This window comes from Prinia subflava, chromosome 3 (assembly GCF_021018805.1).
Source record: "Prinia subflava isolate CZ2003 ecotype Zambia chromosome 3, Cam_Psub_1.2, whole genome shotgun sequence".
Taxonomy (NCBI): domain Eukaryota; kingdom Metazoa; phylum Chordata; class Aves; order Passeriformes; family Cisticolidae; genus Prinia; species Prinia subflava.
In genome coordinates, this window is record NC_086249.1 from 44,141,759 (window position 1) to 44,285,937 (window position 144,179).

At 42.5% G+C, this 144,179-nt stretch overlaps 1 long non-coding RNA gene across 2 annotated transcripts; it reads right to left on the bottom strand.

Annotated features, from left to right (window-relative positions):
* Positions 1–42,419: 42,419 nt before the first annotated feature.
* Positions 42,420–105,274, bottom strand: LOC134547909 (uncharacterized). Of its 2 annotated transcripts, XR_010079647.1 has the most exons (5): positions 104,429–105,274; positions 101,236–101,323; positions 98,211–98,714; positions 55,059–55,229; positions 42,420–43,049 (listed from the first exon to the last, which is right to left on the bottom strand). It is a non-coding gene; the product is annotated as an uncharacterized LOC134547909 (long non-coding RNA). The 2 variants fall into 2 exon arrangements; XR_010079646.1 differs by lacking the exon at positions 104,429–105,274 and having other exon boundaries at positions 101,236–103,621.
* Positions 105,275–144,179: the final 38,905 nt, after the last annotated feature.

The window sequence follows — 144,179 nt, forward strand, 5'->3', positions numbered from 1 at the left end:
TAGGAAACATCAGTAAACCGTGCACGCAGACCACTGTAATTCCCTGTCAGGGTGACACATGCCACTCAGAGCCAGCACAACATGTACCCTTTGAGGCTGACTGTAAATGTCAATGTAGAAATACCCGGAGAGTGTTTGGGAGGAAAGCCAGGAGGTGAGTCTCCGGGACTTCATATCTGCAGCCTTGTCGATGTGTGTGTTGAAATCTCCCAGGATGACAAGTCAGGGTATTTCATCACCATTGTCAACAAGGTATCAGTGAACTCCTTTATGAACCCTTTAGTCTGTAGAGGTCTGTAAATGAGCATAAAACTCTGTGTTAGCTTTGGCTCAGGTTTCTATTGTCAGATGAATGAATTCAAGCCTTACTCTCAGCCTCCCTTAGAGCTGCCAAATCCCACCCAGAGGAACTATCTGGGGCAGAAACTGCTTTATCAAACCTCTGTGCCCCTGCACTTAGCTGAACTTTTTGCCAACTGCTGTGCATGATCTCCTTGCTTTGCAGAAAAAATCATGCACATCCAGGAAGGTTCATAAACAGCACCGATCCTTTCTAATCCTGTTCATCGAGTGACAGGAGACTTCCCACCCTCAGGGACTCTATATTCACTCATCAAGGGCTGTCAAACTCTCCCATGACAGTAATCAAAGTGCATGGGCTGGGGTTACAGCAACTCACCTGCAGGAACCTGGAAGTGTTGGAGTTTTTCCCCCAGTGTGCATCTGGCTATGTGTTTCTGACTGGTTAATTTATTCCTTACTTTGCTCTGAAGTCTTGTCACAACTGAAGACAGTGCTCAGGTGGGTAGCAGAGAAAATTGACTCTTTTTTTTTTCTTCTTCTTCTTTTTTTCCTTTATTTTTCTTTTGGGGTGTGTCTTTTTCACATTTCAGGATTTCACAGGGATTCCGAGATAGCAGAAATACTCTAAAACTTTTAAAGCCTTTTAACTTTTACAATTCCATTGTCATCTATGAGAAGCCACAGCTCCCTGTAGTTCTGGCAGACATCCTCTCAGAAGGACTCAGAGTATTTGAGGGAACTTTTCTGAGACCCATTCCACCCTTATTTGCATCTTCCCTAGGTCTGCTCAAGGACTGTTTGTGTCCTACCCAGGCGAGTGTGTGGAGCCCCAGATAATGAAACCAACAGTAAGAATGTGAGTGCCAGCAGTATCCACAGCTCCTGATAAACAGAAAACCAGGGCCACCCCTGGCTAAGCGAGCAGACAGTGACCTTGCTGCTAAGTGAAGAAAAGCACCCCTTTTCTTGCTCATAACACATGGGCTATATGTAAAAATAGCCACTAGTCAGCAGCAGCGTGTTGCTCACATGTGTGGGCAACATGAGAACAAGTTTATTTCCAAGCCCCCTTTCTCCTATTAGTTCCTCATATTTGATTTTATGTGGGTTATCCAAGGATGAAGGTTATCTGAGGACTTATTTTCAGCAACAGATATTTTTAAAGGGCTGGAGGTTATCTGAGGTTTAGCTTGAAAATAACAGTACTTTGGAGAGTTTGCAGCCCCACCTAGTATCATTTAGTTGAAGATATGCCCGCATGTACAACTAGTGAATGCACTCTGGTAATTTTACAGCGTTGTTGAATTCTTCACTGATGCAATGGTCTATTTGCCAGCCTTTATAAATAACACTTTCTAAAAATCTCTGTTTACCCAGGACATCCTGGCTAACAGTGTTTTGGCACAGGGTACTTGTTCCTTCATGATTTTGTAGCAAGACCTCAGCAAAGCAGCACACACACAGACATGAAGCTGTCAGCCCCTACAAAACTCCAGTTCAAAACACAGAGTAAAAATCTTCCTCAATAGCACTCATTATCAAATCTTACTAAGCCCATTCTTCAACTTCAACTTTACCCTCCCAAAAGATTCAAATGAACAGTCTCAGGTTTTCTCTTCAAAACACCCAGTGGTCACAGACTGTGTCATTTAAAGTTCACATTAAGATGTAGAAAGAAGGGTGGTTAACACATGCACTCTTGGCATATTAAAACTACCCATAACAGGGCAAAAGCCTGTCTGGGCATCTGGGCACAGAGGTTTCCTATAGGCAGATCCTAGAAGTGCAACAGAAATCCAAAAAACTAAGGGGCTGGATAAATTTCGTTACAAGCTAGTATTCTATAAGAAAGTACACATTTGTTCACCTTTTTCTTACTAAAAATCCAAAGAAATGTTGATGAAAGAAAACAGAGATTGAAAGGCTGTGGTGCCATCTGACATACTGTCCTATTCTCCATGTCCCTGAGGAGAGGAGGAGGGAGCTGCAAAGATCAGACTTAGTCACCTTGCCCATTGCCAGCTGGATGGGGTTCGGAAGTCCTGACGACGAGACTAAGCTTGCCCCAGGCAGGTTTCACACCACTGTGTGGTAGTACATCTCAGGCCATGGAATGAGCTGGAAGAAACTTCTGCAATGCTTCAGGCAATTTCTAAAACTATAAAAACAGCCATGAACCGGGACCTTGTGTCCCATCACCTGCACGTAAGCAAACATCAGCAGCTTGCCCTTTCCATAGAAACCCGTGTCTGCCTTTGTTTTAATTGAGCTGCTGAAGAGAGGACACCGATGTGGTTAGAAATAGCATATTGAGAGGTCAAGAATTCAATCTGTTCTAGAGAGGCCTACCGCTGGTTTTCTTGGCAGGGCTCGCAGGGGCTGCCGTCAGCCAGTCCCCAGGAAGCATTCTCGCTCACGGAGCAAGGGCGGTGCGAGTGGCCAACATTCAGGCTTGGCTGCCGAACCAGAGGAAGGCTTTCAAAATGTCAGCTTGGATCAACATAAATCATTTTTCCGAGGCACAAAGGGATGGAGGGGGAACTGAAAAGTGTCCTTTACTTCTGTTTCACCTCTCACAGTTTCATTTTCAGTTACTGGAATGAAATATAGAGGGAACAAAAGGCCAGGCAAGTCCTGTACCTTCCCTATACCGTAGCCCAGCTTTTAAGGAGTCCAGGATATGACTAATCCAAATTCACTTATTTTTCCCCATTCTCACTTCCCCCATTCACTTCACCAGAGTGTCTCAGAAACCTTCCTCATGGTTTTCTGGCCATGACCCACCAGTCAAAACCAGCTGGTCCTCAGGATAGACCAAAGAGGCTCTTTCCAGGGTACACCATGTGGAATGTACTCATTGGGGCTGGCAACATGGGTTCAGAGCCACTCAGACACCACAGCAAGTGGTACTTGGCTGCCTCGTGCATTCCGTGCATGCTCTATTTACCTTGTGATTGCAAGAGGGTGTTAAGACATCACCATGAATTTCAGGAGTGCCCCCTTGCACACACAGCTTCAAGCACATGGATTAATGATTCACTCAAAATTACTGCAATCACATGAATGGAGTGTCTTGTTTCGTCTTACTATTTTTAAACTTTCAACTGGAAGGAGACAGTCCATCCCAAAGCCCCAGGCTTTGGCCCACTGCTCCACATGTCTGAAATCTGATGACTGTGTTTGGTTTAAGGCTGGCTGCAACCTGCAAAGCCTTTGAGAATTTAAGCCTTGCTGTAGTCCAGTTCCACAGGATACTAAACAGCAATATCTAATCAGAAATAACCTTTTGGGGCTGTTGTGTATGATGCTGGGATTGTGCAAACCCTTGCATTATTCTTCAAAGGAGAAATATGAATGGACTCAAAACAAAAATACCTTTCTAAGAACTAAGCATCCTGCTGAAGGCACCAGTATAGGGAAGGACAACAGTAAGTGCAAAAGTCTTCAACGTGTGCTGTGAGGAAGTTGTTCAGCATCAAGAAAGGGCAAAGAAACAGACAGATTTCCCTTCAGAAAAGATGCCATGGTGGTGTGTTCAGTGTTCGACATCCCCATGCCCTGGGCAGCAACCAGAAATCCTTAGTATTAATGCCAATAAAGGCACAGAAGTTGGTTTCCTAAGTTACAAAAACAGCCTAGGCTCCAGGGGATTCCCTGTCCCTCTGAGCACTTTGTGCCCATCTGTGTTGCAGATAGTAATCATTATCTCATCCAAGAGAAAATGAGCAGCGTTTGCAAAGAAAAGGCAGAAGAACAGCAGCCTTTGCCAAACCAAAGAGGGGCCACCAATAAGAAGACAGTTATTTTTCAATAAGGGCCTGTTTTTGCTAAAATGTGATAAAATGTGTGTCATTGTGAACAGCCATACAAATACAAATATTGGCATCCATGTGACACATGACCTTTGTTCCTATGGCGATTTTGTTCAAAAGTAAAATATGTGTCACTGACTCAGTATGTTTTCTTAGCGTGTAATGCTTATATTAACCCAACAGTATCTTACAGCATCACTACAGTAAGCTTGTGTCAGCACTTCCATTGCAACTAACCCTTTTCAGGACTGTTTGGATGAAGCAGGAAATGTAAAGGACTGTTTAGGGGCAGAGTTTCAGTCTTGATTTTGAAAGCTTTTGGTTTTCTTAAATTAGATGTACAGGCTTCTTGGCCTCACATTTGATCAATCATGACTTAAATCCTGTTCTGGGCAGTAGTGGTTTTTGTGGATAGGATTATGGCTATCTTTTCATAACTGAAAGGAAAGGAATCTGGCCAAATAACATGATTGTAACATTAGTTTTGCAGCATGCACTGCTATTCCTGGAGACCCAACTCTTGGCTTTTGTGAAACTTCTGAGAAAATCCTGCTTAGCTTTTGCTTATTTGTTTGCTGCTCTGTAGAAAAATTTTAAAACCCAGTTTCTGAGAGAAGACAGGGCAAGTCAAATGTAAGAACAGAAAGAGCATTCATTTTAACTAATATTTTCAGCCTGTAAGTTTCATTGTTATATGTTGAATATATATATTGTATAGAAGATATACATCTATAAATATCATTTTTCTATATGTCTTCAGGCTTATATGGAAATAAATATATTTAACAAATATTTTCAACCTTCAAAGCTTAGAGACCTGTGACAAGATTCGTGACATTCAACAAAGCTAAACTGACTGTGTTAAGTGTACTTAAGCAGAAGAGTCAGAAAACCCTGCAGTCCAGCCTACATAACCACTGTAATTGAATCAGGGTTTCTGGCTTGAGGTTTGACTACAGGTTACAGAAAGAATAGAAGCTACATCCATGGCAGCCCAGGGTTTTTGCTGGGTTTGAGTACAATGCACATGTTCAACAGAGTCAATCCAGTATTAGGAGTGTTTGTGGACGGACAGGCCAGACAACTGGAAGTCACTGGAGGATAAGAGGGTGGTCGTGGTTATAGAGAGGAGTATCTTTACATCTATTCTGATGTGTATCAGAAAAGAAATTTCCCCATAAATTAAACAGTTCTGTCTCAGCCTATAACAACAAGAGAGCTTTTAGAATATGAGGTTTTACATAATTTGGGGTATAGTTTTCCACATAAATCTCTAAAGCCAAAAGAATGGAGACAGTAGTAAAAGTCATATATAGTCACTTTTGATAGTCTGACAAGCCTAAATATTTTTCTAATACTCTGTATTGTGCTAGTGAGTAGTAGATGTAGCATGTGTGCAGAGCTGCTTCACTGTGAGAAAGCCTTTATCTGACATCAGAGAGGAATTCTTGCATCTTTAATGGTATTTCTAATTACAGCCTCAAATATTTTTTAAAACATAGGAGAGACACATTGGGAAGTACCCACAGGTGTTATAATTTCCTTCTTTGTGGATACTCTTTGGGGATAGGAGAATAAATTAATTGTTTTTCCTTTAGAAAGGGAGGTGGAGAGAGAGGGAGTGTTTCAAAGGGAACAAAAGAAAAACCCCAGCGTTAAGTGCAATTAGCAGATCTAGAGGAGTAGTCATAAAATCTACATTATGTTTATAACACATGTCAGTATAAAGACACACGACTCTCCTGATAGACTGCAAGAGGTTTGTTGTGCTGCAAATTAAAGAAATATCACAGACCAAGGAGGAGATGGGCACAAGCAGCCATGAGCAAAAGCACCTGTCCCTTACCAAGGACATGCAAAGAGGGCAGCAAGCAAGCTCTCCTTTCTCCTTCTCAGACTGGGGTGCTAACACAAAGGGAGGGGCAAGCTCTAATCCCTCAGATATGGAGAAAAAGGTGCTTGCTATCTCCATAACAGAAAATAATTCAGAGGCGTGGAGCTAGATCCCGAGGTGTCAAACACGCTGCTCACAGCCAAGTGCCAGATCCAGAAGGTGGCTGGAAGTCCTCACAAACACCCATTTGTCCCCAGTTTCCTCCTCCCCTTTTTTCAGCCTCAGCACATTGGTCTTTCTGGGCTGGTTTTCAGAGGTGCCTGTGGATTGAAGGGGCAGACTAAGCACCTGACTTCAGAAGTCTGGATTGCCCATCTGGGGTTGTGCAGCTCCTGAGCTATCTGTCAAAAAAACAAGTCTACCTCTCATCCTGCTCCATTGCAGGGAAAGGGAACACTTGGCTTCAAAATAAAGGGCTGGGGAAACACAGACTTATTCTCAGAACCCAGTCATGTCTGTAGCACCTCCACAACTGACTCCTTCCCCTTTAACACATTTCTTGAAAAATCCCTGTTCTTTTCCCTCCTTGGTTATTTCATGGCTGTGAATCTCCCTCTAAAATGAAAATAATGCAGTCTGCTTGGTTGTAGTGGCTTTGACTTGCCAAGTATTTTCATGCACATTAACAGAGCAAAAACTGAGAACTGGCACAGCTTTCTCTTATTTCAGTTTGTCCTTTTAATACTTGTTCTGTGGATGCAAGCCTTACTGTCAGGTCTATTCTTTATGAGATGGAAAGAAGCTCTTCTATTCTTATAATGGGTTTCATTGAAAAGCAAAGCCACTTCTCTGCATTTATTTAAGTGCAGAGCTAGAATAGAGACCAGCATGATGAATTTTAAACAGAGTTCACATCTGGTCCAGAAACCACAATCAATTTATTGCTGTATCTGAAACATTTTCAGCATCTGTCATATAATATATTTTCACACGTTTCTAACAAGACATTTTCTTGGACATAACATAGACAGGTATATCTGTCAGTTCAATTTCATGCAAACGAAATAGAAGAATTTTTGGCATGGTTTATTATACTGTCTTTGGAGCAGTGTAACTATCATGTGAAAAGGGTATTATTTAAGGATGCCAGAAGCACAGCAATTTCTTCCAAAATGTGGAACTACTGACTACACAGCAGATTTTTTTTTTTCTAAATCTATGCCTTCTTTTTTTCCATTTTGATAGAATCCATTATCCAATGAATTTAAGAGAGAGGTGCATATCTAATATTATAAAACTTAGCTCATTCTGGGAACGTTCACGTTTTATGTTAAAGTGGAATCTTCCACTCATAATGGCCATTTAATCACAACTTTATTCAAAGTTTTATTAAAAATTAAATGGCAATACAAATCATATTAAAATTCTTAAGAGCTTCACATTTTCACCCAAACCTGTCATGGGCTTTCCCACACAGAACCACAGATGTATCAAATAGCCTGACAGCACTGCAGCCTTATAAATAGGTATGCCAACTTGCCCCCATATTGGCCCCAGAACAACCATTTACCACCTCATTTTTGGCTACATAAACTGCTTCTAAGCACTTTTTCATTTCAAAACCCTGGGATTCCTGTAAGAGCACCGCATCAGCAAAGTCCTGCACTCCTCACCCTTTCCCCTGTGCTCACATAAGATCAACCATTACTTCTCTGATTAGACAAAAAGAAGGAAGTCAGGGGTCTCATGTCCTAGTGATAGTTTACTTGGTTTATTTGCCCTTTATTATCCCAATTAAGCTGAGATAAGATGAAGTTTGTCAGGGCATACTGTGGTGCGTGCACAAGCAAGCAAACCTGTGCTTTTGCTGTAAGCACACTCGAGAAGTAGATAATCATATGGGTCTGCTGAATAACAGTCCCCCACCATGGGAGGAAGATTCTGAGATGATTAAACATCTGTTCCTATTAATTTAATGTCTGCCATAATTAAGGGTGACATTTAGCTCCTTAACCCAAGAAGGAGGACCAAACTTGACTATCAGGACCAGGTAAAACAACATGATCCCTTCCAGGCAGGGGGGTTTTGGTCTTTTGAAACTGACTTAAGCATTGGTTGTAAAACTGAGCAAAGTAATCTGTGGCTGCAGAAAACACTCAGGCACAATTGATGGAGGAGGGGGAGGTTTGTAATCAGTGACTGTCCCAGGCTGTTCACACCACACAGGGGATGTCATTGGAGACCCTGGTGCCACAGGGTTTGGTGTCCTTATGCAACAGGACCCCTTGGGCTGAAGGGTCACAGCTGAACAACAGACATAGGTTCTGGTGATCCCATACCAGCATTTGCTTATTTTCTTAGCTTTGCAGAGGTCTTTCCATCACTGGACAAAGAGGAAAGTCTTGTGAGGACAGAAGTAGAAAGCAGCACCCTCCCCTGCACCCCCATCAGTCTTGTGCCTCAGGGATGCTCAGCAACTGGTTTTCCCATGCCAAAACCTGTGTGGGAAGTGACAGTGCAGCAGGGGCTAAGGCAGGACAAGGTGGGTACCTTTTTGCTGGGCTGTGGTGCCCTCAGGCTTATTGTCACCTCTGAATTTCTCCCCCAGGAGATCTAGATAAGGCTTGACTCAAACATGGAGCTTGAAAAAGGTGTCAATTTGATTTCTATTGCATTTTAATTTGTAATAAATGTTTTATTGACTTTCTTAGTAAGACCGTGACAGTTTGAAAGTTTGTTTTTATGAAGTGGAGATATTTATATTATTTAAAGACCTTGTGCTCAAAACAAAACTTAGGAGCCTGATTCATACTATCACTCTTGTTTTATTTTTCTCCACTATGAATTCAGGTTTTCACAAGCAGATTATCTCCAGATATTTCGTGTGGGCTGGGTTCCACCATAAATATAAATGTATTTCTAGTGAATATGCCACATGAAACTTGCCAGCTCCTTTGAGTAAGTTTAACCATTTGACTACTAAACGGCACAGCAAGTATATGGTGCTAAGAAACTCCATGTCTCATGTATGTCTAATAAAGATATGTTTCAAAAAGTGCTGGTATCTCAGTGAGACACTGTTCTTAAAGGAAGCCCGTAAAAGTTACAATGGCACAGGCCAGCAAAGGATTAAAGTATACCTCCTACTGTGGTATGTCCTGAATTAATAAGAAATAGAATTTCTTCAAGAGAGAAATTAGGTGATATCTAAATTTGACTTAGAATAGAGCTTTTCAATATTTATTTCTAATTATTTTAGCCTGATAAAGAGGACACAGTACTTCACCTGTGACTCTGAAGAACTCTACTGTCCCCATTTAATTACAATGTTTTAAAATAACTGTACGTTGACTTTAACTACCAAGTTACTCAATAAAGTGAAGGACTGCTGGGTTACAGAAAATCACCTGTGGAAAGAGTAGATTTTTATCTTTTTCAAAACACTGTGATATGTCTTGCCAAGAATTATAATTTCCCTAGAAGCTGGAAATCCAACTTTCTCTAAAGGCGTGGAGAAGTCAATGACTGCTCTGCAACAAGAAAGCCAAATCTATGGAAGAAAAGAGACTCTTGAGGAAGTGAAACACGTCTATTTACATATCTGCAGTCATTTGGGACAACTGACATTCAAAAAAGAAAATTCTCAGGTTTTTCTCCCACCTAAGTCATAAATGGTTGAGACAAGGTCCTCACCTGCCTTAAATTTTGCTAGTGTGCTGTAAAGGGGTCACAGGCAGGCAGGGGCTGACTTGAGAAGCAGATGGAGACAGGGGCTGCAGATGGATGGTACGGAGTGGCAGGAGACAGCTGAGGGGGTTAGCACATCCCCCGGCACGTCCCATGGGCAGGCGTCAGGTGAGCGGGGCAGCCAGCGTGAAATCCTGGCACTGCAGTGGCAGCCGTCCCTAATGGCCAGGCTGGGGTTTGACAGACAAGTCTGAGCCTGCGTCGTAAAGCATGTGAGCAGTGCCAGGCTGGACCAGATTAGAAGCTGCACAGTCATGTTTAGGGTTGCGAGCATTTCAAATCAAAATGCAATGATCAATTTTCCCCTCTCTCCAACTGTGCAGTTCTGCAACATGTTTTTACTGTCTCGGCTATAAATATTGATGCTGAACATATGTATAGTATGACAATCCGCAGGCATCTTATGCTTTAATTCCACAGTGATAGCTCAGCTGTCTCCAATACCACACAATAGTTGTAGTTTAGTGTTAGCAAACCTGGTACCCTGTATTTCTTCAGCCTTTATTCCTTGCTGTTCGTACACTTTATGCTTGTTTCCTGTCACTGCACATCTTGAAGTCATAGGAAATGCACGTGAGTACCCAATGTGTCTGTGATGAGCCAAGTTTGTGAGTTAAAGAAAGACCCCTTAGACATCTTTCCAAAAAATAATATGGCCCATACATCTCCAATCCCAAAATGTGACATCATTTACCATATCCAGAATTATGCGTGAATAGGAGCAAAAGAGGCAAAAACCGATTGTATGGCCTTTGCCAGTAAGCTCCATAAAATTGTTTCTGTTGCAGCTTCTAAACAAAAGGCAAATTAACCACTGCATGCAACTCACCCCTCCTGAGCCTTGAGTAGGCCAGCTCACTTTCTTCACTGCCACGCCGTGTTTGGTTGGGTGTCAGGGCTGGGTATGGTCTCAGTGAGTATTGCCTGTCCCTCTAACTCCCAACAGAGGATCCCTTGAAGCTGCCTCAGGCTGTAAACCTCAAAAGGCTCAAAGGGAAGGATGGACTTCATATTACTGCCTACAGGTCTGTCTGATTTACCACAACTGTTCAACAAATGTTCCTCCTTCGCAGGAGAGAGAGGTTTGGCTAAGTCACCACTGAAGACATCCATGTCCAGCTGAAACACAACACACAACATTTTTTTTTTGCATGCTCACAGCATCAGGACTTAAATTCATGACAAGAACTAAGCAAATAACTAGACTTTTTCATCTCACTAGCCAAAACTTGTTTGGGGTTGACCAAAACCAAATAATTTTCAGCGTCCCCACCCAAAGCAAAGCATTTAAAACCTTCAATCTAACAAAAAGTTTATTTCAAACAAAAGTAAATACAAAGCCTTTTGTTTTCCTGGGAAGTGGAGAGGGGAAGGGGAAGTTCTTTATTATTTTTCAATTAAGGCTAGATTAGTCTCTAAAATTAGAAATCTCAAAACAAGCTCAAGAGTTAGTCTTTTAGAAAAAAATATTAAGTCAAATGTTTTGATTGTTTTTCTCCTTTCCCTCTCAGAAAATTTTAATGACTTAAAAGTGCATTTTCAGCAAGAAAAAAATAGCAACAAAATTTCATCCAGATCAACTTTTGAACCATTGCTTTCAGGAAAAGAAAGAAAAGCCTTTTGCTCTGCTGTCACTCATTCTGCAGCCCACAGATGACTGGGATCAACACCACAGTTGGGAGTAGTCTGCAAAATCCTTGCAAAATAGTGAACTTACAAAGCAACATGGTCGTGATTTTCCATGCAACCAATGGATGTACCAGTGTTTTCCAAGAGAAAGAGGTCAGAGCTGACTCCCTACTGCTGACTGTTTCCATGAGGATCATCCTTAGGGTCTCCAATTCCTCTGATGAGCCTGTTTTTTAAAATTATTAAAGTTTTGGTGAAGTATCATCATTTTGTGTACCTAAATATTGAATATTAAATACTGAATACTTTATATGTCTTCCTCTTTCCCTTCCAACTGGTAAACACCAATGGGACACAAGATGGCAGTAGGTTTTCTGGTTTTCCTTTTTTAACTGTCGGGTGAGCTGGTTGTTAGCCTGAAGAAGCTTTCCCTCCTGCATCAGCTCGGAATTAATTGTGTGAACATACCTGGCAATTATCCAGTAATGAGCCGAGAACAGAAACACAGAGAAGGCCTGTTTCTCCTCACTTGCTCTGATCTGTGTATGGGCATAATGGTGCATGTCACCCAATGCATCTGGCAAATCTCATCACAGTGTTAGGCAATATCTACATCCACCTCTGCTCTGCTCTGCTCTGCTCTGCTCTGCTCTGCTCTGCTCTGCTCTGCTCAGACACACACAGCTAGAGGAGATGACTCCCACCCATAGACACTTCAGTGGCTAATGTAAAAAACAAATACAGAAGTATTCAGTGTGTGCTCCCCATTCCCAAATAGTTCATATATTTTATTCAATAATCATGTAATGCCAAAGGAATAAAGCCTCCCAGAATCCTGAACTTCCAGCTGAGATATATAGTCCCCAGGCTGGCAGGGGAAGCACCCTCCTTCTGTGGCACAACAACTCTTTGTATTGTGTGGCCAGGTTTGGGCAGCAGAAGGGCTGCAGGGATGGCTTCAGTGAGAAGCTGCCAGAAGCTTCCCCTGTGTCCGGCAGAGCCAATGCCAGCCAGCTCCAGGACTGACCCTCTGCTGGCCAAGGCTGAGCCCAGCAGGAATGATAGTAATGCCTGTGTGGTAACACATTTAAGAAGAGAAGGAACAAAAAAAAAAGGGGGGCAGGGGGGGCAGGTTATCCTCTCTTCCAGAGAAAAGAGTGGGAATATGAGAGGAGAAATCTATTCAGACACCAACATCAGTGGAGAAAGACACAGGAGGTGCTCCAGACACTGGAGCTGGGATTCCTGCCCAGCAGGCAGGAATGGTGCAGACCAGGTGAAGCAGCTCTGCCACTGGACCCCATGGAGAACCACAGGGATGCAGGGATCCAGCTCCAGCCTGTGGAGGAAACCCACACTGGAGCAGGTGGATACCTGAGAGGAGGCTGTGACCCCATGGAGCAGGGTCCTGGCAGGGACCTGCAGACCCATGGAGAGAGGAGCTCATGCTGGAGCAGGTTTCCTGGTAGGACTTGTGACCTTGCAGGAGATCCATGTTGGAGCAGGCTGTGCCTGAAGGACTGCACCCTGTGGGAAAGAGACCTATGTTGCAGCAGTTTCTGAAGAATTCTTGTCCATGGGATAGACTCATACTGGAGAAATTTGTGGAGGATTCTCTTATGTGGGAGGTACCCCATCACTGTAAGGAGAGAAGGTAGAGCCTGGGAAGGCATGGGGAGTGGGAGGAAGGTGTTTTTATTTTACTTCTCATTATCCTCCTCTGGTTTTGTTAGTAATAAATTCAATTACTATCCCTGAGTCAAGTCTGTTTTGCCTGTGACAGTATTCAGCATGTGATCTCTCCCAGTCCTCATTTCAATTCTTGAAGCTTTCATTAAAGTTTCTCTTCCTTGTCCAGCTGTGGACAGGAGTGATAGAGCAGCTTTGGTGGGTGTCTGACATCCAGCAAGGGTCAAACAAGTATAGTGTTCCTTCCTACAGCCTGATCAGGAGAGATGGAGGACACTTGTTGGTGGCCTTCTGCACCAACAGAGATCGAGCCCTGGGGCTGAGGGATGGAAGTTGTATGCACAGGCTCCTTCACAGTGAGTGGAAGTGAACTGTATGTCCTACCACACCATGGTCCTCTTAACATCCAGAGGGACATCTCCTGTGCTGAGTAGTGACACCACAACACCCAGCCCAGTGGACAGGGAAGGAGTTCTGGGCAAATACAGCAGTATCACTCTGGGATGTGCTGGTCAAAATCCAGTGAAGTCATAGTAATAGCAGTATATGTTTTCAATAATGAAAAACAGGGTGCAAGTTTGGAAGACCTGTCTGGGATTTGGACACCTAAATTCTGCTATGTTTTCTTTTTAAGCAACTAAACCCTCAGCGGCTCATTTGAACCTCTGGGCCTAGAATTCCACCACTCATCAGCTAATACAGGTTCTGTTGACTGATCCCAGAGGGGTAAGAATGAACAACAAAACTTCCAGGCTTTGACAACTGTCATCTCAGAGTGGATTTATACTTCAGGAAGTACAGAGACTGGAGCTGTACTTTAGCCACGATGAACTACACAGCAGAGGCAACTATAAACAGTAAAGAGATGGATTTACCTAAAATCGTTGTTAGGGGGTTATCTGGTCTGATGGGTTCCTGTAAAAGTTGAGTAACAGGGAATGGGGGAAAAAAAAATATTTCCAAAGGATCTCTGCTAGCAGTCATATGGATCCCTCTATCTCTGCATCTCTGCTGAGTTCTCCAATGCACTCTCAGACATTTCATTCCCCAGTTCAGCACTATTTCACTACATTTCCTTCATGCAACATGAAGAAAAGAGATATAAAAGACACATAAATGTGAGCTGGGAAGCTTCTGAAAGCTCTTTGCTAGCCAACTACTTGAGCTGATTTTGTCTTGGGCAAATCATATCTTCCAAAATTTCTGCCACTGGGAAAAAGCTATCAGTGAAGTGCTGCTGGAATTGAAACATAAGTCAGCAGACCCAATAAGAGGCAAAAAATTGATGAACAATTTATCTTTTTTTTTCCATAAACTGTCATTTCCACATCAAACCTCAGACATGACATCAATATAAAGAAAACTTCCAGATCTATAGCAGTGCATTACAACAGAGAAAGCTGCTTTTCAGGGTTGGAAGTCTGGCTCTTTAAACAAGCACTAGCATTAAAAACCTATTTCAAAGGTTATAGAAAGCACACTCTAGCTAATTTGCTCCAAAATGTGAAATCAAATAGACTGTGTAAGTTCAGTATCACTTAGGCTGGTGAATAATCAGTGGAATGAAACCTCTGCCCAGAAAAATACCCTGTCTATGGAGTAATGCTGCAGACGCCCCTGAACAGATGGGACCCAGAAAGGTCCATGACATCTAGAGATGAAAATAGCTTTTACAAAAAAAAACCAAGATCACAGGCCTGATTCTGATCTCACCTTGCTGTAAATCATAAGTCACTCCATTCAGACTGGAAGTTAAGTGAAATCAATTTAAGACACTTAATTTTTAAGGAAGGATAATTATCTTATTCCCTCCTTTCCAATTTGAAGCAGCTCATCCGGAATCCAGCTGGCTGCAGGCTGTAAAAGAGCAATTCTCTGGATGAAACCAACCCTTCTCCCTCCTTTAAATCCCCTGCCCTCTAGTAAAACACTTCAATAATGTGTAAGAGCTATTTTTGTTGGGGTATGCCCAGTTGTCCCAGACATAATATAGACTGTCTCCCATTCCAAAATCAACTCAGGTGGCCACTGTGAAGCTGTGAAGTCAGAGACATGAAGCATGGTAGCACCAGAAGTACCTTCCAGAACAAAAGGTATCTCTTTCCCCTTTTTGTGTCAGATCACCTGCAGCCAGTGAAGACTCAACTAGGAAATAGCTGCCTGGCCTGTTGTTGGCCTCTGATGACATCTGTCTCTGAAGGGCTCTGTATTTAGGTAACAATCCATTTTTGAAACAACTCAATTTCTTCATGGAAAATTAAAAAAATTACTCCAAGATATATTTCTTCCTACATCTGTCAGGGTAATGTTACACATCCTGATGTGCATGAGAGATGAGCAAGGTCACAGATGTATCTTGGTTTTGAGCCAGACACTACAAATGTTAAAATGTGCAGCTTCTGTGTCCAATCCAGCATCCAAACTAAAACTGTAAAAAAGCATGCAAACCTCTCATTTACCTGACTGCAATAGCATTAAACCTTCTCCAACCAGGGTTAATTCTATCTTTTTAAATTAAATGAAAATGTTCTCCTTTTCCCATGCGGGCTCGTAAAGTCATGGGAACATATTCTGCTGCCTTCCTGACATAAATCAATGGATATATTGGAGGATCAGGCCAAAAAATATATACACTCCTTGCCCTTCAGCTCTATTTCACCAATAAGCATTTGCCTACATTCTGGAACAGAAGAAATGTTTTCTTTCCATTGAATTTCCAACTTTCATATTTCTGGAGAAGTTGGCCATCACCACACAGTTGATATTAACAATTTGACCCAGAATCTGTTAGGAAGAGAAACTCTTTTAACAGAACAAAAATTATAATTCATTGAAAAATACTTACAAACGGAATAAAGTGGAATACAAAGGAACGTTTTTCTTGAGTATATTGTCTAATACAAACTCCTTTCCAGTCTGACTCTCCTTCAAGCATGACACTTTTTAATAGGTAATTGCCAGTTGATTCATCATAATCCTGTTCAGAACATGAACAAAATCCTTGCTTTGAATATAACAAAAGAATAAAGATCTATGGAAAACCAGACATTTCTTGGCGAAGAATGTGTAAACTCTGACAGTTTATAAATTCAGGCTGCTGGAAAGTGCAAGTTTATGGTCCTCACTAAACTACCACGTACAATAGTTACAGGAAAATGTTTAAAAAGTGTGTGCTAGAAGGAGAGAAAATCAAAATTTGAATTAATTGCATGTAAGATGCCGTAAGGTATGTCTATCATTCCTGTGGACCACTGTTCATCTGGGGCCTGTGCATGCTCAGCAAACCTCAGGGCATGATTCTTTTTCCATACCTTTCATAACAAGTATATTCTGCCAAAAGTAGCATTCTGCACTGTCTTATTTTCAAACCTATCTTGTGCAAAACTTTAAAAGTTTCTAAAGTGCACCCCAAAGTGTTCTGTGACTGTGATGTATCATCTTTCTGCTGTCAAAGGAACACGTATGACTCCAGCCATGTTAATATACGAGGAAAGTCTTTACTGAATTCATCTTTAAAGCAACCCTCACAAACAGCAACTCTCAGCACCCCCTTGCCTCAAGGCAGAGAATGGTGTCCCAGGAAAATCATCACCAGGATTCATCACAGTGCTTAGACAGGTTTTGATGCTCAAATTCCTCCTGCTGGACTACTCTTCCTTACAGTCTCACCTGAAGATCTAAAGGATCCTGCAGATTAAATGTCACTCTTGGAAGTAAAATTCAATCATCTACTCTGATCAGCTCTAATCTCTGTTATTTCTTAATTGATCTCGCACTTTGCAGTTTTGACAGCCCTTTTAGCAAGGTGAATGCAAATACAGCTGCACTGTTTCTAGACAGTGTGTCACTTCAGCAATTACAGCCACTTAGGGACATTTCTCTTTAAATAGAAAGTTTCCAGGCAGTAAACAGGTTGTCTGAATAATTTTATTTTATGTGTATTATTATGCATTACTGCTTTGATTTTTTTTTCCAATTTTCTTTGGTTTTTACTCTTGTCAGAGGTACACAACGAAAGGATAGCACAAGCAGTAACATATTGCAAAATCTATTTGGATATCAGGGAAGATTTTACGATGAAGGTGGTCTGACATTAGCACAGAGTATGCGGAGCCTCTGTCCTCAGAGATATCGAGAATTTGGCAGGACATGACCCTGAGAAGTGTGCTCTAATAGAGCTGGAGTTCAAAGTCAGCCCTGCTTTCCCTGGTTGGACCCCATGACCTTCAGACATCCTGTTCACCCAAGATTATTCTATCAACTCTTCTGTGTGAATGTCTCCTTAAACCTTAATGGTCATGGTCCCCCCATTTAGTTTTTCAGCTTTTGATAGGTTTTCTCAAAGGTCTTCTTCATGTTTCAGTGTTTTTGGTGCCTTGAGGAAAGACAAGAAGCCGTCTGGGTTTGCATATGAGCCCATCAGGGCAGACACTTGTGTTTCACTGCTGTAGCGTGTCCATCCCTGGGCTGACACCAGACCCAGACCTCGCTTATGTGCAACTACCCAGCAGCTGTGGCCGGGAGGCTGCGCAAGGAGCCCTGGCTCCCCACAAGCCTCCGAGAGCTCAGAAGAAGGTGAGCATCCAACATCAGCCCACATCCTAGACACCCATCAAGAGATGGTGAAAGCCAGTGGGTTTGGGCTGCCCTGCTCCGGCAAGGCATCAAGCTGAAGCGGTTGCTCAGCAAGAGTCTAAAGGCTGAGTGGTTTTATTAAAGTAAAAAAATTCCCCATGACACATTTCAGTGTACAGATCTGGTGAGAGCTAAGGGAGAGCTCAGATAGAAGGTAAACTGAGAGCACAGCCATACCCCAGCACACCTGGGGACCTGGGTAGCACTAGAGAAATTATTTTCTTTTTCCATAATAAAGCACAATCATTTATTTCCTGGCCTTTGCACTTCTATTACAAGCTGTGTAAGTGGTTTTGTTTGTTTGTTCTGTAGTTTTATAGCTGGACACTTTTGTAATTAAGGGTGTTTTTAAGTGATATGTGTATAAAATCAAAGTGGGCAAATGGAAAAAATAAACAGAAGGAAAATTTTTAAGAAGTTATTTGAATTGGCCGTGATAGTCTTCCCCACTACCTAGTGAGGTTTTAATTAGCATTGAAAATCATAAGTAACTGGAGATGAAAGAGCCCCATTAGGTCATCCAGTCCAGTTCCCTGCCAGTTCAGAATTGTGCCCAACAGTGTATATCCCAGTGTTTTGTCAAGTCCAGCACTAAGCCTGTTCATTACATGAATAATATGCTCTTTTGAAGTAGCAGGAGGGAAACTGCTCACAAACCATATCCAGGCACTTTCTTACAGTTTGTAACAGAAAGAAAAAAAAAAAAATGTGAAGATTCAAGCCAGAATAGAAATTTATATGCAGGACTCCACATGGGGTATTTACTCTCATTATTCTTATAGAGGAGCTCACACGTGGCTGCATAAATATGAACGATGGACTAAATGTCATAGCAATACTGCGGGAAAAGTGTTTAACTGCTTCACTGAAATGGTTCTGAAGGGGCCCAAAAGAGGGAGAGAGGAGGAGCTGCAAAGTCTTCACTCAACTCCTCCTGGCCTAGGTCAGACTTCATCCCACAGGAATATCTTACATAGCTCACTTGCGTTTTTTAAAAAAATCTGAGCAAGAGTTAAAAAACAAACCAACAAGCAAAGGAAAACCCTCTAGAGCATATGTCTCAGGTGACAAATCCCATAAAACAAGCAGCCAGCAGTGAGTTTTCAGAGGTGAAGGCTTCTTTTAGGCCAGTGAGTCAAACCAGAAATCAGGGCAGCTTGTACAAAATCTAGTTTGGCAGATGGGGGCAAGGGATCCTTCCTTATCCATTTACTCCAGCATCACTAGGATTTCTTTAAAATATCTGCGACATTTTTCTAATAAAATTCTCTTGCATAGAATACAACTTTTTATACGTCATTATAGTAAAAATTACACACAGTAAACTGTGACAGCATTCGTGATTAAAAAGACATCAGCATGAACCAAAAGAAAGCCAATTTTGACGTTTAAATACAGCCTACTTAAATACAGTTTTATAGAGTCATAGGACTGCAAACAAAACTTAACAAATGCTAGAGAAGAACCTTCGAGGCAGGTAGGCGGAAGGAAGGAAGGAAGGAAGGAAGGAAGGAAGGAAGGAAGGAAGGAAGGAAGGAAGGAAGGAAGGAAGGAAGGAAGGAAGGAAGGAAGGAAGGAAGGAAGGAAGGAAGGAAGGAAGGAAGGAAGGAAGGAAGGAAGGAAGGAAGGAAGGAAGGAAGGAAGGAAGGAAGGAAGGAAGGAAGGAAGGAAGGAAGGAAGGAAGGAAGGAAGGAAGGAAGGAAGGAAGGAAGGAAGGAAGGAAGGAAGGAAGGAAGGAAGGAAGGAAGGAAGGAAGGAAGGAAGGAAGGAAGGAAGGAAGGAAGGAAGGAAGGAAGGAAGGAAGGAAGGAAGGAAGGAAGGAAGGAAGGAAGGAAGGAAGGAAGGAAGGAAGGAAGGAAGGAAGGAAGGAAGGAAGGAAGGAAGGAAGGAAGGAAGGAAGGAAGGAAGGAAGGAAGGAAGGAAGGAAGGAAGGAAGGAAGGAAGGAAGGAAGGAAGGAAGGAAGGAAGGAAGGAAGATTAGAAAGTAATTTGACTGGGTATTCAAAACTAAGAAACAAAAATATAAATGACATATGGAACTTCTTTGTCAGCCAAAAGCACACTGTCATAATCACGAAAGATTATGATGCTTTCTAAAAGGCCATCCTGATGAATTTAGACATAAAGGAGCATTAAATGACAGAAAGGTGAGGAAAGAAGAGAGCAAATAATGTAAACTAAAAGTCAAAGTACATAAAGTTAATATGGAAGGCTGAAGATATCAGGATAAACTACACCTAATAATAACAATGAAGGATAAAAACATGTTATATTTTTAAAGTCATTCTAGACAATATCTGATTTTTAGAAAAATGTGTAAGAAGGCAGAAGTGTTGGGCATCTGGTTCTTGCCTATGCATGGAAGGCATGGCAAAATGTAAATAACACCTTTCATAATACCAGAATATGATAAGGAACACTTGATTCCATCACAATAAGAAGGATGTTGAAGGTAAATTACTAAAGGTAATAATTTTTATATGGAAAGGCCCATAGAATATACATCTATAAGTCCTTAGACTTCTGCTTAAGGTAGCAGTTAGGCAACTTACATTCAATTTTGATGCCTCTTTGAAGACTGGCTACCTTTCAGAAATTTAAAGCATACAGTGTGCCAAAGCACAGAAAGGACAGATCCTGAGGTGCAAGTAGCCAAAATCTGGGTAAGTTAATCCTGGACATCATTTAAAAGTTGGTAAGGAGTAAAGAATGGGATGACAGGCATATAATTATTAGTACTCAGTACTATTTCACAAGGAAGAGGTCTTGTCATCCTAAAAAATAAGTTGGACTGGTGTTTATTAGGTTTTTTTAAGTGTAGCTGAAGTATGGCTCAGTTTCTAGGGTGTGTTCATCTCCCTAAAATTAGCATTATATGCAATCAGTAAAGGCTGCAGTAACTGAACCAAGTGCTGGCTTCATACCCAAAAGTAGTTATCAGCAGGCAAATTTTCCATATGGGTGCACCTGATTGAGAGGTCTTCTGTGATCAGGGCTGGGCTGTACACTATTCAGCTCTCTTTTCATCAGCAGCTTGGGAGTAATAAAGTAAGAACGTTTTAAAGCAATCAAGTGCAGAGCTGCATGCTTAACAAGAAATACAGAGCAATGTGAGGGTATGAGAGCCCTAAGCTCTTTGTATTTTTCACCAATTTTTTTCCTCATCAAACAGCTTTAACCCATAACTATGTGATGATTAGGTCAAGCAGAAGATTTCCCAAAGGAGACAAGAGCTCCAGCTCTGTAGCATGATGAGAGTACTCAGCTGCTGTATGGTCAGATGGCATAGCTGATGATTTAGCAATATGGCTCCTGCAGAAGAGGTGTAACAACAGCAAAATCCACTCAAGAGTGTCTTACTCAGGCAACAGGGATGGAGATTCAAGCCTTTGGCTGAGGTCCACCTTCTCATTTTTCAGGAGAGGGCCACAATTAACTTGCTTTCTGCAAGCTCTCTGCAGAATGAAAAAGTCCTTTAAACCTCTCAGATGTAAGAATGTACCAAGCAGGAAAAAGTTTTCCACAAATTCAATCACTGCCTCCCCTTACAAATGATAAAATAGCAAGCTAGGGCCAGAGAACAGTGTGGGCCTGGGCATGGCCCACGAGCGGGTGCTGAGACAATGCTCACAGTAGATATACATCCAGATCTAGGATTTTAAAAAATTTCCCTATATTTTGTAAAACAGAAAGATTTTCTGCAGTTCTGCTGTTCGTTTTTTTAAAAGGATAGTCAAGCACCTGAAAAGACAATTGTATAATTTTAAAGTGTTTTTAAAATGAAATATAGATTTCCTTTTTGGGAGAAAATCATAAAGCACAACCTGTTTGCATTACTTTTCTAACAGCTAGAGAAAGGATTGGGATGTGTCTCAATAACAGCACATATAGATACCTTCATTTAGACAAATTCCAAATGGCTGCGTCACCTGGCAGGGGAGGCATAACATGAACTGAAGCCTGGATTTCAGTTTCAAATAGGAAACAAGGCACAATTTTAAATCATTGTTACAAACTACCAAGAGAGCGTCAAAGACTGTGGCCCTGGATGTCTTCAAAGCCAGGTTGGATATGATTCTGGGTTTTGTGATTTAGCCAACTGTGACATTATTTGGCTCAGTAGGAGGCTGACTGGGTGAAATTTAATGGCTTGTGATGTACAGGAGGTCAGACCAACTGTTTTAATGGTTCTCTCTAGCCTTAAATTTTGTGGAAAACTTCAGCTAACCAGCAAAGCAAGTGCTAACAACCCAGTGGTTGCAAAATATTACTCCAAGTGCAGCTGACCAACTTTAAATAATTAATTATTATCAAATCCTGTCTTCATCACAAACAGAAAAACAGAGGGGGAGAGGGAGTTAGCCCCTGAGAACAGTTCACTCAGCCTTAATACAGAGAAAAATGGCATCAAACTCCCCAGAAAAAAAAGGTGTGCAATTCTTTTTACAGAATCAAACCTAGATTTTACAAGTAGAAAAATGGCTTACACACTTAAAAGTCCACTTAGTGCTTGGCATAGAGCTATTCCTTTCTACACTGAGTGCTAGAACTCTTCAAGGGCACTGAGGATCCAATTACTATCCTACAAAGTGTAGGGATTGGCTGAACAACCCCAGAGTAACTCAAATACCAGGGAACCTGGCCTATTCCCTGTCCATAAAATACACAGAAAACGATCCCACTCCCTGACATTTTTTCAGCTGGGACAGCTGCTATAACAACTCAGAGCTTTTCAATCTCTGTACAGAGCTCATGTATAACCTCTTCAAGTTCTCAGCCTGGAACCACTTTTCTTCCTAGCCTATTTCACTGCAACAACCAAAAGTGTTCAGGGAAAAGCTGTTTGATAGCCTCTGAAGGGGGAGCATTAAATCAATGAAGAATTTAAAAGGTGGGAAGGGGAACAGGGGGAGGAGAGTGGGATAGAAAGATTTATAGCAAAAAACAACATACAGCTTGAATCCTGTCCAAGGAGAGCCACAGGGGGCTGGTGCCAGTCATCACTGAAGAAAGCATTTGGATTTGTCAAGGAGAAAGATGCTATGTAAAAATTGCATTCAAAGCCCATTGAAATTGCATTAAGGGGTTGGTCTCTTGGAGTTTTGCCTGAGCAATGACTCCAGGTTTGTGCATTCTGGGTGCATTCCAATCCCCTTCTTCATGCCCCTCTCTTCCCCAGCAGCCCTGCAGCTCCTGCTAGGGCAACATGCACCTCAAATGCAGCTTGGGCTGCAGGGAAGTGCTGTGTTTAGAGAATCAGCTGCTTCAACACTCACTGCTAGATTTAACTGTTTAGCAATGTTTTCCAGCCACTTGACTCCCTCCTTCACCCAGCCCAGCCAGAGGGCTTAGCCTCTTTGGACTGTTTTATATATTTTTTTGCTCAGTGGAAATTTGCTATAGTTATGATGTGACTCAAAATTCTGCCCATGTGTTATTTCTGTTGGGACAGAAAGCCCCACAGCCCATGTCTCCCTGGGACAGGGCTGAGCAAGGGGCTGCAAGAGCTGCTTCCCATCCTTCTAAACCCTGCCAGCCCCTCAGGGCCCCTGGCACCCACTTCCACAGCATGAGGGAATGGGAAGACTACCAATTTGTAGTACATTAGTAGTAAATGTAGTTTGCTTGATTGAAGGGGCTGATGGCGTCCCTCTAGTATTTGGCATGGGGATGTTACCCTTGGCTGTGCTCATACTCAAGGGCAGAAGTTTCCATCAGCAATTTAAAAGCCTTATAATGGAAACAAAAAAGGCAGAGTCAGTATGAAATCTCCACCAGTGAAATCCAAAGTATTCAGCAAGGGCATGCAAAACAAAAAACAGCAAACACTCTTCCAGCAAGCTATACACTGTTACCTATTGACCAAAGCAGTCAGTCAATATTCAGAGAGTTAATCTTCCCAGTGGGCTGGAGAAATCAATTCTAGTGTCAGTTATTTCTTTGATGCAATCCTACTGAGTCTGAAAGACTCTAAATAGAGTCTTATTTCATGGGACAAACTGGGAATCAAGCCTCTCTTCAGTCGCATTAAAACCAAAAATGCTTCACATCTTCTTCTTAGGCCAATGAGGTGAGGCCTTCCTCATTGTCTTCTTTTAGGTGCTGTTGCTTCCCAGCTGCTGAGCAGTGACACTCTGAATCAGCCCAAATACCACCAGAAAGGGCTGGAAGCCCACCCCAGCACAATGCCTCGGCAGCTCCAAACTCTGCCTGCACACTGGGCAGAGGCTCCTGCTGTTTCAGCCCCCTCAGCCCAAAATACACCTCCCCAAATTCACCCCAAATAAGGGAAGGGCAGACCTGGCACCAGAACTGTCAGTGACAACCAGGACAGCAACCTCAGCCCCACAGGTTCCTGCTCTGCCCCTCCACACCCCAGGCATTGGGCTGCTCCACTGGCCTCCAGCCATCTGGCCTGTCACAGGGATAAATAAACACCATTCTGCATGCAGTCCTACATTCCAGGGTAGAGCAGGGACTTTTTCAGAGGCATCTATGAGATACAAAATCTTTTTCACCCACTGCTGTAACCCTGCAGCACCACTACAGCTGCAAAGACATGTGCACCACACCTATGTCTTTTGGGAATTTTGCTTCACTGAACTTTCTAAAATGTCACTGATAATCTTTCAGGTTTCAGTCCTGAGGGTGGAAAGTTTGAGGTCTTGCTTGGCTCATGTGGACAAGTTCTTAGGGACCTTCAAGGGAAATGGCTTCAAACTCAAGGAAACGGCCTTAAGTTGGATGTTGGGAAGAAATTCTTTACTATGAGGGTGGTGAGGCTCTGGCACAGGTTGTCCAGAGAAGCTGTGGATGCCCCATCCCTGGCAGTGTCCAAGGCCAGGCTGGATTGGGCATTGAGCAACCTCCTCTAGTGGAAGGTGCCCATGACAGGAGGGTTCCTTCCAACCCAAACCATTCTATGATTCTGTGATTCACATCAGGCCGAATTCTGCATGACCAGTCCAGGTTTTACACAACAGGCAAATGCAACTCCTGGTTTCCATAGGATTTTTTAGCTTATTAAGTTGCAGCCATGATGACAATCATGCTCCTTCTGGAAAAGAAGCAGTGCTATTTGTGCCACAAGACCCATAGTTGGTGCCCAAAGAATCTGCAACACAGCTCCAGCAATGTGAGAGATAAACCCAGGCTTTAGGCATGACTTCATTTCTTGCTGCTTTTTTTCTATCTGACTTGCAGCGTCACCATTGGCATAAACAGCCCAGACTTCTCCATCAGCTATTTCCTATTTCGCTTCCTCCTGTACCAAGTGTGTGTTTTTCACATTTGTATAGTACTTGCAAGCTCAGAAAAGCTCGTCTGACTGTGACTGAAACTCTGGCACATAGCTTGATTTTTTTCCCCCCCTTTTACTGAACTAATTTTTGCATGATATGCTGCCAAATTTACTTTTCCACCCTTCTTTCTATATAAACAATATTCCTCTTCCAAATATTTCTTACACATTTGATAAAATGTGTTGCGTACGTTAGATGACTTTGACTCAATTTTATAAAGAATTGGCATAATGCAATATACTAGCTCAACTTTGATTCACTAAAAAAATATGTCATTAAGAGCTGTATGTACTTCTGATTTTAGTGTACAGCCATGATTGACTGTTTCAGTGGTAAGTGATGAAGGCATGGCCAAATATAAATAAAAGCTGTACACTACCTTTCAAATGTATGCCTTTTGTTTATTTCATAGGAATGGATTAGGCTCTAAAGTTTTCAGGAGGTGTTGCTTTACCAGTGGCACTTCTGCAACTACAGTGGTGTTAACCTTGGTTCCTTGGCCAGATTCCAGTGTGGTTAATTATACTCTGCACACTGTGAAATTCCCACATAATTTTCAATTAGGGAAGTTATTTGCCACTTCTCCCACTCCTTGAAAATTATTGGTAAGATCTGCTGCATACAAAATGGCTGCTGTGTTCCATCCCAAGAGTGCCTGTGTGTTAGCCAACACTCATGAACAAAGATGATGTGGATATAAACAAATTTAGTCTTTTATTCTAATTATTGTCAATAGAGATTCTTTGGCTTTATGCTTCATAAGCAAAAAAAAAAGCAAGGTCAGAGGCTGGGAATGTGAAGATGTCTAAATGCATGCACACACCTCACCTTGTTAGAACTGTTTGGAGCTGATCTGCACCCAAAATTTAACTTGAATAAGTGAATTGCTTGCATTGAAAGTCACCTTTTTGCTGTCTAGAGAGGGTGACAGAAGTTGCTATGGTTGGCTATAATCTGGCTGTTAAGGTCTCCCCAAGAAGAGGAAACATTCAAACTAATATTATTTCAAGGACATCTCCAGCTTGGGTGGCCTCTGGCAATGATGAACATACTACTTGCTGGCCAACATATCCTCAAGCACAGCCAGAGCTGCTTTGCCCTTGTTGTCCCAAAAGACTCTGGTCTTGTTTTCCAGCCCATCCACTATCCCAGGAGTTTGCTGTTGTTCATGAGTATTGGGGAAAGGCAGTGGGAAGGAGTCTGTTTCTGGGGCTGTGACCCAAGGTCACTAGCTTGAATCCTATATCAGATAATCAACACCATGCCTTGTTTAGCCAATGAGGAGCCTTTTCCAACATGGCCAGATCTAGCATCCCACATCCCTCATGCCTTGCACCATCAGCATTCACTGACAAGGTTGGCTCGTGCTCAGAGAGGATGCTGCCAGGATCAGCTTTCACAGAACATATCACAAAGGGAAAACTCCTTCCACTTCAGTACTGGGGAAGGATGCATGCTGGAGTGTGCTTGGTCAAACCAAGGCTGACCTTGGCCACGGGCTCAGTGAACATGTGTGCTGCAAGGACAGGGTTGTACCTGAAGTCATATTCCTAAACCATCACATTCTTCCCAGTCCTTGGCTAGAGTCAGTTGTTCCTTTCCATCTCTGCCAAGCCTTAAGACACTGGAGTCTTCATTCTTCCCTTCCAGTCCTTCCAAGTTTCACTAACTCCCTTACTGTTAAATTAACACTTTCACAAGCTCTTCTTTCATAGAAAGTATGTTCTTCATACTTTCTATAGCCCCTCATCCCTACAAACTGCCATCTTCAACATGCCCACTAATTTTTGGATGTCCCTGTCCTTTCTAGTCAGAAACACATCTTATTGTGAATTAAAACAAGAAAAATCTTTGCCCTCTCCTGCATTTTTCTCCAACTCTGGCTGAAGATTCCCCTATCCTGGAGGAGTAGCTATTCCCTCACTTTCCAATGCCCTTATGTGACACAGTCATGGTACTCTGTACAGTGGATAGTCTGCCAAAGTGTCTCCATCAAATGTGTGACCCTTCTGTCTATCCCAATGTACATACAAATATATGGGTACACGGCAGGTCTTCTGTACTGAAACACCATCCCAAAATTGCCATGCTGCCAAAGTCTCTTCATGCAAGGCATGATGAGACTTTGTGAGCAGATGCCCCACCCGTTCACTTTTGCCCAGAGGTCACACCTGAACACTTCCCCCTGCCACAGCTGCACTGTCACCTCTTGGCTCTGTTGAGACATGGCCCATTATTTCTAGGATTTTACATGTGTGAGTGAAATGATCTTCAGCAGGAACTGGCAGAAGCCATCACCTCAGTGAGTGCAGTGTGGTGAAGAGTCCAGCTTGGCCTTTTTTTCTACTGATAATGTCTTCGCTATCTCATTTCTTAAAATATTTTCAGAAGTAGCCTGTTCCGTGCCTTTGTCAGCATAAGGAAGGTCTCCCACATTTCATTATGGATTGCTAAAATTGAGGTTAGCTATGCCTAAAGTACTTTTCCAAATACAGTCACTGTTTTGAAGGCCAAATTGTTCAATAATGGCCTACATCTGTCAAACAGGGGCACTGCCACTGACCAAGTGATAAATTTAATCCATGAGAAAGCTCAGAGCACATAAACTATATTGTTCCCCATCCGACTAAGCTAGAGAGTAGTTAACTCACTGTGAAGCTGTTATTTTATAACATCTGAAAAAATGTTCATAATAACGATTCTGTGGAGGCCGTTTTAGAAGTGGGTATAATATTGGAATGCCTGTGGTAGTGACCCCCTGGGAAGAGCCCCTTGTAAACCATTCATAAACAACATGGAGAGGGGGAGCTCTGTGTGTGGTCTTGACTTGATCTTGCAACTTTGGGAGCTGAACAGCTCAAGGTGGATCCCTTTCATAATCACTTTATTTGTTTTGAAATCTCTCAGCATCCTTCAGATGACCTTCATAGGAGTGTGAGGCAAGAACTTTAATTATTATTGTACATAAATCTAATGCTTTTCACAGAGAGGCCCTCAATCTCTGTTGGAACCTCTATGTATTACTGCAATAAAAACAAAGCAATATTCCCACTAATTACAAAATGAGTATTTAATCTCTTTGTCAGTAATTCTGATGCTACCAGCATGGCTTACAGAACTTCCCTGGTAACTGGCAGACAGTAAATTCTACAAATGCTACGTGACAGACATCTATTTTGAATATCTGTCTCGGCTCCTTGACTTCCCATGAGTTTCTCAAAATAACTTGGTAAACAACCTGCTAACACGGAGAGTGGGAGCACCGCTAAAATTGGTTCCTACTTGTCCACACAAGCCCTGGTATTCCAGGACTTCCCTAGTCCGAGTTTTTGTGGTCATGCCGGGTATATGAAGTAACATATATTGCAGTTTCTTGGCTAATCTGAATTAATGGTGGCATTCAGACCACCCTGCCTTGTAATTTCAAAAAGGTCACCTCAAAGGCCACTGGTGCAGACACAAGGAAGAGACAGTGTTCTTATTTTATACAGCTGTGTTGCAGAAAGTCCCAGCAGTGGAAGGAAATAACAGCTAACTATTGATCCAGTATTTTTTAAGAGTTTGGTTGTAGAAGCAGGAACCTAACCTTGCAAAGTTTGATATTCTTGTTTTATCAGAAAGGGGAGTGTTTTGAATAGGCTTTTTTATATCTCTGGAAAAGTCTGGCTACCATTTCATGGAACAAATAAGAAGGTGTTGTCCTTGCAAGAAAGAGGTAAAATCTCATTCAAAACTTGTTTAACAAAATGTTATCAACTGAAAATGTAGAGGGGAAGAAAGTACAGAGTTTACTTGAAGGGGTAGTATGTGGGCCTTGCCACAGCAGGATAGGCTATCATCATTTCTGCTAAAAATACAAATAAAATCCCTTCACTGAGATATAAAACTTCTTAAAGATCTGAATGAAAATAGAAAGAAGAATTATTTACTCAATGGACAGTAAATGCAATCTAATCCTTCTCTGCTTATCTTTTTAGTGCAGGATCAATACAGTCAACACTAAAATAAAAACTGTTACAATTATGGCAATTGTTTCTTGTGCAGCAAGGTCTGACATCATCTAATGGGAGGTTAATTAATAGTTAACTTGGATAGCACAATTACCTAGTGAAACCACATTATTAAACCTCTGGCTGTAACCAGCTTGTAACTTGAGAAGAATTTGCTCATATCTGGCTCTGGCCCATGTTGGAGACTGGGGACTTTAGTGGCTGCTGACTCCTGGCAGTGCAGCCACATGGTGTACATCCAGCATGGAATTCTCCTGGTTGAGATCTAAACACGAGTAACATATACACAGGATTGACTCAAAGGAACAGCAAACTAGTCTGCAGCTCTGCAGGAGAGTATGATCAGGTGAAACGTGAACTCTGTTTTCACAGTTGGGACTTTTCTAATTACTGGTGCCTCAGATGTATATGATTTGGAAGACACACCCTCAGCCCAAGCCCACTGTGCCTGGGCTTCTCAGTGATGCTACAACTGTGACTCTTGTCCTGAAGTGCAAAGACTGAGGCACAGAGTGCTTGCTGGGTGAGCTGATGCAGTCATATGTTCATCCCATGGGGTTTGTGATCCACATGTCTCACTATTTCAAGTCCCAGCTGATATTTGCACAACCTCTGACAGAAAAGGGGATGCCTTGCTTCTTAAAACTAGCTGAAAAGTTATTTCTCATAATTTCAACACCTAGAGTCCCCTTCTAAGACCCAGAGAGTTAGTGGACCTACAAAAAAGCAAGAATACTCTCTGTTTGCATCTATATTGCTAAGATAACCATTGCCTGGAAGAAGTCCTGTGTCCTGGGAAGAGGGATCATCCCTACTGTTAAGCTGTTGAGTGACCTGATTACAGCACAGTTTGGGCCAGTGCCAGCTGGAGTGTCCCCCTGTAGTTTCCAGGCCCAGTTTGGGAGCCAGAGGCTGTCCAGGAGTGGGTGGTCCATAGGCAGCCACCCTGCTCTGAGTGCTGAGCTCCTCTGCCTGCCCAGGCACTGTGTGTTTGGCCTCATGGGAGTCAAACCCAAGCACGTTTCATGGACTAACACAGACACAGCTTCAACACCCAGAAGAAAAAGCTGGCTTAAAGCTGTCAGAAGATGTGAAAAAAGAGCAGATATGCTTAGTACTTGATGATTAAAAAAATTAAAAGTTAAATCAAACATTTTCCAAAGCTAAAGAGTAGATTTTACTGAGGACAGAAAATTGTTTTCAATGAAATGCTACTAAATTAGTTTTTATGCACAGATATGGAAAAGTAATTTTATCTTGATTTCAAAAGGATTTTTTGTTGTTGGTGGTTGGTTTGTTAGTTGGTTGGGTTTTGTTTTCAGAAGCAAGTGTGGTTTTGCTTTCACATTCTCCATTTCTCTCTGCTCTGCCTTTCTCCATTGAAATAAAAACAGCAAACTGGACTGAAGGGAAGGGGAGACCTTTGGGATTCTGCTGTCATTTGTTTTTCTCCAGAAGATGGTAGGGAGGAATAAAACATTTCTCCTGCCAAAGAATAAAAAGCCACGGAATCTAGTTGCTCAAAAGAAGATGGAAAATGAGGATGAGAATTTCTGGAAAAGAATTCTAATAGGCATAGGGCATGGGCAGAGAGAGGTAAGGCATTGCAAGCAAGGTTGCACGTAACGGTTGGCTGGAGATGAAATCCATCTGGAGCTGACCAGCTGCTTTGAGTGTTTGCTCAAGCTGTACCAACATGACTTGAACAATGAGTCTTCTGCTGGTGCAGGTCCAACCTCAATTCTATAGCTCAGTCTGCACTCTCTGGATGTCTGCATCTCTAACAAAAAAATAATCATCAAGGTGAAAAGAAAGGTTTAATTGGGCATTAAACCCTCAAATGGGAAGGATTGAGACAGAGCCTTCTTTCTATAGCAAGGAATTTTGTTTAATTTCCTTGGGTAAAAGACATATGCACTGTAGAGCAAAAAACAAATAGGAAATAGTGTGATGTTGGTCAATAAAGCAAAGAGGAAAAACCAGAAATCCAAGGGTGGATAATAGTATATGATATTAATCAGATCAATTAAGATCCATTGAATTAATGAAGTCACATGCTTGAGATTATTTCACCTGCTAACTAAATCCTGGCACAGGATTAGGACTCCTGGATCAGGAGTCACAAAGTTTATATACAGACACTTTTGTAGGGAAATCAGAAGTACTAAACACAGTCTGAACCAGTTCCTGTCTGTTTGCATTTCATATGGGAGAAGACACAACATAATACGTCACTTGCAGAATTTGGTTCACTGATAGAACTCTAGATGCCATTTGTTCTGATCATTAATTCATTTCATTTGATATTGCACTAATTTGACAAATTGAAGGGTAATTCACTTCAGAAAAAGAAAGAAATGTTTAAGTGTAAAGATAACTGTCAAGCTCCCCAGTGCTTTGTAAAGCATAAAATTGAGTCCATTTCTCTCATTTCTAATTAATTAGCAAGTCCACCTCTGTATTTAGTCCAGCAGCATTGCAATGCAAACACTTGCAAGGGGCACTAAGAGACATAGGCCTGAACAAAAAGCCCTAGAGACAGTGCCCTGGAGCTGAGGCATTGTTAAGCATTTTGCCGTTTGTGGCTGGTTGTGCTCACAGGCTGTTGGCTGGCTGTTCCAGTTATTCACCAGGAATCACCAACTGAGACTGAAACCCTGGTTGCTATGTGGCCTGCATGCTGAGAGAATAGAGGATTTCATACTACACTGCATTTTGTAAACATTCATTTGTTGCATACAAAAGAAAAATTCTTCATGTAGGTTTCAGAATGTCAAAGAGCCAGAGCTAATCAAGGTTCAATGACAGATTTGATAATTTCAAGTTTGGTTGTTTTTGTTTCTTTTTCTGTTGTATTTTAAAGAAGAAAAGTGATGGCCATTATGTCCTAATTTGTAAACACTTTATTTGATGGTTGAGACTGGAAAGTATGTTAGTGTTGTTTGTCCTGTCAAAGGCTTTGGAATTGTTTGAAGTCTATTGAGTTACATCTGCTGCTATTTATCGGGGTGGAGGAGTTACCCTGTTTCTAACACAGTTTATAAAAGGAAGAAAAATTTTAAACTCTGCAATTAGAATTTAATTAGGGGGCTTTTTCCTCCAAACAAAAATTATTTAAGCCTTTCTTTGAACTTCCAGAAAGAATATGTATCTTGTAACCCAGAAACCCAAAATGTTCTCCAGTTTTATGTCTTGCTTGTGGTTGCAAATTCTTGCAGATGTTCAAGTTCAGAAGTGGACTAAAAACAGGAGAGCTAAGCTCAGAGACCAAGTTTCTGTCCTTTGCACCTACACCATTTAGGTGCCCAAATGTCTTCTCAGGAGCACCCATTGGGGCAGTGAGCTGCTTCCTACATCTGCTGCTCACAGGACAGCACCCAAACCCAGCACACAGATTTGTTCTGTGGAGGTTTTAAGCACAGAGCTGGAAAACCGCGGTCTGCCCGTCACCCCACAGATGCCAGCAATCCACAATGATTAACTTGGTTTTACTCTCACAACAGCTTCAAGAGGAAGGAAAATTTCATACCTGTTGTACTGGAAGCTGAGCCAAGGATTGAAACCAGGTTTTCTGAATACCATCTTAATACCCTGCCCTGTCTGCTGTTTGTCAGCTTTGATGGCATACCTGCTACTGTGCCAAAGCCAGGACTAAAGCAAAACCTTCTCCTTCCATCTTCCTTCCCTGAAGAACAGACACAAAAAGGGGCAACCCACCATCTGTGCTTTTGAGCACTTCACAGGTCTGCCAGCACTGGGATTTCAGTGTGTGGTTAAATAAGGAGGAGTCTTCTCAGGAAAAAAAAAAAAAAAAAAAAGAAGTGTTGGAAATTACTCCGTTTTTAAGGGATAACCAAGAAAGAGAGAAAGACAGAGCACAAAGCAGGTACTGAAGACACCATTGAGACTGGTATGAGCAACAGAGCTGAAGGATACAAGGAGAAAAGCTTTTCTCACAGTATTTAAAGAAAGCACACCCTCAGAATAAAAATGACAATTTAACAGTTGGATCCTTAGGCAGGGGATGTATACTAAGGAATCATGTGGGAACATCACACAAAGGGACTCAGAGATAAAAGAAACAGAAGAAGAGGGGCATCACAAGCCTTAGTCTCTTTCCAAGTGGGAAAACTTGGCTGTAAAGGAAGGAGAGTGTCAGCTTAGGGAGGTGAGACACAAATTATGAAGTCATGTCTCTTCAGTGTCGCTGCCTCAGCTTCCTAAGATTATAGGGGAAAATTCCTCTGTGATATTCAGACTTTACTGAGAAACATAGAGCTGTGTTTTCATCACATCGTTGTAAAACACCTCTTCTAAAATGTACAACAGCACAGATAAATTTTTAAATAATCTGCAGCAAAATTCATGCAGATCACTTATTTGTTATCTTTGAAACCAGTAGAGATCCAGCCTCCTGATCAAACCCAGAAGTCAATATTAATAACAATAACAGCACAAGTCAAATTCATTTTCTTCTTGCAAAAAGCAAATGCTAGGGGGAAAAGTAATTAGCGAAATCATGGGAAAAAAATATGCTGTAGTAGTATTTTGTGGGAGCCATAACACAGGTCTCCTGTGACTCTTTCCTCTTCTGCTTTGAATTCCCTTATTATTCTGCATTTCACATACACCGGAGACTTTGCTCTTGCAGATAGGAAAAGGAAATCCCCTGTGGTCCAGTACATAGGAGGAAATTCTTCTTACTATTTTCATCTTTGATAGACTAATTCAGAATACAATGAAAAATTATTTTTAAAACTTTAGTTTAGCTAACCTGAATTGCAGCAGGTTTTTTTTTTTTATGAAATTACTTCAGTCCTCGTAAATGCACTTTGGTCTACAACCAAAATAATAAATAGGAAGCTTACAAAGAAATTGGTGTTTTCAAGGGAATGGTTTCACTGAAACACCAACATTCTGGGAACAGTCCTTGTGGAGTGACAACAAGCACTGGTAAATGTTTTGCTTTTAGCATTACTATCAGATGAAGACATGTGAGAGGAATCCAGCCCACCACAAACAACCTGAGCTGTCCGCAAAAACATAATGGGCAATTTAGTTGTTACAGTATGAGGAGTGAGTACAATTCATTTCCTTTTAATTTTGTTTTTGCCTCTTTTAGTTCATTTTTGTAATCATTGCAGCAGTAATGTTGCTCAGCACTAAAACTGATAATAGTTTAAAAAGATATTCCCTTGTTTTCCAGATTCTCAGGCTTTCCTTGGCCTTTAGGCCATTGGTGGCATAAAAACCTCTATTGCAAGAGATACTACAAGCCATCCATCGTCCATGCCACATTAGAAATATCTATAGGACACAGGAGGTAGGTGGGATGTGTCACAAAATCTAAGTTCAACTTCCAACAAGCTTTAGGAAGCTTTTAGGAAATTACAGAGTCCAGGAAAAGCAATGGGTGGCATGAAGCCTTACTTACCTTATTTGCTCACCTAGCCCTTGCATTACTTTGGGTAAAACCGTAGTATTCACCAGCCACACTTGAAAACTCCTACATTACACCCTTAACAGACTCAGAATTGTAAAGAGATTCCTCTTGAAGAGCTGCTGGGCACAGCCAAAACAGCCCAGGAAACTGAGTCAAAAATACATTTATTTCTTGCTGAAATTGGCATCCCGGAAACATTTTTAGGAACCATCGGAAAATACTGCCTTCTGAACTGCATTCCTTGAAAACAGTGCTTTATTTTTAGAGTTTTCAAATCTTAAATGTGCTCAAATATACCCAAACAGCTTGCAAAAATCAAGACAGAATATCACAGCAGTTTATTAGAGAAGGTGATGAGTGTTAGATAACAAGTGAACCATTAAATATTTTGGTCTTCAGTGTAATGAATACTTCAAAACAGTCACATGAAAGTTAACAGTCACCATAGAAAGTGGCATATGCTTACACATATGTAAGGAGAAACAACAGGAAATACGTTTAACACACTTTATTAGTAAAATCAAAAAGGCATTGAAATTCCAGCATGTTAGCATACTCACAAACTCAGTGACTTTGCAAGAATCAAATGACTTATTAAAAACTCAGCTCTTGCAGAAACAGCTCCTTCTTTAACTGTTTGTGTTCTTTTTAGTTTTAAAAACCTTCTCATCCACGTAGTCTATGTAACAGCCTTGAAATTCCTTTTTCTCATGAGTCATCCCAGATCTGTTTCATTTCTGCATCACAATGTGATCTTAGCCATGGACCTGCCAAGTCTTCCCTTTGTAAGGATCTCATAACTAATGGACTAACCAGGACACTTGCAACTCCAAAATCTCATCCTCTTTGAAAGTGTACAAATTAATAAATTAGTATGCTAAAGAATTAATGCACTTAACTTCACAAAGAACCATGGATCTCCCTCTCCAAATTTATCATTCAACCTTTGGCTCCAGAATCAATCCTGTTATTCTAGATACACCTATGTCTGTTAAAGAAATGAAGAAATATTTTTCAACAGGCAGCTCAGAATCATGTTACTGGGTTAATAATTCAGCATTAACTGTTGTGATGTAACAGACACTGTCACATAGTCCTCAAAGGTCATGGTCTCACTGTGATTTAGAGCCCTTAAGTGAGACAGGATATCAGTTTTAGGAAACCTGCTGATATGCTTTGTTTCAGTTTTATGGAAAAACTCTCCAATTTGTGATGGCTGTGACATCCTATTCTGGATGTGTGGATGCCCTTTATCTGTCACCCATCCCTTTTGGAGCCTGAGGATGCTCATGATGCACATAAGGATAGCAATCATTAGCTCCACGTTAGGATAACAACCACAACTAAGACCGATGCTTCAAAGTTCACTTGTATTTATCAAGTGCCTTCATAAGCTTTGGCTCAACAGCTTTGAGGACTGGACAGGATTTCCATGCTAGGAAAAGTTTGCTGTCCCTGCTTCCCCTGGTGCAGTGCACCAACATCTATCAACCTTCAGCTGTACAATCACAGCAGTCAAGAACCTTCCCATTCTCTGCCAGCAACACTGAGTTTTGACAAGAGGAATATTCCTTCCAGTCCTGGAAAGTGATTAAAATGTGACAGTGATGAACAGGAGATTGGGCATAATCTCTGTGAAATCTGTGAAATGTGTCTTGGCTCTGGAATCCGAGTGCATTTACTCACTCTTTGGTGAGTTTGGTTACTGCCTTCTCAGCCACTGATCATTAATTAACAGGGTAAATGTGACAATTTGCTCCTACTGCGCTTGCTTCAAGACAACACCTCTTGCAAAGGATCAGTTACATTTATTACCAAGGGACAGTTGGATCAGGTATACTGGGTGTGCCTGAGATGGAGTGCATTTTCCCGTAGTACCCTCTCAGGGCTGTGCTTTCTATTTGTAACTAAAAAGCTGTTGATAACACACCAGTGTTTTGGCTTCTGCAGAGCAGTACTGGCACAGCATCAACGCTGTCTCTCCAACATTCTGCCTTCCATCAGTAGGCCAGGGGTGGCAAGATCTTGGGAGCAGACACAGCCAGGACAGCTGACCCCAAATCACCAGAGATGTTCTATACCATGTGACATTGGCTCAGCAAAAAATACTAAGAGGGAGGAGGAGAAGGAGGCAGGGCATTCACTATTACAGTGCTTTGTCTTCCGGGGCAATCAGGGAACATAATGAAGACCTACTTCCCAGGAAGTGGCTGGACATCACCTGCTTATTGGAAGCAGAGAATAAATCTTCTGTATTCCTTTGCTTCTGCATACAACCTTTGCTTTTGCTTTTATGAAACTGCCTTTGTCTTCACCAGATAAAATTCTGCCATCTTACTTTCTCCCTCCTCCATCCTGCTGAGGGCAGAGAGTATGATGGTGGTGTCCAGCCAGTGTCAACACACCACATCAGGAAATCTGGTTTGCTTTGTAAGAGGTATGAGACAGTAGGCTGAGGAAGTTAGAGGCTGTTACACATCTCTCTTGGTTTAAACTAAAAACTGAGTTTTTAGCCATGTTTCTACAGTCTCATGTCACTGCATTGTTCTTTTGAATCCATCACAGAAAATAAGGAAATACTGCTTCATACCGCATCTGTGTTGCAGGTGATAACATGGGGTGATGTGACATCCCCAGAGAGAGAATGGCACAGGCAATGGCACCTCTGCAAAGAAGCACTTCAGTTGTGGGATTATGTAACAATAATTCAGGCCCTACTTGACTTTCTCTTTTCCCTATTTTCATTGTGTCCTAATCCAGCCCTATAATTTGTAGTTCTAGTTCTCCTTCTGGATTAATAAAACTGCACTTTCAGACTCGTGATTTGTCAATTTTTCTAGATTCTAATGGACAAACATGACCAACCCAATGCTTCCCTAAATATCTATGGCACTGTTTTCACATTTTGAGGATTCATATTCTCCAGAGAAATCAATGAGCTCTGCAAATACCTCCTTTTAGGTAGTTGCAGGGAGCAATAAGGTCCTCCTGAGCCTCCTTTTCTCCAGGATAAAGAGCCCCAGTTCCTTCAGTAGCTTCTCATCAGACTTGTGCTCCAGACCCTTCCCCAACACTATAGCCCTTCTCAAGACATGCTCCAGCACGTCTATGTCCTTCTTTAGTGAGGGACCCAAAACTGAAGACGGTGCTCAAGGTGTGGCCTCACCAGTGCTGTGTACAGCAGCCCATTGCTGCCCTGGTCACTCATGCATATAAGTACACAGAGTAATTTTTCAGAGACATACAAGGTCAGGTTCATAAGAGGCTACCTTAATGCTCTTTCCATCTCTTCAGTTGTTTTACAGCAAAAAATGTATAAGGATTAAGTATGGAAAAGATATTACAGAGCCCAATAAAATTTTGGAGAAGACATCCAATACATCTGAAATATATGTACTTCTGTTCTTTGTCATTTCACTGCTATCCATAGTGATGTGCTGAGCACAAGTTCAATGTTCATGGACATTCAACAGTGAAAAACCATTAATCAAACCTTATAAAGAAATGAGGAAAATCTAGAAGACATTAATAAGACAAGCTTGACTTCTCCAAATTTATTTTCTTCCTTTATATAAATCAGAGTTCCCTTTACATTAAATGTTGTGGGTTGAATGTAAAAGGTATGGCTAAGCAGCCACTGAATGTTTGAGCTTATTTAAAATATTTGGACATATTTGGTAAGATTTTCAGACCCTGCTCCTTCTCTGTCTCTTCTGCTCTGTGGGAAGGCTGTTTCTTAACAGCTTGACAGCCCTCTTCAGATTTCCCCTGCATTGAGTTGAAGTGGGTACAGGACACAGCTGGGGCTCTGAGGCAGCCTTACACTTTCAGGGTTTTAGTTAATCATTTTCCTTCCCTTCCCTCTTATCCAGATGGCTCATAAATGACAGAGAAATGACATTTGATATCTTATCTGCATTCTTTATAAGTAGTAGATTGGGAGTTCCTTGTGTCATTCCCGACAGAAGAAAAGAATCCACATAGTAAGTCCTTTTCCATCAATAGGGCTGTATTTTTAAGTTGAAGAACATTGTGTTATCTATATCATCTCTAAGATGATCTTTCTTCAATATTTCTTCAGTTTTTGCCCTCAGCTCAAGCTGACTTAATGCAGAAATCAAGAAAGTTTCTTCTAGCCAGTGATGTGTCTACTAGGGGGAGACATGAAGGATTTTAATTTCCAGGGCTATTAGAGCAACTTCTGAGGGGTGCTAGACGAGGTTACTCAGAAAGCAACAGCAGGAATATCTTCACCCAGACAAAAACTATTGCCTAATCACAGGAAGGTATAAATCCAGCCCTGATGGACAGGCAGAAGGGAACAGCATCTGATCCTCACATCACAGAGAGTAGCCAACTCAGTGGCTTCTTGCACAGAAACAAAAAAGTTTCACTGTGGCAATGCGTATCTTGCAACAAATGAATATACTGAAACAGGCAGCTTGGGTAGGGAAGATTCCTGTGCCATATGAGACCATTTATTCATCCCTTCAGCTGGCGCCTTTCTTTTGTTGCTGCCTTTCTTCCTGCGTCATCTCAGCCAGGGAATGGGTGTGGGTGAGAAGAAAGGAAAGCCCCATGGCTGCACCATTGTCCAAAGGGAGAAGAGAGAAGAAAGGAAAAAGGAAAACAGCTGAGCCTGATGGGACCTCTCCATCATCATTACCTTTTGACTCAGAGGTAGTCTACCCAGATGAACAAAGCCCAAAAAATATTTCTGAGGACCCCATTCCTGCAACTGCAGATTCACTCCATGAACTTGTGCAATTTGTTAAAATCCTCTGTATCCAACATACTTGGCTTGTAAAACGAAGCTAGGAGGTGCTGTCCTTTTGAAGGAATTTTCAAAACCTCATATGGAAAGTACTTAGCTGTATGTCTTATTTTTACCAGTGTAGCTGTCCTGCTCAATTTATTTCTTCCTGGAGAAAGTGGGCTCTACAAAATAAGATAATACCATTTTTTGGCTGTGTTCCTCTAACACATGAATACAGTCCCCGTCTCCACCGAACATTGTAGCAGACAAGCAGAATGTCTAAGACATTTTGTCTTAGACAAGCAAAGGAAATGAATTGTTTCTCGTACAGTCCTTTAGTCGACAGTGAGCTCATGCATAGTATTGAAACCACACCCCTTCATAATATACATACATCATACTTTATCTGTATTTTATCTATCTGCACTCCAGAAGCCCACTCTAAAACCCTTCAAGAGTCACAGATTTTGACTGGCTTTGATTAGAACATAGATATCTTAGCTATCATATAGTCACTCAGCTGCATGAATTTCCATTATTATCTGAAAACAAGAGCCTCACTTAGAAATGGGGAAAAAATTCATGCCTTATTTTCTAGTTCTGTTCTCCAGACCCATGCACATCTGCCCACAAAGAGCACGTCCCACATCTCACCCCGAATATACCCTGCCCACCTGAAGCTTTAAGCTTCTAGAAAAATATTGTAAGGGACAACATAAAAAGTAGTCAAGAAGAATTCTCTGCAGCTCACAGTCAACTCCACTGCCCTTACAAAATCCAGAGACCACCTTACTTGTACTTGAGCATCAACATCTGGTACCTGATTGGCAAATCAGGTCTAGATCAAGCAGCTGGGAAATGGTGGATAGTGATGGGCTGTTCCTTATTGCCACAGAAGCATCCCAAGAAGGAAAATGCAGAGAACAGAATGGGTCAGGGGTCACAAAACCCATCCCTGAGTCTCATAATGTAATGTGCTCTGAGTATCACAATCTTGATACAGAACTCTGCTATACCACAATGTGCACAGCACTGAATTCTCCAAAGACTTCAGTCCCATCAACACATGCTGAAAGCAACAAATTTCCCTTGAAATCAATACACATAAATAGCTGCTTGTGGTTAACCATGCTGCCACAGCTCCTTGCACCTCAATGAGGAATAGCTTTTTTTGTAAGCATAGGAAAATGCCAGGTGAAATACTAAAATCTCGTGCCACAGTGAGGTATAAGAGGTCTTTTCCAAAGAAACCAAACTTTTGCAGAGCTCATCAGCATTTCTGGAACCTGATACTGTCCAAGGGCACCAACTTGAAATGCAGGCTCCCCTTGCTGAAGTGGAATGGGTAGGAAGTGTACAAAAAAGTAAGACTGCAATCCAAGAATTAGGCACTAATTAAGATCTACAATATTAATTCAATCCTTTTGTGACACAGGCAGTCACAGACACCAGAATTTGTCTAACAAACCTCTCTTAAGGATGGTGGTAAAGTTTCTAGACTACTATGTTTTTGTGGAGGCTCCAGGTCCACGTAGTACTTCATGAGGATAGATCCAATCCTTCATTTAATGTGGTTGCTGTGGCAAAACAGGTATTGCAAAGATGAATTATCTTTTTGTTCTTTTAGAGAGTGTTTCTGTTTCTTTTGAGTGTACCTTTGAATACTTGAGGTTCCTATGTCAATGCCAAACATTAGCATACTCAGTAGCAAAAGATTTACATAGACCTGGTATACAGTGGGAAAGGAAGGTGGATCCTGAAAGGCAATGGATTTTGCCTTACTAGTAAAGGCAGAACAAACCACAGCCTCCTGAATTGAGCTGGTCTTTTGCATGCCAGCTTTGGGTTTTTTCAGTGAATACAATGGAATTTATTTCCATAAGACAAAAGCAGAGGGCGTGATCTGGTAGCCATATGGTAAACACAAAAGCAAATCCCAGAGCATACCCTCTTCAAAACTGGTGGGCACATTACAAGGGCTGTGCCCTTTGCTGCCTTACATCTCATCAGTCTCTGAAGCTGCAGGCAGAGAAGGAAAACTGAGTGTGATATGCACTTTCAGCCAGAAGAGAAGGACTAGCAGGATATGGAAGCTGAAAGTGGCTGACCTACCATCCCAGCCCTCTAGCAGCTCCAACAGCTGATTACACTCTGTGATGAAGCAGCCACTGCATACACAGGGAGAACACCGTGGCCCAGAAATGCCTGGCATACAGAGCTGTGCATCAGCTTGCAGAACCACTCTGGCCCCATTCCCAAACCTCTCCTCAGCTCCCAGCACCAAAAAGATTGCATTATCACAGTTTGGTGCAAACCACGCCTTCAGTATTTTGGCCTGCTACTGAGGGATGTCTTACTGTCAGTTTACAGATACCAGGCATTATGGGAGTAGTTACCAAGAAATTGGCACGGGGGAAAGCTGCCATTTTCCCTGAAGTTTAACATAAGAAAGGATTTTCTGCTTTCACCTTTAGCTTTTCTGCTTTTCTTTGCTTCACTGCAAAACCACGTGAAGGACAGACACAATAACAACAGTTTAGGCAGCACTTGCTGATCCAATTTCTCCTGCCTATTTTTCACTTGCCTCAAATTCTAGAGAATTTATCTAACCCTGATACAGGTTTGAACCACAGATAGCAGTTTGGAGAGACACTTTGTTGTTTGTTTTTCTTACTTCTTCTCCCTCTAAAAGGAGAGGAAAGGGCAAAGGAAAAGGATGAAGCACAGGACAATTTTAATGACAGCTAAGGCAGATGCAGTCCATCTCTTATAGCTTATACACATGTAATTGGTAACAGTGCTTGGACCTTGGACTAAAACTACTAATTTCCTCTTATTTAGCCAGTCCTTTGCCCCCCCACACACACACACCCGCCCAAAAGGCCCTAATCTAAATCAGATCTGGGTATTCAGGAAACATACAGGCCACTACAATGAGCAAAGTATTTGCGAGTCATCCAGAAACTCAATTTCCTTCCTAAAGGAGTAGCACAACAACGTTTATTTTGTAAGGAGAAAAAAATTCCTTTTTGGTTGCCTACACTAAGTGTGCTGTCTCTTTGACTGAGCCCCGCTGAAGCATCCAGGAGCTGAGGACAACTGGTTCACTTTTTAATGATTTTTTTATCACTACCTTGTTCACTTCCAAATGTGGAAAAAATCTAGCATCACACTGCTAACACCAAATAAAAACTTTAGTCATTTCCACCCTCTCAACAATAAAGAGAGAAAAGTGATGATAGTAGAATTTTATTGGCTTTATTTAAACAGGCTTCTTCTCCCCCAACAATACTGGGCTGCTACTATAAAACTTTTCTGACACATTACTTTAAACATTGGCGCATGGACATGCCAGCTCTGCACTTCAGGAGCAACAGCTCAATGCCAAGAGCTATTAGTCACATTAAGAAGTCTCTGCACAATGCAGCAAATAGAGACAACAGTGTCTGAGTCCTCCTGCCTTCGGTGCTGCCCTGTGCCCTGTGGCCAGCTTGTACAGGGCAGCTCGGAGAGGTTTTCTGCCAGCACTTGGGAGCAGGAGAGGGTTTGGGGAGCAGGAACTTTCTTTCCCCTGGTTTCAAGGTGGATGCCACTGCAGAGCTCCACAGGGATTGCTGCAGCCAGCTGAGGACAAGTGCTGAGAGAAGGGAAGAACAATGAAGTTAAGCAAACAAATGTCTCGTTTAGGTCTGGGGAACTTCTAGTCTAAATACATCACTATCCTCCTTCGGTATACATGTGTGTGCTGCTCCTCAGGACAAATGGGGCCTTTCTTTCCCGACCCTTTGACTTCAGCAAGGATTGCACAGCTGGGATGATGACTTGTCTCCTCTTATTAAAACCACTTCTTACAAGTGTCGGCTGTGTCTCCATGTTCCTCTGAGTCACTTCTTCAGAGGAAAGAGAAAAACAGAAAATATTTTAAGACCCGATCTATCATCTTTATGCACTTTTATCTATATTTAACCTGGTATGGGGTGAGAAAAATACATCCAATGTTATTAAAAATCGTGATTTATTAAGTAACCATCCTGGGTGTTTATCTGTCTACATTTTTCCCCATGTACGGATAAAAGCAAGAGAATCTGAAATGGCCAGAGCACTCCTAAGCAAAGACACAGCCTAAACAAAGCAGACTATTCCAGAAGAGACAGAGAGGGAGGCAGCATCCAGAGGAAATCAAACAAACCACATATATGACTGAAATCTTAATCATACCTTTAAAAATAGTAATATCAGTGGGTTGATTTTTGTTTGTTTCTTTTACTTTTGCATTTAAAATGAGCACATTCTCCTGCTGATCTCAGGCAGTGCCAGTTTGTAACATAACACACATGCTGAAATACAAGATGGAAAATGTGTACACACACTGCATAAGAGAAGCTACAATCTGCAAAAGTGAATGTTGCATCCATATATCAATTGAAATGACCGACAATTCGGGGAGTAATTGTTTTGAAACAATCTCACATGAATTCACCTTCACAAGATTAGAGGCTGATGTCACCAGGAGGGTGAAGTCATCAGCAATGACTTAAGCTAATGGGATAATGCCAGAAAAACTCGATCAGTCTGTTGAGAAGAGCTTAACTCCTTCCAAGCAACAAGGAATGCTGAGAACTATTTACCTCTTTTGTTTGCAGCATTTCCTGAGTGGGTTTTAGCACAGGAAAGCTCACAGTTGACTAATGGGGACAGGGAATGATATCTCCTTCCTACAGAATAGCTGGTGATTGCTGTTTGGAAATTTTAAAGCCATATGTCTGAATTCAAGTCAAACTTCAAGACAGTGAAACTGGCAGTAAGCTGTGGGGATCATTTTGTGATGTACAGTCGATTCCAGCAACACTAACTCATGGGAGTAGTCCCTGCTCATTTTAGGTCACCGACACAGCGGGATTCGGCAAGGGGACTTGGGCTCAGCTTTACACTCATTAGAGAAAAAGATTTAGAACAGAGACTTGGCCTGTGGTGACTATGGCAAGCTTTTCCCAGGCATCACAAGCAAACCAAGCTGCCCATAGCTGCACATGGTGTGGCTGACACCAGGCCATACCAGGCTGCTGTGCCAGCTCAACACGCGCTGGGTGTCTTCCTGAGGTAATAGCAGAGCACATGATTTAGAGTCAGTGGCATTAAAAGCAATTGGAGTCATCGCGGAAAGTACAGATATTTTTGTTAGACTGTGTAATGCGTGCCTGTGTGGGAGTGGTGTGAGCTTGTTCTATTTCCAGCCTGTGAATACCGAGGTGTGACAAGCCCGCTTCACTGCTCCTTCGGAAATGGTGCCGGCAGTGCCACTCCCTGGCGACCTCAAGGAGCTCGGGCACGGCGCAAACCGTCGGAAAGAGTGCCGGAACCAAGAGGTGGGCCAGACCCTGGGTCAGCAAAGCTCACTGGCTCCGTGCACTTGGATTCAGTGCCCCAAGCAGAGCACACAGGAAGGATTTGCTGGTGTGGTCAGGTGGCCTTTGCTAAGGTGGTGTGCAGGCTGCTCTCGCTCCTGATGCGGATATTCTCGATGCACGCAGTCGATGTGGCACCACAGGCAGCTCAGTAACAGCGCTTAAGAGAGCCCCCAAGTCCCACCTTGGCAAGCTACAGCTCCACACACAGCTGCAGAGCCCAGGTGGGCTCCAACTCTAATGAAGCCAACTCTGCTCTGCTCTGCTCTGATTCCCTGGAAATAAGATTAGAGCTTGGCCCTTTGTCTATCTGAAATGTTTCTCATGTTTTAAAGCCAAGTGTTTTCTTTAACCCTCTGTTACTCTGCAGCACTCTTATAATTCCCTTACATCATAAAGCTTGAAAGGGAAAAGCATTCTCTTATAAAATCGGCCTCCACTTTGAGTTGAAATGCTGAAGGTTAAATGTTGAAAAGTCCTCTAACAGTACACACTGGTTGAATTATAAATATGGAGATGCACAAGTCCAGCCAACATGACATATCAGTCCTAAAAGAACTTAAGTTATGATCTTTCCAGAATGGCTCTGCTGGTAGCCTGTTGGCCAGATGTTGCTAAGTAGGTTAGCCCAACATCTTTTTCCACAAAGGAATGAAGGGATGGCAATTTGGACAACACGCAGACATAAATGTCCCCTGTGCCTGCTCAACTCTCAGATCTGCCACCACCACAGATATATGGGACTCCAGCCTGCTCCTGAAAGACAGGCAAAGAAGACAGGACTGCCAGTCCCTCTGGCCAGGTAGCTTAAGCTCGCAAGGAAAAGGGAATCCCAGAAATAATTTGCAGCCCTTTTGGCCATCAAAATGAAGTCACCTGCACTTAAAAGATCTATGTTTCAGATTCAAATGGCCTCATGTTTAACAGCATGTTTTCCCAAGCAGGAAGTATTTGTTCAAGAAAAAATCTACAGCTGCAGACAAAAGGACTCTACAGGATTTTAGGGCCAGGTTGTCCTTGTTTCACAGGACCCACACTGCACCAGACAGGGAAATATTGAGTGGTTCAGCAGTGTACTGCAGGCAAACATAATATCCTTCCTCTTTTCCTTTTCCACTTCACTCTTCAACCTGGCAGATCAGTTTCAAAGCAATCTCTCCACCCTGAAAATGGGTTGACTAAGTATGAACTGACCATAGTCATTTGCACAGTAGTAGAAGACATCTTCCACCCATGTAACTCATGCGTGTTTTAAAGAAATTAGGAATCCATGGATTGGGATGTAGCTCAGTTTTTGCACTTTCTAATTTGGCCGTACATTACTTATATTTGTTTCTTACCCAGGCAAAGAATTGTTTTCCTGATGGCACTGATGGGAAGACAAATGCCTCGGTGTCTGAGAGGCAAACTTTGAGCTGCATAACATCATTACAATAAAACAACAGATCACAGCAGAGCTAAGAGTACTGCTAAGGTTTCCAGTGGGTGGGAACTACTATGCCTTCATCCCAAACCCATCCTGACTCCCTATCCAAAGGAGAGTGCTCCTGAACTAGCACAGTTGGATGCTTCATCTACAAATCTCTACTTAGGACCCCACTTGATTAGGGTTCTACTAGAGTGCTATACAACTAAATTAAAAAAGAGCCTCTGAATTCTGCAGTGCCATAGTTGGACAGAAGTGCTGTGGCTGGGACTCCCTTTACAACAAGTGAAGGCGAGGGAGCTCCTCCCCAGCTCAGTGCCTCAGAAGGCTTCCTCAGCCCCTGAAGGTGCCTGTTTCTTTCCTGCAATTGCAGTGGGGCCTGGCAGGGACTGAGCTCCTGATGGAGGTGACACAGGTAAGCACTTGAAGTTCAGTGGGGAGTGACCAACACTTCCTGCCCTGGCAGAGCAGCCAGCACACACAGTGCTCTCACAGACTGGGTCAAGGGGTTGTGGGCTTTTCCTTCTAATAGAGAACTCTGTAGGGACAATCTACCTCCTGGTGTGTAGGGAAGGGAGGAGGTAATTCCACCTCTCTCGTTACCCTGCTGTGCCTTATGTAGCAACCCATACTGGAAGCTTATAAAAAATATCAAGACCTTATATTCTATAAACCAAGCCCCAAAAAGGGAAATTTCTACAATCTTAATTACAATTTGCTGTAGGAGGTCCAATTCCAGCCAGTTTTCCAAAGCTTGTGGCAGCTGACTTATTATTCTAGCACGCTTGATGGAAACACAAAATTGCATATCCTTCTTTGTAAGATGAGTTCTTGGGCTCTGGCGCTCGCTGGCTGTCAGTGGATTATATATTGGATTTTTCTGTCAACATGTAATAAAAAGGAAGTTTAAAAAAAAAATTCAAGCAATACATGAAAATAATTCCATTCATATTAGGTATTTTAAAACCCACCAGCCAGTTTTGGGCTGCCCATGTATGGATAACTGAATGAAAAGTACGAAGTCTTCAGCCCCTCACAGAGCTATGCAAGGGCTGGCCATTAATTTCATTTTTATGCTACCAGGGAGAACTGGGGATTTCCTGCTACCAGCAGTGCTCACACACTGTAAAGGATCGGCTCTAGATTTTGGCCACCTTAAATACACAGAGCTAGGGTAACTGGCAGGAGAAGCTTACACTGTGTTTTCTTCCAATGCATTCATCATAAGGCTTTCCCCATGCTGACTGGATGAGATTAGCCAGAGAAACACCAGGAAATTACTGTGGGGATGTCTTCTTCTTTCTCCTTCTCCACTACCTCAAGCTTCATGTAGCAGAGCAGAACCATAAATATCTGTCCTGAATGCCTTAGCAGTGTCCTTCTCAGAGCTTGCACAGGCTATTTAACCACATCAGGCTATTTAACCTACCAATGGGTGACACTACCCAATCTTCACCAAACAAAACCTGCACAAGCAAATTCAGCTGTTCTGGTCTCTGATGAATCTGACAGGATGCAGTGCACACCACTGCATATCACATGGCATGAGGAACATCTTTTTTGACTGCTGCAACCATCTCATTCCCAGTCCCCACATCATACAGGAAACAGCTTTCACACAACCAGTGAAACTGATAACATATCTGCTTGAGAAGGCAGCACCAAAGTGGTTAAGCAAGTCTCTAGAGCTACTTTGCTGGTAAGATTTTAGAGAACTAGAAAGGGTAGAAGAGTTAGCACAGCCAGATGTATCTACACTCTGACTCAGGAGAAGAATTTCAATTATATTATTAGAACAGGGCTTAATTAACAGAGCTATTTAAAAATTATCCACAGCTCATACTGTATCTAGATCTGTACAAATAATCTGTTCTTCAGTCCCTTGACAAACAAACAACAATAAACAGGGACAAAACCATTTTGAATCAAAATTTATTAATTTTAAAGAGCAATTTAATTCCTGAACTTAAAGTTAGGTACTTTTATATACAAAATACCATTTTGGAAACAAAAAAGCATTTTATTTAGAAAACAAACTTGAAATTTTTTTTTAAAGGAATCAGCTGTTTTTCAGCCAAAATAATTGTGAGGTCAGCACAAATTTTGCCAGCAGCTTCAATAACCCAAATCTGCTTCTTTTTTCTTTTTTTTTTTTTTTTTTTTTTTTTTTTTTTTTTTTTTTTTTTTTTGCATATATGTTGAAAGAGCAAAACATTTCCCTCAGCCTTGGTTGCAGCTTTAGCCCTAAAAGATGTCCATTTTTCACTTCCCTGTGTTAGACGTGGCATATTTTTCTTTACTTGCACTGTATATCTTTCATGATATTAGGGAATTTGAATAGTAAACACTGAAAAGAAAAGCTTGCTATTTGTTATCTGATCTTTAATCCCAGCTTTCCCCTTTGTACATTTTGTCCAGGGAGCTGTGTTTTTCAAAAACATAAGGGAAGTTCATCTGCTAATCTGTCAACAAGGCATTCATCTGTAATGTCTGCTCTACATTTGTTTTGCTATGTCACCATGCACCGAATGTTTAATGCAGATGTTTTGACACAAGTGGTAAGGCAAAATGAAATTTGTTGTTTCCTGATGCCACCACCCTCAAAAAATTTATTTAGACAACAAAATCTGCCCTAATTTTTAAAAATAACAGAGTACTCCCTGACGATGTGTAACTTCCCAATACATCTAATCAAGGTGCTGCCTTGCTGTTTTAGGGAAATTACAGCAGCAAATCTTTTGTACATTCTAAAAAGATACAGAAGAATGATTTCGCTCTTATTTCCACATTTATGGTGGAATCCAATGCACAGCTTCTTTTAAAGAAAAGTAGAAAAGATAGTTTGCAACAGGCACCTCCCAGATGAGAACTAGTCCAAATACTCAAAGCCAGAACTGAAACACTCCTGTCTGTTCCCACATGTTGCAGCAGTAATTTTGCCAGACATCTCACCACCTGAGAACTGATGGAAAGACATCTGCTTCCTTTCAGACAGCACCTTACACCAAGCCCTGGGCTCCTGCTCACTCAGTCCACTTTCTTTAACTGCTTCCACTTCAGGAGAGGGGAAGGAAAAAAAAACAACTCCATGTTTCCAGCAAATATTACGTGGGCAGTGTGACTCATGTAGAAATGGTTGGTAGGACACTCAAAACCAAAGTTTCAGGTTCAGATTACATTGTCAACAGGTCAGGATATATTTTAAGGGATATGTAAAGGCATATGAAGCCAAGTCACCTGGGTTAGGCTGAGTGGCTGGATAACCTGATACAGTTTTTATTTGAGACACTTTAATGTATGTAGGAACGGGCCATGGCCACATCACCTGCTAGTGTATGGGATCCTGGCATTCACATGCACTGTGGAAGGGTGGATGGGTGCAAGTGCCTGACCCAAGACGCCAAGCCAGCCTGTTTTCTTCCCTTCCATGTGGTTCCCAGGGCAAAAGCCACGTCTGAGGACTTTGCTTGGGAGTCCCCACTCACAGCAGGGCTGGCAGGTGAGTTTGGACACAAGAACAAACTCAGCCCCCCTGTTTATGTGTTTGCACAGGCACACCATAAGGTTAGTTCATCCCTCTGAATTCTAATTACAGGCCCCTTAAAGTCACTGGGTTGAGACAGGCTCCCCCTGGGAGCAATGCCTTGCCTTAGGAGCCTAAATTTAAAGTAGATCACATCCTAAAGCTCCTCTTTCTCTGCAGACTCTTGAAAACCCCTACCAACTGTCTCAGACCAGGTGTGTAAATGTAAATGGAAACAGCTCAGCCATAGCGGCAGCACTAATGACATATGTATGTGCGTGTGTGTGTATGTGCATTTCTAACCATCTTCACACAAAAATATCCTCAAAAATGTTTTGCTTTAAATTTACAGTGGAGAGAACTATGTCACAGTCACACTCTGAAGCCTGATGAGGTGCCCTCAGAAGCTGTAGAGGAAAGGGTCTCGAGGCATGAGAAAACCCTCAACCTGTAGAGGCATAAAATGAATTCACAACTGTTAAGATGATGCCACCTGGACTACTTCCAGAGGCATGAGGACCATTATAAATTACCATGTGGCTGCCAGCCAAGAGCTTGCAGCTGAGGCAGGTTTTCTGCTATCCAGCTGGGAGGATGAACCACATCAGGAGAGGCAGAGTGGGAGCCAGGGAAACGAGAAAAAAACAGGAGGGCAAAAGACTGCCGACTTCTAGCACTGAGTCTCATTGTATGACTAGATTCAGTAGCTAGAAAATGTGGCATTTTTACTACTTTACACCACTTCATCCTGTGATTTGGATCAGCTTTTCAAGTGATTGCATCTCTGCATTTCTGTAAGCATGATCAGGCTTGACTCTGTTTCATATCCTATTTTTACATCCACATTTTCTCAGTGTGCTCATCACATGAAGAAATTAATATTAAGCCAAAAAAGCCATTTTCTGGAACCACCATGTGAGAGTTGCATAGAATGAGACTACCTTTGTTTCCTTTTTCTAGAGCTAGGTGACTACAAGGATAGAGAGCAATATGTCTCTTGAGAGGTTTTTACTGTAAAAATATAATATGGGACCTTGGAGAAAGAATTACCAACTTTCTAGCTGCCTTACCTGCTCTTGTGCCAGCTGCTCTCGTGATTTATATGTATGATGCACAAGTGCTGATAATATCAAATATGTCCATCCTCTTCATACAACTGTTATTATTGCAGCTTATCCAAGAGGTGTACATTAACAGGGGAAGGAGCCATGATTATCTGAAATGTGATAGCAAGCACAGCTTTCTGTTCAGGGATTTTTAGCTATTTCCCCATCCCTAAATCTGCTCATGTAATTTTGGAGAGCTCTGTGGGTTTTCAGTTCCCTGTCACACTGCACAGCCAGTTCAAGGTAGCAAAATAAAAGAAGTGCTCTGGCTGCTTCAGCCATTTCAGTCTGAGAGATTTGGTTTCAAATCAGAAAAATCAACACAGAGCCATTAAAGAGAACCATCCATGTGACTGCTAATTAACTTAAAGAGGAAATTAAGAACTAGCAGATGGCACAAGAAGTTGTATATGGCTTCATAAGCACCAATTTAATCTACCTAACTTTTCCCAAAATTTGTAAAGACACCAATCATGTAAATCAAGATGAAGTTGTTCTGTGCAAATCAGCCCTTTCCTGGACATGTTTTAAGTTTGAACTGTTTGAATTGCTTTGCATCTCTGGGGCTTGTCTGGGAAGGAAGTGTTAAGCCCCAGGAAAAAAAAAACAACTGTGTCCAGGTGCATTTTCAGCAGTCTAGAGAATGGCTGTCCGTAGCACTATGCTTTTCCATGGGTCAAATAATGCTGAACTTTTTTCCTATTGCCATGCTGCATTGTAGACTCCTATCTACTGTGTCATCCTCTGACATGTCTTTCAGCACTTCACCTCACCATGGAAACCTGCATTTGCGGTCCTTTTTCAGTGGCTGCTGCCCAGAATTCATTCCATTTCAATATTCCCTCTCTATGCATCAATGGGTCCCGAGGGTAATCCTTCTACATCCATGGATCCAGGCAGTTTTTAATTCTTCTGGCTGAATAGATACATCTACTTTAGGGTTTCAGTTTGTATTGGGAGCATGCTTTGAAGCAAATCTCCAGGCTGTCCCCACATAATGTACCTTGGTTCACATCATAGAACGGGCTCAGGGCATATGAGCTGGATTCCTTTCAAACAAAGCTTGCAGAAATTGTGCCTAAGGAGCCAGCCTGCTCCATCAGCCAAGGGATGTGCTGTGAATGGCCCAGACTAGAGCCAGCATGGACTAAACTTCCCTGGACATTGGCTGATGTGGATGTCAGGACCTCAGCCACAGCTCCTTTGCTTTACAAACCTCCTGTTGATCTGCACTGCTTGCTAATACAGATGCAGTCAGCAAATGCTATAGGAAGTCTGGGCTCAGAATTTTTAATCTTTAAAATGGGTGTAAAAAAAACTTACTTAAAGCAATAGAAAAGACATCTGGCTGTTGATATATAAATCTTATCTTGCGAATACAGTTAACCTGCAATACAAACGTTCCCAGAAGCACAGCTTATTTCTGGTGTAACCTGAGTTTACATTTGGTCTTTTACTAATATAAATATTTTAGTAAAACAGGCCAGATCACAACTGGCTCAGTTCTTATGGTAAACTTTTAAGTCTAAACTGTTTTCAGAGTGAGTGAGATTAAATCCTTCATCCACAGTCTTAGTGACTGGCATGAGACCACTGCAAAACCGAAGCTGGAGATCAAGGCTGGGCAGAACATCAGAAGGATGCTCCTCACTGGAGGAGGGACAAATCTGTAACCTTTCCTGAGGACCTCTAAGACCATGGCAATTATGGAACAGCTGATTTGTATGCTAAAAGTTTAAGTGTAAATGTTGCTCTCCTAAGAGGTAGTAGAAAACTCAGCATGGAGAAAATTCTCCCTTTGTCTTTGGGAAAACCAGTAAGTGTGATAATTCCGCAAAATTAGCATGAAATGAAATATTCACTTGTAAGACACAAGAAACGTGGTCATGTACAACATTTTGGGGTTGGGCCTGCTTACCTTTTCACTGGTTTTATGCTGATGTGATGCTAGCTCACTATAATACAGCTACATCTGATTTGCAGCACTGCAAGTGTTAAGTCTGGCTTCTTAGGTGTATGGATATTTCAAAAGGCATGAGGCCAGTGAGTAAACAGATTTACTCAAAGATAACACTGATCTCTTTGAAACATAGTGTGCTTCATCCCATTTCTGTTATAAAATGAAAGTTACAAAGAAAATAAAAAAACAGCTCCATCTCCATTTACAGGAAAATATTTTACATGATGTGACACCATTGAGAACTGGCAACTCTCTCTGTTCAAATCCATCAATCTAATACTTTTTCAAAATCATTCCCTGTATTACTGCTAGTACACCTTCTATTCCAAGCAACTAAGGCTTTGATCTAAGAATAAATTCCTATTGAAAAAGACAGCTGTTAATGTGTAAGCTCAAATGTTGATGATGTGCTTAAATGCTTTCGTAAACTGGTCCCTGGAACTGGTGGAACATGACACAGAAAGTCCAGTGCATTCATTTCCAGAGCAGATGTCCTCATTGCACACATTAGCACACACAGTTCCCCATCAGCACCATTCACACAAATTAATTCCTTCACTTCAGTGTCATTATTTATGCCAGTGCTCCTACAAGCCCCTGGCCAGTAACCTTCCTTTGCTCTTCACCTCAGACCAGTTTCTTTGCTTAAAATTTTGATTTGCCAAATCAGAGGACTGAAGAGTTACTGATGGTCATCTGCACTGTACAAATAAAGAAGATCAAAATGCCACATAGAATAAAATTAACAGTGTGTTCCTTGAAAGCAATAGCAAAAACACTTAGAAGATGCTTACTCTACTGAAAATTACTGTGAATTCCCAACATATTTTCAAGCGGACAGAGGGTGTATGTAAATGTAATTTACTGGTGAAAAAACATTTAGCTGTTCTGCTAAGGTTGAATTGCTGTGAATACTGCAGAAGACTTCTGAATTTTGAAATAACTTTCATTTAACTTTGAGGCTGCTGAGAGGGCTTTGTCTGCTGTAACAAGTTTATACAGTGAGTTTGCACCTCCTTAAATGACTTTTGTTTTGTATTATTATTATTAATTATTTGTGTTTTGGTGTTTTCAAAAAGCCCCAGGAGTAGTCTAGGACCCCATTATGTAAGGATTATACAGGCACAGAATAGCACGCACAGCAGTGTTCAAAGTAATCCACAAGTTGCACTTTGTCTGAATATGCTGTATTTGGAGATTACTTTGTAAGCATTTTTTCCAAGCATCTACCACTCAGATAATGCATTGAAATACCTTCAGGGAGTCTCTGCATGACAATATGCATTCATATTAGACACAGTAAATTTAAAGCTCTCTCCCATATTACACAATAGTATTAGTCCCTTTGAGTTCTGTTAAAATAAAAATGTCTCAGGACTGCTGTACTTCTGCTAAGCATGTTTTAAAGCCTAAATGAAATAAATTTATGTCATGAACTAACATACTCTTATAATTTAATGATGTAGTTGTGTCATATTAAATTATGAGCAGGATTTCTAAAAAATCAGACAGAAATAATTCTCCATTTATGATTCACACTAACATGTTTTATCATTAGCAGTGCAGATCAAAGAAAGAACATGTAGGAAAGCTGGAGAGTGTTTCTTTGCACACTAGAACGAGAGTTTTGTGAACATAAAGCACAAGAGAAGCCTCTTTATTTAGATGCCTATTTAGTAGCTGAGTCACGTACATATTGTTGGACATGAAGGAAAGTTTTTGAACAGCCTCACAAAATCTTACCTCCCTGGGGTATTTTTTTTAATTTAAAATATCAGTAGTGTTTTCATTATCACAGCAAAGGACAGGCATTGAGTTCTGTATCATGGTTGGCTTATGACCATGGTAATTTTGCAGAAATGCTTTAGGATAACATATCAAACAGAAAACGAGCAATTGGCTAGCTCTTCCAATTTTTACCCAAGTCTGTGCCTGCGGTGCTCTCTGCCAGCATGCCTGAGCCCCTCTGCCTGATACGTGCATTTCCCCCGCACGAGAGGCAGCAGTGCCACTGCACACACCACCAGCACAGAGAGGCAGACAAAGCTCAACAGCACGGCATGCCAAGAGCCATACCTGCACCCAGAACAAGGACAGGAGTCTGCACTCCTTCCACTCTCTCCACACTCTTCCCAGGTGTCATCCTCCCAGAAAAGGGTGAACATCCTCAGTGCTAGGGCAGTGCCAGCCTCCCCTCCAATGTCTCCAGTCAGCGAGAGGATGGAGCTGCAGCAGCAGGGAGGGAAACCAGCTCCAGCTCAAAATGTTGAGCCCTCCAGGAGCTCATGTCAGTGAGGCATGAGGAGTGAGGGGACACCATGAGGTGAGGGCAGCTCTGAACAAGGACATCTGCTAGGATGCTGAACTTCCCAGGATCCTATCCCCATAGTGGGTCTCATCCAAAAAGACCCTGACTCAACTGGGATGGACGCTGCCAGACTAATAAAAAGGAATTGTATTTGTAACAAGTTCTTCTTACCTCTGTAGCACAAGAAGAGCGTCAAGGACTCAGGCCAACCAGAGCAGTGACTCGAGCAGGGACAGGGTGAAACCTCCTTTGCCATGAGACGTCTGAGTCTGCAGCTTTCCCCGTCCCATCTTGCTCAGTCAGGGGACTAGGTCTGCATGGACACCTCAAGATGTGGAAGCCCTGAGGATTTATACAGGTGGATGATGACAGATTGACCTTTATTATGCTTTTTTGTATTTATTGTACTCCTTTTGTAATAACACTTAATACACCCTTTGTCTTCCTGACCTCTAATAAGCAGGGAGCTAATGCTAACTCTCTCTAGAGAGGCAGAAATTAGGTACAGACATTTTGTTATACACGTGTACATAGCCAACCTTATCTTTCCTCTTGTGCCTCACCTTGCAGTGAATTCCTGGTCCCTGTGTGTCTGCTCTTCTGCAAGCAGTCTTTTTCCATGTGTCAGTCATCCATATTTTAAAATCTTCATGCAAGTCTTCTCAGCTACCTTTAGTTTTACTATCCTATATAATCTTTAATCACTCATAAATGTTGATACCTTGTACCATACCTTTTATTATGAAGTTGATGATCTACACAGGTGCCTATGGATACCTTCAGGTGGTCATTCTCCACTGTGTAAAGAAATCACTTTCTCCTTGCCCCCTTTCTCAACTTTTAATCAAACTTCAACCTGAGTCCCCACTTGATTCTGTTACAGCTTTGAGAGTTGTGAATTAAAGTTTTTGAAAAATTCAACCCACTATTTTAATCATACAGGATTTACCTGTTGCCTGCAGGGCAAGAAATCCTAAATTTTAGGTTTTGCTCTAGCCAGAGTCTTGCAAGAAACTGCATATTTAAAGCAAATTTTTTTTAAACTTTCTGTCTTCATATGGTCCCTGGGGGAATCATAACAATAAACGAGCAAAGCAAAATTTTCACTTTGGCCTGAAGAATGACTTTCAACTTTACATTTGCCAAGTTTTGTGAACAAGCTTATTCTCCCAGTTATGTCAGCATGCAGCATAGATGTCTAGTTACCTGATTTGTGGGGGTAATTGGGTACTCAAATGACCTAAACAGTGCAATTACTGGTGCTGGCAGATTACATATGGAAAACTAAGACCAGGCCATAAAAATTTGATCTATTGTGTCCATAGCCATAATAAAACCGTTATGGTTGGTGATTGATTATAGGAATATTAAAATGCAGAAAAAGAAAAAAAAAAAAAAGGCTGCTTTAAATTGCATTGTATTCTTGTGTTCAGGGAAAAAATGATTTCTGTTATCTTGACATGTTTATCACTTTGAGGCTGAGCCAGTCGCTATTGTGTGAGTTCATTCTGTCCCAAAGCTGACAAATTCTATCATGCACTATAAAAATCATTATGGCTCACTTTTGCAGCTGCAATAAAACAGGAAAGCAAATACAGTAATTATTTATATTTAGGACTTTCGTTCCAATGCACATCCAGGAAAACTGACTTAAAAGTTTAGACAGAAAACCAGATAGATCCTCAACCTGGATACACAGATATTATTCCAGAACTGATCTCAATGACAATCATTGATATTTGTGTAAGAAAAAGCGCAAACAGAAACAGAGGCAATATATTGACATCATGCATTGCTGATCTCATTTGTTTGCCAGGAACCCCTCTGTATTTTTTAGCATTTTTACTTCTTTCTTTTGGAGAGAGCTTGGAGCCTGAAAATGTCCCCTGGCTGCACCTCCTATGTGAATTTCCTCACCATAGCACATTTTGCAGCTATGCTTTCTGCGGGAGTGTTCTCCCTCAGGGCCTTCTTCCCCGAGCGCTGCTCCGTGGGTATGTGCAGGTTGCAATCCCAATCCCCCAGCTGTCCCCATAACCTGGGCTGTGCTCTACCACGCACCAGCTGCTCCCTCACCAGAGGATGCCAGGGTACATTTGGACACTTCAGCCAGGGGTAGGACAAATTTGCTTTAGAGATGTCCAGTCCTTGCACATTTTCCCTGCAGGCATGAATCAATTCAGTGGTATGGTCAATCATACTGACAACTCCTACTTTTGTGGAAGTGATGTGGGGTTTGTTGTATGCCTCAGTTGTGCTCCTCAATCAGGACCAGATGTACATCATCTTGGTGTCAATCTGCACCTTCCCTTTAGAGCCTGCTGCCAGACTCCCACCCTTTAGACTGAGGGACTGAAACAGTTGAGAAATCTCACTTTTAGCTTTTTTCCTCATTCATCGTGCTTGAAAATGCTCGAAATATCTCTTGGGTTTGATCACAGAAACCAAATCAGGAATATTTCACACTCCTCATTTAGCTTTCTCAGAAAAAAAAATAAAAAGATCAAAACTGTAACATGCCCATGGACACCTGCAGCATTAGAAGATGCAGATGGCCTTTGCTTGCATTTATAAATACACAGGTGTGCTTCAAGAAGTGAGAACTGTGGGTTTTATCTGTTTTTCTCAGTTCAGGATGCTGTAATTTCCAACCTCTAAAAGCATGCCAAGCAAACAGTGAAGATAAATACATAACATTGAACTACAACAAGGGACTTCAGGGCCCATGTCAACACTTCACACCAGTGTCTTCATGGACTCACATCCCATCAAGGGTGTATGTGAGGACTAATTTGGTCAGATGACCAAATTCACTGCCATGCAGGCTCAGTCACGAGACACCATCCTTGGACGACTCAACCTCATTTTTTATGGGGTGGAAAAATATAAGACAATTATTGTACCCAGGACACTTCTTCCATGCTTAAACACACCCTCCAGATGATTCACCAAAGCCTGTATCAGTCAAATTCTCTTAAATCCACCGTTCATGGCTGATGTTAACTGTCCATAAACATTACCAGCTCAGGAGCGTGAGCACCGAGATATGTGTAGGTAGGCTGAGTTAATACATTGCCACAAAGTACTGAAGGTTCATCTGAAAAATAGAAACAAACCCCACCTCAGGAGAAATAAAGACATTTACAGCCTAATTTATCAAGTGATGTCAGAAAATCTATCAAGGATCAGCTCCCTGCATCTCATCCAGCAATTGTTTGTTCAGAACAACTTTTAACCAGAACAAAACAAAAAGTACTTCTGTTCTCTTTTCCCTTTTTTTTTTTTTCTGGGAGCCTCAGGAATATAACCGCATGAAATGCTTCAGCACTGATGGGCAAGTCTCTGTATTGATTGGCTTCAGAGGCTGATTAGATAAGACAGAGTCAACTAATGAGAGCCACTACAAAAGTCTACTGAAGTGTTATCTGTGGAGATAAATTCCCCAAACTCCCAAGCCGGTCTATTTAGTAGATCTTTTATCTAAACATATCCTGACATTTTTGACAGTATTGTGCACAAACAAAACATGGGACATTAACAAAAGGGCTTTGTTTAAAAAAAAAAAAAAAAAAAAAAAAGGTAACTACTGTCCTAGAGAAAAAAGAAAGCAAATAGCCTGGACTTTAAACCCAGAAGTAAGAAGTGGGAGACTGGCATGAACACCTGCCATCCCTTATCTGTAATTCAAACTCTCCTTCACCCCCAAAACATAAAAAGTAAACCCTAGGATAGTTTTGTTAAATGCCTCACATCCCATCAAACTGACCATGTTAGCCATAGCCTCCTTCAGAGGAGCAGCTGGATATTGGATGCCCTGTCTAGAAAAAAATGCTTTTCTTAAGCTGTGTGCTCTGCTTATCTTATTTCTTTTTACTTTTTCATGTTATTTTTTAGCTATTGTACTGGATCTGCCTGAAGCCCTCCCTCAGTTTTCACACAGCTCTTTTGAAAATGAAAAATCTTGCTGACTCGGTAGGGGTTTTGGCTCATTAAAACCCAAGTAAGGGAGGCAGGGCAAAGCCCAGACTTTGTGTATCAGCCTTTCCCTGCTCAGTCCTGCTCAGCTTTGGGACCCATCATTCCAAATCTCCATATTTTCCACAGTGTGGAAATACCAGTTGTTGGGAGTGATTTGCGGGCATACAGGACATGAGGGGAACGTCCTGTGATACACGACCTGTTGGGATCTGTCAGATGAGCACCACTCATTTAAGACAGATGTCCAGGAAAGAATCCAGCCCAGCCTTGGGCTTGTGCATCAACCTGAAATAAATAATAAGTCTAAAGAGGGAAAAAGGAGTTTGAACACACTGTGTGCTCTGAATTTCCTCAGAGGGGTTCGCCTGGGAAAAGCAAGAAGCATTCCTCACCCTGCTCTGGCTCACACTGACAGGAGGTTAAGCTGCAGGGATGTTCCAGTATACTGAACTAGGCAAGGGGTTTTCAGAGCTGTTATCTATTTTAAAATAAACATTCCAGTATGCAGTGTTATCATATTTTGTGGTGCTCTCATAATTTAGGAAAAATAAATAAATAAAGGCTTCTGAATATCAGTTTCAGAGGGTATTTGTATAGAATCTGGCTTACATACCAGAAAATGTTTTTCTGTTCACTCTTCTATTCAGCTTTTTTTATCTAAAAACAACTTTAGATCCTAAGTATACAACTTCTCCTTGAGATTCATGCAGAAGGTTTATTACTAAGCATAGATGGGAAGGCAAATGGAAGCCACATCTAGTATTCTTCCTTTTAGGGGTTGTCATTTCAAAAAAATAAAGGTCTCTCACCTAATATCTGAAGTCTAAAAAGTCCAAACTACCCAAGAAAAATTTCAAATTGTTTCAGGCAGTCTTTCTCTTCATTTATGATACTGCTTGCCAAAAAACACAGTTTTCTGTGCATCCCAGAATCTGCTCACAGGCCTTATGGCACCAGATCTGGAATGCTGATGCTCCCTGCAGAGCTCACACGGTACAGTCATGGTTTGGGTTTTTATGGAGATTAAGTAGTATATGAATTCCTTAGATAACAAAGCAGCAGCAAAGCCGAGTGAACTTCAACTGTCTCAAAACAAGAATGCCAGGAAACAACAAACTGGCTGAGTAAGAGCTTCCTACCCTTGGCCACTGTGAAAATCCAGGTAGCTGAGCAGATAAGCAGAGCTTTGTTAGTATTTAGTTCCTAGCAAAGCAGCAGTACACATTCAAAGCTGTTGTTATCTTAACAATCCTGTAATAAAAGTTCTGCCTTCCAAGGCAGTGCAAAGGTTATCAGCTTGTTTCTGAAACACAAATTCGCTATAAATCATCAAGAGAGCTGGAACGACTGAGGTGTCACTTCTGCAGGTGCCAAGGGGAGAGGAGGGCTGGTCTCCAGAGTGCCAAGCAGCTAGTGAAGGGGCCAAACTCCAGCTTCACATTCCCTTCAGAGGGAGAAATGTTGACTTATGTGCCATTTCACATAAGTTTTCATGCCAAAAGGAGAAAGACTGTTGGAAACCTCAGGGATTTGTATCTCTGCTTGGATATCTCTCAGACTTGAAAAAGGAAGCTCCTTTAGGAGGTCATGTATAGATAAGTCACTAATATTAAGTTTTTCCCGGATTTTGGTCTTCATTTTGTCTTCTCCTGCCTAGAGGATGGGCAGGTTTTCAAAGGCTGAGTGCCTAGGTAGGGGTAATGAAAGGGGTATCCAAGTGCTAAGAGGACTTTGCAAATCCATATGTGGATTTGCCTACTCACTTTGGTGCTTTGGCAGGAGTTGGACAACTCTGAATACCTGCAAACAGTTGTGTACTCTGAGTCTTTTAGGAAAATCTATCCCTTAACATTTTGTAATTGTTGAATGTTTCATAATTATCCATGGCTTTAAATTGTGATTGATGAAAAAACCTAAGGATTTCCTGGGCCACTGGACTTTGAAATCTGCAATTTTTTTTCTAATTACCTACTTACATCTAAGTTACAAGGTTCAGTTATCTATGCATATGATTTATTAATGAGACAAAAAAATTCAAATACAAATTTAAGTGAAACCCAAGAACATATAATGTAGTGTTTCTAAAATTTAAAGCGATTGGTTAAGCACTCAAGGACTTTGCGCCTTCGATATGGATGAGTCAGTTCTAACACAATGCATTAGCAAAGATTAGTTTCATATGCTAAAACTGAGTCACACACTACAAAAATGAAAAACACCCTATATTTTGTGTCCAGGAGTGCTTCGCATCCTGAATTGGACAGAACAAATGAAGACCAGAGTCTGTCTGCAATCTTTACTCAAAAGAAACAGAGCTGAAGTTGAAATTGGCTCAGCAGATAGCAGTTAGTAGTAGGAGAATGGGAATTACATCAGGTCATATTTAAACCATGTATCCCATGATGAATTTATTCACAGCCAACAAAAACAAGATTCTAACATTTTGTTCCCATATAGACTGTGTGCTTTAAGGGAGACTAAAAACCCGTCTCTTGAAGAAGCAAGGCACCACTGGACTTTGTTTTCCTTCCAGACCTGCATTCTTGCCTTAAAGCAATTGTATTCATTAACCCATATTCGTGAGTTGTTTTATTTGGGCATACTGGAGAAAAAAAAATGAACACTTCTGCTACCAAGTGTGCCCTTTCTGTGTGGAAAATCATTAAAACCTCTGAGATATTTCAGGTCTGATGGGAGGTGTCTTTCACTAAGTTTAATCAAACCATACATATGAGGAAATGTTGAGAGAATGTTTCTCAGCTGTAAATTACCTACAAATGTGAGATTGTTCTGTGTTAATGGTGGTGCTGCTTTAAAAAATATTTACTGATGATTTATCTCCTGAAGCCACATAGGTAATGATACTGTTTCCCTCATTTCTGCATCCTCTTTGTACAATAAGAGAAATTTTGCTGTATTGAATCCTATCTTTTCTTACAACTATATTGTTTATATCTCTGTTCATTGACACGCTTTGATTTTTATTGGAAACAACTAAATTAACATTTGATTATGTGTTCTCTTGGCATTTAGTATAGACCTCTGATATGCATAAAAGAAGCAATGGAGAGTGCATATTCATATCCTGCTTGATGTATTCAAATACAATAATTAAGGTGGACTACCACTGTGACATGCAGCTGTGTGGATATCTATGGTAGGATATGATAGAACAAGGGGAGATGGCTTCAAATGAAAGAGAGCAGGTTTAGATTAGATACTAGGAAGAAATTCTTAACTGTGCAGGTGCTGAGGCACTGGCAGAGGTTGTCCAGAGAAGCTGTGGATGCCCCATCCCTGGCAGTGTTCAAGGCCAGGTTGGATGGGAGTTTGAGGAACCTGGTCAAGTGGAAGGTGTCCTTGCTCATGACAGAGGGGTTGGAATTAGATAATCTTTAAGGTTTCTTCCAACCTAAACCATTATATGATTCCACCTCTGCTCTTACACTGATTCTGGAGCTAAACTGCTCAGATGAGAAGTAAAAGTTGGGCTTTGTATATTATAATGCTGTAAAGTGAAAAAAAGGAAAAATCTGTGTGGACTTTAGTTATGATGTGGAGGTTTTGATTGAGAACAACTTGCTTTGATAAGCAAGAAGGAATTTCTTTAGCATGTCCCATTCCAGAATGGGCTTGCAAGACAGAACTTAATCTGAATAAATTTTCTCAACATGAGCAGCAATTTTTCTGGAACAACATGAGCACTTATTGCATTAGAGGCTGTATAAAAGCCCCCAACAATCAAAGGAAAATGCAAGAATCACATCAGTCAGTCTCTTGCATTTAGACTGCTTAGGATATGGAATATTTCCAGAACTCTGTCCGAATCTCTGAGTGCTTGCCTAATTTTTGCTGAGCTCTTACTGAAGCAAATCCTGTTTGCACTAGAAGAGAGTTCATTATGTCAGCTGTGCACATCACACACAGCTGCATATCCCACCTCTGCAGGGACAGGCTGTCAGCAGGCACCTGAAGATGTAGCTCTGTCTTTCTACACCTATTTCTGTATTTTATTAATCATGTTGTGCTGTGTCCAACAAAATGGGAAACAGGCTGGAGCACAGCTTTGATGGCTAGTCATGTGATGGAATTTGGGTTAAGCCCTTTGCAGCTTCTGGAGGCAAGAGGAAAAAAGATGGTCTCACAACTCAGGCTGTTAAACTCAGCTTTAAAAATCTGTACCTATCCCTGCTGCTGCTGCTGCAGGTTTTCTGTGCAATGTCAAATTAATGAGACCAAACCTGTCACTCGAGTTCACTAATGACTTGCACCTTTTTTTCCTGCATGCATGGTTTAGTAATCAGAAGTCCAAAACATTAAGCACTCACACATGCAAATGAAGCCAATGGAAAGATGCCTGAATGTACCTGTACTATGTAATGCTGGCCACAGCAAAGGTAGGCTAGAGCACACACTGCAGAAGAGACAGAGTCACACCTCGATTGGGGGGGGTGCAGCAGCTCACACAAAAGCATCTGTTTCTTGAGGGAGACTGCCAAAGAAAAGTCATCACCTGATCCATTGGGGGTCACCACCAGTGACCAGCATTAGAGGCAGTGATTGATTTTGCAAGAGCAGCAAAGACCTTTTCATCTGCTTTTAATACAGCATGGCCTCTGTGCATTTGAGTCCACCAGCTGAGTATTTCTCTCCTCAGCACGAAGGCTGCCATAGAGACTGCAAAAGGTGACAGATGGAGAAGTTGTACTTTGCTATGTAAGGAAAATTCAGCCTCCTATATGACCCTTGCAACTATTAACTATGTTAAACTGAAAATGCCCTTACCAAAGATCAAACTGAGCTCCTCTCATGCACTACCTCTGTTCTTCTTCGAAGAAGCAAGCCATAGGAAAATCAGGTCAGAACTGAGAAGTGGAACTCAAATTGTACTGATGTAGGAGGGACCATTATTCATAAAGACACAGCATTTAATCAATACAGCAACAGTTGTCTCCCAGCTGTAATAGCTTATGTAGCATGGAAAAACGTAGTCAGATTCCCAAGGGATTCAGGCTTTGAGAGTGGTTTACACTGAACCTCCAGGGCTTCCACAGCTCTCAGATCTTTGCCAGTGCCTGATCAAGGCCTTTATCTTAATCAACAAAGCCACCAATGGATTAAAACCAAACATCTCCATGAGAGGCTGAGGCAAGTCTCATTTATTGGGCATGCAATAACAATGCCAAAACTTTTCTGCCATAACCAGAAGCAGGAAGCAGTGCATAAAAGCTCAGTTTTTAAAAGGATATTAACATAAATATGAAAAATAAAATATAAACACCCAGGAAGAGCAGCTCCATAAGTCCCAGAGCAGTGAAAGCCAGAGCTCCCTAGTCTGTGTGCACTGCCTCTGAAAGCAACATTACCTCATTATCACTGAAAAATGTCAAAGAAGGTCAGAACAGAAGAAAAAGAAGATGCAAAGTTTATGTTTTTCTAGTGAGTCAGTTGATCAGTAAAATCAAAATATCACTGAATGCTTCCCCAGCACAATTTCTATATTAGAAACAAAACCCCTATTTGACCTCTAATGCCTCTCATCTTGGCATTTAGGAAGACACTAAAAATGATAGCCCTGGCATCTACTCATACATCAAGGAAAAGATCTAAAGGGTGTTTCAGCAGCACCTTGGTGAAACAGCCAGTACTTGACATCCCACTGAGAACTCTCAGCTGCACCATTTAGCCCTGGGACTTTTAAAAACCGCATAAATTAGCAGGGTGTAATTGCAAATATGATCCAAGAACAGTCTGAAATTAGTTCTTGCTGAGTCTGAAGTGGGGTTAGGATGACATGTTTCCCTGACTTCTGGAAACAAGGAGAAAATTTAATCATTTTTTTTTCCCTGGCCAGATTGTCCTAACCTAGGATTTAATAATTTTCCTACACTTCCCTGAGACCTGAAAATCTTTATGCAGAAAAACACTTCAAGACACTTCTTTTGTGTTCTTTCAGAAGAATGTCTGTTCAGCCTGCAGCAGTCCATTACAGAACCAGGCCCTACTCAGGGAAGGAAAGATTAGGCCTTTTAATGAGTGCTTTGTCCCAGGGATTGATTTTTGGTAATGGAATCTCTTTTGGTTATTTTTTATTTCCTTCCCCTTGTTATTTCTGTATTTTTATCCTTTTAAATTTTTTTCCTCTTCTGGTATGTATTCCAGACCCTGGATCCCATATTTAGTTTCCCGAACTTCTCCAATATTTGTTCTAGCCATCCTGCTTGTCTGCCGTGAGTATCAGTTTCCTTCCCTCTAGTTAAGAGGGCAAAGAGGGAGGAAAACTGTTCCCAGGCCAAGCAGCAGTGCCACCCTGGAGACCTTTGGTGGGTTGTGCAGCCTGAGAATGAATCATTGCTTGCAACGCTTAAATCTTCCTTCATTTCTCACTTTCCCTGTTCTAGGGAGCGAGGAAGAAGTGGTGCCAGAGGCTGCTACATTTAGTAATGCATGAAGTAGAAGTAAACAGTTAAGATTAAAATTACCTTGATTGTTATTCAATACTGAGGAAGATGATATGACATAATGCTTGTCAATTACTAAAAATCAGCAAGTACTGCTCATTTTTAGCAGTACTTGCTGACTTTTAGTAAATTTTAAGTGAATCAAACCACCTAACTTGTGCAGCAGCTGTGACCTGCTTCCCATAAGATGCCTTCACTTCTCTACTATACCTCTAAATGACTAGTGGTGATTACTGAAATTTCTTCTGTTAGTCCATGCTTGCTCTAACTTCTTCATTCTCCAACTGTTTGGTATTTTTTCCCAAGAAGATGTCTTTTCTGAGCATGGCATAATAACCCCCTCTTTCAGCTTGAAGCTGTGCTCACAAGCACATCAGTTCTCTTTCACATTATGCTCCCAATCTCATTGTAGACCCTTACACGACCACCTTAAATACATGGAAATCACATGCAGTGCCTTGACTTTTCACTTGCAGTTAGTCCTTCATAGGAACCCTTTCTTCACTCCTAAAGGTGTAAACTTAGGAGCAGGGTGATGTAACATTCTCAGCCACTGCTCCAGAGGCACCACCAGAACAGGGGCTTTCAGGCCAAGCACGGACAATGCCCACAATGCCAGTTTGTCTGTGGTACCTCTGCTCACAGGGCCTTTGCACTTCCCAGCACAGGCTCAGTCCTGCCCCCACCGACTCCTGTAGGAGGAGGGTACAGTCTCAAAGGAAGCAAGTATGTTCCATGTCTCATCTTTCAAGGGTCAGTGCTTAAACTCACAAATCCGTCCTCTTTGACATTCTAATCTCTGGTTGTAAAATGGATTTAGTGGTTTAACATTAAAATTTCAGGCACAGTTAAGGAAGAGATTGCAAAAGAGTTAATAAGCAAAATAGTTTAACAAACTTTGGCAGAGAAAATTGAAAAGCTCAAATGATCTCCTGACCAAAAGAGTTTAGCCCCGGATTTGCCAGTTCTTCCAGCCCAGCACCTGGACACATTAAGCTGTCACAAAGAAAGTGACACAAGGTTCCTATTTTGTCTCTTGTCACTCTGTATTTTTGTTAAATGTAGTGAACAGTCCCATTACACCAAAAAAGTAAAGTCATTCATTGCTGTCTGTAGGGTGGGCACCTGGCCACAACATCTCCCTGTTGCTCTGCAGTGACTGCTTGAAAGATCGTGTTATTGTTCCACACCACCTAAACCTGCACACATCCACACACCATCTGCACATACTGCACATACTGCACTGCAGGAAACAACAATGAAAGAGATAATGCCCCACCAAACCCCCTCCGAAGTGACTGGACTCTTCACATACAGCCAGGTGTGCTGAGGTACATGAAAAATGCCTGTGCATGACCTTAAGCAACAGTTACAGCAGGTCAACAAAACAAACAAAAGAATCTGATCTCCTTCAGGAGATTCAAAACTTTAGATAATCTAAACTTATGAAAGTAAAGCTAAATCTCATTTTTGAATGCAGAGGTATTGCAGATCAAAAACTGCTGGCAAGGAAATTTTTGATCTGGACAAAAAGAGCAAGAAGTGGATGTGTTCCTGCTCTATTAAGCAAGACAGGATGCACTGCTGCATCTGCCATTCACTTTTTGGTTCAGAGGCACAGGAGATCATTTTGTTCTTGCAAGCATACACTCCCACCACTTGTTCACCCTAACAGTCATGTTCAGGGTTGCAAGTGAGAGCACCAATTGATTCAGGCTGATTAACTCCCTGGTGGCTCAATGCTAAGTGTGGATACCAGGTGACAAGTCACACACTCAGTGCCGCAATGAGAGGGCAGTGTTACTCTGTACTCAGCTCATGCATGTTTTCACTAGGGTGACTCCTCTTGCTCTGCTTCATTTGGTGTCAATTAATAAAATAAAATAGGGGGGAAAAAGAAAAAAAAGGCAATATTATGAAAGAGAAAGAAGATGCAATGAACAAAAACAACATTATAGTGCTAAGCCCAGGGCACTGCAGCACAGGTTGAGGTCTACTTCAGACACCAAGACATACCATGGAAGGAAGGAAAGCAGAAGTAGGGAAGCTAACACAGTTTGTGGCAAATACTGTTTCTGAATGACTCATCTTTCATGTCCAAATGTGAAGCCTCTTAAAAGGCCTGGCTTTCAGAATGCATGAAATTTTTCTTTTATTCAAAGAGTATGTCGTGATGTGCTCTTGGGTGTGGTAAGTCCCTAAATCACCAAACCATCCTATCTGAGAATCTTTTTTCTGTATACTTTTCAACACCAGAAAGAGGCCACTCATTCCTGCTATGTCCCACAGTAAATGATTTCTTTTTTCTTTTTTAAGGTTTTTTTTTTCTAATTCTATGGAGTTAGAAGACAGACATAAATTAATGTCCTGTTAAATAGCCTGCTCTCTGCCACATATAATATCACTCATGCACTGGGAAAATAAAAGTCCTGTATCTACACCATATCCTGCCTTTCTTGGCAAAAGAAAAAAATCTGACTGGCACATATCTGCAGCCAAAGATGACAGACACCACAGCCACCCCATACAAAGTCAAGGACCTGATAAAGCCTTAGGGAGGTGGAAATCCAATAAATCACATGGGCCTTTTCCAACAGTTAGAGACAATTAAAGATGGAGGTGTTTTGGAGGAGGTGTGCACAGTGAAGTGGGAAAGAGACAGGAAGGAGTGAGAGCCAGGGTAATATTTTGGGAAAGAAAAGAAGGAGGGAATAATGTGTATTTTACTGTTTCATGAGGTGAGTTGGTGGGTGTGAGTGCACATGTGCACATGTGCCTCCACCCTCTCCTGGAAAGCAAAGGAACTGCTGACCTTAGCCTGCTACAGCAAAAGCCAAAAACAGCTCCTTGCAAGCAGCCCATTGCACCAGGCAAACCAACAGACTGCTCAGCTGGTAGTGTGCGAGCTGGAACACCCACCTTCCTGCACTGCCTGGGTCCCAGCCTGTGGTGTGCTTTTATGCCTCTGGGAAGCCCCCTTTCCCACTTTTTCAGTCCCTTTTTTCCCAAGGTTCCCGTGGTCCTGTCCTAGTGCACCAGGCAGGCACGTAGAAACTAGCAACACCATCTCCCACAGGTCAAAAAGGAGGAATTTGAGGGGGATAAAAAGGATGCTCCTTGTAGTAGGTTGTGCCTGTGCACTTGTGCATCTCTGAGCCTGTAAACCAGAGGAAAAGTAAAAAGGACCGTGAGTCCAACAAAACACCATGCTCGGAGGGACAAGGGGTAGAAGGGGCTCTTGCTATCCTAAAGCAGTTCCCCATCTCTAAGGAGATGAACAGCCAAGACCTTCTCTCCTAGAGGACAAGAGCCACTGACAGCCCTTGTCTAGAGTGCTGAATATCCAAATATCACCATGCAGGGGAAAATAAAGCTACACGTTAGCTCAGTTTACACATGGGATGCCTGTTTCTGGAAGAAGCATGGCATCAGCCTTGGCTCATTGGGGGAACAAGCACAGTGAGAAGAAGGGTGACAAAAGCTACATGTGCAGGAAGAAGACAAGAAAGAGTGAGCACACTGAGTTTTAAATAGAATATTTGTGTCTGAGTTTCAGTTCTGAGGCGTATCCCTGGTAAGTGGCTGCCACACCAGTGTTTATACCAGTGGTTCATTTCTCCTCTGCTCTAAATGCAGTGTGCTCTGTTTTCTTGGTAAATACATCTTGCATTATGGCATATCTGCTTACATTTCAAAACTACCTAAGGAGTAAATAATTTGCTCTTTCAACAGGCATACTGGGAGTTTCAGTCTGTTACCCATTTGCTTTAAATACCAGGCTGTAAAACTGTGCTTGTGTTTTTGGCTGACATCGTTGTTAATGATGCGCTGTGCCTATTCTCTGATTATGGAGGAATTCTCACATTATTTCTGGGATAAGCTAATAATGAACGTTACTCAGAACAAATCTTATGTTTGTGGTTGAATTGCTGCCAGTGTAGAAAATCATGTTACGACCATTATCTCACTCTACCTCCTCCCTCTCAAGTGCAAAGTTTTAATATTCATTCCAATGCAATCTGTGTCTAAAGAAGCAGTGCCTATTTGGTGTGCACCAACTCCATTTAATAGTGTCAATGTGTCATTCATACTGGGGGAGGAACCATCCTGGAAACTCATCTTCCCAGGTATTTTGGGGGCAGCACTTCATTTCTTATGTCCAGCTCTATGCCCTTGTCTACTTTACAGAATTTCCTTCAGCAATTCTCATCGAATGAACCTACCTTAAAAGTGCTCATTTAAACAGGTTTAGTTGCACTTATTTACCATTAGAACAAAGAGAGAAGCAACATAGACATCACGTAGGTCATACTTGTCACACTGCAAACACCTCAGTAGAGCGAAACAAAGCAGTTCACTTCCAAGTCTTTAAAAACAGAGCCTTCAGGAACAACAAAATATGTCTGGAATAGGAGTGTTGCAATTAAGGTCTTGTTCACACTAACGATTGGAATAGCATTGAAAAACAGTCTAACAGACTGCATTCAAGCTCTGTTAAGTGGTTGCCTTCACATTTGGGATCCAACCCGCCAGGGCCTTCAGAGCTTGACTTTTCTCTGATGTGGTTACCGAACAGTGGAACATTTCTAGCATGACCAAAACTTAGTCATGCCTCAGTAACTTAACTCAGATTCCACATCTTCAAGCCTGAAAGTAGTTTGAGGGGCACAGTTTCATCCATACCATCCATAAAACGTAATTTAACCCTACTTCCAGATCGCCTTGGATGTTGTGGTATGCATACATCACCTACTCTGCTTATGTGCACTGTGCTGTCAAAGAGACCATAAATCCTTTGAATGCAGCCATCCAGTTATGGCATGTGAGAATTTCCCTTTAAAAAAACCCTCTCCAGTGTTAGCAGAGTTGAACTTGCATTCTCCCCGTTGTTAGAATCAAGACTTTTGAACAGCTACAAAATAAAAGTAACAGGGGCAAAACCACTATCTCCTTTTACGATGGAACGTGATCGGTGTGTGAAAGGTCTGTATGATGTGGTGACAACAGCAGAAGGAGACAGGACTGAGTGACTCAAGCTTTCCTTCCAGGTCCCTGTTAGTGTGAGGGTTCCCAGGGGTTCCTCTCCTGCTATAAGATAGCACAGTTCTTTCCACTGACTTGTAGTTAGATCCAGCTCGGTGAAAACTGAGCTCGTTCCTTGATTTGCTCCTCTCTGAACATCAGGTGAGTTATGGCAGGGGGAAAAAAAGACATTTCCTTTCCTCCTCATCTCATTGCCTACATGCCAGTGGCAATATTCAAGTCCAGAAAATTGCTTCTTGATGACTTAGGGTGGCAAGACCTCAAAAGAAAAAGATGGACAGTAAAAGCAGAATATCTCTCTAAATATTATCCAAGGATTTTTTTTTTCCATCTGCACTTTTCCCTTTTTCTAACTTAGGTCTAGATTTCCCTTACACCTAAAATGGGTGTGCTACTTGAGAGGGGTTGAAACAACCTTTTTCTCTAGTTAGAAAACAGAGCAGGGCAAGAAGTAATAGACTTAAGTGAGAATCTTGTTGGCATCACAACACCTTCTCAACTAGCAGACCTCCTCCATGACTGTCCTTGGAGTCTCTTCATGTTACTACTTGGGTTTTAAAACCCTGGTCCCATACAGCCAAACAAAACAAGAGGCCGAACCAGGTTCAAACATGTTGATGAAACACTGCATCAGCACATACAGAATCATGCTTTAAACAACTGTCACTGAGGTCACCGCCTACAAGTGGCACCATTCTGCCAGTAAAAAGCCAATTCATTGTGATACAGTAGATGGCATAAAAGAAGGCAAAAAATTAAATTAAAAAAAAAAAACCTTGAAGTCTTATTTTACAATTTCAAGCTGTTTCATGGACCAATGGTTTTAAAAAGTGTGTGATTGTGGGAAGTGAGGTGTGGAGAGGGATGAGTGTTTTTATAGCCAAGTGCAACGGAGAATGGTCTTGAGAAATAGAAGATATGATTCCACAATGGATTAAGCAGAGAAAATTTTACACACAGAAAGTGTTGGAAGGGTGAACCATAAAAAGAGAGAATTTAGTAAGTTACAACATTTTCTTGAACATTAACTATTTACAGGCCAAGAGCACACAAGCTTTCCCCTTGCTATATTAAAGGTGTACCACTTCCACATACAAGATGAATAAACTTCAAAGATGTCCATGGCCAGTCAGGCTAATTTCGGGGGTTTTTTTTAAAAATATGTGCACAAGAAAGGCCTCATTGAAGTTGTAGACAGTCCCTTGCAGAAAGCATTTTTCTGGAGAGTAATACATGTTTGTGTGTGGCATGGCAGCACCTAACTCACTTACTTTTTCGCAAAGTGAGTGTTCTCTGGGAGTTTTCTCTTGGGATGTCTAGCAGCACAGAGCCAGAAATCCCCTCTGTCTCAGCACCCTGATCCAGCTCCATGCCGCCCATCCTCCCTTACTGTGTTGCTCCAGCTCCTCATGCTCTTGCACCTTTATCTCATTAGCCAACTTGCTCTATCTGCCCACGGAATTCTCTGCCTGATGAAAACCTCCTGCGCGCAGCTTTTCCTGGTCTCAGCGCTTGTCTCCTCTCAGACATGTAGACATAATATGGTCTGAGGAGATCAATTTCTTCTTTGAGGTCCAGTCTTATCTCCCAGACAGCGGTTTATGCAGTGGGTTCCCTGGGGAACTTTCCTCTTTGCACATGGAGCCATTCCCTTGGCCAAAAACTATAATGCATGTGGCATGTCTCCAGGCTGCGCCATGAAGACAGGCAGGAAGGGTGCACAGCCGGACAGGCTTCTTGTGCACTTAGGCATCTACTCTGAAGCATGGAGAGGCACTTCACTTCCCAAATTGGTGGAATATCCCAATTCCTCAGCAAGGACCTCTCGCACAGACAGTTTGACTTTTCCCCATGTCTTCAAGGTGCTCTAGGTTATTTCATGGCTGAAGCCCAAAGCCTGTATTTCTCCCTCATCAGCACCATGCTGCTATCACCAAACCCTCAGCACTGTTCCCTGTTGTGGGGGGTGTTAATGACCCACTGACTGCAGTACAAGAACACCAACAATTTGTTCCTGGGTGTACAGGGAAGGGAACCAGGCAGGAGGTGCTGTGCTTTGGCCTAGCTCAGAGTGGCTTGCTCCAGTCTTCAGAGACATTGGCCCTTTCGTGCAAGTTGCCCATGGCTTTTGAGGGACTCTGGGGGCAATTTGGACTCCAGTTGCTCACAGCTCTTTTCCCCCACACTAAATTCAGTCTTTACAGTGCTCTAGGGAAGACAGTGCCCTATTTTTGCAGGAAGCAGCATGAGCTGCAAAGCTCAGGCCAGCCACAGACCTTTTCCATGTGGAAATGTCCACATCTGGGATTTGATTAAAGGCCATTTGCTGCTATTATCTGCCCTTGGGTGTACTCATACAGGCTTGGCAACAAGCAGTCCCTGCCAGGGAAGCAGAGCAGCTCAGTGGTGGTTTCTGTGTGGACACAGGGACTAGTGGTGTAAGGTTGTCCTACTGAGGACTGGATGGAATAGCTAGAAACATCAGGTGCTGCATGAAGGACCTTCAGGGTGTGGGATCCAAAGCCAGCTGTATCAGTTTCTCTTGCCTATTTATACATATCCCAAGCCAAATAAATACTTTCTCTGCTGCACCCTCTTCTCACACTGCCCGGTACAAGATCCTCCCTTCTTGACACAGAGCTCCGTGGTGGCAGCAAGAGCCCTAAACCACTCCCTGGGTCATCTGGCCCTCTCTGGGCAGAGACATGGCACCCATGTCTCAGGACTCCAATTGCTGGGGCAATGACCTATCTTCAGGGTACTTCCTCCTCCTACCTGTCCCAGCAAGAGACATAAATGACATCCAAACTTCTAATTATTATCATCACCCTCCCCCTTTCCAGATAACATGCCTGTTTCCCCAAGAATTCAGCTGCAGAGTTATTATCTTTTCCCAGTTTTCCTCTAGAGGGACCCTTACCTTGATTTTAATTTTATTAGCTCTGATTAAAACACACTTAATTATAAAGAAGCCTCACTAAAACCAAGTGCTAACCCTACAGAGGTGGCACAGTAACCATTCCTACCACAGGCTGTATTAAAACCAAGGGGAGTCCTGGATGTGTGAGGAATCAAGACAGGACTGCTGCAGTGCAACTACTAAGTTTTAATGAACTATACAAAGCAAATATATTTGTGTGTTTAGTCTTAAATGTAATTAAAAGTTTCAGTAGCAAATTAAGTGAAGAAAACAAATCAACCACATGTTTCCAGATAGTGGGTACATAAATATTAAATCATTATAAAAGGCATATGAAGAGGAAAATGCAAACATTATGCTGATTTTAATTTCCTCAATTATTTCTAATTCCCCCAGAGCGCTACATTCATTCCCAGTGATTGCAGACAGACTAATCACTCAAAGCAGGACACCATTTAATAAGATGCAGCAGCTAAAACCCAGAGGTTGTCACCAGCCCTGTCTTGGCACTGTCAACACGGTGGCACTGTCGCCTTGATCAAGCTCCTCAGCCACAGGGGCCTGTGGTTTGTGATTCCCATGGCTGTAGGTATGTAGGTGATGTGCATTTCACATTGCTCTGCCGTCTATCTGGGCAGATCTATCCATCAGCATCTGCCTTCAAAAGCCTACAGAGATCTATTTATGTAACTCCCTCTCTGGAGGAAAGGTGCTGGGAAAGCAGCCAACAATAAATGGAGTGGGTGTGGGAAAACGAAAAAGAAGCAAGCAGAAATACTACATAAAAGAATGACCATATGGCTTAAGCCACAAGCTATGTAAGTCACAACTGCAAAGTTGTGTCTGATAACAGATTCAGCAGAAATGTGCGTACGGCCAGAAGCTCTGAGAAGAGGGTCCCTTTGGGGGGTCAGGTGTGGGAAACAGATGCAGGCTCAGAGACCTCTGACAGGCACAAAAGAAGCCAGAGTGAGCCCAGAGGCAGCTCTGCCTTTTCCCAGGCAGCCACAGGCCTGCTCTATCCATCCACAGACACACCTGCCATGGCATTCAGTATGGGTGAAGAGAACAAACACCGCTCAAGCCTGTGCACTGCTCAGCTTCAAGGAGGGGTGTAGCGTGGACCAGGTCTTGATTCTGGGTCAAGAAAACCTTGCACACTCTCCTGACTTATTCCCAGTCTTGATAAGGTCATTCCAGTGATGTCCAAAGTGGCTGTCCAGGCAGATGAAGATAAAGACTTTCGTGTAACTCTTCTCTCTTTCAGTATAATGTAATACATAGCCTGGGACAGAATTTAAGGGGTACTGCAACTTTATTGCAGAAAGCAAAATAAAATCTTTGCTCTTCCAATTAATCTTTAAAACAACAGCTCCAAAGCAACTCACTGTTCTGCTGCACAGCACTGGGACACAAATGTGGGAAGGATTCCAGCTCAGTACACATACAGCTCCACCAGCAACCTGGTGTTCCGCACCCAGTGCCTATCAGGGCATTGGAAATGCTCCCATAAACTAAAGCAGGAACATTTGAAATGGTAGTCAGTTTCAGTGGAAAAGGGGAATTGGTTATCACTTCTTAACCTGCACCAAGATGAAAACGTGGATTAGCTCTCTTTTATATCTGGCACCTTAGTTAATTAGTTCCAGCATGCCACTCCTCTGGCCTGGTAGCGATAGGGACTCCAGAGATGGATGACAGCAGTCTTTTGCCCACGGGAAGGTCAGCTGCTTCAAAGGAAAAAGAACTTTTTTTTCAAGACAAGGGACTGAAATACTATTGAAATACCAGCTCAGAAAGCTACTGCAGGGTGAGATATGCTGATCCAGAAAAGCCAGTTTCCCTCCACTGACTGCAAAAGTACCTCAGATTTGGACCTTACACTGGATCAGTGTATGCCCACATTTTCACAGGAGAGCACTGCCCAAAGCACTCATACTGTGCATGGAGTCCCACTGGCACAAGCCTGTCTCTCATGTAAAGACACTCCTGCATGATCTCAAGCCATGTTTCAAAATAGACTCCTAATATTGCCTTATCCCCCAGCCCACAGAGCTGAATTGGAATTCAAAAGACCACTTCAAAAATCTTCATTTGCCTCCCACTCAGCTTGGACAGACACCTCTACAGACGGTCTTCTCCAACTCAGCAGCGGTGTTGGAGGTGAGAGCAAGGTGGGCAGACTTCATCTCACATCCCAGCACACCTGGCAAGGAAGTGTGAAAAGGATGAAAAGGGGAAACATTTTGCCTGTGCCTGTTTGTGTCCATGGGAACAGTGCATATAAGCAAGTCATTTATCCTCCTCAAGCTTCCTGTGGTAACTAGCAACCAGAGAGTTTGGCAGATGACAACAAAATGAGCACGGGGCAGATCAGACTCCAGGGCACTGTTATGTGCACAGCACAGTTCAGCGCAGTCTGCAGAGCAATACTACATTCAGAAGGAATAAAAAAGCTGAAGAAATAGCTCATCAAGCTGAGAAAAGGGGTGACTGACAAAATGAATGTCACTTTGCAAAGGCCATTTCTTCTCCTGCCACCCCCACAAATGAGCTCCAAAACTGATGCGAGCAGTAGTAAAAATTTCTAAAGCAGGCAGCAGCCCTGGCACTTGCAAAGATGGGTCAGAGAAAGGAAATCTGAGATTGATGTAACCATTAAATACTCAATACTCCCCTGGGTATTTGTGCAAGCATTTTTTTTTCATATGTCCTCTTTTTTTGTCAGCAAAGACTTCTGATTTTCAGGATTAAGTGCAATTCTTGTTGGATAGTTTTTCAGCAGGAAATGGAATTTTTAGTTGTGGTTGTTCAGTTCTATTTTTCCTCAAAAAGTGATTGTTTCCCAGACTAAATTTCAACTTTTCATCTAAAAAAAAAATACTTAAACCCATAGCATTTTAGTGGGTTTGGTCCAAATCCAGCTCAAATTCAGTATACTTTGAATATTATCCTCTCTGAGTTGGGCTAACCTATTTCAAGCCACCTCTTACCCAGTGTAAGGTGACTTTTAATGTAGGGAGACACCAAGGCACCCTGGGTTCTGTGGCGTGGCAGGGTTTTTCTGACCTTAATGGAAAAGTGAGACATCATAGCTTCAGCAGTATGTCTTTAACCACACCATAATTCCCAGGAGGCACCAACATGCTGTGCCACAAACCAGAACTATCATTTGCAGCTGAAAATAGTCACATTTTGATTTTTCACACCTAGTGAGGTTCTCTAGAGGGAAGATGATGCAGTCCCATGTGAGGACATGTGCCCCCTGTGTAATACAGTGAAAAGTCTGAGTTGGTCCCACTGGAGTGACTTTGCTTAAGGTCATTGGTGGTGGGGCAGGGGGGAGGAGGGAAACATTTGCTCACAGTGGAGATCATCCCAGGTCAGCTGCAGGGGCTTAGAGAGGAAAATGGGCAGGAAGTGGATGCTGACTGAGGAGGCTGCAGTGAAGTGCCTCACACAATGAGACGATGAGAAGTGGCCACCAGTGAACAAATAGCATGACGAGCCATCAGACTTCTCCCTGTTGCAGGGCTGCTCTTCCCATCCTCTCTGTACTCCTGCAAGCATCCTGCTCTCCCAATGAAGATCTTTGTCATCCATTTGCAATTTCCATAAAGATCATCACTGAAATCCCCGTGTGCCGCTCAGCTCCAGGGTTGCACCCCACTCACTGCTCCTCAGAGACCGCACACACACCCTGCCAAGTCAAAATGCAGAACACCAGCATTACTTCTGGCTCAAGGTCCTACACATGGCAGCAGAAAGTTTCACCTTTCCACTGCAAGATTTCATTTCCTGTGCCAAGCCCTTGACAGATGCCATGTCAAACCTCTAAATTCTCCTTTAGGAGTTTTCCTTCAAAAAAAAAAAAAAAAAAAAAAAAGGTGCCAACCTTGGAGGTAGGAAGCTACAGAATGTTGTCTGGTTTGCTGTGTGTATATTTTTGAAACAGAATGAAAAATGTTCTGGGTGGATACAGAGTAACAATATGTAAGCCTGAGGCGTCAGATGGTTAGAAAGCTGTATTCTGTGTGTGTGCACAGATGTAATTCACTGCAAGGAATATGTGACACCACACAGCAGTTCAAAGTAGCAGGCTGGTACTAATTACTATGCTCTTAATGACTTCATCCATCAAACTGTAACATATTCTATAATTGTACAACTCAGCCATATGACAACCAAATGCCCAGCCACTCTTTCATAGGAGATGGTTACACAGCAAAATTCTCTGTTGATTACAAGCAGAAAACTTCAAAAATAAGTGCACTTTAAGTTTTCTGCATCCTCAGAATTGTTTTATTATACCCTTTTGTGAGGGGAAAAAACATAAAACATTGAGGGTTTGTGAGGAGAGAGGTTGCACACAGATAAGACAGAGAGGCTCTGATGGGGTTTGCCATTTTTCGTGCAGGTCTGGAATGTCCACAGCCTCTGACTTGGACCACTTAAGGACACAAAGTGGACATTCCTTGGCCTAAGAGAGTTGTGTTTCTCTACAAGACAGGTCAGTGGTGTGAGTAGCACCACACTGCAGCCAGGACAGCTGTCCCACAGGCCAGCTGTGGCCTCGGCATCTTCAGAGGGCACAGTAGTGGAGAAGATGAAGTCTGTCTATGACAGATCCTGAAATTCCCCGCAGCTGTGTCAGGGCTTTCCCAGGGTCTGGGCACCATCACTGTTCACATCACCTCCATCTGCATGAATACACCCCATGTCTTGACTCTTTCCCTCTCTAATATGATCACACTTAGCACAACTACCATCAACAGCCACCCTCATCCTCAGCAAAACAACACACTCCAGTGCACACACTTCTCCCCTGGGCAGAGGGCGTGAGATTGAACTCTGCAACAGATCCTGTTCTCACTGCTGCCTGAACCAAGAAAAGGTCCTCTGGTGCTAGAGCAGAGGAAAGCAGGGCTTGGCCTCCAGTGTTCTTCAGTCTTTACTTCATTCCCTCACGAGATCCAGTCCCTTCATCACTTCTGCCCACACAGTAACACCCTGCTCGGTAGTGCAGCAAAGATGGAGATAAGTATAGTTCATCCACTCATTATTTGTACAATGCTGACTTCACTCATTTCCTGTACACATCAAAAAAATGAGTTTCCCACATTTTCATTTGCTAATTCACCACTGCTTTTCTTCCAGAATTGCTGTGGAGGGTGTTATACACCAACGTAAACAATAAAACTACAGATAATACGGAATTTATCAGGATGAACAACTTATTTCCAAGCTAACAAATGCTGAAGTTAACAGTGCACAGATACTTTGCCACAGACACCTGCAAGCCCTAGAGCTGAGTGCTGGCTGGCTGGTGGAGGCTGTGGTGGGTCTGGATGCATGAAGCTCTCCTCTCCTCTGTCTGTCACAACAAACCGGAAGGTTTGTTCCCACTTTTCAAGCATGACTTGCATGTCAGATCCAGTAGGTTATCTCCCTGGAGCTCCTCTGTAGAGCTGGATGAGGGAGCATTGAATAGGTGACCCAGCTACCTGTCCTATGCAGCACTAAGCCGTGGACTACATGTGCTCATTTGCAAGATGTACTGGCACAGTAAAGCATCATATCTATTAAATAGTATGAGAAAACAACAGATTTAGAAAAACCAGGAGAAGACCAGAATGCATCAGATTGATTCTTATATCCTAGCTCAGCAGAAAATTACTGAACTTCAGTGACCAGGTTTTGTCCCTAATTTGGGAGATTCAGCTGCTGGGAAGGGCATGACACAGGCCAGTCAGACAAGCTGAACAGGTAGTCTCCAAGAAGCACTAAAAATGCGGCTGTCTTGCAGGATACATTAGTCTTCAGCATAATTTATGCCACATATCATCAAGGTCATAGGCACAACACTAGTTCAACAATTTTTATCAATTAATTTCTTACTTCTCCAATACATGGCTTTTGACACAGGTACCGATGGCTTTTCAGAAACTTTACCCAGACATCTGCACTCCTGATTCAGAGATGCAAGTTCTTCATCACACAGAAACAATCAAATGCCTCTATCAGTATAAAACAGAGCTTTATTCCAGGAAAAAGAGGCAAAAATATTTTGTCCACAAAATGGACAAAATATACACTGTTTGCTCCTGTTAGAGTTTTCTGAATCTTCAGAGTATTTCACAATTTAATTATTGGCATAAAACTTGCACTTCATAAGTCTGGAAACAAAAATTTTAAGTGTCTTTAATCTATCAGTGGATAGTGGGAGTGCTTACCTCTATAGGGCTTTCTTGCAAGATTAATATAACTGCTGAGGAAGACCCACATAAAAGAATTCTACTAAACTAGTTTTTACATATTTGCTAAGTGTGATGAGGCCCAATACTCATCTTCTTGGGGTCTTTCTGCACTGATGTATGACACAAGGCCTTCAGAGTGCTGTCACTGTGCTTTCCTCTCCTATCTCCAAGTGCCCTCTGGCAGCATTAACTGCAGAGCCTCTTGGAGCTCCTTGAACACAGCGACCATACCCTCCTCACTGCCACCTCTCCTCTTGTCTCCAGCTGTCTGGAGCTTCATCAGGATGGTTGCATATCCCAGACATCCTCTCCTCCTTCTGACTGCCAGGCATTTTCTGTGGTTGTGGGGCACAGAGGCTGTTGGACTTCTGTTACCAGAAGGGTCTTGTAGCACCTTGGGTTTGTCTGCAGAGTCCAAGGCCACTGCACAGTTTGTTTATGGCCCTTCTGGTTAAAACACGTGGGGCAGCACAGGCATCTCATGGAGCTGTTGAAAAGGCCTGTTAATGAAACAACATCTCAAAAATATTTCCTTCTTTTTTCCCCATTTATTTTGCACCCACCCCAAGCCATGCCCCACACAGAACAGGGCACTTCTTGAGCCCCATCATTTGCGGTCTGTCAAGTGGCCATTTACTGCCATGTGTCAATGCCTACCTGTAGCAACTTCGCACTCATGTACCGACAGATCTTCCTTATGCAGGATTTTGTCAGAAGTTCAAATGACTGAAGTCAGCATATGTCTCCTCCTACGTACTGTCCTGTTGGTGTCACAGAGGAGATCAATACATAGAAGCTCAGGAAGAGCTGTTTGCACCTAAAGGAGTCAGCATGGTTAACCACAGCGACGTGTTTCTGCACAGGAACAAAGAGCTGCTGTCTCACACCAGGCCACCAGCCAGCCTGGCCAGGTGACACACTTCCATCCCAGACACTGCAGTCCAGGCAGTGCTGGCTCTGAAAGGAATGAGAAAAGTTGCACTGGCAGTATGTGGAGGCAAGCAGAACAGGGGAGGATTGCCTTAACACTGGGCTCTCTTCTGCCCGTGCCAGCTCACTAGAGCTATGAGCTCTCTCTGATGGTTTGCACCAGGCCAGCACAGCCAGGGGTTCACTGCTGTGTGGTTTTTGACATGAAAGGAGACAGTTAAGGTCAAGATCTCCATCAGTCAGTGGTTTATATTTCATATTGTGCCATGGGGTTGATTTTTACTCCCTAAGGCCTTGTACACTGTTGAAAATTATATTCCACTGTCACTTCTTTAACTGACCCTGGCAATAGGCTGGGCACAAATTACATTCTGCACCTCCCCAAACATAGTCTGTGTCACTCAAAGCCTTGCAGGTTGTTCAGCTCCCCCAGCATTTTCCTCTTGTCTCTGCCAGTTGCTCATCTATGTCCTGCCTTTACCTTAATCCATTCTCACTAGGCTCATTTACATCTACTCTCATTTTCTAATGAATAGATAAACAGAAAGAGGAAAGTGTTCATAGAAGGTCCCTCCAGCTAAATATTCTTTGCTCCCATTCAGAAAAACCCAATTTACTCTGAGAGTTTTTCACAGCTTGCTTTGGTGGGGTTTGGTTTCATTTGTTACATAAATCATTAATCCAAGGTAGTAAGTCCCTCTGTCTACAAGAAGAGCAGCAGATGGTCCTCCTGAGACTGCTGCCCTTCACTGCAGTTTTTTATCTGAAAAAAAGGAGGAAAAGAGTTTCAAAGAAGAGATTGCTACTGGGAAAGCACCAAGATAAAAAGGAGGACCAAGGACAACTGGAAAGGATTACCTCATCCTGCATCCTGCATGTGTCATCCCTCTCCACACCTCACCTCTTGTTACGGGCTCCACACCAATCTTTTCATCTTGCTCCCAGCACCAGTGACTGCTTCCATTCCTCTGGCATGGAACCCACTTGCACTCAACCTTTTTATGTTTTTCCTAAATCAACCAATAAGGCTTCCTCCTAAGAGCCCTCGAGGACACACAGTGTTTAGGACATTTCTCAGTTCCCAATGTCTTCCTTCCCAAGGCACCCGCAAACACTTTCTGCCCAGGCTCGTAGAGAGTAAGCAGTCAGAAGAGTATAGAAATTGAAGTAAGCTGAAAACCCATGAACTGGACCAGGAGGGTGAAAGATGACTCATTAGTCAAACTGGATATAGCTCTCTCTGCTTTTCAAAAAAGAGATTAGTGGGAGTGCTCTCAACACTTTCAGTCAGTCTTAGAGAAGGGCATCATGATATTACATCAGGTACATGTTTACTTTCTTTTCATTAGCACTACCCAAAGAATAGTTAATCACACACAAGATGACTGTGTCAGAGAGAAATCATTTTCTATAAAAAGCCTGTTTCATAATAAGTGACTGTATTACCTTTCCTGCCTTTGGGAGATGATGAAAAGGAGGCTCATCACCAGCCACACTGTCTCCAGCATGACAGGTCAATGTACAGGTGATATTTCACTCCACTTAGTAAAAGATTCATATTCCTCTCTAACATGGAAGGACATGAAAGAACTTTGGAGGAAGTTCATGGAATGCCAGGCAATGATATCAATGCCCCACAGGAGGGGCATTTTTAAGACTAAAAACAATAGAACCCAAGAATCAGAAAATACTTAGCAATCTACCTTGCTTCCATACCTTGGAAGCTCCTGTTCTTGGCCCACAGGCCATTCCTTCTTTCCTTGCCTTCATACTACAGTGGCGTCTCCTCTCTGTCCTGTCCCATGAAGACACAAAGCCCCATCGGATTGTGCAGGACTAGAAGTAAGTATGCGATCTGTAACTAGTGCTCCCTGTTTTCAGAAGTTCAAAGGGCATTTTAACGACCTCACTGGGTGTTCTGCACTTTAGAAAATGGTTCCCTTCAGAGTAATTCAAACAGGAAATTGTATCATCCAATGGACCTGGACCGGAGGCTAAGAATCAGCAGACCTGAACTTCACGATTAGTTTACTAATTACCAAGCAACAACTCTGGAGCTCAGTTTCTTTGTCTAAAAACCGTGACTCATGACTTTATGTGTTCAAAAGGTTTTGAGTGCTGTTAATAAAAGGTGATATTAGGGAAGTATTTGCTGTTTTTACATCCAAATCCATTCCACCCCTCAGCCACACCCCACACCCCCTCCCCCCAGCCAAACATTTCTTTCAAATTAACACATTTTCCAGATTTCACTGAGTAACACTTTGGAGTGGGTTAGTAGGGAACTTGACAAGAAGAAAGCAGAGAACCTACTGCCATAAAACATAGCAGGAGAAAAGAGGGTATGTGCTCTTTTTGGTTCTTTTTCTGCCTTACTGTGTTACTTATAGAAAAATGTGATGTGGTGTGCAGGGGATCTGAGGAGAGAAAAAAGTCGTCATGAAATGACAATACTCTTCCTGAACAGGAATAGCACTCTGGTATTTTATTTGATCAAAGCTGTAGGTAAATCCAGATTCAGAAGAAAGAGGAACAACAGAGACGTGATCTGGTCTTGAAAATTTTAAAACTCTTGCTGGCAAATAAGTTTGGGGCTGGGTTGGGTTGTGTTTTTTTTCATTTGGAGTTTTTTGTTTTGGCATTAACTTGGTCTCACAATCAGTGGCATGGTAAAAATTATTGCTGAAGGATCTCAGTTCTGGCTTATGGATTTTACATGCATAGTGCCTAAATGAGGAGCTGTGTGCTGTGACGAATGCCTCGTGCATGCCAGCTGACTTAGAAAAGGTGACTGGGAATTTTTCAAGTTCAGTATTTTTATTCTTTTTACAGTTCTCTGTTCTTATCTCCTCCCCCTCAGCGTATTTCCTGTTTCCTCATCCTGTAATAGTTATGCACATTAAACGGTGGATCAAACACCTTTTGAGCTGTTGTTGTCAAGTTTCATTAACATTTCTCACATAGTTTCCTGTTTTGATACTGATACCCCAGCAAAGTCTGCACAAGTGGGCAATGTGGCTGATCAATACTTCCTCTGAACTGCTGGCAGATCATTCTCTTCATAGAACATCATCCATTCCCAAACCTATTAAAATGCTGGTGCTGCAGCCATAAACTTAGTAGATATTGTAGGAAGCATGTCCTCCATCAACAGAATTCAGCCAGCTTTAAGAGAGATGCAATAAACATTAAATATATAAATATAGCAAGACTGAACATGGACTTAGACCAGGCAGTAGCAAAGAAAGTTGCATGTGCCTGAAAACACAGGGGAGGTGTATATTGGTAGAAAGACATTTCTCATCTTGGTGTAGGCATGATGCCTCCCACAAAAAACAAAGACAAAAAAATGGCATTTTGTTTGTGTAGGCTGCAGCACCTCAATACCAAGTCCCATTTCTGAGGTTACACTTCCAGCAGTGCTGTGTCCCAAAGAGCACTAGAGACAAGGGGGAAAAAATTAAGAGAAGAAATAAAGTTTCCACTGACTTCAAAGCCACAGCTGCAAGAACAAGCCTTTTGCTTGCAAGCATTAAGGTCTGCTAGCACAATACTTGGCACTTTGCTCCAGTCTATGAGTATGCAATGCCATAGTAAAACTCATTGACTAAGTCAGCACCAAGCAGTGACTTTGTGGAGGTTTTACATTGCTCTTCCATAAAATCCCCCTGAAAAATACATCAATATTTTGCTACAGAAACAAAAAATATGTGTGTCAGTAGGAGGAAACAAATCTAGTGCTCTTTGCTAGCCAGAAATATTAAAAGCAGCAGACACATCAAGGCACATTCAGAATATGTCAGACAGTGACTGAAAGCAGTAAGGAAAAAAGCTTGTGTTCTCCCACATCAAGCTTCAACAGGGTTTGAGGGAGGGGAGTGGAACTTTAAATGGTTTGAGGATTAAAAAGAAGCCAAATCACAAGAGAAAGCCATTTCAGATGCAGTATATTTGTGTTTCTAACCAAAAGTCTGTGTTAAAAAAAAGGAACAGAGAAGTGTGTTTTTCACTATTTTCTCTTTGGTGTTTTGCTAAGCCTGTTACTTCACAGGATGTTCTATTGTCTTCACTGCCACGATGCACAGAAATGCTCTGCAAGCCACTGTGGGCTCTGATACAGTGTCTGGGGACATGAAAGAAGTGTTTTGCTTTTAATACCAGCAGACTGAAAATGAATATTTCAGCAGCTTTGCCACTCACACCAGGCAGGCAACCTTCCCAGTTCAATTAGATTTAATGTTAAGGAGAAAAGCCAGTAAGTCTTCTGCATCCATCTGCAGGTTGGTATTTGTCAGACTCCTGAAATCTGCTTCCTAAAGAAATCCCAAGATTCAACTGTAACTGTGCTCTTTTGTGGTGCTTTCTACGAACCTAGGGAGGGCGGAAAGAGGATCACTAACTTTTCAAGCTTTTATTTACCCTGCTGGAGCCAATCTATTTTTCAAAAAATATTCACAGCCAGGGTTACAGTGTAGTCAGCTTCTAGGACTACAAGAAAAAACAGTCAAGCTTTTTTGGAAGAGTTCTCAGCACAGACCTGGGACTCCACCAAGATCCACAGCAATCATTTCTTGGCTCTGGTAACCTGAAATGAAGGCACGGCATCAGAGAGAGGGAAGCCCAGACCCTGTACCATAGAAACCAAGATCCCTTTTTTCTCTAGAACTCTATAGGACCTGGATTTCCCCATTCCTCAAGAAGCAAGGTCCCAAAGCCCTGGTAGGTAGGAATGGGGAAAAGTTGATGTCAAAGATGTGGGTCTACACTGCAAGGGAAGGAGCAGAGAGGGTGCCTTACCTCCACCGAGACCTTTAGCCACCACCTGCCTGCACATCTATATCAGAGGGCAGCTTAGGTCAAAGTGGGCATTTCCACCTGGGTGGCTTTGGGAAGGTAAGAGCAGAAAACCCTCCTCATGTCAGGCTCCCTGTGGAACTAAAAACAAAAGGCCCTTGTGAAGAATAACTTCAATAGCCCCTTGAAGATCCAAATCTACCTCCATGGACATGTCCTTCCCTCTACCACCTCCCCATGGGTTGGCTGGGATGAATCCTGCCCAGAGCTTCCCCAGGGTGCAGGACCCTGAGAGGGCCCAGCTGGGCAGCCCAAGAAGAAGTTCAGGAACCTCTTGGCTTCTTGGAGACACCAGGATGCAGTTGGGATGGGACAGGGCCTTCTGGAAATATGAGAGCTATCTCAGACCTCTGCACTAACAGCAGAGTCACCACACCTCAGTTTCACTGTGGACAGGATCCAGGCTGTCTGGAAGAGCAAATTCTGGAGAAGACCATCTGTCACCACCTAGACCCATCCATTACCATAATGCAAATGTGCTTCTCCTCATGCAAATCTGTCCCAGGGCACACTCTCTCATGAACATCCCCACCAGTCCACTGACCATAATTTCCACCAGCAAGAGACTCCATTGCAGAGAGGGGTGTGCAAATCTCTCCTTCCCCAGCGTTTGAACCCCGAGTAGGCTTTGCCTCAGCTTTCAAAGGCCTGTGATGTTTAGTGTTTTGCAGATGACTGGTGGTGTGTATCCCAGAAGAGCTGTTGGACTTGTCTGCTTGACCTTTTCTCTGGCCACAACCATGTACAGTACAGCACACTCTGGTTTGGAACACTGAAGGTACAACAAATCTCTCAATGAGAGGTGAAATGAGCCAAAGTGCCAAAATAAGAACTCTGTGTGAGCATGGTTGCACCCAGCTTTGAGGCAGTTAGGTTTAGCAAGGGGGGGTTAAAGGTATGGGAGGAGGTTAGTCGATGTCATAAAATGTCAGTAAGCTTTTTATACAACCACCAGAAAAAGTTTTTTTGTTTTTTTTTTTTTACACCTACGGAGTCTTATGCGTTGTCTTTTAGACGCCCCAAAAATTCCCCTTAGCACTTTTATCATTCAGCATCACTCCAGAGTTTAGTCAGCCAAACCACTCTTTCCCAGTGTTAGATAAATTGCATCTTGAAAACAGCACAGATACTAATATCACATCATCCTAAAGCTGAGCCACGTGTGAAATCTCTATCCTGTTTTTCTACAGAGATGAGTAAGATTTTCCTGTGTAATTAATATGTAATATCTTTCTGTGCATTTGTGTACATATATAGAGCAAAGATACCACTGCAAAGATAACCATTTGCCAAAGTGCTTTTTGCATTCTTTCAAATGTGGTTGTTTTACTTGCAGTTTACTGCATTTTAGTCATGTTTTGACATTTGAAGAATTTTCACCGAAAACAGACTTTGTACCAATAACAGAACCAGACATAAAACTCGTAGTAAAAAGGAGCAGCAGTAAACAACAGATGCACTATTTATTGCATTCATTTATTATGTATTAATGGAATAAAGTATTTAAGTAAAATTGTAATGTTTCTAGTGTTGAATTAATGAGTCTAAAATACATTATTTAAGTAACTTGCACATATTTAACAGTGAGACTTTTTTTTTGGTCAGTTTTGCCTTTTTTGACATATCACCTTCTTAAAGACAAGACATCTACTTCTGGAAGTCCCTCATATTGTGAGGAAGACTGCAAATTGTCTAATAACACCAAGATAAAAAATAATTTACACAAACAAAAGAAAACAAAGTCCTGATTGAAAGAGGCCCATTATTGTCAGAACTGCAAAGAATTGGGAATCTTGTCTGTTTGGGATCCAATCCTTATTTAATAATTTTGCAATTTTATTAAAATTATCAAGCAGATCAAAATATTCAATTTATCAAGGGTTTTTACAGAATAAGAGTTTCTTCATGATAAGCAGAGATATGGGGACTTATGGAACACCATGTTCTTGAGAAAAAACAGCAGGAAAAAATTCATGAGTCACTGATTTATGAGCAACAAACTGGGGGCATAGAAAGACCAGGCTACACCTAAAATATGAACCACTAGCCCTACCTACACTTGTTAAATTTGGACAGAAGGCAATTTTTCAAATGCATTCATTTTTAGTGGGAGGGTTTTCATGTTACTTTTCCTTGGACTCTCCCAGAAATGTGATGCTTCTGATCTTTTGCAGGGGTAGGACTGGTCTTTACACACCATCTGAAGCACTGGAGCAGGGAAGGTGACAGGGTGACAGGGAGGCTGTTGGCTGCTTGACATGACAAAGCCATGCTCACAGAGAAAAACATTAACTCGGCTCCGCTTCTTTGAGCATGCCTAGCACAGGCCTTCCTACCCTTCCTTCACCCTTTTAGCTGCCCCTGTCCCTCCCAGCTTGAAGTTTTCATATTCAAAACAAGGCTGCTTGCAATCGCAGCTGCATCTGCAGCAACCGTGACACCTGCTCACAGCAGTGCCAGCCCTTTGCCTTCTGTCCTTTGGGTGGCCTTCTGCAAAGCTGTACAGCTCCAGCTCATATTTATCACCATTTACTTACTAACTGTGGGGCACATTAAAGTGGCACGGTTTACTAAGCACAGCTCTCTGCTTTGCTCTAAAATCTGAGCAATTACAGCAAGGAAAATAGTTCAGCAACCTATCACTGCCTTGGTTCTTGCCCTCTGTTTCCACCTTTTTATTTCTGAACAGGCTCAGGCACAAAACTGCCTGTGTGCCCTTATGGCTGCAACCCACATGTGCCAGCAGGTCACCATGTCCCATGGCACGCTGCAGCTGGGAACACCCCACCAAGGGCATGTCCAGGCATGAAGTCTGACCAGATAGGTGGGAGGAGGAGGAGGATGTGGAAGGGAAAAGGGAAAGGGCATTTCCCAGGAAAGGCTTGGCAGTTTGACTTTTTGCCAGCTTTGCTTTGAAGAATTAGCAATGCTCGGGAGTGCAGGCCATGCCGTCAGTCAGTAGGGCGTTGTCTGGTTACCCACTCTGAGGCTGTTTCCACCTCTGCCAGCAGCACCCAAGATCCCAGTGCAAAGTGCTGCTCTCTCACAGACAGCGTGGGGCTGCAGCCCCTCTGTGAGGCCAGGCCCTGCCCAGGGCTGGGCAGAAGGGCACAGCTCACCAGGCAGGGCAGTGGGCAGGGAGTAGGCAGGCACGTGGAGCACCACTGCCCTCATGGCACTGGCACCTGTTGTCTCACCTGACACACTTTGCCTGTGCAGAGAGGTCAAATTCAAGGGCTAAAGCAAAAAATCCCCCATCGCTTATTTCAGAAACACAATTCTAAAAGTTTCCTATTCTCCTCCCCCACTGCAGCAGAGCCCCATCCTCAGAACAGTGTGTGAGGGGAGGTTCAGTGGGACACACTGCAGACACAGGCACAACACAAATGTCTTCTCAATGAACAGCATCTGCCCTACTTTGCACCACACTGTCACACAGTCAGAAGTGTCTGTGTCATACAGAAACTAGGTTAAATGGAAAGGGTGTAGCTCTGTGAACCTTAATTTCTGCATTGTTTTGTACCTTCTGGGTCAGGATCTGAAGGTTTTTATCCATTCTTGTACAGATAGGAGAAGGTCCATAGGAGGTTTGCCCGAGTAAGAGCTAAGGCAGGAAACAGGGATTTGAGCTGGCTGCTGAGAGGGGAAAAACACACCATCCTGAAAAATAAGCCTCATCAGCCTCCAAGTGCTACTGTGTGTGCATGTTTCATTGTGTTTTTAGCTGTCCCACTGAACCCAGCCTTCCCAAAGGATGAATCAGAATGTCAAGCTGTGAAGCTGCTGGTACCCCACCTTTCCAACTACTACAAGTCTCTGTCAAAACAACAAATACTTGAAATGATAAACAAGGTAGTATATTGTGCTAGAGGCAGGTGATTCTGCTGCTGGTATGGACACACTGCCCACCCCTTGCCCTCCAACTCTCACATATCCTCTCTGCCCTGGGAACAGGGATCACCTTCCCAAAAGCTGCTATTCGCAACCTCCAGGGAAAGGTGCACACTGTCATTAAAAAATACTGCTGTATAAAAAAATGTGGGAGAGCCATGGCAACCTGAAGCATAACTCTGGGCAGGTTACTCATGACTAACTCCTACGTGGGCCGCATCTTACTCTGCAAATATGGGGCAGGAGCCCTGGCTGTGCTTTCACAAGCAGTTCAGCTCAGTGAGAGTGAGAAAGTCTGCTTTACCCCTCATGGCAACAAATCAATGCACAGCTTTCTCAGGTAATGCCATACCTCCCATGCTTTCAGCAATTGCCATTTACACTGGGAGAGAAGGAAGAGGGAGCTCATACAGTCCTGGGCTTGTCTTTAAAGGGGATATTGACCTTAAAAGGTGATCTAAAGTTTAGCTAAAAAAAAAAATTGTCTATAAAACATCAGGACACACTCTCCCAACAATCTCTCAGGTGGTGGACGTGAGTCGGGTCTGTAAGGTGGTTTACATTGTCGGTAAACTCAGGTTTTATTACAGGTAAGATATTTAAATGCTGCTTGTTCATTTTGAATGCCAATAACATTGTGCTGCAGTACTTGTTTTTCCATATGTGTCTATAATGTGGCCATCAGCACCAATTGTGGTTTTCATGGCCTGGGTTACAGCTTGTCTTTACTTTCCTCCTCCGAACTGTGCTCACTAGTACTGGCTACTGAAAAACAAGCCCATTAGCAGATTCAGAACATCCTCTCATCTCATCTCTGTACTTTCTTTTCCTTCCTGGAAACCTCCTGCTAAAACGCTGCTTAATACATCTAGAGAACAAGAGAAAATCAACATCATGCAATTGTGTTTTAAGCCCAAATACCAACCAAAAAATATTCTGCAGTATTAAAAACTATGTTTACAATGTCATAACAGCATTTTCTCAGTGTGAATGGTACAGGCAATCATTAAAGCAAACATCTTAGACCATGTCTACTGAGCACAGCTTAAGGTATTGGTCCTGGGGGAGCACAAGTACTCCCGTGCTCAGCGGAGGAGCTCCGGTATAACATATCCACTGACCTGCACTTGAACCTACCACTTGCTGTTTTCCTCCTATAATCTAAATCTGGAAACGCGCTGTCTGGTCAGCAGCGCACTACCAAATCATTCAGCAAAATGCTCTGGATGCCATAAAAGCGTGCCTGTGCTTGCAGCGCCATAGCAAACAAACTTGTAAAATATAGCCCCGGCACGGCTCGCAGCCACTGGCATCGCAGCCGGCGCATGTGCTGCTGCGAGGCACCTTTGTAATGCAGCCAGGCAGCAGCTGTGTGCATTGCAGACATTGTGGGTGGGAGGCTGTCTGAGAGCTCCACAGCTGTCCCCGCCGCCACACCGGACCAGCACCCGGCCTCCCCGGAGAGCGCCCTGCACAGCTCAGCCAGGGACCCATTTCGGAGCACCCCGCGAGGGCGGTGCTGCTGCTCACACCCGTTCTCCTCGTGGAGTTTTGAGGGATGTGGCTCCCCTGTCACAGGGAGAGTCTGGTCAGCCTGGGCACAGGGCTCAGCTCTGAGTAACTCAATCGCCTGCTGTGTCCATCTTCACAAAAAATGACTGCAGACACTGACTATTTGATGGATATATTTGTGTTAAAAAATTCCAGGCAGTAAACTGCAGCTTTGTAATTTTGCTTGTTTATAATTCCCAGCCCTGAAGTTCAGTCAGATCCATGCATTTTGGTGAGCCTGCATGTTTGCTGCCTTTCGGCAAATCCCGTGTGTGGACCATGGTCCACATATATGTGTTCATGACTGCAGCTTTTGTAAAGGTTACAATTAATCCTTCTTACCTTATGCCATTGAGTAAGAAAAGCAGCCCTTAGTTTTTGTTACCCAGAGAAGTTCAAAAGCCTTCATTTCCAAGTTTACTTGATCTGCCATGACAGGAGGGATGATCTCGGCCACATTTGTAGAAGACCCTGGCTTGTGGTGTAGGGGGCTGGGGCAGGCCAGCATCTCAAAAACATGAACCTCCAGAACTGCACTTTCTCACTGAAATTCAGAAACAGCTGCAGCAGCTGTAAAGGCTGCCACAGGCTTGGATGGCAGTGAACCCCAAGGACAATGGCAGTCAGACAGAGCAAAGTGCATGACCTCACCTAAAACCTCTTAAAATCACTGCCTCTTTCTATTGACTTCAGTGATCTCTGCCTCCCTCCCTGAATGAGTAACAAGGATCCCCACATATTAGGCAAGTGACAGGCATGAACAGACAGTAATAACAGCTTTGAAAGTGCTTACTTATATTTAGGTACTTTTAACTTTCTACAAAATCTGACAGTCTCCACGAGTCGTCACAGGTTGGCTTCCAGTTTTGTAGGAGAATCCCTACCAGCCATTTTAATTGATCCTGTGAGCACAGAGCATTTTTCACTGTGAGCTGGGGGGTTTTCAGGCTGTATTTTGCACTGACACTTGAATAATATCAAGCAAACTGCTGACTCTTTTTAAGCTGTAATGTGTCACTTAGAAAGCCTTGAAGCAGGACCATACACTTTGTTCATTCTGATTAAAACACTGGAGTTTTTAAAACTGCACAATACGCAGGAAAACACCCACTCTGTAAGCAAACCCTTCTTTTTCCTTCCCAGGGTAACTGGTGAGCTCTACTGGATTTTCCATTCTGGTGATTTGCTCTGGCCACAGAGGCAGGGCTGTGGCCCTTGGCAGAAGAGGGGCTGGCAGGGCTGGGCACACAGACATCTGAATTTTCAGATTCAGACTATTGGGGAATGTGCAAAATATGAATGTGGGGGCTGATTTTAAAAACAGCATCTTCCTTGCAACTGTCAATACTGAAGCTCCTGCTCAGGACACAGGGATCACAATGATGCAAGTGAAGGCTAAGCAGCTTCAGTGCAAGACTGGGAAACCATAGCTCTAAGTCCTTCCACAACATCTGACTAAAAAAGAGAACAGGACTTCTTACAGGCATGATGTCATACTGAAGGGGATTTTTCTGAGCTTGGAAGAGCAAGAGAAGATGGAAAAATGAACAGGATTTTTTTCAATCCTTCTCTGACTTCTTTTTGTTTTTCACATCAGAATATTGATTTCTTCTTTCCTCTCTCTGCATAAGGCAAAGCAGCTGTGCTGCCCCCAGAGAAAGGCAGGCACAGGTTAGGTATTGGGGCCAGCTGGGCAAGCCTTTCTCATTGCCTGACTGATGTCCTTTCTCAGCCATGAGTCTGCTCTACCTTACCTAGAAACGCCTTCTAAAAGCAAATTGAAAAGGGAAAGCAAAATGGAGTTACTTGAAGGATTTCTATCCTGCTTGCACCCTCTGACCTAACAGAAAGGACAGGGAGGCAGAAGAGGAAACAAGCTCAGAGGAGTCTGAGCAGATGCTTTTGTGCTGCCTCAAAGCCCTCTAAAGGCACAGGAGATACCTCAGAGCCCAAAGCCAATGGTAGCACAGACACCACAGGTCTCAGCGAGCCTGACACCCTGTACAGCTTTGTGATGCTGGAGTTGCTCCACTTAGATAACAGTGAACAATAAGCACTAGTGTCCACGCTTCTCAGCAGGACTCCAGGGCTTGGCAAAGGGGGCACAGGTCTATTTTGGGGACCTCTTTGTCCCTTGAAGAAACCAACTTACAAGCCAAAGGGGAGAGGTAGATCTGTGGTTTCCAATCAGGCCTATGGGACAATGCCAGAAGAAAACCAAATTATACGTATTGTATGAAATTATCAAATCTTAAACTGTGTCCAGAAACAGTTATTTTCATTACTGACTGAGGGCCATCTCTCTAGCAACTGATAGAGTTTGGAAGTTGTTTCATCAGTGCTTGCCAGACACCCATTTCTCTTATCAGACCTTTGCTCCCAGGGAGCACTGGGCTGGGAGAGCCCTCCTATGCTCACAACTTCTTCTTGGATCACCATGACTTCTTTATATTTACAAAATCTTTATTAGCCCCCGGAGGCACCAGATAAAGACAAAAGACCATAAAAATGTCCTTAGGAGGTCAGACTAAAGGTCCCTCTAGCTCAATAGCCCATCTCTAAAGCTGACAATGGGGAAGAGTACAGGACTAGGGCAAGCTTATAGTAAAACTACCATGATATACTCTGTCAACCTCCAGTGATTTGGAGGTCAGGGGCTTCCTGACCCAGAAATGGTATGTTTGTGTTTGAAGGCAGAGAAGGATTTGAACCTCTATTTCAAGCATTTGAATGCTACAGGAAAAAAAACACTTAGCTGGTGAGAGAAATAAATACAAAGTTGGTGGAAGCAGACCAAAAGTTCATTTCAAAGTCCATGACATTATCTCCAAGAGCAGACTCAGCTTTCTGAAGCCAAGAAGCATATTTTAGCCTGAGAGGCTCTGACTGCTCAGTATTCCTGAAGCAGCGCTCACCCAGACCTCTTCTTGCTTTCAGCTGATCCTCCAAGAGAAAACAGGGAGGGTGAGGAGTTCTTAGCTTGTAGGACTGGGACATTTGAAGCCTTCCTCTTCAATAGTTCCGTCAAATGCTAAAGGTTCCTCTCAGAATAAATAACAGGTTAGGTAGGTGTTTTCTTCAGGCATCAAACCAAAGCATTATCTCATACTGGACTGTGCTGGGCAAGTGAATTATTTACTGGCCAGAGCACAGCTATCCCAGCTGCAGTTGGTGCAAGGAAACAGTTCAGAAGTTGAAGTCAAGGGGTTATCAGGGTGGCCCAGACTCAGGCCAGACCACTGAGCAATGCCTACACACTTGACAAGTGTGTGCCAATAGCACCTCGGGACCACACAGCTCCAGCAAAATGCTGCCACACCATGACCAGCAGTGTTCAGGTCACAAGGACAGCCACCACAATGGGTCTCAGCAGCAGCAACAACAAAAACAAGCACAGGTCCCTCTGCCACATGAAAGGCTGCACAAACATTTGTTCCCTTGCAACCTTTCTGCAGGGCCCTGGTGCTCACATGAAAGAACAACGGCACTTCAGACCTACCCCACTTCTCTCTGTCAGCCACCACATCCCCTATTGAAATCATTTCCTGTTTTATTTTTAAGATTGCTGCTGTCATAAGCTGTTGCTGGCATGGGGGTGGGGATGGGAAGGTGGTGTCTGCCCAGTGAGCACAATAGCCAGCTGTCACCTCCTTCCCAAGGCACCTTTTACTGTTGCTGCTCTGCAAGATGGCATGGTGGCATGGGGCACACTGCCAGGAGCAAAGAGAGTGATACTTCTCACTTTGTAGCATCTCTTCTGGAAAATCAAGGAAAACAGGGTTGATAGGACGAGCAGAAAGAGCACATTTGATGTTTCAGATCTTTGTGGTGCAAGAACATAAAAGTTGTAAGGGACAAGAGTATCTCTTTGGGGTAAGTCTTTGTAATTGGAACAGAGATGCAACACAAAAATCCAAATTCTAGTCAGCAAGAGTGGCAGCTGACATAACTGTCCCCTCTCCTTATATCATGCATAGCAGGAAAAAAAAAAAGGAAAACTCAAACTGAAAATGGCTCTAAATTATAGTTAGACTGCATTATTCCTAGTATTACCTTTGCCTCTGGGTCCCAGATTCATGCTCAGTTTACACTGGGACAAGTCTGTTGGTCCATCATGCCCTCCCATGAGGTTTTTTTATTTGTCATAAAAATATACATAGCAAGGGGCATAGTTTGAGTGAGATGAGGGTCAGATCGGAAGGCAGAACTGAAATTAGTAACAAACCAGCTGCTGGAAATTATTTCACAGACTCTGGAACAAACTACTCAGTTTCACTAGGGGCCACTGTGCAGCACAGGATCGGCCATTTCCACAGGGCTGGCGAGAAGGACCGGTCACATCGTGGGCACCACTCGGGAGAGGCGGGTATGTGCTGGTGCAACAAATTGATTCAAGGATAGCCAAGATTTTTTTTCTCAAAGCAACTTCTTAAAAATTCACCAGCAATCCCTTTCTGAAGCCAGAGTAACTGCAAAATTTAGCTGCTGCTTTTTCTTTTTTTTTTCTTTTTTTTTTTTTTTAATGCAAGAACTCATGTAATTTTCATGGCTGTAAATCAGAACATCTTCATTCCTGTGGCATGTTTTTCACTTTTACGAACACTAATTTCACTACATTTTTAGAGTGGTGACTTTAGCCACAGCATGGCTGCTGCTAAGTTCCCACGGCTACCAGTAGGACTTTTATGTGGGAAATCTGTGGGCAGCAGGGAGCCTCCCTGTTTGTATCAATATGAACTTCCCAAGAACATCAGACTGACATTTTCTCAGCCCCAGTAAGAGCACACATGCTCTCACTTAGAGCTCTCTTTTCCTAAGCTGAAGGACATGTGTGATCATTTTAATTTCATCCGTTTTCTAGCAGGCCTTTTGCATACACAAAAATGCTGCACAAATGAGGTTTTTTTCCTCTCCAGCCAGCAGAAGCCAAATCCTACAAACTGCTGAGTGCCAGTTGCAAGGCCCTAAGGGACTCAAACAAACACCAGGAGATCCTGGTATGGGACAGCCTTCCAGCTTTCACGCTCCCAGCATTCTGGAAACCCTCAGTGCTGCAGAGACACCCATGATCCATCTCCACCATCAGAGACCAGGCTGTCAGTGTTGGCAGGTCATCACTGCCACAGCCGTCCATAAGATTTTCCCAGCCTTTCTCTCAGCAGTTACGCATTCCAGAGATGACCAGACACAAACACATCTCCTGTACTTGCACGCTGGAGCACTTTCTGTAGCTGGGTAATGAGTCGAAGAGCACATGAGAAGCATATACATACTGTCTCTCCCAGCTGAAAAAAAAAAAAGCTGATTTGGGGGGGAGGGGGGGAGATGGGGTTTTTTTGGTTTGTTTTGGGGGGAGGTGTCTTTTCTTTTCTTTTCTTTTCTTTTCTTTTCTTTTCTTTTCTTTTCTTTTCTTTTCTTTTCTTTTCTTTTCTTTTCTTTTCTTTTCTTTTCTTTTCTTTTCTTTTCTTTTCTTTTCTTTTCTTTTCTTTTCTTTTCTTTTCTTTTCTTTTCTTTTCTTTTCTTTTCTTTTCTTTTCTTTTCTTTTCTTTTCTGTCTTGTCTTGTCTTGTCTTTTCTTGTCTTTTCTTTTCTGTCTTGTCTTGTCTTGTCTTTTCTTGTCTTTTCTTGTCTTTTCTTGTCTTTTTTCTTTTCTCTTTTTTTTTTTCTCTTGGAACATAAAAATGTTTTGGAAGAGCAAAGGGTGAATTGTATGGCTTCAGCTTTCTTAGAGATAATATATTGCAGGGGAAAATTAGCCATGGTGGAACACTGTTCAGTCAACATTTAAAGAAGTGCACAGACACAACAGGACCACACCTAGTGATCATATCTGACTATCGCTTCCTATTTGCAGAACTGCAGACCTATGGAAAGGTTTCAGGTGTGAAACTAATAAGAGACATCCATACTCAGGAGTGTGAGGCACTGGGAAGCAGGGAAACAGAAACACTCAATCAATTGTTTATCATTTTGGTCAAAAAAGGCTGTTTTCTTTGTCAGTGAGAGATGCTCCAGCTTTACGTGAAGCTGAAGCCAAGAGAAATCCTTAAACCCTGATCCTTCAAAACACTCACAGCTCTCCCTTTTCAATTTAGTGTTCAGCTCTGTTACGAACCTGTCCTTTGGAAGCTGCTGCAACCTCCACTCTTTGTACCTGGCTGCAGGTGAAGTCCACAACACATTGCTCTGGGCATAATCCTCAACATCATGCCACGTGTCCCACATGAAGACAGCAACATTGTGAGATATGCTGCTATTCAGCTAACAGTGAGAACGTCAACATATAATCGAGAGGGGTTGAAATGGAAAAGAAAATATAAAGCTGAAGGTAGTTTTTATTGTTGTTGCAGCCTAGATAGTCTAGGACTGTAAGTGTGGCGAGGTTTGGAAAGAGACCATATCTTTCCCAAGACCAACAGACATATTTGGGGGAAAAACAAGATAACTTTCCTCTAGCTCAAAACTGTCACTTCTGGGGTTTAAAGTTCTGCATATTTCACTGCAAAAACCTGGAAACTCTTTTCCCAAACACAACTGTCTTGCTGCTGTGCTCATCGTAGGCTTACAGCAGAAAAAGGAGCATGTGCTCCTCTGCTGAGCACTGCATGGGGTTCTGCTGTTGCTTCATGATCAGAGAGAGCCCTGGGCATGTCAAACACCCACGACCCAGAGTGGCAGTGGGGAGAGAAAAGCTGTCTCCATCCCATTGCTAAATGGTGTCATGTTTTGGCTGTGCTTTATTTAAAAGGCTCAGGACAGTGAGGGGGTGTTTAGGAGTGGAAGCATTGGAGAGTATACAGCAAAATTCAGAAGCTGTGAGGTGCACGAGGAAGTTTTATCACAGAGGGTTTGTGTACTTCTCTGACATCAGGACCATGTTTTAATATACCTGTTACAAGATGAATTGAGCCATTTGCAATCTCCCTCATTCTCTCTATGTCTGATAATGAGACTGGTAGCACATTCCTGGCTTGTTTCAAATACCTTTCAGTGAAAGTCAGAAAGTGAAACATTTAGAGACACTACACCTAGATCAAACTTCCCAGTGAAAATCCTCAACAAAGGCTAGTGCAACCACTAGTGCAAGAATGTTAAGAAGATTTCTCTGCTGTCTTTAACTTAGGCCCATTTTGAAGGCAGTGTCAGGGTCTGCATATGCACATCTGTGTCTTTTCTCTTTGAAAAGCTGCTGAACTTGGCCAGAGAGGCCAAATGAGATAAAGATCTCAAAGTTACCAGCTTTTCTAAAAGCCACGTGAGAATAACTGGCCAAATAGAAAAGAGGAAACCTGTACACAAGACCCTCTACAAGAACTCAGGCTGAAAGTGGGGCTGTGGTACAAACCTCCATGTTATTATGACCCCTGACACCCACCCTAGGGGGAAGAAGCTGGAACACTTCAATAGGGAGAATGACTTCAACACCTCATTGCGCTCACCTGTTACACAAATCCACCTGCTCTCGGCAGCTCTGATGTTCGCGTGATTCCTTATGGACATTAGGAGCTCATTTTCAGGGCATAGACCTACAGATGGGGTTTTGCTGGGGACCTCAGGGCTTCATCCCTTTGAGTCAGCAGCCAGCTAACCACTCTCTGCTGGTGTTCTTGACTCCCTGACCTCAAATGCCCCCTGGGCAATTCCACCAAGCATCTGCAGGGAGAAGGCATATGTGGAGGTGAGCTGAGTGTTGGGCTGGTGAGAGGGGCTGGAAAATGAGAAATGTACAGAAGAATAAAGGGGAGCAACAAAAACAGGGCAGAAAAGAAGAAGGTCAAAATTTTGGTCTCACTCTGCAAAACTTGTAAGAATTTTCTGGTATCGAGTCATATGAAGGGAAAGTGGGTGGCTCTTGAGACACAGTAAAAATGAGATTAACTCACCTACTAAATTCTCAGTCATCCTCCTCTTATAACCACTGCCAGGAAGTATGAATAACCAATCTGAATTTAAATAGAACAAAAAAGAAAATACTATACAGTATGACTAGTCCACAAAGAAACCATGAATTTGCTCTTTTAATAATTAAAAGCAATCCAACAAGTTTTCCAAAGCATTCGTCTCTTGTTCATGAAATAAAAGACTATCTTCACTGACCATGTATGCCAAGTGTGCTGCATTATCTGCCCAGATAATTGCATTATTTTTCCCATTTGGATGAAATTGCATTTTGTGAGAGGGACAAAGTAATTCCCCAAGTGTCAGTTATTTCTCTGCTTAGAAAATACCATGTACAATTATTCCATTCATGGAAGAATTGAAATGCTTTAACTACCTACTTACTCATATTTTGTAAATTATGGAAGAAAAAAAAATGTTCATTGCCACTACCAGCATGAGACAAATGTTTTACTGCATATGACATGGGCTGACAAAATTTCCCACCCAAGCCCATTTGAGTTCAGCTTGGGACAAGCCTTACAGATGTTTTTTGGGTTTTTTTACTTCTTGCTGTGCAGAACCAGTATACTCCTACAGCTCAGCTAACAGGCTACATGCTTTGACCTTCAAATCCAGATTTATAGATATCTTCACTCTTGGATATTTTTAATGTGTTTACTTCGCTGAACATTAGAAATATTATTAATATTTCTAAGTCTCAGGAGCTCTCCTCCAGATGCTGCCTGCAATGTAGCTCTCCGGGAGCCATTTGGAGAGAGACCATTTTTAATCCCTCTCAGCACTACTTTTTCACAACTCAAGTCAGTGAGTGTCGATATTATGCAAAATAAGTAAAGGTGGTAGGAAATTAATTCACCAGCAAAACTCTCCATGAGTCAAACTGTCCCCCAGCTACCACATTAAATTGTGCTGATAAGAGGTGAGATTGCCAAATGCCATGAAGAGGGCTTTGGCACATTAGTGTCTGAGAGCGTTTTTCCCAGACATGAGTGTGGTCCCAGCTCTGAAGTCCATTAAAGCCTTTTAATCACTCTGGATTTGGCTTTAGGAAGGAAGGGCAGTTTCTGGCGTTGCTGAGTTAGGGTGAGAGTATTGAAACAACCCAAGTCGTTGAACGGTCGGTGCTGCTGCGATGGAAACAGAGGAGGAAGCAGAGCTGAAGGGATTTCTGAGAAACGTCGCAAACCAGTTAAGCAGGCAGGAATTGGACAACCTATCAAGCCATGTGGAAAGAGGCTGCTTTCTAGAGATATGCCACCTACAGCCATTTTGTCTTTCAGTGCTCCAGTAATCAGATCCATACATACAGATTATGTTACTGGGCAAGAAAAAATATATCATTCAACAATGTCCATAAATGTACAGACATAATCAAAGTTTAGAAAATGCATCTGTTTCTCCACCACTAAGAACAGCAGCTCCTGACTGAAAATTAAGAGTGTATTGCTTACTGTGCCTACATATTGAACTACATAGTATGTACATACTAGTCTAACTACATGTTAAAATCACAAACCTTTGGCTTTTATCAGAGAGAGAGAGAAGAGAAATTATCATTCTCTTTTTCAGGTTTCAAAAGAGAAGCATGAGCTTTGAAGTCCTGTATTTGTGAAATAAACCATCATAGCCTGTTAAAATGAGCTTTTGGTAGTGAGAAGGTTAACTAATCTGGTTTCCCCGATAAGTTTTATCTATGATCAGAACTGAGTCATACAGAAAATACTCCTACAAGATTTGACCTTTTACTTGTATCCCACACTGAGATAATATACTTAAAATGGATATCAATAAGAACTTTGTTTTAAAAACCATATTTAAAATAAATTACTTTTAAATAACAGAAACTGTTTTCAATTAGCCCTGTTAAAGGAAATCAACTAGAAAGTTATGTATGCTTTTTTATTTTCTTTATATAAATTATACCCAGGAGTCCTATGATAGCAGCACTGTACAAACTATGCACTACCTTTATATTTATTTCTTATCAAAATAAACTTAACAAATTAGATTTGTTTTTACAGCACTTTATATCCAATAATGACAATGTTGTATTGGTCCCAGGATAAAAACAATGAAAGTAGCAGCTGAATGGTATTTTTATTAAGAGTTAACAAAAATGTCTTGTGCAAACAGAGTATATAAAGAAAATTAATTCCATAATTCCTCATGATGAAGGCTTTCTTCTCTTTTTTTCTTTTTTTCTCACAATATCAATCTCATTTGGAAAGACCATTTTGAGGGGAAAACTTTAAGTTTTAGCATTACTTACTCAGCAAAATGATATTGCTGAACTTAAACATTGCTGACTGCTAGGATTTAATATTAGGACCTGGCAAAAGTTTTGATAACTTAATACTTTTTAAAAGAAAACTTGTTTGTTACTGAACATTTTGGGAGCCCAGAAGAAATATAATCTGAAAAATAACAGAACTAAAGATCCAAAGAGATGTTTCTTATTTTTCCCATTTTTTCCATTTCCTCTACCTTAAACTAGTTCCTCCATGCTAGCATTTTTAGAAGCCTTTTTACTGGTGGTAGATTCAGATATATCAAGATATTTACCATACAGATCAGCAGGAGTCCATATTTTCCTCCAGCAGTGGAAAAATGGCAGGGCTAATAGTCTGGGGTTTGTTACTAAAAATGAGTCCTTATAAAAAAAAAAAAAAAGAAAATTAGAACATTGTTTAGAACATGTGGTTTGCTGCTATTAAGTTAACAGTGGAAAATCTCATTACTTTTAAAGTTAATTTTATTTTGTGGTGGGATTGTTCTCTAGACTGAAGCAGATTTTTTCTTAAACAGAGCCTCTAATCCTACCTTACAGTCTTCTGTTCAGCAAGTCACTCTCTGCATAGCTTGGCTAGATGCATGTTTAAAGTCAAGTGATGAGTTAAAAGGTAAAAAGGAAGAAAAAAACTTTTCCCCACATGTGCCCCTGGGGCTACTAGCAGGCAATTGTGTGCCATCTTCTCCATCTCTTGCTTTAACTACAGGAGCTGTCCAATAAAGATCTTGGGTTAAAGATGTTCTTTTAGCAGTGCTAACAATTTTTTCTGCTTCTAATGCAAGATTAGAGTGCTCTGCTGGGACAAATTAGAGGTTGGGCAAATTCTAACACCAGCTTCATGCAGGAAGCACTGTGGAGAAGCAGGGGTGTAAGAAAAGTGTAACGTGGTCTGATGGCCCAAGGGCTCTGAAAATCAAAGGGGTGAAACAGAGAAGAAAGTAGTAGCCTGTAAAGATTTCTAGTCCAGGTTTGTTTTCAAACTTTGGAAGGAACTAAGCTGACTTCTGACTTTTGATTAAGGCTATAATGATTAACAGAGAATGAAATCTGCAATTTGAGGGGAAAATGACCCCAAGACAGAAGCCTTGTTTATAGCCTGCATGCTATATATGCAGACACATATATATATATCTCCTACTTACAAGTTACGATGACTCAGATCTAAACTCTCATGGTTTAAAATACCAAGTGAGATTCAGAGTCACACAATATTTGCGTTCCACCATCAGTCCAATGTTTTGGGGCTTTTTTTGTTGACATATGATCATACTATATAAAATTAACTCTTGTGCAAAGGTGAGCCATTATATTGTAAATTTCACTCACAATAACTTGTGTAGCTCAAGTCTGTGAGCTGTAGTTCAAGACACCCATAAAACTTTGTACTCAGCCATGCCCCTTGCACTTTTCTATGCTAGTTCACCAGGAAAATTTGGCACATGAATAACCAAAATACATGCACACAAGATCACTGATTATTTGATATTAATTTTTTTTTCTGAGCATCACTCTAGCTCTTCTCAACTAAGTTGCCAAAGTGTGAGAGCTACATCTAGAAGCTGACTACCTTAGCCCAACTGCTGCTGAGGTCCTGCTTCTCCATCAGTGATAATTTAGAAAGCTCAGGAGTTCAGTCCCTGAGTATCTTTGGGGAAAGAAAATAGGAAAGAAAAGCTGCCCAGCAAACAAAGCAGTTCTGACCTGTCTGAACTCATAAGTACTCAGCAGTGCTCTGTTGAAAGTGTCTCTGTCTCTCACAGTTTAACCCCAGGTGGCAATCAAGTACCACACAGCCACTTGCTCACTTCCCCACCTGCACGGATGGTGAGGTGAATTAGAAGAAAAAGTAAACCTCTTCTGTTGAGATGAGCAATGATTGAAACAAAAGAAAATATTAAGATAATAACAATTGTAAGGAAAAACACTGGGGAGCTAAGGGGTGTGTAAATAAAACCCAGCAGAAACATGTGATGCTCAATACATTTGTTCACCACACACTGCTCAGCCTACCCCCAAGCACTGATATCAGCTCCCAGCCAAACTCCAGCAGTTTATACACTGGGCAGTTCTGTGGTATGGAATATCCCTTTGGCTACTTCAGGTCAACTGTCCTGGCCATGCTCCCTCCAGATTCTTGTGCACTTGCCCACTGGCAGAGCATGAGACAGTGAAAAGTCCTTGATTCAGAGTAAGCACTACTTAGCAACAACTAAAACATCAGTGTGTTATCAACATAATTCTCATACTAAATCCAAAACAGAGCACTGCACCAGCCAGCTGAAACCAGTTCAATATCAGTGCACTATCAGTTTGTTGAGTTACATTAAAATGTTACAAAAACTGAAAACGGAGCAAAGGACTACTCACTTCCCCACTGTGAATAAGAGCACCTCGAGATGAGGGGTCTGATCTTCACAAGCATATGAGTTCCTACAGCTCCCATACCAGCTAGGAAGAGCAGCAGGTGTTCAGAACCCCTGAAGTACCAAAATTTGAACTTAAAGCACATGAATGCTTGCATGACCTCCAAGTGGTTAAGTGTCTACTCTCATTTTGTGACTAGGAGCCATTTAGAGCATTGATAAAGATTTGGGAAATGAGTTCTCAGTGCGTGATACAGCTATAAAAAAAACATACAGACTGAATTTGGGTCTTACCACAAATTCCTGGTTTTACAGATGAACAAAAGCTCAGTGTAACTAACCTAGAACTGAGAAAATTTCATCTCTTAGCAGATGTGAAAAGTATAAGCCAAGATAGAGAATGAGAGCGAGACCTTGCTCAAACAGAAGGTGAAGCTTCAGAGCTGTGGCATTTATCTGTGCCACGGCGTTGTGAAGCCAACGCATTTTTGACATCTCACACATGTGCAATTGAAAAGTGAACTTGCAGAAAAGGGTTATTTCAAGAGCTGAGTGAAACTAGCTTGCTCAGTTTGCAGAGCTTTTGTGTTAACTTTCTTATGTTTTGCTTCATACAGTTCTATACTCCAGGAGTTTTGTTTTGAGTTTTAGCTTCAAACAAAGCAAAACTGATTGTAAACCACTGCATTTTGACTTTTCATGTTGAAACTATATCTCACACGGAAAGTTTCAAAGGCCAAAGTGCACAGGACTGGTAGCCTGGGATAGTTCAGCCTGTGTTCAGGATGACTGACTGAGGGTCAGAGACAAGATCTCCCTACATGCAGTCATGCTGATACCTGGCTTTTCTGTGCAGTCTTATGTCTGTATGAAACACCTCAAATCCACCCAATTTTATGTAGTTTTCTTGCAGGAATAGTAGAAGTTTATAGACAGAGTTGTCAGTTTAAACTAATATTAAGTAGTGGCAAATTACTCATTTTTTTATTATTAGATTTGTTTCTAGCTAGGTGCAATAGGATTATTATAAAGGCTTTTTCAAACAGAAATCTAGACATACAGATAAGCACTATTTTCTGCGAAATGAATGCTGGTTGTTTACCTGTATCTTATCAGATATGATTTGCCAGAAATCATGGCAGTGTCCAGAAATATCTTCTTGACAAAAGCTTTCCTTTATTTCCTACATTTATGTTCTTAGCAGTTCTTCAGCCCAACTGTTAACACATTGGAATATTTTAAATGGACACAGAAAATATTTTCTGTCTGATTTCTAACAGCACATATATTTCCATAATCATCATTTAACTTTCCACTATATTAATAACTAAGACAAATTTTACGTAGCAAGCAGCAATCTAAAGCCTCTAACTTGACAAAAATATCCTGTGCTTATTTCTCTTTCTAACCATCAAAGAAAGTCACTACAACAACCCTGAGTACCAGCATTTTTCTTGTGTGATTCACTTACACCAAGCAAACCCTCTAGACCTACAGTTTTCCTTTTCTGAATTTCTGCTTAACCAATATGATCAACAGGTCCCTTTCTCTGTGGGTGGTGATAATGTCAGTATACCACTGCCCAAATAACCTTTCTCTATAGGGAAATGCTAACATTTAACTCTTTAAATTTAAACCACATGTATTTTGGCCTCATAAATGCACTCTGTATTAACTGACTTTTGTTATTAATTTGTATCACTAAAAATCTTAATGAAACCAGTTATTGGAAATGTTAAGTGCAGTAGACATCTAAAATTTGTGTATGAGCTAACATATTTAAATGGTGACTAAATATTTTCCTCAACCATTGTAAACAGGCTTTTCAGAATCCCTGATGACACCGCTCTGCATATGTTTGTTCAGTGTAAATATGTTTTTCTGTGTCTCAGAAGAGCTGTTCTTTCCAGCCCATTCCAGGGAACAGAAGCAATGGCTTACAAATGGTTTCTTCCTCTTACCTTCACTGTATCCAGAAACATTAAGTGTCATTCCAGTGCTGCCTACATGAGACTTCCACCAAGAAGAGCAAATTCTGTGTGCAAATTCTGGAAACTGATCACTTCCTTGCCTGCATTGTCATCAGGTGACCACAAGTTAAGAGCTGCCAGTGCAGGAAAAATATTGGTATTTGGGACAAATACTTGGGGACTTCTTGTTCAAACAACACAAAACACAGATTCAACTGTTTCCCCAAACTAAATTGTTCCTCAGAAAAGTTTAACACAACAGCAAATGTTAAAAAGCTAATACATGGATTAGCTCTAAAACTGCAAATATATTTAAAACTAGTGGAGGGTGAGGTGGAAAGACAGTATAAAATCTTAAACTGTTTTCTGTAACCTCTAGAAATGAAACAGTTTATTTAGTGTTTACATGTACGATTTAGGTAGTATTTACACAGTTCTATGCTTATAGCCATTGTTTTAATTATACATTTCAGATTTCATAATATAGATGTGTTATTTAATACATATAAAAATGTAAAAAATGTCATCTTTAGAACAGCATTTTTTTAAAACAAATACCAACTCCCAGGTACAAATTAGCACTGCCTTTTTTTTTTAATCTAAATTCTGTAGCAAATCTCATAAACTGTATGTTTCACTGCCCAGAATACCCTTCAGTACCCTGGAGTAATATTAATAAATGGAAAATATTTTCCCAGTCTGTCTGGGGAAGGGTATAGGGGCTTGCAAATTATATTACAAAAAAATAGTCATCTGAGATAATTCCATCATCTCAAGATATTCTGTGGGCTTGGTCACAAATTTCAGAGTGCTTGGGTTGAAGCTCTCCAGCTCTTCCAATAATGTGAATTCTTTCCCATTTCACCATCTTTCAATTAATTCCCAATCCATAATTCTTATCACATGTCCTGATATTTGGTAAAAGCTTTAAAAATGCCATTATACCCCTCTTAAGAGACAAACCATTCCCAGTTCTCTGTAGGAGTTTTCTTTCACCTTCATTCAAGCTCCGATTCCCTGTGATCAGGGACAAATGACACCAAGAGGGTATCTGTTTCTTATTTCAAAGAACCATTGCAGCCATGCCTCGGGAGTCCATCCATCCTGGAAAAGATTGATAAATACTTTAGGAAAAAAAAAAAAACAACAACAGAATACATAGAAATAACTCTCTCTTTCACTCCCAAACTATAAAATTAATATTGTACATCACTAAATCAGATGTTATGATTGCTTTGTAAGTCACTGTCCATCATGACTTTTTCTGTTGCAACTTCATTTCTTTAACTTCTACAAGTATAGTCCAAATTCCTATCAATCATAATGCTAGTGAGTGATTTTAAAAAGTTCACAGGAAAGTGTTCTCTGTCTACACAGTCCTAATTAATGCCTGTGGTGGATTTTATCCAGAATTCACTACTTTCCATTAGCTTTAATTTTATTTTAGGGTGAGTTATGTATTCTATACATATATGATATATAATTTTAATGCATTATGTACAACAAATTGCTGTTATTATAAAATGACAATTCAGAAATTCTCCACTCCACATTGTGCAATTTATACATAACTATACTGACTAGTATAGTCGAGATTTCCCTCTTATTCAACAGACCATAAAAACTGGACCTGATTAGCATAAGTTTCTAATTGTGTATGTAATTAATGCCATTCTTTAATATAATTTCTTTAATTTAAAAGTATTTTTTTAATTAAAGAAGTATTTCTTGTGTCTATCTGAGTGTCCTGCTACCTGAAATTACCACTTTCTTCAGGAAAATTAGTTTACTGCATCATGCCCCAAACTGGGGATTAAACTTCCTTGAGCCAGACTCAAAGCACTACAGTCCTGATGAGAAGCCCCAGGCTCCTGGCAAGGACCTTCCGTGGTGCACTTGCTCAACAAGAGCCACTCCCAACTCACACACAGGTTCAGTGCAGCCACTGGAACTCAAAACAGGCCCTTGACAGCATCCCAGGGAATACAGCAACTCTGTCCTTGTTAGATATGAAAGTACTCTCCTGCCTCTGTGCCTTGTTAACCTGAAATAAAACACCTTAGAGAGTATTACCTTCCCAGATGTGATAGCTCTGATTTTCTTAAGCGTTTGCATATTATCTTTTACAGCAGTTTTCTAAAGGGGAAATTCAGGTTCCTGAAAGACGGTACCTAATGCCTGCTAGGATACCCTGGAGTACCCAGGATATATGTGCAGGGCTGGCATGTTGTGGGACCTACAGGAGACTTCTGACCTTTGACAAAATCCCACACCTTTGAACCGGCAGTGAGAGGCCAGATTGCATTCCTACATGCTCTAAGATCCATATTCTGATGTTTAGCCACATGAGTTTTTCTAAAACTAGTAAAATAAACCATTAAAATTAAAAACCAAAAGAGACTAAACATAATTTTATATGATTTCACTTAATTAAAAACTTGGAAAAAATAGTAAAAACTTTAAAGAAATAACTTTGTCTCAATCTCATCCCTTACTGTACAAAAACCTGCTGGAGATTAGCATTGCTTGTTATATTGATCCTATAAAGGCCATAATGAATTAGTCATATTCACAATACTTTTATACTTTTTGACTTCAGATTTTAGAATACCACTACATTTTCAAAGTTAAATACTGAAAAAGTCAGAAAACATTAATGCAGGCTTCATGCAAACCCAAGAGTATAACCTTCAGCTATTTTGGAGAGAAGTTTTTAATTCTGTCTTTATATACTACTTTTTCTCACTGAGCAACTGAGTGCTTGATACTGTTCATAAGAAAAGTGTTGTTGCATTTGTAATTAAATAACATCTTGGAAAAGACATGGCTGTCAACAGGACAACTATTTTACATCCCTTTGTTGCAAATAAAAATTCTAAAAATGTAAAATCAGTTCCCACCTTAATGTGCTCCTTGCAGCCAAGCCTTGGAACTTGTTTTTGTGTTTTTCCTCAAGCAAACTTCCCTTTGATTCCAGGAAGAGCTTTGGCGGGCTATCATATCACAGCAGCACACAGTCCTTTGTAGTCCTAGAAATGGCTGAGGAGAAGGTAAACGTGGCTGGATTAGTCAAAGGGAAGATGATTATGATGAAGTTACAAGAAAGAAATTAGATACAGAACTAAGATGTAGCAGGAGAAATATTTCTAGAGGAGTGTGGAAGTTCTTGCATTAATGTTGCATGCACAGCAGCAAGGAGGGGTGCACATTTCTGTGTGCTTTTGATTAAAGCAGATCAATTTAACTTCAAGTAATGCAAGGGATTGGAAACCTAAGCTTCTGGAATAAAGCAGTGCAAATTGTGGTTATTTTAGATCAGGATGCTCAGGCCCAAATCTCTCAGCTACATGCAAATGCAAATGGTAGGGGGAAAATTATTTGGTGTAAAAGGACAATGGATATACAAGGGATCTGGGTAAATGCAAAAGAAAAAAAAATGTTTATAATCATCAGAGCTGTGATGGGTTGGAACTTCCAGTAGCATATAGGTGGTCAAGGCAGCTCCTGCATGGATTTCACAGTAAGTTTGGATTTAAGAGCCAAAGACTAGACTTGATAGACCAGGAGCCCTCAGCAATGAACCAGCAGGGTCTTGGTTCTTTGCAACTCTGCCAGAGCTTTCTCACTGTGATCATGAAACATCAAAAACAGTCTCTGCATATTAAAGGAGGTTGCAGCTAACACCCAGATGAACACTTAAAGGAAAACATAAACACTATAAGAGACATTAAAATTATTATGAGATTATTTTCTGCCTGAGGCTTATTTATGGAGTAGAAAGTTACATACTATGTTTGGTTATTTCAGACTAAATTCCAAATATTTCTGCTTTCTATTGCTTCAATGAGATTACTGATTTACCTTGAAGTAAATGAGATCTGAATTCAACAGCTTAATTCTTTGTTTCTTGAGGGAAGATTGATGAATATTGCTGATTTCATAGTCATAGAGGGGGACAGTGAGTAAGCAGTGGTAAACACATCACAGAAAACAGTAAAAAGCAGAAGACAGCTTTAAGTAGACATTGGTTTGCCTTATCAATCGTCTGCCCTTTGCTAATTGTAGGTCAAGATTACACACTGCACAAAGATTATTAAAAATGCATACCAACCGGCTTTCTCTTGGTTTTAGTTTGGAGTAAAGTGTCCTTCAAAAGCTATATTTTAGGCAAACTTTTTTTTCTTCTTCTTTGTCACAGCCAAATTCTCCAGTTCAGGAATTTACAATATTTTCCTTTTTCCAGAATGACACCTGCTGGTGGGAGAAGCATGGATGAATTGCAGATATTTTAAAGGTTTGATTGTTGCTAACCAGACATATTCTCTGAGCATGCTCATCACCTGTGTGCAGGCCAACTGTGGAAAATAAAGATTTGGAAACTCTTAAGGTGCTATAACGAGTTTGTTTTAAAAGTAATATAATTTTCCAATATGATTTAATATTTGGCCATAATAAACCACAAAGCTACCTACTACTAAGACAGTGCTTCCATGGTGTTTCATTGCTGGACACTAGCACTGTTTCAGGAAGCCCAAAGCACCATTCTGTCACACTGAGGTAACAGCCAGAAGAAAATCCTCCCTGTCCAATGCAAAAAGCTACTGGGCTGCTTCAAACTCTCAACTGCAAGTAAAACCAGCTGCTAATGCAACTATTTTTGCTTACCATCCGAGAAGATCAGATCTCAAAGAAAAGTATTGTGCACATGTTCCAGACTTAGTATGGGAGGACACAACCATGAGAGACAGAAAGCAAGATGTACTTTTGCCAAAATTGTGACAGATACTCCTCAATGCACCAGGCAGCATTAGGCTCTGTAATGGGCTTTTATATTCACAGGTCCTCTGCTGCTGGGTCTGTTGCCACAGCCTCCCCTACAGTTAAACCAGAGTCAGACCTGAGCTTTTGAGACTTCCAACATATTTACAACAATATTTCTAAAAGTGATTTTAATGCTAAGAATAATATATAACTCTATTAACTTTTTCTGAGCTGCAAACCATCTACTGTCCTCTGTAAAGGCAAGCTGAAGTGTAAGGTTCTCAGGACCCTGAAGAAGACTCTGAAGTCAGACTGTAAACTGTATGTTTTAAACAAAACTTATGAAGAAACTGTTGTGGGAAAAAAAATAGAGCTATAAAGAAAACTACTATACATTAAATTCAAGATTGGAATTCAAATAAATCTTTCAAAGTATTTACAAGAACATAGGCAAATATGCTCATTTAAATGTGTTCCCCTTGGAGAAATACCTAGGTGTTGTTATGGAATACCTCATTGTTACATCAGAAAGCAAAGTTTCTTTTGATTACACTGGGCTTGTTAACGGCATTAGATGGCAATTTAGGAGACTTTGCTTCTACACCTGGGTTTATCATTGGCCTCCTCTACAGCTTTGAACAGGTAACTTCAGATCTCTGTTCCTTCATTTCTTCCATCTGTGAAAAGAAGGTAGCACCACACTCTTCTGATGGTTAAACAGTTGATTTCCAAAAAATTGATTTTATTTTGGTAAATGCAAACACATGAAAAGGGGAACCTTTCTACCAACTCACTCATAAATAGAAGACACAAGAGACTTCAGAAGATAGTTTAGATCTGGAGAGTTTTTCTGAACATATTTTTTGCAAAGTTGATCAGAGTTTCTGTCCTACACATGGTTGTACATACTTCTGTTCTAATGTCCTTGCTTGTCACACATATAACTATGACTATCAAAATCTGGAAACATGGTTACTGCTGTTTATCATTCTTAACCTCCTTAACAGAGCAATGGCTTCACAAAGAGCCCAGCCGCATCTCAATGCTTTCAGAATAGCCCAGGGTAAGCACTTTGCTGCAAACAGGAGCAGGATGGAAGCAGAGAAACTGATCTGACACCAAATCTGTGGTAGCCTGGACATCCCCACAAGGTTCGAGCTAGCTGAAAAGCAAAGAGGAAATAGCAGAAAAAATGCTTGTGCAAATATGTTCCTTCTTTTAAGAGCTGGAGCCTGAGGAAGTTTAGTGAAACAGGTTTTCTAGCTGCTTCCACTTAGCTCAAGGAGACAGTCCTTGAGCACGTCATTATCAATGATTGACCATGACCATCTCCGCTCTGTGCTAGAATCCAGCAAAAAGACACTTCTAATCCCACAGGGATAACGCAGCTTTTCGTGTCAGATTAGAGGTTATCTTGAGTTTGAGCTCAGGTTACTGCTCACCCTTAAGCAGTCATTCAAAATAGTTTTTATTGCCATGCATGGGGAATGAAATGCGTGCACAGGATACAAATAGCCTGGGATTCAAATAAAACTCTCTACAAGGATACGAGCCCTGAATTTGGCCATATTTTTCTTCTCTCTACTCTACCTATCGAACTCACATTGCATGGAATAAACTTGCAGTTGAGAATACTTTCATATCCCATTCTCTTCATTTCACTCAGGACACTCTTAACTTCAAGCCTTTAACTCTTGCTCTCTGAGATGATGCATGAGATGTTCATGATTGCTATAGACCCCTCCAACTCCTTATTCAGCAGCTATTGGGAAACTGGTTTGGACCAGAGCACTGCATTTTAAGCACTCTCATCACTTCTGGCAATGTGTTTCCAGCATTATTTCCTGTAGAAGTCCTTCCATCCCTTCCCCCCCCACCAAGCAGCATACGCCCCTTGATGAGACACAGCTCATCCAAACTCACTTAGCTGCTAAACCACACTATGACCAAGGAGCTTTTCCTCAAAGGCATCTTGGATCCAGCTGACCTCCTCAGGGACAGCCACAGGCCCTGCAGAGTGACCTCTAACATCAAAGTTAAACATTACTTCAAACTGATACACACAGAACAAGATATAACCCTTTATGAAACCATGGCTTCATTTTCTCACTAGTTTTGCATGTGTAGCTTTTCTTGTGCCCGATGGACACACTTTTTTTCCACCTGTAACCAGCTTCCTCCAACTTTAGTTGGTTCTGTACTTCTAAGAGTACTTTCTTCCCTTCAAAAATATGTCCTTACCTTCCTCTCTTTTGTCTCAAGCTTTCTTTACTTGTCTTACCCACATAATTTCTATATTTGTATGGATCTTTATCAGCATGTATTTTTTCATTTGCGGCAAGAGAAATTTGTCTCCCTTCAACCATAGTCCTTTGCAGTCAAGTCAGAGGGAACTGATTATCTGTAGGGTGCAGTAACTTCTTTGGGCTGCAGAGACACTTGCAGTCACTTCTCAGTGATCAGGTATTTGTTCCAGAAGGATGAATGCCAGGTAACATATAAGTTTTGGGAATGTCACTATATATTGGCCTGAAGGGGTCTGGAAGACCCAGTTTTACAGCTGGGGAAGTGAGTCCATCTCTTCAGAGTACTAAAGGCTGGTGCATGCTGGGAGTCTCCAGTGTGCAAGGAGATGAGGGGCAGCACTGGGAGGTGCAATACTGAGAAGGGAACCAGAGCTCTGGGAAAGCTGAACCAACCCGTCCGTCTGCATGTCAGTTTGTGGGTCAGATCTGATTGTAGACACAAGCATGTGCTACCCTCACCACCCCTGAGGAAAGCTCACTGTGCTTTTTCCTGGGCAGACTCTCCCTGTCCAGACCACAGGGCAGCAGATGAGGTGTACACCACTGTTTCCTTCCCTTTGGGAATTGTTAGTGGTACATGGGAATTTGACAGCCAAAAGTGATACAGATCCAGAATCTTAACAGTTCCCCGCACAGTGGAAGTTATAAAGTTCCTGAGTGTTGCATATTTTTGTATTTCCGCTTTTTGCATTGTCTTTTTTTCCTTTCCACACTGTTTCCCTTTCTCAGAGTTGTTTGTCATTTTACAATCCTACCCTGAACACCAGAATGACACTTATGGTTCTCCATCTAAAGACAAATACTTTCAGTCAAAATGTCATATATTTTAAACTCTGGTAAAAGCAAAGCAAGAGAGAATCCACACTGTGAGTACTTTCTGCATCTGCACAAGACTGCTAAATGCTGCAGACTGCACAGGTTACAATGTAAGTCCATGAGGGAAAAAGTGTAGTTACCTGACCCAAACCAGCAGATAAACTCAATCAGAGAATTCTATTTCCTACTTTTCTTCACCTTACATTTCCCCTACTTCTATATTTGTTTCATTCTTCTCAGAGGTATATTTTATGGGGATATATCAAATATGTTCCTGTACCACAGAAACCCTTCACTGACAGCCAGAAAGGTTAGCTTTTACAAGATGTCACTTTTCCAGTAAATCAAAGCACCAGACTTGAATACCATGTACAAGGTGGGGGCACTTCTTTTAATTAATTTTCCCCCTCCTACCCCACATTTACGAATAGAAATTTCTTTCCTTCAATATCTCTTTTAAAGCTTTGCACCCCTGAGGTCAGAATAATAGGCCAGTCTTCACACCAATCTTTCCCCCCTTCATACACAGAGGAACTGTCCTGTCACATGGTCCCTTTCTTCTTCATGAGATATTCACACATAGGGTTTCATATACCTGTTCTGTCTGAATTCTGAACAACAGTTATCCCACTACCCTGACTGGAGCCCATGAACTGTCCTAATCTTTGTTCCCTCTTTAGATGGTTATCTGCCATTTCCACACCCTCAGTAACCCTCCAGACTTTGCCCTGTTGCTGGGTCATCATTATTTTATCCCACATAGATTACAGTTCCTCTTCACAGCACAAGTCTTTCCCTTTCCCACATTTTTTCTAGATAAGAATTTATTTTTAATTCTGCCTTAATACTTTTCTCAAGCTCCTCTCACTTGTTTTTACCTTATTCCTGCATATCCTGCCTCTGAGACACAACTTTCTATTCTGATCCCTCTTTTTCCTCTGTTCCTGCATTACCTACCAACATATTTTCTGAGATCATTACCCAATCAAATTAGACAAGGTGCTTTCCCCAACTCTCTTTTGTTTGGGATATAAATTCTTGGTAGCTTTCACATCTGAAACCTCAAAAACTTTACACCTCCTCCACATTTCAACCCTGAGTCTCCTCAATCTGGATGACCTGAGTAATTAAATTGTATAGTTTATGAAAATTTTCCTTGTCAAAATCAGGAGCCTTAATTACAGTCCTGTTTGTATTTAGACTTATATTTAGTGTAAACACAGTAGACCTGCGAACACTTGAAATTTCTTTTATTTTTATTCTTCCATAGAAGCCATGGTAATCCTCAAAACTAAGGCAAAACAGGATTAGCTGAGAGGTCATTTGACTAAGTATTTCATCTACTATGTTCTTAGGTTTCTTAAGAAATAGATCCCTACTTCTGCACACCTTACTCCAACCTCCATCTAGCAAGTCTAAGTCTCACCTAGACACATAATTTCCAGTAGTCATTTATTTCTCTAATTATACTACAGAGATCTCTGTCCATGTCTAGACTATAAAGATGAACTAAGGGCTACAGCAGCCATCTGGAATGATTTCTACAGGTTCTCTTTTACTAACTTTTACCACAGTAGTTTTGACACATACAAATTTTGTTTTAGGCCAGCAATAAATACCAATTTTTTTTCCCTGAAGAAGAATTTATGACACATTGGGTTTTTTGAGAAAGACAGTATACAATATTTCCAGGTCATTCCCAAAGCACTTGCATCACTGGGCAGCAAAAACCCCAGGGCTGCTGAACTCCTGGCTGTCTTTCCACTGAGATACCTCAAAAAAAGCAGTCTCCAGCGAAGCCTTGGGGAAGGATAACCAGAAGTGGCATTAGCCTGAGGACACAGTAGGCTTGAGGGGGCAGACCACAAAAGTCTGATCTGCCACCCATCTAGCAGGAAGCAAGGGGAGGAAGCCAGAGAACTGCTAGCCTACTGCATGGACAAGGTAGGAGGGGGCTGTGCTAGGGAAGAGGAGACTTGGGGGCTGCAGGAAAAAGGTGACTTTATCCATTTCATCATTTATTACCATGCCAGGAGTCTGATCAGCCCAGCAAAGAGCCCAGGGCTGGCTGGAGGGAGCAGTGGGGGCCAGGCAGCAGCCCCTCAGCTCCACTCTCTCTGAGGCTTCAGTGGGGCTGAAGCAGCCCAGGGACAGCGTTTCCACCCTGCACAAGTTGCATTTTTCAACTGAGCATGGCCACAACCAAACACTTGTGGCAAACTCTTATCTGTAGCTCTGCCAACTCCAGTTACCAACAAAATATCTAAATCTTTCACAAGTATCAAAAGTGTGAAGCAAGACCGGTATTTAAGCCACCACATGAGTAATATCTGAAGCAGACTCAGCAAGAAGGTTGTGGGAATTTTTGTCTAGCATTATTAACTATTACAAATTACTTACTATATCTAGCCAGTTCAGACTGTTGTGCTTGTTACACTAACACGAAGAAAAGCTGAATTCTGGGAGTCTTTTTTTTTGTTGTGGTGTACTGTCACTCACTTTCACTAACACAATTTTAAAAAAAATATGCCTGGAATTACAATAGCATGGTGGAAACTTTCTACTCCACTGCAGTGAACCTTAAGGGAAAACACGTACATACGTGCTACAGATATTACGTGCACTTCCAGGAACCTTGGATCACATGAAAAAAAAAAAACAATTAGGAAGAAAACTGCTTCATCAAATTCTTCCATTACTCACACCACGGGGCAGATGTAAGATCAAAATCAAAAGTGTAATTTTCAAAAGCCTTTTGAAAATTTGAACGTTTGGCTGGATTTCTTACCTTGTCACCTCCATGAACCCCAGAGAAAATGAGCAATCTGCGATCTTCTGAGAAGGAAAACACAACCTAAAGTATCAACATGGTTCGGGACCAGGTCCAAACACTGAATTGCTTCATTCAAGAACAAGCCACATTGTACTTTGCAAATGCATCTGCAAACATGATTAGGATATGATGAAACAGAAAATTCTCCTTGTGGTTTTGTGTATATCATCCCTGCCACTTTCATAATTAGAGGACACAGGCTACCATTAAAGTCAATTGCAAAGTTCCCACTGACTTCAGTACATGTAAAGCAGGCTTTAATATTATGCTTTTCAGTTTTCTTGAGGTTTAAACACCTCATAAAAGAAATTTACAGATGAACTAGTAAATGTACACTTACAAAGAAACCTCCTGAGGAGTCCCTGCAGCCATATTTTTAAATGCTGCTATTCATTCAGGTTATATCAGACAGATTAAGGGACTGTCAAACATAGATCAGGAACAGCAATAAGAAATGCTGAAAATATACTCCAGAAATATAATTTTTAAAATATTATTTTATACATTTGACAAAACAGACTTAGAAGAGGGTTTTATATTATGCTACACATTTCACAAGCTCAGAAAACTTATTTTCATTCCTATCCATTTCAGTGATCTGTAAATGAAAACATGTACCATATATACAGCAAGTTCTAAGAACCATTACAAAAAAAAAAACCCTACTCACATAAAAATGCAAGAAAAGCTAATTAAGAAAGAGAGAAATGGTGTGGGAGTAGAGTCTAACCGATGAGAAGTCAGAAATACCACCACCCAGAGATGACATTTTCTACTATAGAGCTATGTGCCCATTGGGCATATTGGACCATTGGACCATTTTTTGGTCTTGCAGACTTTCCACAAGTAAGACTCCAATTGACTTCAGTGCAAATGAATGAACTGCAGGATCTAATTAACCCTGATGAGGTTTGAAAAACAATCTCATATGCTGCCTGCATATTTCAGTGAATTTCAGAGATTTTCAAGATAGTTTGCCCAATTCATTGACAAATAATTATTTATAAGTATAAAATAGAAATATAAATAGGAGGTGAACATTAAATGATAAACAGATATAAGGAAGTAATAATTACTTAACCTGACTTGATGAAGGCTTTATCAGATGGAACGTCATAGACAACATTACCAAAGAAAGAGTTGTGATTGCTGGATGACATTTGCACAGTCATCTTGTTCCAGATACTACTGGAACAAGCAGAAAGGGTCTTTTGGCAATTAATAACCACTGGGGAAAAGTCTGCCCATTACCACACAGGAAGACGGTAGAAGAGGCAAGAATACTGTCTAGCTCTCCAGAACAGACTTCAAATACCTAAACCTGGCTATCTTGTTTTCTTTTTCTACTGTGTCCTGTTTCATTCAGAAAATACCTTGCACCCTCTCAACAAATAAGCTAGTATTCTGCAGTCAGCATCTACCAACCCTCCTCAAAGCTGCTTCATCTCCAGAGCAGATCCATGCAGAGATGAAGCCATATGAGTGAAAACACAGTGCTATCACAAACCTAGAGTCAATGTTTCCACACAAACACGTTGGAAGCATACTGAGGTTGCTGACATCATTTTTTTAAATCTTAATTTTAGGATACCTAATCCATACATCTTTAATATGATCTTAATGAGGTGTTTTGAATACACTTATTTTTAAAAATAAAGTAATAAATACTATTTCCACTCTGCATCATACCTACAGAAACCCACCAACTAGGATGTTGCCTTTAGGCCTACACATACTGGTGGAGAAATGGTCAGTAAAGAATCACAGAACCATGGACTCACTCAAGCTGGGGAGGACCCTCAGGATGTTGTCTATTCCCACCCCCTGCTCAAAGCAGGACTCATTGCACCATTAGATGTGGTTGCTCAGGGCCTTGTTGAGGTTGTCCAACTCTCTTATGTGCATTCAGGCTAGTGGCAAAGAGAAACTATGCTGGAGGCTTGCCAACAGCATACAAACTAAAATTTGGGAGCCCTAAGGTGCACTGCAGCTCGGAAGAGACTGGCTCCCTAGTGCCAGTCCCACTGCAGAGCACCGCAGCAGCTCACAGCAACGCCCAGGGACAACACTACAGCGGCTGGCTCCGTTTTGGCCTCTGGTGCCCCCGGCTAGGGACTGTTCAATCATCCTGTGAGGATGGTGCATGGAAAGTCTGATCATGGGAAGGAGCTGTGTGAGGCGGAGAAGATGAAATCTCTGGAAATATTTGCTGTTAGGCTTTAGTAAACCTCTATGGGATATTTGGTAACTGTGTTTTTTTCCATGTCTTGAAACAGTCGACCAAACTTGAAGGGATTTGTGAGGACGGCAAAAGGCACATATTTGATTCAAAGGCAGAGAAAGGCCTGTCTTTGCTCAAAAATACAGGGGGCAGATATTATTTTTTAAAAAAAGAAAAAATATAGCCTCCTTCCTATAAATAGTTCAACCACTTTTCAATTCAAAAACTTAAAAACCTGGAGGCTGGCATTGGATAAAAATAAATTTAGTCTAAATACATTCACATTGGAAGAGTTCTGGAGAAAAAAAGAAAACAAACCAACAAACAAACAAAACCACACTAAAACAGAATATTAAAATAGGAAGCACTAGAAAACTTTCATAATGGCCCGAGCTGCCCATCCTGCCTGTGATATTACTTGTTAAGCACTTTGGAATCCTTAGAAATTAATAAAATCATACCTCTGAAGCTGCTGGACTGCATGTCTCTGCTCCCCATTTTTCTGCTGCAGTATCTTGCTGTTAATTATTGTCATCATAAACCACAGCTGTCTGGTGGGAGCACTAGTCAAGTATGTTTTCCTCTGGAACTAAACTCCAGGAAAATAAAAACTCTGAATATGCATTGCATCAGGATTAAAGACAAATTTTGAAGTTTGCTTCCAGAGAAAATTCTGGTGCATTTAAACTGTATTAATGTACAGAGGAGGCAGTGCCAAAGGACGAGAGCACTCCACAAATACAGCTGCAATTCCATGAAGTCAGAGCAAGCAGCTCCTTGCCCACAGGATGAGGTAAGTAAGGGATGTAGTGTAACAGCCTCCAGAACACAAACGGATCTTGCAGTTCTATCTGGGTTGTGAGGCCCCAAAACTAACAATGTTGACACAGTTTTTGTATTCAGCTTGGGTTTTATTTGACAGTCCTAAATATTGACTTTTAAAAGAGTATTCTTTCTAGCATTATTATTATTATTGTTGTTGTTGTTGTTGTTGTTGTTGTTGTTGTTGTTGTTGTTGTTGTTGTTTTCTGAGCTTCCAGTATGCAATGTCACTAGCTGGTAAGGGATCACTGATGGGTTCTCCATCCTGTCATACACAGCAGTGTGATTGCTACTGGTTTCAGAGGAGCAAGATTTCACCCCACAGGAAGTCAAGGTAAGTGGGAAATAATACTCATTTCATTCAATTAAATAGTAAAGCTCATACATTTTTCAGGATCCTAGTCCACAGACATTTCCTTTTTCTATCACAAAAATGCAGTTGGGAGGATATGTAGCCTAAAGTACAAAAAAAGGTGTTTTAACACAGAATGAGACAAGGGGGCCAAAGCTGTAAATTCCTTCCATAGACATGGTAATCTGTATTTGTAAAAGGCCAATATTGAGCAGGCAGTGAAAACAGAAATGCATAACCACATCACATCATTCCACTGCCAGAAACATTCATACTAACTTCCATCATCAAACACACAGTATGATTACTTAAAAGCTTTTTTAACTTATAAAAACAAAATCCTCAAGATGGTATAACTTCTCATTTTCATATTCTGTAACATGAATATACATCAAATTTGCAACAATCTGTACCTTGTGTACAATCCTCCTTCAGGGTCATTAACATGGAATCAACTCCTTGCAGTAAGTAAACACTTCTTTTTCTTGGGTTTTATGTTAAAAACTGAAAATTAATCTTGCAAGTCATTTCGAGCCAGCAAAACAGGATTGACAAAGCAAGCACTGTAGTATGATATCTTTTATTAGGCCAACTTAGAGTTCAAAAGTATGCAAGCCTCCTTGACCACACACAGGTTCCTGTATGCAGAACTCCAGGCTGGAGCTATAAAATGTATTAAACTACTTGCTTTGTCACTACCTATATATATATATATAATATATATATGTATATAATGCATATGCATACACATTTGAAATACTTCAGAATAAACTGTTCATTGACACAGGTTTAAAATAAGAACTCCGAAGGATTTCTGTGGGTTGGCATGTAATCTTGCTATGTATTACTGGTTTAATAATTGATCAGTACACAACAAACAAAAACAACAAAAACAAATTCTGCTTCTGATTTCTAATGAGGTCTAATTCCTATTAAAAAAAAGTCATAGAAATAATGTTGCTGTTTATAATAATAACAGTGAGAATACCTGGCAAAGATTCAGTGCAGTGTTTCACATCAAGTGTTTTACAAGGAATAACACAAAGCATCACTAAGCTTGTAGTAGCTATGATACTTCAGGATCCTTTATGCAGGTAAGACCCATTCTAAATGGAGATCTCTTCTGCATAGGAATTCAAATGTTTCAAATGTTATGTGCCCCAGCAAGGTGTGTGCATTACCTGCTCGGCTCTGCTCTCCATCCCACGAGCACATAGAGACCACCATGTTATTCAGCAGCTCTCAATCCACATGACAAGCCTTCCTCCCCCAGAACAGAAGGGCCAGTGGGGGAGCTATATACAAAGAATGTATCAAAGAATGGTGACAGAAGCAACCCCTCTTCTTCCTTCAAGTTCTGGCACCCATGAAGCTCTTTCTGGGTGTTTCATTAGGAGTGCTGTCACACCAGTAAATGAAAGCCAGTCATTGTTACAAAGACTGAAGAATTGGTGTCCCTCATGCCTTTGGGCTACCAGCACAGGTAACATTTCATAAATGAGTATGAGTATCAATCACTGCACAGTGTCTCTACAGCTCTCAGCTACTGCAACTCTGCCAGCACAGGCTGTGGCACCGCCTTGTGCTCCAGTTGTACATGCCTTGGGATGGGTTGGTGAGTCTGACAGCATCAAATGTGCCTCTGACAAAGTCTACTAGTTCACTTTGAATGAGCCTGAAGTTGATGCTACATTTTCTTAGATTTTATCCTGAACAACAAAGGCTGTTTAAGACCAAAGAACATCACAGATTTGTAGAAGAACTTTGGCAACAGCAGTATGCTCAAAAAGGATCAGCATTTTAATCCTTCTGCTTGTGAACTGGGCCATGGGAAAAAAATATTGGTAAGTAGATATACTGATTAATAAGAAATCTGAAACTACCTTTATGAGGTAGTTTCAGAGGCCACTGAGATGTGGCCTCAGTGTTACCCTATCCACCTGAAAATAATATGGTGGATTAGACATGAAAGCTAGAACGTCATTTATCCCTGCGCTGAGGTAATGGCTACTAAAAATGTGGATTTCATTGACAGATGATTTAGTGAACATGATGACAGACACTCAAACATGGCTCCATTAAAGATAAAAGCAACATACTTAAATCTCATGAGGAGGGATTTTTTTCTTATTGGTAGAAAATGTATGTCAAGACCTTTAGAAGCTTAGGAACCACATAACGAGAAAATAACAAAGAATCAGCACTCATAAGTGTCTGGCTGAACTTCCCACTAAATGAGTTTTGATAGATCATTTTTTCCTGACAACAAAGGCACCAGAGAGATTGGCTGGATTCTACATCTCCATTACAAGCTATGATGAAAAATACTTCCTGTGGCCAAATGAAAAGACAAGAACACTTTCTCCCTGAAAATGTTGGTTTGTTTGCACTTCTAGAGTGAATCTAGTCCAGGGATATCATCCAAGAACATCAATACTATCAGGGCCAAAGGGGGAGATGTAGGTATAACAGTGACCCAAATACTGGGACATTGTGTTCTTTGAAGATGAGAGTTTCATCAATGACTGAGAAGATACTGAAAATCTAGAAACTAAAATTAGTTATTCTTCTGCTTCTGAGAGTTCAAACTCCACTGCCAGCTGTAATGCACTGCCTCAGCGTCAATGAGGTGGGCTCAAAGGGCAGCCCACAGCTGTCCCCCCTTCCTCTGTGGGCCTCAGTGACAGCTGACTGCTGCTACAGCACTGGTCTTCTGGAAACACTGGTCTTGAGTGCAGCTGAGGGCAGTGGGTGGCCTCAGCCTTCCCATAAAAGAGACACAAGAAGATAGAAACAGATACTTCTAACATGGTTCTTCCCACCAAAAGGAAGTGTCAAAAATAGGCAAGATTAATAATTCCACACAAGTACCCACTCCTCTCCTAAGGTGATGGGCTTAGATACAAACATTCACATTACAAACATCTACAATTGGATTAGAAGAATCCCACATCAGACACCTGCTTTTCAGTGGAGGAAAACATTGGAGCTTTATGGCAGAAATGCAACTAAGAGGTGATATTATCATCATAGTCACACATCACAAAGACTAAAATTTTGACTCCCAAGTCTTCTCTGGCCATTCACGAAGAATGTCAAACTGCACATTTGAAAGGAATGTGGCCTGTTTCTCAAGAGGAGAACATAGATTATGTCTATCATGTCATACACCTTTCACATATGTCTTAAAGCCTGAAAATTTCATGAAGTAGACCATTAAAGGAAATTGCATATATATTGATTACTATTTAACTTTTTTGCCAACAAACACAGGAAAACGCCTATGACAAAAATATGTGGTAACTATGAATTAAAGTAACAATAAACTATCCCTAACTAATATATCCAAGCAAACACTAAGAGTAATCTACCAATTTGCCAAGGAATAAAAAGGTAAAGATTTGTAAAGTTTGGGGCTGCTTTTCACCTTTGATATAGTCTTTGTAGAGAAAGTACACATTCTGTGATTTAATAGACTCAAAGAAAAATAAGCTTTTAATCTTGCTCTATAACAAGATTCCTCCATAATATTTTCATAATTAAAAACAAAAAGTAGGCAGGTGAGAGGCAGAGCTGTTCCATGTGAACAAAGAGATGAGAAAGAAAGGCATAATTTGGGCTCCTACTTCCAGTTCCTACTGTTCAAACTATAAAATTCCTGTAATCTCTTTCTAAGAGAGCTTTATGATGTTTTTTCATGATGTCTTCTGAGCTAGAGTAGACCTAAAGGCTTCCTTTGATACATTTACACTGAATTAACATTAATTAGAGATAAAGGGAAAAATTAATGATCTGTTCAGAGGATCAAATATGGATGTCTAAATAAGGGTGAGATTAATTGTCTCTAAGCTCCATTGAATCTAATGACTAGTCTAACTACCTCAGGGGAGGTTCAGGTTGGATATTAGGAAACATTTCTTCACTGAAAGATAGATTAGGTATTGGAACAGGCTGCCCAGAGAAGTAGTGGAGTCACCATCCCTGGAAGTGCTCAAAAAATGACTGGAAGTGGCACTTTGTGATATGCTTCAGTGGGCATGGAGATATTAGATCTAATGTTGGACTTGATCTTGCAGGTCTTTCCCAACCTTAATGATTCTGTGATCTATGATTGTATGATTACAAAGAGCATTTAGACACTCAAGTCACTTGTAGATATCTACAGTTACCCAAAAGGTAAACATCTAGCATCTCTCCCAGGCCTCACAACTCTCACTGACAGATAAGTGAATATTCCAGTCTAGCTTAATGATGAATGAAATTATCCTAAAAAAAAAGAGAAAATGGAAATTGTCTTCAAATCGGAGACAATTCTATTGAGACAAGAATAAAATTCTGCACTTGGACAGCCCTTGAAGGATATTAGGCTAAGAAACAATTCTAAGAAAAAAAATAAACTGAAGATTAATCAACAGTGTTAATTGGTGACAAAAACCAAAACAGTCATCATATGATGGGATGCACATCTGACAAGGCATATGAAGGAATCCTTCATTCTCTTTGTCACACGTAGGAATGCATGAGGAAAGATGGAAAATAAAAGTAAAGCTACAGAAATGGCTGGAGGTCAAGAAATGTCAGTTATCCTCAATTATTTTCAAATCAAGATCCAGAGAAGGTACCAGTGGGCTTAACTTGCAGCCAAAGAGACTCAGGTTGCAGATCAGGATTGTATGTGTAATTTACACATGTCAAAAAGGACAGTTTTCTAAAATGATCAAACACTGGATTTAATTACCTCAAGAGATTCTGCTATCTCCATCCTTGGAGGTCTTGGAAAGCAGGTTAGTCAAATATCTGTTACAGAGAACATAGAACATTTAACGTGACTTGATCAGAAGGAAGGAGTAGTGACCTCATATCTGCTCTAGCACTATTTTCTGCAATTCTGTGACAACAAGTCACTTTAGAGACTTCTTTGACAGCAACACTGTCATATCCAGGATTAGAACGTTCTATCTTTTCTCATTCTTTTAAATAACACTAGCCAGTAATATTGGCCTATTCTTCTGACCAAAAAAAAAAATCTCTTTTAAACAGCCACATAAACAGGTAGACACATAAATCATACAATAGTTTGGATTGGAAGGGATGTCCACAGACCATGTAGTCCAAATTCCCTGTCACGAGCAGAGGCTTCTTTTACTAGATCAAGTTGCTCAAAGGCCCACGCAACGTGACCATGAACACTTCCAATGACGGTCAATTCACAGCTTCTCAGGGAAACCTGTGCCAATATCACACTACCTTTAAGTAAAAAATTTCTTCTTTATGTCTAATCTCAACCTGTCCTCTGTCAGTTTAAAACCATTCCTCCTGTTCCTTGTCACTACAGTCCCTCTGTGTTTCTTAGAAGTTATCTTTCTATATTGAAAGGCCACAATAAGGTCTATCCAGAGCCTTCTCTTCTCCAGATTGAACAACCCCAACTCTCTCAGTCTTTCCTCATAGCAGAGATTTTCCAACCCTCTGATGTTTTTTGTGACCCTCCTCTAGATCCACTCTAACAGGTCTTGTCCTGTACTGGGGAGTCCAGAACTGGTTGGTTACTGCCAGCATCCTCCTTTTTACCACTTTAAAAATGGGGGTGATGTTTCCCTTTTTCCAGTCACTGGTGACCTCACAGGATTGCCATAACTTTTCAAGAATGATGGAAAGCAGTTTGGCAACTACATCCATCAATTTCCTCAGGACTTTGGGATGCACCTCAACAGGTCCCACAAGCTTGTGCTCAGGTTCCTCAGGCAGTTAGGAACCCACTCTTCTCTTCCAGTGGGAGCGACTTTGCTACCTCAGTCCCTGTCTTCAAGTTCAGGGTTTTGAGAGAAGTGGAAAGGAACATTACCATTGGAAACTGAGCAAAAAAACCCAGACGAGTAACTGAACCTTCTCCATGTCTTCTGTCACTAGTCTTCCTATTTATCAGGGCAGAGGTTGGTGGTGTAACCCTTGCAAATTTAAAGAAGTGCATAACTACATTTTTGTTGAATCTTTAAATATAAACTGAACAATTTCATCATTGTTATGTCTAAAGAATCACACTCACATTTACAGCCATGTCAGTTACATAGCACAATAAACATATTATGTAGCAGATACAAAACTGAGCATGCAATGTCATGCAGTACTTTTGCACCTTTTTAAGTTCCCTGTAAAATCCCTGAAGCAAAGACACCAAAGAAAACTCTGAAGGCTTTCATATATAAACATAACTTCAATTTCTTCGGCAACTTCCCTGCAGAATGATGTTATCACAGACCCAGAAATACGACCTCACTCTTTGAGCTTTTTGAAACAGATGGGTTGGGGGATCACCATGAAAACTGCAATTTCATAATCTTCTAACATAACTGTTAAAACCCTGTGCCTTCTCAGAAGCATGTTGTCCATTTGCACCGAGTTAAGGCAATTTTCTGGCATTATATTTTAATTACGTTATCCCCGGGGCCAAAAAATTACTTTGTCATTTGTTCTAGATGGTCCACCACACCCACCACTTCTGTGAGGTCCTACGGCAATAATACAGTGCCTCCCAACAAAGTGATGCTTGGGAGGAGAAGTATGAGCGTGGAAATTAGCATTTTAAAGCCAAGTGTTCTTTTACATTTGTGGTTTCACCTGCCTATTCTTCTTCATTCCTGAAATTCATTATCATGTTACTGTTATCTCTTTCTTAGGAGTTTTACCAAATTTTAGAATTGAATTGAATTTCCCAGTTCAGTTTCAGGACAGACAATCTTATTTGCATCACTGGGGAAAATTCACGCATAAATGGTGTCTCATGCTCTGCATACAGCTGTAAAAGGATTCATAAAATGTCTCTTCTCTATGCCTTGGCAAAACCACCTTAAAACTGCTGTTCAGCATTTTGGTAATTTATATACCAAGCCTAAAAAAGTAGAAAACATGCTACCAACTTTTAATATTGTGACCCTATATATTTAAAAAGTCATCAGCTCTATCAGTTTACAATAAAATTCCAACACCAATTTTGCCTTTATAACCCCCCAAGCAGCAATGTAGAAGCCAGTGGCTCTGGGGCAGGCACTGTCCTCTAGAACTCCATCAGTGACACTTGCCACCCAGATCCACAGATACTGTTGCACTGGGGGTTTATCTCTGTCAGCAGATCAAAGACACTCAGGATTTGTCTAGACAAGGCACTTTGAGAAAACTAATCTGGATCAACCAAAAAGGTGAACTATATATTGGATTTACACTCTAAGTATCTGCACAGGTGTTTATTACTATTCAGTAAATTTGCATTACAAATCTATTGAGATTAACTTCCATGTTTCATAGATAACACAGTGGCAGTTTCTTAACAGGAACTCCCTAATGGGAGACATAAAGCCATCCTCTTTCTTAAGACTTTTTCAGCCACGAGAGACTTGATCTAAACCTGCAGTTCTTAACAAGACAACTAGAGGAATTATGGCAGCGGGGTCAGAAATGATCTATCAAGCTGACTAGAAGTATTTGGAATTATAATCGGATCATTTAGATATTCTATATTTAAATAGTGCCCTGCTGCTATCAAGCTTTCCTAAAATTCAAACTAATGGCACATTCCAAATGTGGAGACATTGCCCCTCTTTCCATAAGAATTGAGAGAACAGAAGTGATTTGTTATGCAGCTGACAAAAAGAAAACAAGAAAACCCTGCATAACTTAACATTAGACACATAAAATGCATATGCCTACTTTATGCATATGCCTATTTTACTCATCAGATCATGCTCTGCACAACTGGGTATTTATGGGTGCATCTCCTGCCTAAAGTAGACTAGATGAGTTATATATTTAAAGTACCTACTTCTCTCTACTGACCCTAAAGAAGTGTAATGTGACATGGTACACACTGTATCTAAACTACATTAATGTGTATCAAGTTTTCCCTAATATTTGTTTCATCTTGGCATGCCCTGTTAATGATGATGAAGTTAATGACTGCAGGTTTCAGATCTCTGGCTGCAAGCTGTATCTACCCTTCTCCTCTGCAGGTCATCTTCCATGCATTTCCATTTTATATCTGAATGAAAGTCGTATTTCAGTATTGGTGGGGTGTTTTTGGTGTGTTCCAATGATCCAACTATTTTGCTTCAAATAGTATCAGAATGTTACTTGGCTGGAGCACTGGTGTTTTAAGACAACATGCTCACCTGTAGAAAAGACAGATGGAAAATGCTCAAGAGCATTGTCTCACACCAGATTGTTCTAGCAGTCCTGCTGCTGAGACTGTGACACCACAGTAGCCTTGGCAGAGGTGCTTCAGCCTGTGAGCCCCACTTCTCCAGTCTGATTTCAGGCAGGTTGGTGCATCCCCTCAAAGGCTCCTGACTTGAGGTCACAGTTTGGGAACTGGTGCTCCAGGCCTCATAAAAGTTTGAATTAAGCATATATGACATTTTCTGGATAAGATTAGGTGGAATCTAGATTCCTTCTGTGGTAGGATAACAGATGGGAGAGCAGGAGGTGTCATATCTTGACTGTTTTTGACACTGACATGTATTAATCCTCAGATATAGAAACACAGTTTAGAGGAAACTGATATAGGACGAGTACAAACTGGCTGGGTAGTCATTCACTAGAAGCATTTATCAGCGGTTAGTTATTGAAATGGAAGCATATGTAGAGTGGAATTCCTCAGGAATCCATGCTAAATTTGGGGCTTCTCCAATATTTCCATTAACAACCTGAATGAAGGAAGATAAAATATGCTTATCCATTACTGCAGATAATCCCATAGAGACCACCAGCTCACTGGAAAATACAACTGAAATTCAGATTATCTTGACAAGTTAGAGAAACAGTCTTAAAAACAGGTGGCAAACTTATGTAAGGACATATGGAAAGTCCTGCACTTTTACACTATACAAATAAAGCCTAGGCAAGAAGTGGCAAGACAGCAGCCCCCTAGAAAGAAGCTAGGGGAGCACAGCCAGGGTTTAATCAACAGTGCTGCTGCAATAAAAAAAATATTAATAAAGAGTAAACTCCACAGTGGGTTAGTAAGAGTAAAGAGTAAGACAGTCTTGGGAGACTTGAATTGTGGCAAAGTCCTAGATGGAATACTGCGTTTAATTTGAGATACAGCAAAAGAGAAATTGGACAGAGTTCAGAAAAGAGAGAGAAGAATTGTGAGAGGTAAAAAAAAAATAGCGCACCAGTGAAGAAAATGCAAAAGGACTGGCACGGTATAGTCCACAGATGACTACAGAAGATGCACCAAGAAAACACTTCCAGCATGAGGAGTGGTTAAACACTGGCATAGATTGCATGAGGAGTGTGTGAAATCTCCATCCATTGATATCTTTAGGAACAGGCTAGACAAATGGAAAAGACAAAGGATAGCAGATCATCAGGGCACAGGGAGAGGTTCAGTGATCTCTGGGGTCCCTTTTACCTCTATTTTCTAGGATGTAGTCATTCTGCATCTTCTAAACTTTTTGTTGTGAGGAGTTTGGAGTAACTGTGCAAAGACTAGCATTTCTCATTCAGCATCCTTGGAGCTGAATGAACCTGAGCTTTTTACTTGTTATAAATTCAGTAAGTCTGCTACTGCTCAGAGTTCACTGCACTAAAGCTAAGGCAATTGGGCAGCCTGCTTTTATAATGCTTTCAGTGAATAAATTTGCACAGCTGCTACCTACAGTCTACATTATTGCTCAGCACCACTTTGTTAATTTGGAATCCAGATCTGGTGACTGATTTAGGAAAACAGTTCAGCTAATCCCTAGTGAATAGAAATCCTCAGCCTAAAATTGTATGGCTCACCAGATTCCCACACGTGCAAAAGCTGCAGCTGCCTTGCAAAGGGAAGTTAAAATATCAATCACAAACTTTAGGGGGTTTTCATATGACATGCTTATTTTCCTTCCTCAGAGACCTAGGGCTCCAAAAGGAAGGGGTAGAGACAATCACAAACTTTCCCAGTAGATGACTTTCACAGTAAGGTGGAAAGTGCATGTATGTGTTCTAGAGAGCGCTGCAAGGGCAATGATCCTGGCAGGACAACATTCAGGGTTAGTGTTAAAAAAAATAAATTCTGCTAAATAGCCCTGTCTTGTTTTTTCAATTAGCCAATATAACTGGTGTGCATAGCCATGTGATATCAATAACCCATATATTTTAAACTATCTCCAAGTAACTGCCTTCTGTGTGATGAAACACATTCAGGCAGAGTACTGTGAATTACAGTTCCTTGGTGAGAATTTCTGGGCTAGAATTCACTGTTATGGGAAGGCTCCTGTGCATCATTCATGCCTGATAGGAATCCCTTGACTAACCCACAATCTGTTGCGCTTTGGGAGACCACATAAGACCCATTACTTCACTCAGCCTTGGCGTGAGGTAGGCAAGCAGCTGGGATGTGGAGATAGGCCAATCAGTCAGACATATGTTATGTACCATAACTATTCCTGCAGTAGCCAGCCCAATTTAGAAATAAATTAAAAAATATAATAAAACCAACTACTTTAATTACAAACATGAAAATTCATTTCTTCCTCAAAATTATTATTATAAAGACATACTAACTGTTCTCAGATAAGTCCTTCTGAGTGGCACTGCATTAGTGAATGGTTTTACTGCAGCTGGAACTAGCTTCTATTAAGCACAAAACTTACACCTACACATATTCAGGAGAATGTCCCCAAACTATGATTCTCTATACCATCATATTTATAATACAAGCTTTGAGAACATTATATAAGTTGTCTAGCTATATGCTGATTTATATATGCCCCTGGATATCTCAAGCACATGCCTCCGTTTTCTCATTCTTGCTGTGCTCTTGCACTGAATTTTTTTCACTTCCCCCCCATACTTTCTCCCACTGTTTCTGAGATTTCTTTATTTTTCCTTCCAAATTAAGATGTATGGAATTAACCTTAGAGGCTCCTTTTCAATAGACTTATGTTTCTCTCCTGTTCTCAAGAGCAAAGAGATTTACTGATGAAATACTCCCACCTCCTGCGAATTACAACATGGACCCTTAGTTCTCTAAGAGTGCAGTGCAGGCCAGTAGAGCAGAAGAGCTGAAATCCGTTCATTAGAAGTAGGATATTCTTGTCCAGGGGTATTTTCTAGCAAGTGTATATTTACAGGTGCAATGAGAGATCTCTGATGTAATGCCTAAGAAAAAAATAAATGAGGCTCAGAATCTAAAGCTACTCAGATACTTACCTCCTACTGCTGAGCAAGAAATATTCAAACAGGGTGCCCAAGGACCCCAGATGACCTCTGGGGATCCAGGCCTGTGGTCCCATCTGAGCTACCCAAACCAAACAATTCAAGATGCTCTCAGGTGAATAAGAATCTCATGTGGAAAACTTTGCTAAAGTTTCTGAACTAAATATACTTCTGGCAAGTGAACTAGGTGTTGCTGGTCTGTTTTCTGAGACCTGTGTTACAGACAGCCAAGGTGTACCAGAAATGGTTGTGTGTAAACCATGTGTTGATTGTGTTAACTTACAGTTTTGGTAGTGTCACACATTGTTGAGCCACTCACTTGACCTGTTAAAAAAAAAGAAAGAAAAAAAAAAGGCAAGCTGTATTTACTAAAATTATATAGCTAGCTTTTGATTAGCAAATACTTTCTGAATATAATTTTAGACTGACAAAACTTCTTTTTCATATAACATTTTCAAATTTTTACCTTTAGCTAGATAATTACATGTCAGATCAGGGATCTGGCCTCTAAAGTAGGATACACACTTTCAAATCAAGTGCTTCAAGTTGCTGTGAAATACATGAGAAAATCTGGACTCTCAGAAGAGTGATAAATACACAGTTGCATATTAAACCATGCAGAGTCAGGTAATACAACAGGCCAGACATGTGAACCTGCTGAAATCTCATTTCTCTCCAGAGTTTGCATACCTTGAGGCAATAATTCAAAACTAGTTTGAATTATAGACCAGCACCTAGCATCATCCAGAAGCACTGAACATTGCTAGTATGAGTAAGCACTTCAGCAGGTGCTGTACTATCACATTTGCACATTGCAAATCTCCAAAGCCACACGCACACACATTTCATCACCCAAATACTTTCATTTCTATTTATGCAGATATACATCAGAGATACTGATAGTTTCTCTATACATTAGCCATTTAATACACTAATCATTTTGGTTACTCTTCCTTCAGTTTACTCTAGAACACTTAGTAATTTATGACTGAGAAGTAATATTAATTAATCTATTAAAAGGAGGAAATACACATTCAGATGTATGCAAGGAATTTTTTTTCTCTGTTTATTCTTAATTTACATGTTGATGAGTTAAATCCCCACCGTTACATTGTCAAGTCAAATAACATTTCATCGTCAATTAAAATTGTCCCACGGGATTGTAGAACGCAAACGTCTTTAATGAATTTGATCCGCTAAATTATTACGGCCGAAAAAAAATCTGCATTTTAAATCTCTGAGCAAAAGTAATGAAGAAGATATCTTCAGAGCCACTAGCTTTTGAGAGCGCGAATCATTTGCAATTTCAGTAGAGGAGTGTCGGAGGAACAGCTCCACCGAGCTGGAGCGGGAATGGCCGGCGGTGCCGCCCCGGGTGACCCGCATGGGCGGCCCGGAGGCGGGGCGGGGTCTCCAAGGGGGGAGGCAAAAGAAAAATCGAACGAGAGGAGAAACCACAAGGTGTACAGAAGCCAGAAGGGATTGATGTTATCAACAGCCTTTTCGAGCTTTGGGCTAACCATCCAGTTTACAGGGAAGATATGCTGCATCTCGGCAGCCCCGTGCTAGCGGAGAGCGCGGGGGGAGGCGGCGGCCAGCTGGAACGAGCCCTGGGCGAGCTGAGCGGAGCGCCCGGGGCTGGCTCTGCAGGCCAGCCCGTCCCCGCACGGACCCTCGGCCGCGGCCGCAGAGAGGCCGAGCCGGGCCGCGGCCGAGCCGCCCGTCCCGGGGCGGTCTCGGCTGCGAGCGGCAGAGAGCGAGGCCGCGGCTCAGCCCCTCCTTGGCCCGGCCCCGGGGTGCCGGCACAGGCGGCTCCCGCCGGCCCGCACGTCCTGCCCGGCTCGGCCGCGCCGCAACCCGGCGCTGCCCTCTCGCAGCACGGACTGGCCCGGCTGGCCCGGCACCGCCCCAAGAGGTACCAGCACTGTCCTAACTGTTCCAGCACCATGCCAGCCCTGTCCCAGCCTGTGCCAAGACTGTCCCGAGGCAGTTCCAGACTGTACCAGCACTGTCCCGGATGTTTCAGCACTGTCTCAGACGGTGCCAGGGCAGTTCCAGTCTGACCCAGCTTGGTGCCAGCCCCGCTCCAGGATGCCCCAGCACTATCGCAACTGTTCCAATACCGCACCAGATGTCCTAGCATCGCCCCGACTGTCCAGCACTGCCCGACCATAGCCACAGACTGTCCCAGCGCGGTCCCAGACTTTCCCAGTGCACTGCCCTGAACTGTCCCAACACAGTGCCAGAACTGCCTCGGCACTGTCACAGCTCCTGCGCGGGTACCGATCCCACCTGTCCCGCGGGGAGCCCTAGGGCGAGGCTCGTCCCCGCGCACCGGCCAGGCGGCACGAACGGAGGGACTCAGCGAGAGCAGCCCTCGGTGACAGCTCCAGGGCCACGGGAAGCGTTCATGGTGCCCCGGGATAGCACATGGCCACAGTTAGAGAGAAAAGCACGGGAAAAGGAGCCCTCATTTTGCCCATGGGACCCACGAGCTGCTTTGCCGTGGTGTACGCAGTTACTGTGCTCAGGGAAAGATCAGCAACGCTTCCGCTCTCCAGGAAAGTCCGAGCATAAACAAACCCGCAGGTCGGGGTGTCAAGTTTGCAGAAAGTGGCCGAAGATACATTTTCTTTTCTTTTCTTTTCTTTTCTTTTCTTTTCTTTTCTTTTCTTTTCTTTTCTTTTCTTTTCTTTTCTTTTCTTTTCTTTTCTTTTCTTTTCTTTTCTTTTCTTTTCTTTTCTTTTCTTTTCTTTTCCTCTTTGCGTTTTCTTCCCGGAAATAAAAACAGTAAGCTGAAGGTGGGAGATAAACCACTGTCGGGTGGTGCATACTGACCAGCAGCAGCAGCTGGAGCGGGATCACCAGCACTGCCAGCGCTAACGGCAGCGTTCAGAGGAGAGCAGGACAAAGGTGACATCTCCGGGCTGCCGCAACTGCCTGCACGCCCACTGCCTCCACTGGCTCGAGTGTCTGCGAGGAAAGATAAGAGGCTGGTGCAGAGAAACAATAACAATAAAAACAAACAAACAAAAAATATTTAGGGGGAATGAAAACAACAAAGCACTAATCATTTGGAAGCAGCTGCGGAACCACTGCCCCCGGCCGGGGCGCGCAGGGTGGGTGGCGCGGGTGGCGGTGGCGGTGCAGCGACCGGCCGTAAGCTGTCCCTCTGTCCTGCACAGGCCAGCCAGAGGGGGAAAGGCGGAAGCGGGGAAAATGAATGCCGGCCGCAGAGAGACCCCTCTGCCCGGCTGGGAAACCTGCGGGAAATGGACAGGGCGCCCCGCAGCACGGATGGCAGGACAGGCGGTGATAAAGGATTCCCTGACTCTCCAGAGGTAAAGGAAAAGTCTAAAACTCCCCCAAGCACACACGTTTCAGTTTCAGTGGAGCGGTATGGAAATGACTGTCATTCACTACCAGGTCCCGAAGGTTTTTGGGGAGTCAAAAGTTAAGTTTCGAAGCGGTGTCATTGTCGTTTCTGTCTTTACATCACTGGAAAGTTTCCATCCGAGCAATATGACCATTTTGCTTTTCCCCGGAAGCCAAAACCAGCCTGGAAAGCAGGTCTGCAGCAGGCAGGCAGCTGCTCTTCGCCTCGCTTCGCCTGACCAAGAGGTGATGGTAAGGACGGCTGCACTGCCAGGACACCCCGGCCCCTGGCTGCACCACCGCCTCACTGGGAACTGCCCCGGGACCAGAATCGGGTCACTCAGCAGCTCGGCATCTCCCCCGAACGAGTAAATGACCCAGAAGAAGTTGTTAACTCAGCTCCAAAAGGTTACCTTTGGAGGGTAGAGGCGGGGGGGCGGGGAGCCCTAAACAGTTGTTGTTTTTTAGATTTTTTTTTTTTATAGCGACCTTCCAGCTTTTCCCAACGCTCTGAACTTCTTTGCTTACTTGCACCGTTTGACCTTCTGTTAAAAAGAAGTGATCCTTCTGTTTTTTCTACATGTTTAATAATTCCTGATGTGCCAGCAGAAATAAAAGTACTACCAGACACCGAAGGTGCCGAGTATTTGCATTTGGTATTTTTACGACGAGATTTTAGATTACATAATTTAATTACGCCAAATAGAAAGGTAAGATAGTCGTCTGTAGAGCTCAAATACCTGAATTTACACCCAAGTCTGTGCAAAGTTTGACAAGAGACGAAACCCCGCCTCAATGCCACTGGGGCGGGAGAGGGAGGGGGGGCATACAAAAATAAAGCTTGGGGACAACTCTGCAGAAAAGAGTGTTCGAAAATGGGACGCTGAGAAAGCTGACATCGAGGGGATGAGCAGGATGTTGAGCCTGGCACGAAAGCGAGCCGTTACACAGATATTTTGTTATCATCAGAGAAATCTTTGGACTGGGGAACGAAAAGGAGCGAGAAACCCAACGTTTGCGGAAGGGAGAAGTGATGTCCCCATGCCCATGGTCCCGGTGTCCAGCATCTCCTCTCCAGCCAGAGGTGGCTAGGCTGACATGGGGGACATTTTTGAAATTACACTCCCTGCTCCTGGCCACAGTACTGAAATCACGGAAGTTTAAAAAAAAAAAGGAAAGAAAAGGCAAGTGCTCGCCGGGACACTGGTCATCCAAACCCTGCATTTCTTTTGCTAAGCGCTGTCATTATTTACTGTATATACCGTCCCACCAACCAATCGTGACGACAAAGCGTTAAAGACCCCAATAATTTGCAAAGAACAAAGGCACTTTCCAGCTACGTTACGAAACAAAAAGAAGAAAGAAGGGGGGGGGGGGGGGCGTGGAAACACACAAAAACCCCAACAACAACAATAAAAAACCCACCAAACCTCGACTCAATTGAAAATAACGATTTTGTTCTTGGACGGCTACCAGGTTTTTGCTCTTACCGTCCCGGGACTTTGATTTAACCTCAGTAACATCCTGAAAGGCTACAGTCACTTCTCACACATTGCATCGTACCTTTTCGGTCCCGTAATAGAGAGCAGTACCGAGCTGACGGCAGGCTCTCCAGAAAGGTACTTTTTTCGGTAAAAGAAACCTGATGAGCCGCACGGGGTTAAATTAAACCTCGCAGAGATCCAGTTTGCATGAACAAAAAACGCCCAGTCTTTAACAACCTGGTCACACACGCTGGACATCGACAAGGGTGTCTGAAAATTGATCACGAAATTACGCGGGTCCAGACACACCCCAAAAAAAAAAAAAAAAAAAAAAAGCCCCAAAAATCTCGGTGGAAGTGACCAGTGTTAACTGCGGTTACTGATCCTTCATGATCCTTCAGCTTCGCTTCGAGAGGCAGATCACGTCCATTCTCTCCACAGGTTTCCCAAAATCTCGCCTTCCTAGCCCCTTCTGTGGACTTGAGCATACGGAGAGCGATTTGCGGGAGCGGAGGGGGCTCCGCCGCCCGCCCTCGTCCTGCTGGGGGGCTGCCCAAGCCCTCTGGAGGCGTTTGAGCCAGGGGCAAGGGGAGGTCACAGGATCCTGGGGCTGCCGCGCAGAGCCCGGGGAGTGCAGCCCGAGAGAAAGAGCGGTGCTCCCGCAGAATTCTCAAGAAAACCGCCGAGAAAGAAAGCGGGATGCCGGAGTCGCTCCCGCTTCGCTGGAAGTGCACATACACCGTGTCAGCCCCGGTAGAGCTGAAGCCGCCCCCCTTCACACTCTCTATTGCCTCACTTCTCTCTCCTTCCCAGCTATATCTGGGGCTTTTATTGTTGAGGTTGGATTTTTGGGTTTTGGGTTTGGGTTTGGTTTTTTTCACTTTTTCCTCCCTTAAGCGCAGATATGTTCTCCCCTTTGCCTTTGACATTTGGGGCTTGTGAGCAAGAAGAGCTCTCTCTTTCCATGACACCACGGGGGAATTTTAGGGGTTCTTTGAAAAGTGAGAAATCAGGCAGGCGAAGGCGTTGACTTTATTTGGTGGTGGTTGGCAGCACCCGCCGGGCGCAGAGCCGGAGGTGGCTGAGCGACAGTGGCGCATCCCCACGGTGAGGCAGCGGGGACGAGCCCCCGTGTCCAGCTGCAAACCCATCTGGTGGGAAACGGGGCTTGGGGAAGTGCCACTACCACACCGAGAAACAACTCTCCCCGACAGCCAAAACCACAGGAGGCATTTTCCTGCCGCCCTCTCTGCTTAGGGGCACGGGGAGCTGCGTTCAGTCTCTGTCTCCGAATTTCGCTGGTTTCTTAAAAGGAGACGCTGAACTATCACTGTTGCAAGAAACTCACAGCTGCTACAAGTTGTTAGTAAAGAGAATCGAATCGAGTCTCTATCACTGTTGTGAATTTTCTTTTAAAAAATAAACACAGGAAAGGAAATTAGATTTTTCTGTCCTGTTAATAAATGCAGTAAGTTGCCGTACTCGACCAACAAAACCCTAAAAGTTTATAAAAAAATATATCAGTAATAAGGACAATAGTACCAAAAGCTCCTCTCGGAGCGGTGTGCAAAGTTGGTAAACGCCTGACCGGAAAACCAAGGCGTTTGGAGCTAAGTTTCGTCGTTTCAGTTCTCCTGCTGGTGGCAACGACGTGTCGATAAACAAAAAGTGAGACTTGAGGGGGAACGGCGGGGGGCAAGGGAGAGGCGGCAAGCGCGGCTTTCCAAAGGCGGAGTTTTCTGAGGTCATTTCATCTCGAGTCTTTCGTCATTTTGAATATCAAAGAGAGCTGACTGGATGATTTTCCCCGTCCCTCGCCTGGCCGGGGTGATGCGGTACCTTCGCGCACAGATTACTTTAATCAAGATGGTAAAACATTCTGGGTTGTTCCTCTGACGCTGACTGTGCGTTTAAAAAACGCTCGGCGCAACTGTCCGAGCTCTCTGCAAACTGGATTCAGCTATGAATCTTCACAGTGTGGACATTTGGAGTTTAATCGTTGCTACTTTTACTTTACATTACAGAAGAATTATGGAAAGTTGTTTGGTAAGTTTTTGATTGGAATTTCAGAGTTTCCTTCTGAGCAAAGCAGTGTACAACATGTACTAACTTTTCCCAATAAGGCATCTGTTTCCCGGTGCAGAAAACAATCAGTATCCCTTCGGAAAATAAAGTACAGCTCTTCAATATTTGGGGAAAAGACCTTTTCCTGCGCTTAAGCTCTCTCCCCTTCAAAAACCAGCCGGTAAACCAGCGCGGAGGCAGGCAAGCTGCACTCTCCGCAAACCTGGGAGGGGAAGGAGGAAAAAAAAAAAAAAAAAAGGCGGCGGAGGCATTCCTTAGAGCAGAAGTGAAACCGTCTCGATCCAGGCGAGTTTGTTTGTAAACCCGGGAAGCAGCGAGCCCGGGCGGCGGCGGGGGGGCGGCTCCGCCCAAGGGGTGCGCGGTGCGCGGCGGCGGGACCCGCTGGGGCTGGGGCTGCAGCTGCTGACTCAGAACAGCAATGTAGGTCAGAACGAGTTTCCTTAAGTTACCTAAGTTCCAACAATTCAGCTTTTCTTTAGAGACTTCCAAAGTGCTGTTGCAACATTTCTGAACGCCGTAGCTTCTGCTGAAGCTCAGCCGCCGGCTCCGAGCCACCGGGCTGCGGCGGGGCAGCGCCCGGGGCGGGCATACCCACTTCGGTACTTATGCCTTTTACATCTCGCTTTTATCATCCCATTTCCACCACAACGCTAGCTGCTAGTTTTCTTTCTTTACTCTTTTCTCTCAGAATGTTAAAAAAAAAAAAAAAAGTGCCAACGCGTCGCACTCCTTTTTCAGAACAGAAGCGAGAGAATTGCCTACCCACTTTCTACTCACTTCAGTTCTTTCCAGGAAGGTTTATTCACGGTTCACTGTTTGGATCTGTTCTTTATTTCCACTATTTACTACTTTCCACCACCAGTCAATTTTTACACCATCAGTTAAAAGTCTATTAAAAGAGCTCATTTGTGCCAGGGGTTTTGTATGCAAAAAACTAATCTGACACTCAACACCGTCCGTCTTTGAACTACGTAATTTTCGTTAATTTTTTTTCTGTCCCCTTTACTACTTTCTTCTCTCCCTTTTTTTTTTTTTTTTTTTCCCAAACCACAGCACAACGAGCAAAGAGTAGCCACAGTCCCCACGGAGAGCCCACGGAAGATGAGCAAGCACCGTGTTCTGTCGCAAGAGCAGCGATGTGGGACGGAGATCTAGCGGCAAAGCTGCAGAGGAGAGGAAAGCCCGGCATTCTGGGGACAAGAAAGGCACCACACTGACGGAATATATTTTATTCGCTCGGAGCTTTCCTCGGGCATTACCTGCCCTCCCGGCTCCGCAGGGAGCTCCCCCGCAAGCAGGGACCGTGAGTGGGTTGAGCGGAGCAGGAGGGGGAGAGTTCCGAGGGAATAGCACTCTTCCCCAAGAAAATCATCACCGCGAAGGCATCTGTTGTCCGAAGCATATGAACTCATCCGCCCATAGAACTCACGAAAACAAGGAGAGGGGGAAAATCCCCAAACATCGCCCGGTTCGACGGCTGTGTTTCTGCTGGGCAAGAATGGCCAGCGGGTCCATCAGGGGTATTTTTAGGGCGATCGCATAACCAGTGTCACGGTCACGCAAGTCTCCAGCCTTCCTCCTTCCCTCCAGGTCCTCTCCAACCCTGTGGTGACAAACTACCGGCCTGTGTGATAGCAAGGAAGGATTTCCCCGTCTAAACATAGAAAGATTTGCTCAACCGAGCAGGAGCCCAGTGGATATTTCCCCGAGCATATTACAAGTAACAGCACCAGCAGCTCCCCGGAGCCCCGAGGCCGGAGCCGGGAGCGCTCGGCAGGCTCGGGCAAGCCCGGTCCCGGCCGCCGCCCGCCCGGGGCACAGCGGCTCTGCCTCCCGGGGCAGGAGGGCGAGGCCTCGCTCTCAAAAAAACAAAACAAAACAAAACAAAAAAAACCACCCAACCCCCTCCCCCAATCCCAGAACAAAACAAACAAACAAACAAAAAACCACCCCAAAAAACCACAAAACAAAAACCCAATCCCCCCCACGCCCCCAAAAAAGACAACAACAACAAAAAACCTGTTGAAAGGAAACAAACAAAACAACAGAAAGGAGCACACTTGTTTTGGGTTTTTTCCAAGTTTGCTTCCCTGCGCCGTCCCCGTGGGCAGAAAGTCCCCCCCCCCCCCCCGGCCCGCGGCACCCGAGGGCGGTGGCCGGAGTGACCGTGGGCGTTCAGAACCCGGAGGGAAACGAGGCGTGAGCAAAGCTCGGCACCCTTTTGGGAACACGTCCCCCCAGCCTTGGCGGCGGTGGAAGGCCCTCCTCTGGTGTTTGCAGTTTTCTTTGTTTACATTCAATTTAGAAACATTGGCCTTCGGCCAGAGAAACGACGGTTCCCCTTGTCTCCCTCCGTTTCTGTCCCCCCTCCCCCTGCTTCTTCTTCGGTGGCGAAGAAAATACTTAAGTTTCACGACCCCTAGGTTTTAAAATGTCTTCCCCTCGGCTCCCCAAATTAACCCTTCGGCGCTACCTCGTAAAGAAAAGGGAGCCGGGTGGTGCGTGCACCTGCCCTCGGAGCTCCCAGCCGAGGGGTTCGCAACAGGTTCTGCCTGCAGACGGAGGGTACCGGCGAGCCGATCAGCGCACAACCGAGCGGCGGGCTCCCCCCTCCCCGTGGCCCCGCCGCTCGGCTCGGCGCGCCTCGCCTCGCCGCCCGCGGGGCGGTGCTGTGCGGCGGCCGCCGGGCGGGGAAGCGGCGCGGTTCTCCCCGCTGCCGCCGCCGCCGCTGCACCGCCCGGCTCCCTCCGTGGTCGCAGCGGCGGCAGCGGCGGGTGGGGGAGAGCGCTGAAGTCGCTTGTACTCGCCGGGCTTGTGCGTCGTCCCCCCCAGCCTGCCCCGCCCCTCCACCCCGATATCTTCCCCCACCACCCCTCGGCGAGGAGTAAGTGCCACCGCTCCGCCTTCTCCTTTTCGCAATGTTGACGCAATCTATAAATAGTGGAACAAAAGGACCAACTTCCTCGCAGCTTTGCTGAAACTGCACAAAAAAGGCAACCGGGGGGGGGACACACACACGCGGTTATTTTTTGATTTTATTTTTCTACGATTAAAAGACGAATCCTCCTTCCTCCCTCTCTCCCCTTCCCCCCTCTTCCTCCCCCCGCTACTGGAAGATCTTTTTTATTTTCCTTGCTGCCTCCTAAGCTGGCAACGTCCTGCGAGTGGCTATTTTGCTTTTGCACCGAGAGAAGAGCTTCCCCCCTCGCCCTCTCCTCTGACAGTAAGTGCCATTTAGCTACTGCCTTTTCGGGGACTGGGGGGGCCGCCTGCTCGCCTACCTGCCTGCTGCCCCGGAGAGCGGGCGGCAGCAGGGACCGGGAGCCCCGAGGAAGCGGGGGGAGCTTCGGCGGCGGCGAGGGGACAGCGCCGCGGAGCGAGCGGGGATGCGCGCAGCGGGGACGGGGCGTGGGGGACCCGTGGATTCGGCCGGGGGGCCGACCGGTGAAATAAGGTGATCGAGAGAGGGGACGGCTGCTGCCGCCCGCCGAACAAAAGCTGACGCTGATGTTAAACGGGCTTTTGTTAGGGGGAAGTGAGTGTGCGTGCGTGTGTGTGCGGGGGGGACACCCCGCCCGCAGCAAGTTGCCGTGCGGCGGAGGGCACCTCAGACTTGTTTACAGCTCGGCGCGGCGCTCACTGGCGTGTTTACCCTGCACACACGGCGCGGGGCTCCCCACCTCCCCCCAGCCCCATCCCTCCTCCGTGCCCCGGGGAGGGGAGCGATGAGCGGAGCGGGGTTTAAAGCGGCGTTGGGGGGGTGCGCCGTCAGGAGATGCTGATACGATCACGCGTAAAACAACCACCCCCCTCCGGTTTGCAAGTCGTCTCGGTGCAAGCGCAGGCAGTCACTGGCCGGAGGGAGAATTACATCATCCCCCGCTCCAGTGATGCTACCTTTCGTGCCGCTACCATGCGCGCAGGGGGACAACCGGGGGCGCGCCTCGCATCCCCCCGGCCGGCTCGGTTCCCCCTGGGGGCGGCGGGGGGAGCTGGGGGGCGGGGAGGCGCGCCCCCGCGTCACTCACACACACACGCCCGCCCGAGTGTTTACAGCGCTCACACAGGCGTATTGTGACGTCGCCTGAGTGACAGCCCGCCGCGCCAACGGGGGGGGCGGCCCCGGCGCCGCGGCAGAGCCCGCCCGGCCCGGCCCCCCCGCGGCACCGGCGCCGCGAGCGGGCCCCGCCGGGCCCGGGGCGAAACGGCCCAAAGTCAAAGCGAACCCACACGCGTGAGCACCACGGGTACCAGCGTGGCTCAGCGATGCCCATCAGCTTGAGTTTATGACGCGCTGTGACGCTTTAAGCGCACGCTGTGGAAGGGGTTGCTCGAGAGAGGCGCGGAGTATTTGCAAGCGGGGGGTGTCTGTGAAGTCACACCGCTCCCCCGGGAGCGAGAGGGAACAAGGGGCCCGGGCTCTTGCCGGGGAGCACGGTCCTGAAGGGACTTTGGGACAGGGACGCCGTCAGCGTTAGAAGCTGTCATGTCGATGGCCCTGAACACTCCATTGTCCAGGCTGGACAATAAAAATATTACTTTTTTTTTTTTTTTTTTTAAGGGATATAGACTCGAGTACGGAGGATAAAATCTAAATTTCACACATCATATGCTTTCCCCAGTGTTACAAGTGTAATGTTATAGGGTTATAGAAACTTGTTGCAATATGCTGCTGGGTTGGGAAAAAGTGTCTATTGGGTTTACTCAGCCTGTGAAAATATTGAAGCAGTACTTACCCACTGCAAAGTCAATAAAACTGTATCACACTAAAACCAACAAAAAGTGCTTTACAAATTGACATTTGTCAAGAATTGTCTGCCAGAATGCAGCAGTGTAAAATTATTACCAAAACACGAGCATCTACTTGCTGCAAAATTCAAGTAACCACGAAGCTCTGTTTAATAATACACACAGTTTTTAATGTGTTAATGGTTTGGTTTCTTCAAAGCATATTACTTTTTGAAGTCTGGGTGTTTCTATTTGTGCAGAAAATAGACTGAGACGCTTTGAGCTCCTACTGTTACAAAAGTTAAAAGGAAACAAAGTTGAGCTGCTAAGTCGGCAGTCTGGAATGAGTCAATAGTATCTCCTTTGTCCTGCTAGCTTTCTCTGCTGTGGCGTATCTTTGCTCTATTTCCTCTGCAAAAGCAAATGAGCATTTCTACCCTCAGCATATTTAAAAGACTTAATAGAACTCCTAGCTTCTAAATATTCTAAATTACCAGTAATATTCGAATGTGTCTGTCTTTCCCAGCTGTATACAGCAGTTGTGGTACCCTCAATGACAGTATGTTCACTTTAACTGCAGAGATACTTCCACATTTTCCATTATCTATAATTAATAGCGCAAATTATTCTTGCTTTGTTGTAGCAAGCCTTCATAAGGGAACAAATATGTCTTGTTAAACTACTCCATTATGTCCTGGGTTTTTGGTTGGTTTTGGTTTGTTTTGTTTTTAAGGGGAAAAAGAAAAAAAAAGATTGGGCATGAGACATGAAGGAGATGTAAATAACTCTCCTCTTCATTTACTTGGGGATTCCCTGGGAGTCGCAGAGGGCAAGGAGGTAACATAGCTGGCTTTTACAACAGGATGACAGGTCCTGACACAGGGTCACAGAGAATCTATGCTTGGCTAGCCCTGTGCTCCAGTTTTGTTTAGCTGGTAGCTAGTCCCTTGAGGGATCAATGTGAACTTAAGCAGGCTAACTCCTACAAGCAATGGGCTGCCCAGTGACTGAGAGCTGGGACTGGCTCCTCCAGGGCTCCCTACTTCTGCTGCACTTGGAGCTCGAGTGCTGCTGCCAGGCTGCTTCTGTGGCTCTGCAGCTCGTCACAGAGAGAATTAAAGTGGCAACAGTACAAAGCAAGCCCCAACACTGCCTGTTCTCTGAAAACAACAATTGGCTAGATGTATTAGGTGGATAGGAAAAGCAGCTTCAGTAGAGACAAGGCTTAACGACTGAGGCACAGAAACTGGAGCCAACTCCCATCACCATGAACTAAGTTTCTGTGTACCTTAAACCCATTTGCCCTTAAATTCTGGCCTTGAATTGGTATTAGTTGTTCCACAGATCTGTCATACTTCATACTCCCAGAGATAATAAACAAATGTAATTCAAAATGCCACATATAAAGGTACTGGATATCAACTTACTTTCTCTTTTAAGATATGTGTATCTTAAATTTATCAATTAGGGAACAAGGTATATGTGTGTGTGTGTGTACACACACATACATACACACACACTTCCTCTCACTGACAGTCCTTTCTGATTTAACTTTCAAAACCCACTGGAGATTAGAGTTGGGTTACTAGAGTCCAAATAAGAGTGAATTTTATTAACTCATTGGGGTTAAAACCTGTATTTTAGTATGTACAGTATGAAGCTTTTATTTAGTTTTGTGTTACAGTATGAAGGCTTTTTAAGTCTGTAAGATCATGATAATTTTTTGTGTTTATAAAAATAACGCTTGTTTGTTATTAATTTATCTAACTCTGCTTTTCTTTTGGTACTTGAAGTACATAAATGAGTAATTTAGAACGATTAGCTGAATGACCCTTCCTTTCCTTTCTTCACATTTGAAAAAGATTATCAGTCAACTACTGCTGTATTACTGTAGATGTGACCAGTCT